This window comes from Salvelinus fontinalis, chromosome 39, assembly GCF_029448725.1.
Source record: "Salvelinus fontinalis isolate EN_2023a chromosome 39, ASM2944872v1, whole genome shotgun sequence".
Taxonomy (NCBI): domain Eukaryota; kingdom Metazoa; phylum Chordata; class Actinopteri; order Salmoniformes; family Salmonidae; genus Salvelinus; species Salvelinus fontinalis.
Window position 1 is genome coordinate 7,889,579 of NC_074703.1, and position 144,179 is coordinate 8,033,757.

General features: G+C 43.9%; 3 protein-coding genes across 3 annotated transcripts; all 3 read right to left on the reverse strand.

Moving 5' to 3' along the window:
* Positions 1–1,392: 1,392 nt before the first annotated feature.
* On the reverse strand, positions 1,393–5,470 carry LOC129838680 (lumican-like). Its single transcript, XM_055905808.1, has 3 exons — positions 5,089–5,470; positions 3,273–4,153; positions 1,393–2,989 (listed from the first exon to the last, which is right to left on the reverse strand). Exons 2-3 carry the CDS (start codon positions 4,144–4,146, stop codon positions 2,835–2,837), a joined length of 1,029 nt encoding a protein of 342 aa, XP_055761783.1. The 5' UTR covers positions 4,147–4,153; positions 5,089–5,470; the 3' UTR covers positions 1,393–2,834.
* A 12,752-nt stretch (positions 5,471–18,222) lies between these two features.
* On the reverse strand, positions 18,223–52,562 carry LOC129838310 (decorin-like). The gene is made up of 8 exons (XM_055905217.1): positions 52,091–52,562; positions 41,986–42,224; positions 30,683–30,795; positions 26,223–26,436; positions 23,213–23,326; positions 22,110–22,203; positions 20,659–20,797; positions 18,223–20,406 (listed from the first exon to the last, which is right to left on the reverse strand). The coding sequence occupies exons 2-8, from the start codon at positions 42,203–42,205 to the stop codon at positions 20,206–20,208; spliced, it is 1,095 nt and encodes a 364-aa protein (XP_055761192.1). The 5' UTR covers positions 42,206–42,224; positions 52,091–52,562; the 3' UTR covers positions 18,223–20,205.
* Positions 52,563–110,462: 57,900 nt separating this feature from the next.
* Positions 110,463–113,991, reverse strand: LOC129838358 (titin-like). Its single transcript, XM_055905295.1, has 2 exons — positions 111,758–113,991; positions 110,463–111,561 (listed from the first exon to the last, which is right to left on the reverse strand). Exons 1-2 carry the CDS (start codon positions 113,989–113,991, stop codon positions 110,463–110,465), a joined length of 3,333 nt encoding a protein of 1,110 aa, XP_055761270.1.
* Between the last annotated feature and the right edge of the window lie 30,188 nt (positions 113,992–144,179).

The following is a 144,179-nucleotide window of genomic DNA, read 5'->3' on the forward strand; positions in this document are numbered from 1 at the left end:
AGGTTGTCAACATCTGCAAAACCATCTGTAAAAACAACCAGTGCCTACGTGTACACCTGTTGGAACACGTAGGCACTGGCTTACGTGTTTATGTCATTCTGATGGAAAATCACCACTGGGCCATACTTTAGTTATGATCCTGTGTTGGAGGTGGTGCACACTGCACAAATGACTCTCTGGCACAAAATGGCCGCCAAACATCACCCAAGTGGCTGCTTGACCTGTTTGGCGTTACTTACTGTTGCAGGCATCCTTCTGTCAAATCACCATGTAAAGAACACCAAAAACCTGTTTACCACACATCATCACATCAAAGCTAACCGTGTGGATAGTTACAGCTACCTCAACTGAGCATTTCAGCTCTGGTTTCCAGTCAAACCCTGCAACCCCTGCAGCCCTCCAGGACCATAGGATCTACATACCTACATGCCTGCACTGGCACTACCCACCCTCCCTCCCTCCCTCCCTCCCTCCCTCCCTCCCTCCCTCCTACCCACCCACGGACCTACCCACCCCCCCTCCCACCCATCCACCAAACCCACCCAGATCCCATTCTTCTTGTGTCACGTGTAGGGCCTGGGGGGTAAGAGACTAGATAGATCCCATTCTTCTTGTGTCACGTGTAGGGCCTGGGGGGTAAGAGACTAGATAGATCCCATTCTTCTTGTGTCACGTGTAGGGCCTGGGGGGTAAGAGACTAGATAGATCCCATTCTTCTTGTGTCACGTGTAGGGCCTGGGGGGTAAGAGACTAGATAGATCCCATTCTTCTTGTGTCACGTGTAGGGCCTGGGGGGTAAGAGACTAGATAGATCCCATTCTTCTTGTGTCACGTGTAGGGCCTGGGGGGTAAGAGACTAGATAGATCCCATTCTTCTTGTGTCACGTGTAGGGCCTGGGGGGTAAGAGACTAGATAGATCCCATTCTTCTTGTGTCACGTGTAGGGCCTGGGGGGTAAGAGACTAGATAGATCCCATCCTTCTTGTGTCACGTGTAGGGCCTGTGGGGTAAGAGACTAGATAGATCCCATTCTTCTTGTGTCACGTGTAGGGCCTGGGGGGTAAGAGACTAGATAGATCCCATTCTTCTTGTGTCACGTGTAGGGCCTGGGGGGTAAGAGACTAGATAGATCCCATTCTTCTTGTGTCACGTGTAGGGCCTGGGGGGTAAGAGACTAGATAGATCCCATCCTTCTTGTGTCACGTGTAGGGCCTGGGGGGTAAGAGACTAGATAGATCCCATTCTTCTTGTGTCACGTGTTTTGTGTATGTTGTCATACTGCAGACACATTTACTGTCTGTTTCCTCAGGAAATGTAGTCATTAAAAAAAATCTTCTGCTAAATTTACGACTGAGTATTATAGGTTTAAAACAAACATTTACCTCACATGAGTATTGGAAATGTAGTTTATTCAAATGTATGTTATGTTCTCACAGTAAATTCACCAGCGATTACTGAGTCAAAAGCCATAATAAAAATAAATCTGGATATACTTTGCCCAAATAGCACATGACATTCCACCAACGTTGCCACAACAGAGCAAGATAAAGTTAGCGTCACAACAAATTGTTGTTATTCTGATAAAGCTATACGGGCAAAAGCACACATCAAACATGGCAAACAAGGCAACCATGAATGGACAAAAAGTTAAAATGCTAGCTTTTATTATCATACAGAGTTACCATGAGATGCATGCAAGCAATGCAAATGTTCTATAAATGTCGGCATAACAACGGTGATCTGCAATGAATGGGCGATTGACTCTTATTTAACTGCATAATAACTCATAAAAAAACAGTAAATTACTTCAGCAGAGCTATTCAGTGTCAAGCCTTTTAATCTTGTCGATAAGGATTATTAATAACTTTCCCCCCAACATTCATACAGAAAGATGGGTAATATGCCACAGCTTTTGGCATGACATATGAGTTTTAATTTGGTTCCAAAAGAGTTCCACTATTCAATATTTCCCCAGTAGACATTACACCAGAGTACACAACACAGCTCTCTTAGATACTTTTATTCCTTACCTGCAGGTCTTTTGCACAGCAATATGATTCTGGGTGTGTACTGACTAAATACAAGAAACCTTTCAAAAACATCATGACAAACATACAATAGAGGAATGGGCAATGCATTTATTTGCAAGTGAGATTTATTCCCATATTTCTCAATGTACTTGTCTGAAAACAAGTACTACTTTTGGAATGTTTGAAGTGTGTGAGCTGCTTTTTCATTAAAAGCACTTCATTCAGGAATCACTATGTTCCTATATTGTCTCTTTTGCACAAGAAAAGGCACCTGTTGTTTGAAACAAGTACAGACAAGTACAGTGCAAGTGCTTTTTACGAGGCACCATTACATTATATTGTGGCCGATTGTTTGATTTGCCGCAAATTTGAGTAAAACTATTGGTACAGGGCCAGCCATTTGCTACGGCCAAAATTCCCTATGGTTGTCATGAGAATACCATGATGCACTGCAAAATTAAAGGTCTCTCCTGGGTTTCTAACCTTTGTTGGTTTGTTATTTCATAGTCTGTGTTTACAGAAAGGACTACCGATGAGTTGACAGAGGTGACCTCGATTTCGCCGGTAGGGGGAAGGATACATATTTAGGGTTGTTGCAAACACTGTCGCTTCGGGTTCATTATCCACACTAGCATTTCACTTAGAATAAAGAAACATATTGGGCATATACTCTGAGTAGTATGCTATTGTAGAAATTGGAATATAACCACATTGTGCCTATTGGGGTTTGAAGGATTAGTTTAGGGTAGGTCGTGGTGCCGGGGGAGGGTCACAGAGGGAGACTTGCGGATGAGGGGAGGGTCCTTAGTCGAAGATGATGTCGGAGGCCTGGCGCAGGCAGTTGGAGGAGTCATGGGGTAGGTCGGCATGTGTGATGTTGTTCCCATCCAGACGCAGGTGCTTCAGTCTGGAGTAGTTCAGAGGGCCAGAGAACTTGCAAATATTCTCCAGGTTGAACTCTGGAAGGGAGGGAAGGGGTTTGGTGAACTGACTCATACTTGATTCAACATTTTCTACTGTATGTACACATCCTACACCGATTGCCTGACACTTGCTGGAGGCAGACTTGAGGATGGATATGACTGATTTAGATTTATTTGTAATTGCAATGTCGAAATAGAGAAAGAGAACGGAAAGAGAATGTTGAAAGAGAGAAAAGAGAATAGAGAAAATAGAGAGAAGAGAAAGAGAGCAGAGAAAAGAGAATGAGAGAAAAGAGGAAATACAAAGAAAATCACTCACTGTTGATTTCGTTGACCTGCAGATAGAGATGCTCCAGCTGTTCGTTGATCTCAGGGATGGACTGCAGCTTGTTGTAGGACAGATCCAGCTCGATCAGGCTCGTCACATTGAACACGCCCGCCGGAATCCCTGCATCCGTCATCTGATTGTAGGCCAACCTCAGGTACGCCAGCTTGGGCAGCTCTTTGAGGTCCCCGGCTGCGATGCTGCTGATGTCATTGTGATCGCCATAGAAGATCTCCAGCGAACTGGACATGCCTGAGGGCAGCTTCTTCAGCTTGTTGTTGGTCAAGTCTATGGCCACCAGCTTGTTGAGGCCCTTGAAGACCCCGTTAAGAGCTTTAGATGTCAGCTCGTTGTTCTGAAGGTGGACCGAGGTCAGGTTCTGCATGCCGGCCAGACTCCCTGCGGGGAACTTGGACAGCTGGTTGTTCATCATCTTCAGCTCCTCCAAGGATTTGGAGGGAGGGATCACAGCTTCCGTCAGTTTGTTGAAGCTGAACAAGATCTTATGAAGTCCGGTCAGCTTGTCGATGGTTCCCTTGGCGACCTTGTCATTGGTGATCTGGTTATGGTCCAAGACCAGCCAACGGAGTTCAGCCGTGACGTTGTCGAAGACCCCAGCCTTGATCTCCTCGATCAGGTTGTTCTGCAGGTACAGGTACTTGATGCCTGAGGGCACAATGGGCACAAACTTAAGGTTGCGGGAGTCACAGTACATGGCAGTGGGGAAGTTGATGGGGCACTCGCATTCCTGGGCACAGTTGGCGCTGGACGGGCCGTACTGGGAAGCCGGCTGGTAGTCGTAGTCATCGTACTGACCCACGGTCAGGCTGACCAGCACGGCAAAGATGGGGACACGGAGGGGAAACATAACTGTACTGGGGAGAGGAAAACAGACAGAGGGAGAAAGGGAGACAAAGAAAAAAACATAAAGTGAAACGGGGAGAAAGTCAGCAAAAGTTTGTCTACCACATCTTGAACATTTCATACATAGTCTTACCTACTATTATCCTGAGAGGTACTTTGATTTTAAAATCTACAGAGAACAAACTCTATTTGAACAGTTAAATACATGACATTTCGATTGCATGATAGACGACATAAACTGGTTAAGAATGGACTTGTTACAGATTCCAAGTTAGAAACATTCATCTCAGGCTACTAGGGTTCCCTGAGAGAGAAAGAACATTTATTGAAAAAGTTAAATTGACCAAAACTATTCATGAATCACCCTAAAGTAGCAACCTGGTAATACCAGTGAACTGCAAATCTCTTTAAAAAAAGAGGCAGATCCCTACTGTAAATACTCAGAACTATCTATGAATCAACAATGCAGGTTTTTCAGTGAACACACACTAAATAATGTCGACAAAAAAAGGCAAGAAATATCATCATAACATATTGACACTTTTAAGATGATTTAACTCAATGTGTTGATTTAAAGTAATCACATGATAATACCGTACTGCAAATGCAAACACATTAATGCCTTTGACTAACAAGACGTTGACTAACAATACTGTGCATCAATACAGTGTATTCATTTTATAAATGCATTCATGCCATGGTGCAATATAAGAACAACATATTGTCCAACGCAACATGAAAAGCATCAGATAACTTCGAAGTACAAAAATCTCTCCACTCCTTTCCCTTGTCAAGTGACAACTAGTTAACCCTGTACCACACACAATCCTCCCCCAGAGTTTAGCTGGGACTGGGATAGCTATTAATCCCAGCATGGAAAGACCAAATACCTAGGGACAACCGAGCAGGAACCCTTCAGGAAATGACAAGAGTCCATTCCTCTTACCTTTCTCTCCTCTCTCTCTCTCCCTCTGCGTGTGGGATGCAAGGTCAGCAGGTAAGAAGACTGTGGTTGCTCAAAAGCCAGATGTCTCTGGAGAGAGGGAGGAGAACGAGGGAGAAAGGGAGAGGGAGGGGGAGATAAAGAGAGTGAGAGAAAGAGAGAGCGAGGGAAAGGGGTGGGAAAGCTTCTGCTTCTTCAGATGACTGTGGTCCCAGATTGACAGAAGGCAGCTGCCCAAACTGAAGTCACACTGTAGTATACAAAGACGATGGCATCAACATGAGTTTTTAATGCATGGAATCTGAGAATTATGGGCTCTGCCTAACCAGTCACAGGTGCACCAGTGCAGTCTGGGATACAAGGTCCGCCTCGTGCGTGAATGAGGATGCGAAGCCTCACAAAGGACACATGGCATCATATATATCTGTCATTTTTCCTCCCTCTCCACCAAACAACCACCTCCCTTTCTTCCTTTCCCCTACTAACAAAAAAGCGAAGTGGATACAAGTTAAAACAAAAGGTTCCTGGAATGGTAAAGAAAGTGTGTGGAAAAAATCTGTCTGCAGCCAGAGCCAGCTGCCAATTATTATGCTGCAGCATGAAACCTTAAATAGGGTCTCGGAAAAAGTGACGAGGTCTTAGTGGACCAGAAAAGGATTATAAAACAGCCTATGCTGAATCCCAAATTGACCCCTAGCCCCTAACCTAACGTAGCAGGTGTAAGAAGACTCCTGAGTCCCCACATCCGTTTTTCAGGGGAAACGGAAGTTAGGTTGAAAATACCGTATTCCTGAAAACCGTAAACATCCGCTTTCTTCCGAGCCCGTGGAGAGTGCCTAGCCCCTAATCCCTAACCTGATTTGCCTCTTCATGGTAAACACATGCTACCATAATAGAGGAAAGTAAGGTGAGGCAGACGTGAGTCCAATGAATTCCATATGTCCCCAGCAGAGGAGGCTGGTGGAAGGAGATATGGGAGGACGGGCTCGTTGAACCCGTATCAAACACATCAAAAATATAGAAACCACATGTTTGACTCTGTTCAATTCATTCCATTCCAGCCATTACAATGAGCCCGTCCTCCTATAACTCCTCCCGCCAACCTCCTCTGATCCCCACTGTAAATCACTCAAGTGCCGTCAGACCCCCTCCTTCTCCTTCTCCCTCCATTTATCTTCACACACTTCAAAGTGCTCTTCATCTCCTTCCATATCAAACTATCCGTCTGCAGACTGCACTGCATCTACAGTACAAGTTTCAAGACAATGGCTCTTCTAGAAGATTTTGTTGAAATTGCTGAAGAAGACTGACATTGTAATGGTTTTCCAATTTCACCTTTCTTTGTTTATGTTCAATTCTTGCGTCACTGCAGGGCTGTCGTCTGGATACCAATTGGTCACAGTCCCATTTGTGTCTCCACGCACATGTCACTCCACGCACACCCCACCCATTTCTAAAGAACATCTTTTTAAAATGTGATTTTAAACCTAACCTTAACAACACTGATAACCTTATGCCTAACCCTAACCTTAAATTAAGACCAAATAAGTAATTTTTGTTTTCATATATTTTTACGATATAGCCAATTTTGACTTTGTGGCTGTGGTTACTAGTGGAAACCATAGCTGTGTTCGGCTATACCCATACTAACATACTGTATACTACATACTTCATGAGCATATACTACACACTATATACTATTAGTTCATTTTAGTATACTATATACGAACAGTATGCTTTCAGTTGAGCGTACTAGCTCTTCGCCTGTCTACCGGAAGTTGATGCTGTTGCCATGAAACCTCTTGTTAGCTAGTTAGCATAACAAATGACTAGTTAGACATTTTACAACTTCGGGTGTGTTCTTAAATTCAATGTGGAGTGCCAGAGTGTGCTTGTAAATTCAGAGCGTTGTCAGATTGTCCGTTTGTAAATTCAGAGCGTTTCGCTCTCTGGCAACAATTTAATTACGTTTTTTTTGCCGATGTTGACTTGACACCGGCCATTTTCAACGGGTGTTTTGCCAACGTTTACTGACACCGGCCATTTTCAAAGGGGTGTTGAGCGCTCCTAAATTCATTATTCTGCATTCTGGTACACTCAGACGAGAGTGCTCTGAAATCGGAGTAGATTGCCAGACCGAATATACGAAAGCACCCACACGTCCATTGAGAACGCACAACGACTATAGCATTTAGCAAAGCTAAGAATGACTGGAATAATCAAGTCAACAAACGCTGGGTAGTTAGATAGCCTATAGTTAATATACTGGCAAGTTTGACATTCCAGTACATACATACTGCTGTAATGATATGCTATGTGGTTCGTAAGGATAGCGTAGCTAACAAATTGTCAGTCAACATAACGTGTAAGGTAACTTATTTGAAAAGTCATTACTTTATTTCATTGCTCAAACTTTTCTTAACATTTGTCATAATTAGTTAAAGCAATGAATTTGTATCCGCTATCGTTGTACTTCAGCTGCATATTTTCCGCCATTTTCTTCAAATCTCAAAACGATGTGAAGCCACGCCCATTTCCTGAATATTTGCATTATGGGCCATAAAGTACGGAAATAGTGTCCTCTGCCTGTATACTTCATATTTTGGCGACATCCGGGAACTTTTGGCATACTAACTATATCCATACTATGACCAATAAACATACTACATACTCAATTCACGTCACAAATAGTACGGTTAGTGTGGTTAGTATGAGTATTCGAACACAGCTCATGCCTTTCTGGCGGCCATCTTAGATTGAAAAGACATCCAGCATTGGACTGCAGAGATGATTTGAGGAGCATGTGTGTACTTCTTCTTTGACCGTTTCCAAAGGAACCACCGTGGACTACAGCTGTGTAGCCTATCGCTACAAAAACCCATGATTCATTTAACAATGAACATGCTTCTTACTCACACCCTGGTTTTCTTGGAAACAAAACAACTGTGGGCTACTGGGAAGCTTGGGGCTACAAAAACGTATGATTAATTTGACAATGAACATTCGTCCTACTCACACCTAACCGAATTGCTCAAGATTCTCAACTTGCCAAATTGCAGTAGCTTCCAGAGACTTCTGATAAGACTAGCATAATTGAGAGCTTTGACCATCTGTACTGCTATCCAACCATTTTAAAGAGCCATGTCCTTGCTTGCTTCTGTGTTCACCTCCATCACCTCCATCCTTCGTCTTCAGATCATTTTCTTTTTCATGTCCCACATGGTCATCCCAAACTAAAGCAACTGTCCCTCGATTTCTCCTCCATCTCACCATCCATCTAGTTGAAGGCCTAGGTCATGGTTTTAGGTGGAAACATGACCGAATACAAACAGTGTAGTTATTCCCTCCGCAAGGCAATCAAACAAGCAAAGCATCAGTATAGAAGCAAATTGGAGTCGCAATTCAAACACAAGAGGTATGTGGCAGGGTCTACAGACAATTTTATTTTATTTTATTTATTATCCGTTATTTTACCAGGTAAGTTGACTGAGAACACGTTCTCATTTGCAGCAACGACCTGAGGAATAGTTACAGGGGATAGGAGGGGGATGAATGAGCCAATTGTAAACTGGGGATTATTAGGTGACCGTGATGGTTTGAGGGCCAGATTGGGAATTTACCCACTACAATCACGGATCACAAAAAGAAAACCAGCCCCGTCGCGGATATTGACGTCTTGCTCCCAGACAAATTAAACAACTTCTTTAATTAAACAACTATCATCCAGAAGGCGAGGTTAGTACAGGTGCATCAAAGCTGGGGCCGAGAGATTGAAAATCAGCTTCTATCTCAAGGCCATCAAACTGTTAAACAGCCACCACTAACATAGAGAGGCTGCTGCCAACATACTGACTCAAATCACTGACCACTTCAATAAATGGATTTAATAAAAGTATCACTAGTCAATTTAAATAATGCCACTTTATATAATGTTTACATATCCTACGTTACTCATCCCATATGTACAGTGGGGCAAAAAAGTATTTAGTCAGCCACCAATTGTGCAAGTTCTCCCACTTAAAAATATGAGAGAGGCCTGTAATTTTCATCATAGGTACACTTCAACTATGACAGACAAAATGAGAAAAAAAAATCCAGGAAATCACATTGTAGGATTTTTTATGAATTTATTTGCAAATTATGGTGGAAAATAAGTATTTGGTCACCTACAAACAAGCAAGATTTCTGGCTCTCACAGACCTTCTTTAAGAGGCTCCTCTGTCCTCCACTCATTACCTGTATTAATGGCACCTGTTTGAACTTGTTATCAGTATAAAATACACCTGTCCACAACCTCAAACAGTCACACTCCAAACTCCACTATGGCCAAGACCAAAGAGCTGTCAAAGGACACCAGAAACAAAAAATGTTGTATGTCTAGGTGTGTGTCTAGTCTAGTCTAGACATATGTAGGTCTATGGTGGCCTAGATTGATTCCCAATCAGAGGCAGCTGTTGATCGTTGTTTCTGATTGGGGATCCTATTTAGGTTGCCATTTTCCAGTATGGTTTGTGGGTTATTGTCTTTGATGAAGTTGCATGTATGCAGTCTTTGTTTGTAGCAGTCACATTCATTTTGTTAGTTTGTTTAGTGTTCTTCGTGTTCTTCGTGTTCTTTGTGTTTATTCGTCGTTCATTAAAAGTATGTGTTCACATCACGTTGCGCTTTGGTCTCCTCACTACAACGATCGTGACAGACAATTTATTGTTTCAATCATCTCTCGAAGGCAAAACATTGACAAAAGGAGGAAAATATACTGTTATGAATCCCCCAGAAAACAGTGCAATCCCACTGGTTGAATCAATGTTGTTTCCAGGTCATTTCAATTAAATTACGTTGAACCAACATTTTATTAACATTTTTGCCCAGTGGGATGTTTCTTAGTGCTTTCCATTGTCCTGTCCTTATGGGTTGGTTTACCACCTCATCATCACCCTGTACAGAGTGTTTATGTCTTGAAGATGATGTGTTCACGTTTCAGTCCTGTTATTGCTGCACGTTCCTTTGGAAAGACTCCCACCCCTATTCAAACCCTCAAAAGTTTGGAAAACAGATATTCTTCCCAGTCACCTTGCTTCCTCTGTTCGCTTTGATGACGTCAACCCTGATGCTCTCACATCCTCTCCACGTCTCAGAACTGAGCCAATGGTTTGAAAATGATGGGTCTTGGCTCTAAGGACTTTTCCCCCCATTTATATTTCAGTAACATTGTTTTTCCTTTTCTGGTGTTAATACTGGCCAAGTTCTAAGTCTCTAACGGATGGCACTGAAACGTTATGTCATCAAAAGCTGTTTCGGTACAGAATACAACCTCTGTTTCACTCCCATTTTCTTCCCAAACCAGTAACCCAGAGTTCTTCCCAATGAACTATTACAATATATGTCAACAAGTCAAACGATGGCTTTTTCATTGATGGAAAAATTTGAAGTATCTTTTTGCTTTCTCAGCAACTTCTTAATTACATTTAGATGAACTGCACGACTCTGCTCGAACACAATGAAATAGGTATTTATACCATTTGGTATTAAGCCAGTTTATTTAGCCAGCTTATTGAGCTAAATCCCACTATTTCTGTAGGTTTGTTGATGTCTAGCCATTAGGTACAGCATATGGTTTCAATTAACCATTTAAACATGTATACAGAACATTATGTCAGCTCAGTTAAAAAATGCATCACAACTTTATACAGCCAATCCAGAAATAACAAACTCCATTCTGTTCTGTTTATTAGAATGCCCAAATTCTCCAAACATTCCATATGTAACACTTCTATATGTGAATGTAGCACACACGCACACTCTCGCACACGCGCACAGACACACACACACACACAAAATGATACGTTCACTATAGGAAATACACTGGTACGTTCCTGGGAAACCAACAGCTTGTTAACCAGGTCATGATTATAATAACGATCTCATGCTAAACCATACTCTGAGCTATCATTGGATGGCACACACACACACACACACACACACACACACACACACACACACACACACACACACACACACACACACACACACACACACACACACACACACACACACACACACTTTTTATTCGCACTCTGTGTTTAATTTGTCTTATAACAGACTGGCTCATCCCTGGCCAGATCAGCCCATCCCCTCATCCTGGCACTCACACGCTACATGTGCAGCAGGACCATTGACCAGAGCTGACCGAAGCATTAAAAGGGCAACCAATAGATCCACTTAATGTAAGATGGACTAAGCTGGTTAAGCCCATTTATACAACACACACACACTTGAGTATCCACACAAACACAGACACACACGCACAGAGCATTTGGTTTCTTGGATTTCAAATCAAAATCACATTTTATTTGTCAAGCTTCAGGTGTCGACTAACATGAAATGCAGCGTCAAAGATAAAGATAAATGAGATAAAATTGAGATAGTAATACAGTGAATAATGAATAACAACAACTAGTAAAAATACATGGCTGTATACAGAGAGTACCAGTAACGTGTGAGTTATGGGCGGCCAGGGGGGGGCTCAGCTCCCCTGAATGAGATGTTAGCTCCCCTAAATGCAACAAAATTTGAACTTTGTGGGTGTCCTCTAAATAATTTAGTAGTAAATATGAAAATCTTCAACTCAAACAACCCTACCTCTCTGTCATGTTTTAAACCATTTATGTATATGTGGCAGTACTCTTTATGCATAGATTTTCCTTTGTACTTCCTAATTTTTGCCATTTGTTTGCCATGCGTCCCTGATTAAAAATAGCCTTCATTCCAGTGCATTAGTTTTATCTGTTGATTTATCATTGTTTGTTTTTGTTAGTCAGTTGTTTAGAGCGCTCATTGTTTTGTTTTTCAGGCGCGCGTGGGTACTGGTCTTCTCGTGCCGTCCGGGGCCAGAAGTACCAGACCATTTATACAGCTTTATTACTTTCTATCAATATTTGTTTTCTTTCCTGGATCAGCTGATGATTATTGACAATACCACTAGACAACTATCCTACAGCTAGACACCAATGCGCATCCATTCCATCCAACAAGTATATGTTAATGACAGTAGGCTTGTAGTTGACTCTTTGGGTTAGAAGCATTACATTTTGCAATGGCATAGTCCTACATTATTGTGGATTTGTGTGCCCATGAGAACGGTTTTCACAGAGAAACATCATTAAATGTTACGTAGGCATAGTTAGACTTACAGTGCATTTCCCAAGATCTCCAAGATCCATGATTCATACAGGGTTTAAGTTACATTTTCTAATTCAATTGGTAAATGCTTAGTAATTGTCATGCCCTGATCTGTTTCACCTGTCTTTGTGGTTGTCTCCACCCCCCTCCAGGTGTCGCCCATCTTCCCCATTATCCCCTGTGTACTTATACCTGTGTTTTCTGTTTGTCTGTTGCCAGTTGGTCTTATTTGTCAAGCTTACCACTGGTCGTCCTGTCAGCTCCTGTCTTTTCCCAGCTTCTCTTTTTCTCGTCCTCCTGGTTTTTGACCCTTGTCTGTCCTGACCCTGCCTGCCGTCCTGTACCTTTGCCTCTACTCTGGATTGTTGACCACTGTCTGTCTTGACCTGTCGTTTTGCCTGCCCTGGTGGTTACAATAAACATTGTTACTTCACACAGTCTGCACTTGGGTTTTTACCTTGATTCCTGATAGTAATGACAAATAACACTGTCATAAATGGCATTAATGTAAAGAAAGAAAGGTTGTGTTTTATGTCACACGATCTGTGAAAACTCCAAGCATTTAACTATTTAAATATGGACTAGGGGGTAAAACATGTTTTAATTGAACTCATGTATTATTTTGAATGTAGACTACCTATTCTGCGTGTGTTTATGTGTTTAAAATTTATTTGGCTGAGAGGGTAGGCTACCGGCAGGGGTGTAGGCCTAGTGGAGGGGAAACGCAAGTAAATGCTGTTTACCCACCTAAAAAACAAACATTGAAAGCATAGGGAGAGTTACTTTTTTCACCACTACCGGCAATCAGAGTTAACCCACCTATTTCTTGGAACACTATATCACTGGCTACCGGTAGGCATATTTGAAGTCCAGGATCCAGTTGCAGAGGAATGTGTTCAGCCCCAGTGTCCTGAGCTTGGTGATGAGCTCGGAGGGGACTATGGTGTTGAACGCTGAGTTGTAGTCAATGAACATAATTCTTACATAGGTATTCCTTTTGTCCAGGTGGGTGAGGGCAGTGTGGAGTGCAATAAAGAGTCCGTCATCTGTGGATCTGTTGGGGCTATGTGCGAATTGGAGTGTGTCTGGGGTGATGGTGTTGATGTGAGCCATGACCAGCCTTTCAAAGCATTTCATGGCTATAGATGTGAGTACTACGGGGTGATAGCAATTTAGGCAGGTTACTTTGGCGTTCTTGGGTACGGGGACTATAGTGGTCTGTGGTAGTTTGCTTGAAACAAGTTGGTATTACAGACCGGGTCAAGGATAGGTGGTTTCTTATTTTTTGTTCTTTTTACTGGATTGTTGGGTTTAGAGCTTGCAAGAAAAGCATTTCACTGTACTTGAAAAATTAAAATGTCAGTGAAGACACTTGCAAGCTGGTCAGAGCATGCTCTGAGTACGCATCCTGGTATTCCGTCTGGCCCTGTGGCTTTGTGAATGTTAACCTGTTTAAAGGTCTTACTCACATTGGCTCTGGAGAGCGAGATCACACAGTCTTCCGGAACAGCTGGTGCTCTCATGCATGGTTCAGTGTTGCTTGCGAGCATTGAAGACATTTAGCTCTTCTGGTAGGATCGCGTCTCTGGGCATCTCACAGCTGGGTCTCCCTTTTGTAATCCGTGATAGTTTGCAAGCCCTGCCACATCTGTCGAGCGTCCGAGCCGGTGTAGTATGTTTCGATTTTAGCCCTGTATGGACACTGCCTGTTTGATGGCTATATATGTTGTGCTCATTCCAGGCAACATGTTTGTCATGCAAAAGATCACCGTTCTGATCAAAATAACATAACATTTAAAATAGACAGGAAGGCACATTATTCAGTGTGTGTTCCAAATACTGCCACTCGCAATTGCATCACATGCAGTTGACTTACTTTAAATAATCATGATGCAGAGATTGTTTTATGGTATTTTTTGCACAGATCTGTGCTCTTTTGCTTGACAATAATGTCACCCTCCATTTGCAGAGTGATGTTTTTTTGTTTGATTGGCACAGCACAGGTGGGTATTAAGCATGAATATACTGTATATATTTTACACAGCCATGCTATATATATACAGTATATATATTATACCATAGAGTCAAAGATAGGGTTGGATTGAACCCTACTCTAATAGGAGCTACAGAACATGCACACATGCATTTAAACCTATAATGTTTGTACAGGCTAATGAATATTGAGTGCTGGTATCAGGTTAATGTTAATCAAATTGTCAGTAAGGATACAACTGAATGCATTCAACCAATATGTGTCTTCTGCATTTAACCCAACCCCTCTGAATCAGGGAGGTGAAGGGGGGCTGCCTCCCGGGGGGAGTTATTGTTGCTGGTTACTGCTTTGCTCAAGGGCAGAAAGGCATGTCTCACTCACATACATTCACACATACACTCACATTCTCACTCACATATACTGTAGTCTCACTCACACCTAGTGTAGTCTCACTCACACATACGGTAGTCTCACTCACATATACTGTAGTCTCACTCACACTTAGTGTAGTCTCACTCACACATACGGTAGTCTCACTCACATATAATGTAGTCTCACTCACACCTAGTGTGGTCTCACTCACACATATGGTAGTCTCACTCACATATACTGTAGTCTCACTCACACCTAGTGTAGCCTCACTCACACCTAGTATAGTCTCACTCACACATACTGCAGTCTCACTCACATATACTGTAGACTCACTCACACCTAGTGTAGTCTCACTCACACCTAGTATAGTCTCACTCACACATACTGCAGTCTCACTCACACATACTGTAGTTTCACTCTGACACTGTTTCACTCTGACACATGGGCACATGGATAGAGACATTCACACTGTCATGCATGCATCTTCTCCTGCCTGTCTCTCCCTCATACACACACATATGCACATGATGTGAGCCATAACACACACATGCATGCATGTACCTGCCAACCCGTGTGTGCATTATGTATACACACACATGCACACACACTCACTCCCTCTCTCTCACACACACACACACACACACACACACACACACACACACACACACACACACACACACACACACACACACACACACACACACACACACACACACAATGTGTGTGTGTGCAGAGGGGGTCGACAGAGAGAGCGATGGAGAGAAGCCAATACATACCACGTGGGGGCGACAGAGAGGGGCAGGAGACCCATGGCCCTGTGGTGTGACTAACAGATGTGTGTGTGTCGTTGCCAGAGGCTCCAACACTGATGCATTCCTGTCATGGATCTATATGCTCCACCTTCCTTATAACGTCCACCAATCACCTTACTGGTTGGGGCTCCAGCCCAGTCAAATAGCTCTCTGGTAATCCTTATGTTATGGACAGTTATTTAATTGAAGACCTTGCTGATTATACAGCAAGTCATAAAAATCATAAATCTCTCTAAAAATGACAGTTTTTAGATGGATAGTGCAATTTGTGTTCTGGTAGAATAGGCTTATTTGGCACCTACCTTTTCTTCTGTTAAAGAAGCATATTCTGTAGAGCATTTAGTATTACTGTATATTACACACTAAATAACAGGCCCCATTGTGACAAGAGGTGCACCAGAATACTGTACCATTCCCTCATCTGATATATTCCAGGTGAGATGAATTGGGTTAAGGTTAGAATAAGGGTTAGGGGAAGGGTTAAACTAAAATGCAACGTTTGGGAGTAACTGATTACGTAGTCAGTTACATGCCATTTGATTACAAACAAACTGTAATCAGTTAAGTTACCAGCAAAAATATTCTAATCAGTAATAGGATTCCAGATACTTTGAAAGTCAGAGACTACTATGATGACACACCAAATGCATTTGATGGATCCTTTTTGTCTTCTTCTAATGCTTCTAAAGGGGAAAGTAATCCAAAAGAAACTGAAAGCAGTCAGATTATTTGACTGAGTTTGGGTAATCCAAAAGTTACATTACAATTCACAATTTTGGACTAGTAATTAGTAACTAACGGATTACATTTAGAAAGTAACATACCCAATCCTGCTAAAATGCTACAGTTGTCCCCGACGTGACTTGAACATGCAACCTTTTGCTAGACGGTCGCGGTTTAAGCCCACCCTTCCTCCCCGACCAACCTCCATACTTTCTGTCTAAAGTAACTAGACCAATAGTACATATCATATGTCTTAGAGGTGCTCAGAAATAGACGTGTTGGCTGACAATGTCACGAAAATGATGCACACACATCGATGTGGTCGGAAGTCGTTCTTTGTTATGATTCTGAGCGATCAGAAAGCTAGCAAAAATGACAAGCTGCCATGTGGGGAATCATAGGTGGCTCGTTTCATCTAGTTTAATCTTGTTCTTGATACCACGTCTTGTTTTGAGGTGTTTTGACTGATTTCATGTCAATGCTAATATGGCTAAAATTCACTAGCTAGCTAACCAACAACTGTAACAATGTATTTAAGAGACAACAAGTGCTCATTGTGCAAATGTACTTGTTTTCAATAAACATTTGGAGACTAAATATAGTTGACATGTTGTCAACAATCTAATTTTGCCCCATAGTTGCGCACACGTTGGTTTTGTTGCTAAACAACCAACTCGACTATATGTATAGTATGTTTCGTATGGCTCTGAGGCCAGGCTGAGCACACCTGATTTTAATCTAGGTTTGAAAATAAGTTGACCAGTTGGGAGTACTCACAGAGAGGTTTGGGAAACACTGCTGTATAAATATCTCCCTGTCAATATGCAATATTTGTATTGTCTGGTATCTCAGTGTGTGTAAGTGACCCAAATCTGCAAGGAATCATGGAGGCTTACAGACATATCTTACACCGTGATGATATCAATACTATTACAGTAAATATACTATATCGGGTTTCCTACGTTTTTTTTTTTTTAAAGAGTCAAGGGAGCAAACTTGTTTTAAAGTGCCTATCTTTGTTGTTAACACAACCTTCCAATAGTTCATAGGTCCAGGGCATGCTGCCTGTTGTGGGAGTATGATTCATGAAACAGACTGAAGATATCCCCTATAGAGCAGACATGTTTTCACCACAGCTATCTGGGTGTCACTGGCCTCGTATCAAATCTGTCAGCTATTAAACAATATACAGTACTTACCATGTATCTTGATACCCAAGACTAGTCAACCACAACCATAGGCAATTTACATTTTACTTGATTGGTTGTCGCATTTAAATATTGAATATAAAATCCAGAAATGTAGCTCATATTCGCTGAAACGATGTGAGTTTTAACACTACTGTTGCCTTCAGCTGGTTGTTGATATAATATTATTCTGGTGTATCTACATTACTTCACTCTTACTGTTTACCTTGGATCCTGTTTGTTTCAGATGTCCAGTCCCCTCCCTGAACTTCTCTGAAAACCCCACAAAAGAGAGCCAGCGCAACAATAGTTCTGGCAACTACAGAAAACATTGCCCCTTATAAATACACCATTCAAGTCAGGCTTGATAACCTATTAATCCCCTAAAGCCTTGATATTTCACCTTATGGATATAGTTGTTGTTTTGCACAAAATCACTTATGCTTACTTGTTATGAGGGCCTTTCAACTTTTAAGAGTGTTCAAAGAGTCTCTCCAGTACTCTGTGTTTGGTGTGTGACCGTAGAATATTACAGTGTGAATACTTTCTCACCTGCTTTCTCCGGTGTCTCACCTGTTCCTCCTCACAACCTTGTTCACCTGGAAACTCCGTCCATCACTGTGAAGTCTATACTCGTTTGACTGTTCCATAGATATTACAGCTCCATCTAGTGACAGGGCAAGTAGAGCCCTCCACACACCGAACATAGAGTTGGTTAGAGGGCGCACTTTCCACAAAACCTATGCTATCACAGAAGCAATAATGTCAAAGATAGGAGGTGGGCCCTCTTTCCAACTCTATGACAACGACACACTCAACGTGGACATACCAAGGGTTATGACCTCTGATGGCGACACCCCCAGAAAAATGCTACTTTTTAATTGGTATTTTTATTTGGTTCAGGATGCCTTAGGCGGAGCCCCTGCTCAGAAAAAAGAGGGGAACATCTTTATTGTTGATATATTAAGTCTGAACTACTGTAAGTGCTTGTGCTTTTAAGCAATGAGAGTTTTTTTTATACAGCATTTATATACAGCGTCTATACATACAAACATTCACACTAACATGGGCACTGAAGGCATGACAGTCCGCCTGCAGCCTCCAATTCTCTTCAGACTTCAAAAAAAGAAAAAAGAAAGGCAAAGTAAAACGAAGAGAAAGAAAACAGGCATTAGCATGGCATCCCAGAAACCACCACCGTGCTTCAAGTCAAAAGAAGAAAAGCATGCGTATAGATCTTTGGGCATGGCTTCTGTTTCAGAACGTATATATTGTTTATTCTACATCTTTAAGAGCTATTTTCATCTTGGTTGTATGAGCTGATGTTACATGACAGATGGGGGAATGGAATGTGAAGAAGAAGAAATAAATGCTTTATGGAAAATCTTAAATCTTTAAACTGTTGGAACATTTAGTAAAAACAACAAAATTGAAATCAACAGTGAAGCAAGCAGGAGACATGGCAATTGACTACAATGTGAAAGAAAGAAAATCGGAATTCTTTCAAATAGTACGACATATTGTAAAGGCACACTTTGAACGCTAGCTACTACACAGGAAATATACTCTAGTACATTCTAGTATCCTAGCTGGTGTTAATGGTATTAAGACACGAGTTAACCCTTTGCTGCCCGCTCCGCAGGTCAGCTTACCTACTGTAATTGTCACAGATTTATGCACGTAAAGGCTTGTTGCACACAAAAGGTCTACACCGGTCAAAATTTTTCAGCCAATCTCAACCCGCTGACATGTGTGAGGTATTAAAGGGTTAATCGTGTACATATTTTCAAAGTGGTCATATATATTTTTTGTTGTTGTTGAAAATATTTAGTTGTCTTTCATAATGTTTCTTTCACACACAAAATAACATTTCAGTCATGCAATCTGAGGGCACACACTTCAAAACCAATGCACAGTCTTCTGTTAAAGGACAATTCCGCCACTTTTCAACCTCATATTCATTATCTCCAGCACCATATCAGTGTCTACATGTGTGAAAACGACACGTTGTTTTGTCTATGATCTGTGGTTAAAAAGATAGGAAGAAAGGTCCTAATAAACTGCTTCTCTGTGACATCACAGGGTAGGCTTAAAAGTGAAAAACAAACAGTGCTTTTCAAAACCTGCAACGAGTTTCTAGCCAGAGGGATGATGGTATTTTCTTGATGATGTCATTGGGTATATCTTTTTAACTTCATATTTGTTTTCTCCAAAACATAGAAATGTGACGTTTTCACATATGTAGACGATGGTATTGTAATGGAGATAATGAAAATGAGGTTGAAAAGTGGGTGAGATCCCCTTTAAGTTGATCTTTTTGACAGATAACTACCATGAGGTAGTGTTACAGTATTTAATGAGTTGACGGTTTATTGTGTATGGAAGACCTGTTACAGGATAATGCCAGTGATTACTGTTGTTGAATATGAAATGTACAAATGGCACATGGACTATTATAAATCAACTGTTTGCATACAGAGCTGGTTTGAGTTATTACTAAGCCACCTATGGAAGGTTTGGTACTGAGTTTTGTAACTGTTCTGTCTTTGCTCATGAGAACATTAAGTACTGTAACTGTATTGGATGTTCGCTATGGTTTTAAAATGGGGATAACGTTGCCGATCAGTGTTGTGGGGTGGATGGGGGCCTGCGGTACACACACACACACACACACACACACACACACACACACACACACACACACACACACACACACACACACACACACACACACACACACACACACACACACACACACACACACACACACACACACACACACACACACACACACACACACACACACACACACACACACAAACTCTCTCTCTCTCTGGGGTGGACTACTTTTTCTCTACTTCTTCCTGTAGTTGCCCAGCTGGATGGCGGAGCGGTCGAACACACAGCGGAAGGTGATGGGCTGCACCTCCCAGTAAGGGACGGGGTTGGAGAACAGGCTGATGCCAGAGTACATGGCCTTCTTGGTATTGTAGCCTGGTGGGCAGAAGTCCTGGGTGCCCACCACCCCTATCTTGTTGCTGTGGAGGTAGATCACCTGGGAACATATCAACCACAATGAGTGGTTAGAGGGAGGGATGTCTGGAAATGAACATTGCGTATAAAGAAAGGTCCTTTCTGTGTTAATCAACTTATTTATATTTTATTTCATCATCATCATCATGAGATTGATCTGTAATTGTTACACCCTCCTGAGAAAACCCTGTGTGAGGTGGAACATTCATGGACATGAAGCCTCTACCCATTCTCCCAGGTGTGACGGGACACCTGTGTGTCCGGTGGAACCCACCTGGATGTACTTGTGGTCAGGCAGGCCTGCAGGCACCGTGGTCAGGGCATTGTTGTCCAGGTGAAGCTCTCTGAGGTGAGGAACCATGGCCAGAGAACCGTTCTCCACCTGGCTGATCTCATTGTAGCTTAGACCCAGCCTAGGAGACAAACCAGCCAATGGGGAGAGACACAGAATGTGTCAGAGCCAATGGGACAGAGACACGATGTGTAAAAGAGCCAATGAGACAGAGGTACAGAAGAAGAGCGATATAAGAGGGCATGAAGCCCTGAGCTGTCCCTACAAGTCAACGTACAGAATGTATAAAAACAAATGAGAGAAAGAGGAAAGAAAACATCCAATGGGAAAGACACAAACTGGTTTTCTGCCAATGAAAACCATGGGCAGAATGTAGACTAGCAAATGAGAAAGAGGTTCTACTTTTGCCAAGGGACCAACTTCGTTGACAAAATGAAATACTCGCTAGCGAACTTGTTGCCGATCAAGAAAATTAAAAATAATATTTTCAGTGACTCCTGCAGCTCTTCCAAAATAAATTGCCTTGTAATGCATGAGAGTATATTTCTGTTGGTTAGTCTCCCTACTTTGGCATGAGTCTTTTCCTACCCTCGAAGCAGGGATCTTATAAACCCAGCTGTTGATTTTCAGAAACATTGCTTTCATATGCATTTTGTTAAAACTCTCAAACACATAATGCCTTGATAAATCAACGCCCCCAATGTCTCAATGAGAGACACAGAGAGAGAGAGACAGAGAGAGAGTGACAGAATGAGAGCTCTGACAGGCAGAGCCACAGGGAGTGAGAGAGGACCAGGAGTTGGGTTCTCTGAGTGAGTCTGTCTGGTTGGAGAGACAGAGAAAGACAGAGAGACACACAGAGAGACACAGAGAGAGACACACAGATAGACACAGAGAGAGACAGAGAGAGACAGAGGCACACAGAGAGACAGAGAGAGACAGAGAGACACACAGAGAGACACAGAGAGAGACACACAGAGAGACACAGAGAGAGACAGAGAGAGACAGAGGCACACAGAAAGACACAGAGAGAGACACACAGAGAGACACAGAGAGAGAGAGAGAGACAGTACTAGCAGCAGAGCACCAGTGAATGGGACGATGTGGTACAAAAAACACTAGTGGCATTAATGCCAAGAAGTACCGCATCAATTCAAATACTCCTTATATAACTGAATTGGTGACTAACCCAGGATTGTTGCTGCGGTTTGAAATGCATACTAGGGTGTGTGTGTGTGTGCGGGGCACTGTTGTCTAGAGATGGACCCAATATCCCACTACAGGACTACTTATGAAGTGTTGACCCACTCATCAAATACAGTGAAGAAGAATGCTGTAAGCATGTTTTGTCCTCGTCAAGAGCATTTATGAACCGTTTTTGAAAAAAAACAACGTTTTTGAAACATTGAGTAGAAGTGTTGAAACATCTTTACTTAGCCAGGTTCTTGAGGCCCTTCAGGTTGTCCGCCTGCACCTTGGTGATCTTGTTGCTGTCCAGGTGGAGCTCGGAGAGGGAGGAGGGCAGACCTGGCAACCCACAGGAGAGAGACAATGACGAGAGGACAAACAACCGGGGAAACCACAGCAGTTGTGGTGAGGGGAAGGTAAGTGGTCAATGTTTACGTACAGTATGCCAGTAGGACTCTGAATCCATACTAATTCTAATGCATCTGAAATGGCACCCTAATCCCTAGTGCACTACTTTTGACTAGGTAATAGTGCACTATAGGGAATAGGATGCCAACTCAGACGCAGCCTCTAACATCCAGAGGCCTCCTTCATCCCTTCTATTCGTATTAAAGCATTAGATTAGAGGATCTCTCTCAGAGTACTATTCGATCTGAACTGGTGGCCAGATTCCCACAATAGGCCAGATAACATTCATGCTACACGCCTTTGAATGAATATGCTGTTTTAGTTTTCCTCTCTTGGTTCCACACTGTAACCATTGTTCAGTGGAGCCTATGAATCCAAATGTGCATTCCTGCAGTGCAAGATGCTTGATGATTTTGACTGTGGTCGATTGAGTAAGAGATCCTCACTGTTAACTTGAATTCCTTTGTTTTAGCAGGGGGTATTGAGCTGTGAAGTATTCAAACCAGTCCTGGTTGAAAATAGAGATTCAGGCCCTGCACTGTAAAACAAAAAGATGTTGATTCAACGTACAATTGAAAGGCATTAAGTTGCAATTGTGAGTTTGCTCAACAAAATGTTCACACACCAACTATTGTTGTGAGTTTGCTCAACAAACATTTTCACAATCTCATTGCAGCTGGTTGCCTTAGAATTATACAGTATGTCTAATACATCTTTTGTTGTTGTAGTGTGGTCAAAATCCCTACAGCCATCCTTTATTGAAATGACATGTTATTTTCCATATTCTTTAGTTGGATCCTCACAGTGAAATGATCTGACATGACTGGATACGTGAAAGCTATGAAATGGTCATACCTAGCCTTGGGTTAGATTTCCTATGATCCTTCAAGGGACTGGAAGGAAGGATGATTTGTGATGGGGTGACCAGAGAGGGCAGTACCTTTGGGGATCTCTGTCAGGTTGGTGTCTGCAATGCGGATGTATGAGACCTTCTTCAGGGCCCCGAACGCCCCAGCCTCAACCCCTGCACTCTTCAGGGGGTTGGAACCGAGCTCTGGAAAGAGAAGGGAGAGAGAGACAAACAGACAGAGAGAATTAAGGGAGATAGACTATTAAAAACGTATTGTCAATAGGGGGACGCTGTTTTCACTTTGGAAAAAATCGTGCCCAATTTAAACGGCCTCGTACTCTATTCTAGATCATACAATATGCATATTATTATTACTATGGGATAGAAAACACTCTCAAGTTTCGAAAACTGTTTGAATTATGTCTGTGAGTAAAACAGAACTCATTTGGCAGCAAACTTCCAGACAGGAAGTGAAAATTCTGAAAATGGGGCTCTGTGTCAGGGCCTGCCTATTCAACTGGCTTATATTTATCGATATACATGCACTTCATACGCCTTCCACTAGATGTCAACAGGCAGTGGAAGGTGGAATGGGGTGTCTAGCTTGATCTGAGGTCGAATGAGAGCTTTTGGAGTGGCAGGTCAGGAATTTCCTTTGTCTACCAAGGCGCGAGGCGGAGCTCGACATTAGCTTCTGAAAAGCTTTCGGTTTACACGGCGAATATCTCCGGCTCTGATTTTATTTGATACATGTGATAATAACATCGTAAAGTAGGTTTTTTCAACCGAGTTTTATCAGTTTATTCAACGTTTCTTGGGACTTTTGGAGTTTTCCATTCTTTGCGTCAAGAGAGAGTGGGAACGTTATCAACCTTGGCTAGCATCGTGGCGCGAATTCGACAGAAGAAAAGGACATTCTAAAACCAAACAATGATTTATTCTGGACCAAGGACTCCTTGTACAACATTCTGATGGAAGCTCAGCAAAAGTAAGAACAATTTATGATGTTATTTTGTATTTCTGTGGAAAATGTTGATTCCTATTCTCCGCCGTTTTGGTGAGCGCTGTCTCGCATTAACGCAAGTTGTATGTTATGGTAAAGTTATTTTAAAAAATCTAACACGGCGGTTGCATTAAGAACCAGTGTATCTTTCATTTGCCATACAACAAGTATTTTTATGTAAAGTTTATGATGAGTTCTTTGGTCAGATTAGGTGAGTGTCCAAAATATCTCTGGACATTCTGGGAAAATGTTGCTACATATTCACAATGTATAACCACGGTTTGCAGCTCTAAATATGCACATTTTCGAACAAAACATAAGTGTATTGTATAACCTGATGTTATAAGACTGTCATCTGATGAAGTTGTTCAAGGTTAGTGATTCATTTTATATCTTTTGCTGGTTTTTGCGAAAGCTACCTCTGCGGCGAATAAATGCGTTTGTGTGTTTGGCTATTGTGGTAAGCTACTATAATTCTATATTGTGTTTTCGCTGTAAAACACTTAAAACATCGGAAATATTGGCTCGATTCACAAGATGTTTATCTTTCATTTGCTGTACACCATGTATTTTTCATAAATGTTTTATGATGAGTATTTATCTATTTCACGTTGCTCTCTGTAATTATTCTGGCTGCTTTGGTGATATTTTTTATGGTAGCTGCAATGTAAAACTATGATTTATACCTCAAATATGCACATTTTCGAACAAAACATAAATGTATTGTATAACATGTTATAAGACTGTCATCTGATGAAGTTGTTTCTTGGTTAGTGACTAATTCTATCTCTATTTTGTCGGTTTTGTGAAAGCTACCTATGCGGGTATAACATGGTGAACATATGCGGTTGTGTGTTTGGCTATTGTGGTTAGCTAATAGAAATACATATTGTGTTTTCGCTGTAAAACATTTTAAAAATCGGAAATGATGGCTGGATTCACAAGATGTTTATCTTTCATTTGCTGTATTGGACTTGTGATTTCATGAAAATTATATTATATGATATCCTTGTCCCGTTAGGCTAGGTTATGCTAGTCAGCTTTTTTGATGAGGAGGATCCCGGATCCGGGATGGGTATCACTGAAAGGTTTTAAGAGACAGAGGGAGCAGAAATAAAGAGAGAGAGCAAGAGAGAGATAGACAGAGAGGAAGATAAATAGAGGTAGACAATCAGGGGAGGAGACAGAAAAGAAAACAGAGAGAAAAAAGGTCCATTATTAACCACATCCCAGTCCTGGTGTGTTACGGGAATCTCAACCTGACTCATGTATTAACATGGTTTGCGGCCGGTGTGGGATATTGTCCATAAGCCCTGTCTGCCTCGTCCTTTAGCCTCGCTGGATTGGCCGATTTGTCACACTGGGGATATAATCTGAGGATCAGTGTGTTTTAGGGCCTACCGCTCCAGTCCTTCAGCTATGCTATAATGAGATACTTTACATTCTGAGAGGGAATGTAACACACACCAGAACAGAGACATTATAAATAAATGTATAAATGTGCACACACACACACACACACACACACACACACACACACACACACACACACACACACACACACACACACACACACACACACACACACACACACACACACACACACACACACACACACACACACACACACACGCACACACTCTATCACTCTCTCTGCTGCTGGCACCCTCAAATTCCACTCTCCACTCTGTAAGCAATGTACCAACCCTTCTTCTCTGTAGGTGATTGCTGGCACTCTCTAAACACTGACACGTTGTAATTCATGGTTACACAACACTTTGCATCATCAGTCTCTGAGTGTAACGTTTTAGTGTACTTTTTAGCTGAAAACTTGTTAACTTGGTCCTGTCCTGTTGCTGCTACACAGTCAATTAAGGAAAGATGTTCAAGTAACTGTGTGTACTGTATATGTGTGTTAAGGATTAGACAAGTTTTATCGTATGGAATTTGAGTACCGAACAAGGGATGGGTTGAGTTCATTATGCACCCAACAGAAGAAAACAGACTTGTCATTAAGGCAATCCAGGCAGCCTAAAGCAAGGGCACAACATATCTGAAAGATTTCTAATAGTATTTGAAGCCAGGTCTGGTCCATACCCATGACGATGACCTGGGCCATGCCCTCGAAGGAGGCCTTCTTGATCTTAGTGATCTCGTTCTCATGGATGCGAAGCTCCTGCAGGCTCTTGGGCATGTTGGCGGGCATTTCCTTGAGGTGGTTCTTGGAGAGGTAGAGGCGCTGCAGCTTGCCCAGGGGAATGAAGGCCTTGGGGTGGATTGTGGTGATCTGGTTGTTCACCAGGATCAGGGTCTGGGGAGATTGGAGAGAGAACAATCCCTGTTATATTTAAGCTAATGCTAATGTGTATGTTTTGCTAATGATAATTTATATGTTTATGCTAATTATAATTAGTATGTTTGTGGTAATGCTAATTACTATGTAGATATTTATGCTAATGTACAATTGGGCAACTGCTTTTTCTATTTGAGATTGCTTTTGAGATAGCTAGCTACATTATTGCAATATATACTATTATCATGAGCAATGATGTGTTACTCTGAAATTTGTTCTGTCACTGGCTACTTTAATGTGGCTACAACTTCCCGTGGGCGTCTGTGATCATTGTTTATGTGTGTAAAATGAAGTAATTGAAGGCAGACTTTTCATTATATCATAGTGAGGTTGCAAAAATTGCTTCACAAACAGACTGGACTATTTTAGACTATTTTGTACTAGTTGATGAGCATCTTAAACGCTTGACATCAACAAAATACGATGTTCTAGACCTATTGCAGACTGTTTGATTACATTTCCCAAGTATGGACTGACTCATTTGAACGTATCCAAGGTAACTGAAATGTGAGATTGTTTTTTAACGTCTGTACAGTAATCCCAACACACCCTTGGACCTAGTCTTAAAGAGCACAGGCGCCCGGGTTGTTGTGATTGGAGGCAATTTCTGAGAAATTTCGCAAGAGAAATTGCTGTTTCTGTAGTGGACCGTTCCATACTCAAGGCTGCAGACGGAGGTGGAAGAATGGAGAATGCAGAGAATGCAGCAAATTCCCCCCCGGAGAGAACAACTAATGTACGGGGGTGGAAACAGTGTGGGCCGTTTGACAGAGGTAGGCTATTTATTACAGGTCAGAAAGCTATACACGTGTAGAGGTCACACGATGGCCCAGAGGAGAATAGTTTCCATGGCACCTGGGGAACATTGGTACCTGGATTCCTGTGGTTAAAACAAATGAGTGAACGTGGTTTACAGTGCTGTTTCCTTTGGTAGACTATATTTAGGATCTTTGATCTGAGTTAAACATGTTAGTTATATACACTGCTCAAAAAAATAAAGGGAACACTTAAACAACACAATGTAACTCCAAGTCAATCACACTTCTGTGAAATCAAACTGTCCACTTAGGAAGCAACACTGATTGACAATAAATTTCACATGCTGTTGTGCAAATGGAATAGACAAAAGGTGGAAATTATAGGCAATTAGCAAGAAACCCCCCAAAACAGGAGTGATTCTGCAGGTGGTGACCACAGACCACTTCTCAGTTCCTATGCATCCTGGCTGATGTTTTGGTCACTTTTGAATGCTGGCGGTGCTCTCACTCTAGTGGTAGCATGAGACGGAGTCTACAACCCACACAAGTGGCTCAGGTAGTGCAGTTCATCCAGGATGGCACATCAATGCAAACTGTGGCAAAAAGGTTTGCTGTGTCTGTCAACGTAGTGTCCAGAGCATGCAGGCGCTACCAGGAGACAGGCCAGTACATCAGGAGACGTGGAGGAGGCCGTAGGAGGGCAACAACCCAGCAGCAGGACCGGTACCTCCGCCTTTGTGCAAGGAGGTGCACTGCCAGCACCCTGCAAAATGACCTCCAGCAGGCCACAAATGTGCATGTGTCTGCTCAAACGGTCAGAAACAGACTCCATGAGGGTGGTATGAGGGCCCAACGTCCACAGGTGGGGGTTGTGCTTACAGCCCAACCCCGTGCAGGACGTTTGGCATTTGCCAGAGAACACCAAGATTGGCAAATTCGCCACTGGCGCCCTGTGCTCTTCACAGATGAAAGCAGGTTCACACTGAGCACATGTGCACGTGTGACATACGTGACAGAGTCTGGAGACGCCGTGGAGAACGTTCTGCTGCCTGCAACATCCTCCAGCATGATCGGTTTGGCGTTGGGTCAGTCATGGTGTGGGGTGGCATTTCTTTGTGGGGCCGCACAGCCCTCCATGTGCTCGCCAGAGGTAGCCTGACTGCCATTAGGTACCGAGATGAGATCCTCAGACCCCTTGTGAGACCATATGCTGACACATGCACATTTGTGGCCTGCTGGAGGTCATTTTGCAGGGCGCTGGCAGTGCACCTCCTTGCACTAAGGCGGAGGTACCGGTCCTGCTGCTGGGTTGTTGCCCTCCTACGGCCTCCTCCACGTCTCCTGATGTACTGGCCTGTCTCCTGGTAGCGCCTGCATGCTCTGGACACTACGCTGAAAGACACAGCAAACCTTTTTGCCACAGTTCGCATTGATGTGCCATCCTGGATGAACTGCACTACCTGAGCCACTTGTGTGGGTTGTAGACTCCGTCTCATGCTACCACTAGAGTGAGAGCACCGCCAGCATTCAAAAGTGACCAAAACATCAGCCAGGAAGCATAGGAACTGAGAAGTGGTCTGTGGTCACCACCTGCAGAATCACTCCTGTTTTGGGGGGTTTCTTGCTAATTGCCTATAATTTCCACCTTTTGTCTATTCCATTTGCACAACAGCATTTGAAATTTATTGTCAATCAGTGTTGCTTCCTAAGTGGACAGTTTGATTTCACAGGAGTGTGATTGACTTGGAGTTACATTGTGTTGTTTAAGTGTTCCCTTTATTTTTTTGAGCAGTGTATGTTAGTAGTTTGGAATATGATCAGGAAATCAGCTCTCCAAAAAAAGTACACACACACACACACACACACACACACACACACACACACACACACACACACACACACACACACACACACACACACACACACACACACACACACACACACACACACACACACACACACACACACACACACCCCTAAGATCCCTCTTGTCTCAAGAAAATCCAGAGATAAATCAGATTTCCACTGCTTCGCTCAGGCTGATACTTTTGCATGTATAATACGCCTGTTAGGATGTCATCCAACAAAACACCGCTTCAAGTTCAGCTTCAGTGTTTTCCCTTTAGCTCTCTCCTACCCAAGACATTCAGGTTTCTACACTCACTTCTGATGTATACTTTGAAAGGATGTCAACATTGCACTCCCTAGAAGAATTGATACAACATGGCGAATTGTGAATCAATGTTTTTTGGAAAATGCAAAAAATAAGGGGCCAATCAGTATTTGGTGAAAAGCTGCAACAGAATGGACATCTTGACTATTTAGTGGACATATTGAGGGTTTAGTGGACATATTGAGTGTTTAGTGGACATATTGAGTATTTAGTGGATATACAGTATTAAGTGTTTAGGGAACATATTGAGTGTCTAGTGGACATATTAAGTGCTTAGTGGACATATTGAGTGTTTTGTGGACATATTAAGAATTTAGTGGACATATTGAGTGTTTAGTGGACATATTAAGTGTTTAGTGAACATATTGAGTTTTCGTGGACATATTAAGAATTTAGTGGATATACAGTATTAAGTGTTTAGTGAAAAAAATGAGTGTTTAGTAAACATATTGAGTGTTTAGTGGACATATTGAGTGTTAGGTGGACATTTTTAGTATTTAATGTACATATTGAGTGTTTAGTGGACATACTGAGTGTTAGGTGGACATATTGAGTATTTAGTGTACATACTGAGTGTTTAGTGAACATATTGAGTGTTTAGTGGACACATTGAGTGTTAGGTGGACATTTTGAGTATTTAGTGTACTTACTGAGTGTTTAGTGGACATATTGAGTGTTTAGTGGACATATTGAGTGTTTAGTGGACATATTGAGTATTTCGTGAATATACAGTATTAAGTGTTTAGGGAACATATTGAGTGTCTAGTGGACATATTGAGTATTTAGTGGACATACTGAGTGTTTAGTGGACATATTGAGTGTTTAGTGGGCATGTTGAGTGTTTAGTGGGCATACAGTATTACGTGTTTAGTGGACATATTGAGTGTTTAGTGGACATGTTGAGTGTTTAGTGGGCATACAGTATTACGTGTTTAGTGGACATATTGAGTGTTATGTGGACATATTGAGTGTTAGGTGGACATATTGAGTGTTTAGTGGACATATTGAGTGTTAGGTGGACATATTGAGTGTTTAGTGGACATGTTGAGTGTTAGGTGGACATATTGAGTGTTTAGTGGACATGTTGAGTGTTTAGTGGGCATACAGTATTACGTGTTTAGTGGACATATTGAGTGTTTTGTGGACATATTGAGTGTTAGGTGGACATATTGAGTGTTTAGTGGACATATTGAGTGTTTAGTGGACATGTTGAGTGTTTAGTGGGCATACAGTATTACGTGTTTAGTGGACATATTGAGTGTTAATCTCTTACTTGGAGTCCCTTCAGAGTCTTGAAGTCATTCTCCTTGATCTCAGTGATCTTGTTGTTCTGCAGGTCCAGCAGGGTGCTGTCTGCAGGGATCTCATCTGGAACACTCTTCAGCCCTGCAGAAGAAGAGGAAGGAGAATAGAGATACTCACAGACCGAGACAAAACAGGAAGGAGAGGAGAGATACTTCTAGGCCAGCCCGTTGAAGCTAGTTTCATAGCTCCATGTGACTTTAATTAATTAATTTACCCATTTTTTTTATTTCATTGTATTTTACATTCAATTTTAGAGTTAATGATGTTGAATGAAATTAGGTTTGGCCCAACCCTGCCATAAGCATTTGTGTGCATGATGACGCATGACAAGGAGTGTGTGTGTGTGTGAGAGTGTGCATGCTTGGCTGTGTGTATGGTATGTTTGTCCAGGTGACAGGACACTTCCTGAGCTGTGCTGCAAATGTGTCTGCTAGCTGATGGGAAATGAAGTTCGCAGTAGAGCGTGGTCGAGGGATTATGGCGCATTCACGTGCTAGTCGGAACAAGGAAACTAGGACATTTCAGACTTGCTAACTGGTTGTAGTTATACACGTGCCGCGTTCAACCAGTTAGCAAGTCGGAAATGTCCAAATGTTTAGCATGTCAGCAGTGAATAACCCCAAAGAACCAAAGTATGATGTGTTTCATGGTAATAGTCCAGACATGAGTGATACCAGATACACCATGAGTTAGCATTGAAACAATCTATGGCACACAGTGTGGAAATGGGACTCAAAATTAATTTCTGTCAATTTCCAGTGTCCACATACCTGAACACTGACCTCATTGCATGCAGTTTGGGTTGGAGAGAACATTGTATTATTTGGCACTGAGACAGTAAATGTCACCTGTCTATATGACTGGTAAACCAGAACCATGTGTTCTGAGGGAGAACACTGAGGGAATTATGAGATGGGGTGAGGTATACACTATGTAGATGTATTGGGTAAATGTTGTATTTTTGTGTAATATGATTCTGTTCTATTATGTTCTATTCTAAATGTTCTATTATATTCTGTTCTGTTATATTCTATTCCATTCTATTCTATTCTATTCTATTCTATTGTGTCCTATTCTATTCTATTCTATTATTTTCTATTCTATTGTGTTCTATTCCATTCCATTCTATTGTATTCTATTCTGTTGTGTTATATTCCATTCCATTATATTCTATTATTGCATATTCTACTCTATTCTATTCTGTTCTGTTCTATTCTATTCTATTCTATGGGTATTGTTTTAAATAGAGGGAGAACACAGAGAGCTACCACAAGTCATTTAAACAACACTGAGGGTCAAGGTTCATATGGCTGGTTTCCATTCTAGAGGAAGGCGGTTGTCTCTAGAATAAACTGTTTAGTCATTCAGGGCTTAAATGCTGTGTCTTTTAAACTCCACATATGCAGACACACTTTGGCTTAAAAGCTTTGAGCACGCCCCACTTACACAAACATTCTCTTCAGCTCAGTTGGCTTTTCTATCAGTTTCTCCTACAATGCCCAAGCCCCACAATCCTCCACACAGCTGTCTGTGGTAGGCTCTCACTGTGTGGCATATCACCATTGTGCTCCCTCTCTCCATCTCCCACTCCCACTTAATATCTTACATTCTCTCACTCCTCATGTCCTTCTCTCATATCCCTTCACCCTTCCATCACGTCTCTTTCTCATCTACTCGCTCCCCTTTTACATTTATCGCCTGCTCTCTCTCCTCTCGTTACATCTCCATCCCCTCTCTCTACCTCAATCCGTCTTTGTTATTCTTCTTCTCTCTCTCTCGCTCTCTCTCGCTCTCTCTCTCTCTCTCTCTTTTCCACTAGCAGCGTGAGGTGAACCACATGGCATGAACCACATAGCTCAACCACGTCAGAGCTGACGTGGTTGGTACGGTAAACAGTTTGGAGAGAATGTGTCTACGTGTAGGAGAGGAGGACAGGGATGAGAGGTCAGTTACTGAGAGTAAGGTGGCAGGAACATCTGGTTGAGATGTTTAGACTCAGGGTTTTTGTCCTCTGGAAGGATTGGAAAAGAAAGACTGAATAGCAGACAACAGACTTCTGCTATGAGCCACCTGTGTGTAATGGATGTATTTATAGTGCCTCTGGTCACACTCACTGGTCCCAACCTTTAATAACAAAGGGAAAAACATTACAGATGTAAAGGCAGTCAATGTTGTTCTCCCCCTTAGACGAGAAGGAGCATGGATAGGACCAAGATGCGGATTGAGGGAAATAAGCCATCTTTTAATGACAACAGCAAACAAGACACTACGAAACTACAAAACAACAAATGTGACTAACCTTCAACCGTCCTGTGAGGACACAGGAACAAACACCCACAAAACCCCAGTGAAACCCTGGCTGCCTTAGTATGACTCTCAATTAGAGACAAACGATACACACCTGTCTCTAATTGAGAATCATACCAGGCCGAACACAAAAACCAACCTAGAAATACAAAACATAGACTGCCCACCCAAAACACACGCCCTGACCAAAAACACATACAAAAACAACATAAAACAGGTCAGGACCATTACAGAACCCCCCCCCTCAAGGTGCGAACGCCGGGCGCACCAGCACAAAGTCCAGGGGAGGGTCTGGGTGGGCAGTTGACCACGGTGGTGGCTCAGGCTGAGGGCGAGGTCCCCACCCCACCATAATCAATCCCCGCTTCTTTATCCCCCTCCCAATGACCACCCTCCCCCTAACACCACCTAAATGAAGGGGCAGCACCGGGATAAGGGGCAGCACCGGGATAAGGGGCAGCACCGGGATAAGGGGCAGCACCGGGATAAGGGGCGGCAGGTCCTGGCTGAGGGACTCCGGCAGGTCCTGGCTGAGGGACTCCGGCAGGTCCTGGCTGAGGGACTCCGGCAGGTCCTGGTTTAGGGACTCAGGCAGGTCCTGGTTTAGGGACTCCGGCAGGTCCGGGCTGAGGGACTCCGGCAGGTCCGGGCTGAGGGACTCCGGCAGGTCCGGGCTGAGGGACTCCGGCAGGTCCGGGCTGAGGGACTCCGGCAGGTCCGGGCTGAGGGACTCCGGCAGGTCCGGGCTGAGGGACTCCGACCGGTCCGGGCGTAGGGACTCCGGCAGGTCCTGGCTGAGGGACTCCGGCAGGTCCTGGCTGAACGGCTCTGGCAGGTCCTGGCTGGACGGCTCTGGCAGGTCCTGGCTGGACGGCTCTGGCAGGTCCTGGCTGGACGGCTCTGGCAGGTCATGGCAGGACGGCTCTGGCAGGTCATGGCAGGACGGCTCTGGCTGGTCATGGCAGGACGGCTCTGGCTGGTCATGGCAGGACGGCTCTGGCGCTAGGCAGACGGCAGACTCTGGCCGGCTGAGACGCACTATAGGCCTGGTGTGTGGTACCGGAACTGGAGGTACCGGGCTGAGGGCACGCACCTCAGGGCGAGTGCGGGGAACAGGAACTGGGCACACTGGACTCTCGTGGCGCACTCTAGGCCTGGTGCGTGGTACCGGAACTGGAGGTACCGGGCTGGAGACACGCACCATAGGGAGAGTGCGTGGAAGAGGAACAGGGCTCTGGAGATGCACTGGAAGCCTGGTGCGTGGTGTAGGCACTGGTGGTACTGAGCTGGGGTGGGAAGGTGGCGCCGGATATACCGGACCGTGAAGGAGGACACGTGCTCTTGAGCACCGAGCCTCCCCAACCTTACCAGGTTGAATGGTCCCCGTAGCCCTGCCAGTGCGGCGAGGTGGAATAGCCCGCACTGGGCTATGCAGGCGAACCGGGGACACCACCTGTAAGGCTGGTGCCATGTACGCCGGCCCGAGGAGACGTACTGGAGACCAGATACGTTGGGCCGGCTTCATGGCACTCGGCTCGATGCCCAACCTAGCCCTCCCAGTGCGGCAAGGTGGAATAGCCCGCACTGGGCTAAGCACGCGTACTGGGGACACCGTGCGCTTTACCGCATAACACGGTGTCTGACCAGTACGACGCCCTCTTACTCCACGGCAAGCCCGGGGAGTTGGCTCAGGTATCCAACCCGGCTTCGCCACACTCCCCTTTAACCCCCCCCCAAGGAATTTTTGGGTGAGCCTCTCGGGCTTCCAGCCGCTCTGCCTTGCTTTTGCCTCATAAAACCTCCTCTCCGCTTTTGCTGCCTCCAGCTCCGCTTTGTGGCGGCGACACTCCTCTGGCTCTGCCCAGGGTCCTTCTCCGTCCAGAATCTCCTCCCAAGTCCATTCCTCTTTTCCCCATTGCTGTAGTTCCTTTTCTCTCTCCTCAATCCGCTTGGTCCTGTTATGGTGGGTGTTTCTGTAAAGGCAGTCAATGTTGTTCTCCCCCTTAGACGAGAAGGAGCATGGATAGGACCAAGATGCGGATTGAGGGAAATAAGCCATCTTTTAATGACAACAGCAAACAAGACACTACGAAACTACAAAACAACAAATGTGACTAACCTTCAACCGTCCTGTGAGGACACAGGAACAAACACCCACAAAACCCCAGTGAAACCCTGGCTGCCTTAGTATGACTCTCAATTAGAGACAAACGATACACACCTGTCTCTAATTGAGAATCATACCAGGCCGAACACAAAAACCAACCTAGAAATACAAAACATAGACTGCCCACCCAAAACACACGCCCTGACCAAAAACACATACAAAAACAACATAAAACAGGTCAGGACCGTTACAACAGACTACAAAGGGAAGCACAACTGAAAGCTGCCCAGTGACACGAGCCTACCGGACGAGCTAAACTACTTCTATGCTCGCTTCGAGGCAAATAACACTGAAACAGGCATGAGAGCACCAGTTGTACCGGAAGACTGTGTGATCATGCTCTCTGCAGCTGATGTGAGTAAGACCTTTAGACAGGTCAACATTCACAAGGCCGCAGGACTAGACGGATTACCAGGAGGTGTACTGCGAACATGCGCTGACCAACTAGCAATTGTCTTCACTGACATTATCAACCCCTCCCTGTCCGAGTCTGTAATACCAACATGTTTTAAGCAGACCACAATAGTGCCTGTGCCCAAGAACACTAAAGTAACTTGCCTAAATGATTACCGTAGCACTCACGTCTGTAGCCATGAAGTGCTTTGAAAGGCTGGTCAGGGCTCACATCAACACTATCATCCCAGAAACCCTAGACCCACTCGAATTTGCTTACCGCCTCAACAGATCCACAGATGATGCAGTCTCTATTGCGCTCCACACTGCCCTTTCCAACCGGGACAAAAGGAACACCTGTGTGAGAATGCTATTCATTGACTACAGCTCAGCATTCAACACCATAGTGCCCTCAAAGCTCATCAATAAGCTAAGGACCCTGGGACTAAACACCTCCCTCTGCAACTGGATCCTGGACTTCCTGACGGGCCACCCCGAGGTGGTAAGGGTAGGTAACAACACATCCGCCACGCTGATCTTCAACACAGGGGCCCCTCAGGGGTGCGTGCTCAGCCCCCTCTTGTACTCCCTGTTCACTCATGACTGCACGGCCAGGTACGACTCCAACACCATCATTAAATTTGCCAATGATACAACAGTATCACCTTATCACCGACAACAACGAGACAGCCTATAGGGAGGAGGTCAGAGACCTGTCCGTGTGGTGCCAGGACAACAACCTCTTCCTCAACGTGATCAAGACAAAGGAGATGATTGTGGACTACAGGAAAAAGAGGACCGAGCACACACCCATTCTCATTGATGAGGCTGCAGTGGAGCAGGTTGAGAGGTTCCTTGGTGTCCACATCACCAACAAACTAACATGGTCCAAGCACACCATGACAGTCGTGAAGCCACCGTGACAGTCGTGAAGCGCGCACGACAAAGCTATTCCCCTCAGGAGACTGAAAAGATTTGGCATGGGTCCTCAGACCCTCAAAAGGTTCTACAGCTGCACCATCGAGTGCATCCTGACTGGTTGCATCACTGCCTGGTATGGCAACTGCTCGGCCTCCAACCGCAAGGCACTACAGAGGGTAGTGCGAACGGCCCAGTACATCACTGGGGCCAAGCTTCCTGCCATCCAGGACATCTATACCAGGCGGTGTCAGAGGAAGGCTCTAAAAATTGTCAAAGACTGCAGCCACCCTAGTCATAGACTGTTCGCTCTGCTACCACACGGCATGCGGTACTGGAGTGCCAAGTCCAGGTCCAAGAGGCTTCTAAACAGCTTCTAGGCCAAAGCCATAAGACTCCTGAACATCTAGTCAAATGGCTACCCAGACTATTCACATTGTCCCCCCCCCACCCGTCTCCATACCACTGCTGGTCTCTGTTGTCATCTATGCATAGCCACTTTAATTAACTCTACGTACATTTACATACTATCTCAACTAACCGGTGCCCCCGCACATTGACTCTGTACCGGCACCCCCCTGTGTATATTGGTTATTTTTTACTGCTCCTCTTTATTTGCTTGTTACTTTTATCTCTTTTTCTTATCCATATATTTTTTAAACTGCACTGTCGGTTAGGGGCTCGTAAGTAAGCATTTCACTGTAAGGTCTACACCTGTTGTATTTGGCACATGTGACTCATACAATTTGATTTGAATCTTCCATTAAAAGTAAGAAAATCAATTAAAAAAATATGTTATGTGAATTAGTTTGTTCAAACTTGGGAGCATTTCCATAGCAATGTCACGGATAAAATGGCTGGTCAGATCGTCTCAGTGCTCTGCAGATTATGTTTTCATTGAAGAAAGTCGGCTTGGCTGATACATAAGTAAGTGAGAGAAACCAGAGATTGAGATAGTACGCTCTGTTCTTGTTGAGATACTGGCACTGTAACATGACCTCTTGACAAGTGGCAGACTAGAGAAATAGGAGCTGAATGCCAACATAGTCCTTTATTGTAGCAATTTCAATGAAAGACAAATTAATGTGATACCAAGCACTGCCCTGGCCTCTCGCCCTCATGCCTTCAGCACATCCAATCATTAATTGCAACGTTTATGCAATTTCCAGCCATGCAATCCTTTTTTTGGGGGGTGTACAGTAACTTTCTCTCCTTGTGAGGGGAAGGTCTGTTCAGTCATTATGGGTCTGATTGTCCCTGAGTTGAGCGTGAGTTTTCCATGACGTTGTCCATTCACAGCAGCACAGTGTAGCTACATCTGTCAGCAATACTAGTAATGACTCATTCCAGTCAGGCAATTGGGAAAAAGAAGGGCTTCTGTCATCCACAGCACCTGTTGACACATAGGGACCCAGTAAATCAAACTCTCCTAGATAGGATAGTTCAAGGCAACTGGGAACATTATCTCCCTGTCGGATGAAGATCTTTGACGACTGTAACATCAACCTGTTTTTAATCTAAACCTTAATGAAACCTAGCATTTTTTATGAAGAGTCTTGTGTTCATAAAACCTAATTTCCTAACTCAGAAAGAAAGGAAGCTGTTTTGATAGTACACCACCAGGGTTGGGGAGTAAGGGATTACAAAAAACATTAACTGTAATCTGTTATGTTACCAGCAAAAATATTGTAATCAGATTACAGATACTTTTGAAAAACTAGATGATTACTTTGAGGATTACTTTTTAATTCAGAAAGGATGTTTGAAAAAGTAAATCTTTAACACTTCTCTCTTTTCTCAGTGTCATTTAAATCAACATTGACAAAAGGAGCAAGTATAAATTTGTTCCCCCTGAGTGAGTCTGACCACAGGTCAGAGACCACTATGATGACACACCAAATGTGTTTGATGGATCGAGGGAAAAGGCTTTTATAGGCTTTTGTAGGCTACAGTCCAAGCTACGTCTTCCAATGGTACGACTGCTGTCAGCATCCAAAGATCATACAACTTGAATAAACGTTTGAAGGTAAGGATGACAGCAGTGGTGTAGTCTACGGCGATACGGATATCACTTATTATTGATCTCTACTTAGCGCATTAATGTGAATCACACTGCTGCTCTCTCATTTAGCTATTTGCGCCTTACGGATTGTGGATGGCTGTTCATGTAATGAGTGACGCTCTCCTCATCCTCGGATGAGGTGAGGAGAGAGGGATCTGAAGACCAAAACGCAGGCTTTGGGAAATAAGCCATCTTTATTATACAATATGATGGCAACACGAAACGAAACAAAACACTTTCAAACTACAAAACAAGAAAACGACGTTGAACGAAACCTGAACATAAACTTACATAACTAAACATAAACTTACGTACAGGAAACGGACGACATCGAAACAAAACGAAACAAACAAACGCTACAGTCCCATGTGGTACGAACGTACATACAGACATAGGAGACAATCACCCACAAACAAACAGTGAGAATGCCCTACCTAAATATGACTCTTAATTAGAGGCAAACGCAAACCACCTGCCTCTAATCAAGAGCCATACCAGGCAAACCAAAACCAACATAGAAACAGATAACATAGAATGCCCACCCAACCTCACGTCCTGACCAACTAACACACAAAAACTAACATAAATAGGTCAGGAACGTGACAGTTCACAAATCTAAATGTGTATCTGAACCCAATAATGTTTGAATTCAAGAAGTTTAAGCTGTCTATCAATCATTGTTTTTGAAACCAGTGGACAGCCAGTGAAAAATGTGTCCTTGCAACAGCTGCATAGTGCGAATCCACCCTTATGGAATAAATGTGGGGCTTTTATTGCTCAATCTAATTCATGCTGAAAAAAAATAATAAATCCATAGGCCTAATCGACACATGCTCAAACTTGCACACTTTTGATATACTTAAAGGGGCAGTCTGTAGTTGCTCCATCCATTTTTGGACTTGTAAATTATATATACAGTATGTCCATTAATTCTTGAAGAATATAACTTAGAAATGCCTCATGAGCTTAGTTCAACTGTCGTACCCCATCAGAACTCAAAATATAAGCTTGTTTGTAAACATTATAAATGTAAACAAACACTGTATAGCCTCATAACATGATTACATTTTTTGTTGTTGTTGTATTAATCTGAGAATGGTTATATCACTCCAGGCCCATCCCTCAGCTTTTAACCAAAACAGAGGCGGGGAAGCCGTTTTGTTATTGTTTCATCTGTGGATTTGCCCTTTAAACAGCTGAATATTATTAACATATCAAAGTGTCATCAACAAAAAGGTAAACAATAGGCCTATAACAAAAAATGCAGCATATGGCATTCATTTTTTACATATAAATAGCACCTTTCAGTAGTGCTCAAAACATGCCATTCCATGAGCGCAGCATTTATTTTTTAAACTCGAATCAACGATCCCAATTAGACCTCCATGACAACAAAATCATAAACAACAGAGTAGGGCTCGCTAATAAGTCCTTAGTTTTAGGGTCATGCTCAGGTAAAACAATTTGGCTAATCTATACTTCCAAGTCCTATTCTTAACGATCAAGGGGTATAACATTTATTGGAATGACTGGAATTCTAATAGACTTTGGTTTTTCATGTAAAGATATAATTTAATCATATTATTATATGTAGTAGAAAGCGATGGGTTAGAAGAAGCCAACATAATCAACCCATAAAGTAAAATTGTATACTTTAACACTGATTTATCCTGTTATAGATGTCGTTCAATTGGTAACATACATTTTTGTCTTCTTCTAATGCCTCTTAAGGGGAAAGTAATCTAAAAGTAACAGAATGTAATCAGATTACGTTACTGAGTTTGGGTAATTCAAAAGTTACATTACTGATTACAATTTTGGACTGGTAATTAGTAACTGTAACGGACTACATTTAGAAAGTAACCTACCCAACCCTGACCACCACAATGCCTGTAGAGTAATTGCCAAACATATTTTTTAAATAAATGTATTGTAACTACGTCTGGTGAATGTCTAGACTAAAAGCCTCTGCACTACTTCCTGCTTCATCTCTGCACATACACATTTGATAACTGTAGCACGCACCGCCAGCTGGACGCCTGCAGAAATAAGGCCTTGTGCTAACTTTTCCTTTTTCATACAGTTTTCTAACTGTAAAAGGGGGTGACTTTGGATGGAAAGGAAACCAATCGAGCCTCCTCCGCTCCCCTCCCCTCCCCTCCCCTCCCCTCCCCTCCCCTCTCAGGCCTGTGTGTGTGCCAGCAGGTCTGGGGAACAGATGCGGTCTCCAGGCCAGAGGGGCCGGTCCCGGAGATGAGGATCCAACTCTGGGGCTCCTGGGAGACTTTCAACGCTAACAGGACTCGGTGAGGTAATGGAACCAGCCCTTTCCTGATCATTAGTCTCTCCATCTGTCTGTCGGAGTTGTTCTGTCTGTCTGTCTGGCTGCGTGGGTCAGTCTGTGTCTTTCTCTTCCTCCACTGGAACTCACGGTTCCCTTGATTTCCCTCCTTTCTTTCTCTGTCCCTCTCCCTTCTTCTCTTTCACAGTATCTTTCTTTCTGTCTGTCTGTTTCTTTCTTTCTTCTCTCTCTCCTCTCTGTGTATACATCCCAGTCCATCTGTATCTCTCAGTCTGTCTTTGTCTGTCTCCAGTATTCCTTCCCTGCTCCTCCCTTTTAAAACAAGAGTAAAGCCCAAAAACGAACCAAACTCATAGAGAAGAGAAGAATTGCAAAGTTATACAGGCTATATAAGCTACAGCCAAACAACTGGGTCAGTGACTTCCCTTGGCTGAGCAGTAGTCCTAGAGATGAGTCAGGCCAAAGCATAAGGGGGAATGAAGCAAATAAACAGGATAATCTCGCAAACAATTAAGAGGATCAAGTAAATCATTTTAATCGTGTGGAAACAGAGCGCCAGGCTAATTCGTGTCAGAGTTCGTTTGCCTCCGGTGGGGATGGAGAAAGGAGCGATCTGACGGAGAGAAAAACAACCGTTAGAACATTGGGCTTGTTAAACCGGGGTGAGTTCGAGACTTTCCCAAGCCCCGCTAACCTTTTATATCCCTGCGTCTGCGAAAACAATTAGGAACATTAGAAAAAGGCCAACGTCCCAGCAAAACTATGTCATCGTCGCGGAAGAGCGTGAAATTCGCACCATCTGAGAGCGTTTAAAGTGGTCAGACTGGGGCGATATTCTTTTAGGCCAATTAACGAGCTGTTGATGGGTAGATCAAACACCAGACACTCTTTGAACATTTCTCTGAGGTCCCCAGATGGAGGGAACACCTCTTTGGGAACCAGGAAGATGTATCTTGTAAACTAAGGGACTGCCTCAGTTAGACAAGAGAGGGAGAGAAGAGCTGATGCAACAGGTTGTCTGTATTACACTGACAAATTGACCTCAGCTCATGAAAACACATTGAATGACAGAAGTACATACTGTTATGATATTAAATAGAATTGACTGGGAGAGTGTCTCACCTAAGTCGGAGCACTGCACCACACGCAGGTGGCACTGGCAGCGGAAGGGGCACTTGGGTCCTTCGGGCATGGTGAGGATGTCCACGCGGGGGTCGATGGGCACCTCTGGCGAGCCAGAGCCCGCCTCATCCTCCATCATGAAGTCCAGGAAGCCCGACTGGCGGAAGGGCAGTGACCAGCACGCTGTGACCAGGAGCAGGGAGAGACAGGCTGACCTCATGGTGCCTTTGTCCGGGAGCCTAGGGGGGAGGGAAAAAGTCATGGCTTAGAGGTGGTAAAGGATGGGGGCAGAGGTGAGAGGTTAATTAAGGTGTTCTACTTTTAGCAATAAAGAAGCTGTTTTATTGTATTCCATTGTTCTCCAAGCGTTGCTGACTCTCCTGTCTCCTTCAGTTTGCTCATCAACTCATGCACCTGGGTTCCAAAGCCAGGTAGTGGCAGTGATCCCTTCCCTAAGATGGCAAGGATAGAAAGAGGCCAACCTTTCATTCAAGTAAAGGGTTGTGAAGTGTGTGTGGGGGTGACATGGAGAGAGGGAAAAGGAGAGCGGGTAAAGGTCAGAGGTAGGAGGCTATAGGCTAGAAGGCCAAGCACCTGGAGTTGCTTAGGTTTGTAACAGGTCAGAAGGGGGAGAATGGCCTATTTACCTAAGAAAGGTTAAAGAGGAGAGGTCAGGGCAAAGCTAAGAACATTGGGAAATGTATCAATCTGTAAAATGGGGGACCACCAAGGCTGTACCAAGTGTATGTGCACTTTCACAGGGCAGAAACAGTAAGTATGTATACATATTAATATGGTAACGATTTGTGAAAAACATCTTGTCAAACCAATGACTGATTACTGTATAATTGTACAGGAAAGTAATTTGTACTTATACTGTTTTCCTTGTTTATCTCTCTCCATTTCAAGGCCCTCTAAGACTATAGAAAACCAGCCATATACTGTGAGAAATCTTCTAGTCTTCTTCTCTGACCGACAAGTCATGACCGCAATGGTCATCCATTCCAGTTTTTGACCCACCATTTTTGACCCACTCAAGCCTTCTGGCCAGTCCAGTCACACAAAACCCACTCTGTCCAGTCAAACTGACCCAGTAGTCCAAGCCCAGACAAACACAGCCCGATTACTGTACTGTATTTTCAGTTCTCTCCAACTGGTTCAGGGTCAGTGTTATTATTCGGCTCATGATGTTTGTGGTTACACACCGCCCCTTCAATTACTTTGGGACCAAAGAGAGAGGCGGGTCTGCTGGACCTTTGCATGACAGACAGATTGCTGGGTAGGTGACTGTGTGTGTGTGTGTGTGTGTGTGTGTGTGTGTGTGTGTGTGTGTGTGTGTGTGTGTGTGTGTGTGTGTGTGTGTGTGTGTGTGTGTGTGTGTGTGTGTGTGTGTGTGTGTGTGTGTGTGTGTGTGTGTGTGTGTGTGTGTGTGTGTGTCCGGTTCTTAGGGTGGCGTCAGGTCAATGGGAACAGGATCAGGCCTGACGGCGGCTCTCTCTGAACATGCAGGGTAATTATAGGTCTAACCCACAGCCATCACACAGACAGACAGAGCTACATTACAGCACTCAATGGGAACAGAGTTCTCCGAGCATACTGTATCTGGGATCAATTTCATGAAAAAAAATGTATGACAAAATTGAAGGGTTGATGGATTGAAATGGAATGGGTTCCAACTGTGTGGCATATGCCTCTGCTCATCTTAATATGGGTGGACGAAGAAAACAAGGATTCAATTGGATTTTACTTGTTATGCTGTGACTGACTTCTATTGTCCATGGAGGACTGAGCCTTAGCCTATGGAAACATGTTATTAAGTAGCCTTGCACGAGCCTTGGCTTATTCGAGCTGGAACGACTCATAGGGCAGGAGCCTATCTGCTGTTTCTGTAGCGTGAGGGAGCTTGATGTAGGAGGTACAACCCTGGAAAGGCTGCTAGTCTATCATCTGTAACGTGAGGCAGCTTGATGTACAAGTACACCCCCTGGACAAGATGCTAGTCTATCACAGAGCCTTACCTCCATTCTATCTCAATGCTGAGTGCCAAGCGAGACAAATCAGGTCCCATTTTTAGTCTTTGTTATGACTCAGCCAGGGATTGAACTCACAACCTTCCAATCTGAGTTGTGCCAATCTGAGTTGTGGAAATGTGTTGAAACTCAGAGATAAAACAGATCCAATCTTAGCTGAACAGTAGAGCACAAGAACATGTTGGTCCAATCTCTTTGAACAGGGCAAATCTTGGCTCGAGGTTTAATTTATCTATAAGTCAATATGTAGGGGAATCCATAATACCCTGTTAGTTGTCTTGCCAAGATGGTTCGTCTTTTTAAACCTCCATTGGTCTGAGAGCAGGAAACCAAATAGAGATAGCAGGAAGGAATGCTGTACTGATTTGCGTAAGGGTCATTCCACAAAAATAGTGCATTTTAAAAGCCTGTTATATTAAATGAAAATACAATAAATCCAATTTTTTATATGATAAAGACTTGCTAAAGTGCAAAGATTCTGCATTTTGACACGTCCCTCTGTGCACATAACATGTCAACCCTGTTACCCATAGATAGACATGCTAGAAATGTTACAACAATTGATTTTGTTTTATGATTGTCACTCCTTGTTGCACACGACACACTTCCATTCCCCCTGTCACAAGGAGATTTATGGCTGATTTAAGATGAAATCACACGTTTAAAAAAAAATAGTTACACTTCTTAAAAAGCACTGAATTGGTGGAACGACCCATATAGTCCTTAACCACTAAGCATTGATCTTGATCTCCTCAGCGTTTGGACGTTAGCCACTGCTGGAGGTACATGCAGGCAGGCACACACACGTACACATGCACACGCACACACAGAGGAATTCATATTAAAATCAGCCTCCTGTGTGTCCTCCCATTTCTAGGTGATAATAAACATTCCTGAGACGTATTAAAACAAAGCAGAGCAGGAGGGAAGAGATACCAATCTCCTTGAAGAGGGAGATCTGTCAGTCATGTTTTTATTAAACACTATAAGACCGCTAATGAACTCCTGTACTGGCACATTAGCAACAACTGTATAATACTACCTGCTGATTGGTTGGTAATATGCTAACCGAACAACGCCACATCCAATGTGGTGCTAGTAATGATCAAAACTGACATGCATGTCTAGGTTAGCTCATGTGTACAGGCAAAGTACGATAAGGATTTGACACAATTGTGAGAAAAATGTGAATAAGGAAACGTTTGAAGCTTGCAAACCATGCAAACCATGTCAATCAAGATCTTGATTCCAGTCCATTTAGTAGTAAGGTGTAGTAGCCTAACTGCAATGAATGCATTTCCATTCTTTAACTAATCTGTATTCTAGAGAGGCTGAGCGATGCCACGAGACCAGTAATGCATAAGGGAGCTTGTCACAGTTTGGTTGAACCTGTGCAGGCAGACACATCCCATTAGACGTCCCACTGAGCCCCAGGCATTGGCTCTTTCATCAGTAGTTTCCTCAAAGATATCCAGGAGAGAGGAGGGGAGAGGAGAGAGGGTGGAGGTACAGCTTCACAAGCATAAAGAACTGATCTGGCGAGGCACCCATGGTGCACCTGGAGCCTCCAATGGTTAGATCACAGACGGCCCTAAAAAAACATGCTTCGAAGTGCAAGTCTGTGTGTGAACCTAGAGGGCTGTGTCCGCGGCACGCCACGCCACGACAGAGCCGATCCTCTGCTAAACCACTTTGAAAAAACCTGCCACCGTCAGCACTCTCTCCTCAATCTCCCGTCTTCAGACAACTGCTTGGCAATGTCTATTGGGCCAGCAAGGCTCTCTCTCTCTGTGTGTGTGTGTGTGTGTGTGTGTGTGTGTGTGTGTGTGTGTGTGTGTGTGTGTGTGTGTGTGTGTGTGTGTGTGTGTGTGTGTGTGTGTGTGTGTGTGTGTGTGTGTGTGTGTGTGTGTGTGTGTGTGTGTGTGTCTCTCTCGCTCTCTCTCTCTCTAATTGATGTTTTGTTTTGGTGGATCCTATGAATGAGTTCTCAGTGCACTTCTAATGACTAATTGCAAAGGGCTTTACACTGTTTGTTGACAGCTGTATATGAAAGGCTTTGAGGGCTGAGGTGCACAATGCAAAGTGTGTTAGTGAAGGCCTTACATGGGTTCAGTCAGTGTCTAGGTATCTAGACCACACAGTGTTGTAGTTGACCCTGCTGTAGGGTAAAGTCTCCGGGAAGAAGTTGTCGGGGATCTAAGGACCATTCGATATAGTTGGTTAAATAGCTAATAGCTTTTTGCAGTTACTTTTTTGTCTCATCACATACGCTGCTGCTACTGTTTATTATCTGTCACTTTATTCTTAGTTATATGTACATATCTACATCAAATACCTCGTACCCCTGCACATCGACTTGGTACTGGTACCTTGTGTATGTAGCCAAGTTATCCTTACTCATTGTGCATTTATTCTTACTTTTATTAATACATTTGATTACTTTTCTATTATTTCTTTATTTTCTATCCCTCTGCATTGTTGGGAAGAGCCAATAAGTAAGCATTTCACTGTTAGTCTACACCTGTTGTTTACCAAGCATGTGATTAATAACATTTGATTTGATTTGATATGATCGTGGTTATTTTACTAGTGTATACTGCAGAGTAAAACATGTACTTGACATCGATAAGAATTATTGATCTGGATATTGTTTGATGGCTTAGGGAACTTGAATGGGCAGTATAGTGTGGTACATTACAGTGTGGTTTACCACTCAAGTTGAGTTAGTCTCATTGACGTACTGGGCAATGCCCACCAAGATGCTTTTGCACATTGGCACGTTTGTTGAACTCTATCACCATTCGTGCCGTTCTGTTGATGCCCCCCAAAATCACGTCAGAGCCATCTTTTTGTCTGCTTGTTACAGTAGCAAAGGCAACAGGGCCAGATACTGTTCATATGCACTCAAGCGGACCTAACCTATCAATTATTTGTCTTTTAATGAGGTGACAATTAGCGTACGTTAGTCACCTTGTGTCACCTGGTCAACATCACTGTGATTACTAGAACGAGATTGATTAGCGATACCATTGACAACAAACACGTAAATAGCGACACAATGACGTCTATCCGGAGAAGATTTGATGGTCAACTATAAATTGACACATATTACGGGGTCCAATTGAATCTAGAGAGTTTTAGTGGTTATTTTCCAGCCTTCAAAGTTTGTGTCCTCGATAAAATGTGTAAAAGGAGGTGTGTCTTCATACTGTGTGTGTGTGTGTGTTTTCATACCATGTGTGTGTGTGTGTTTTCATACTATGTGTGTGTGTGTGTGTGTGTGTGTGTGTGTGTGTGTGTGTGTGTGTGTGTGTATGTCTCTTCATACTATGTGTGTGTGTGTGTGTGTGTGTGTGTGTGTGTGTGTGTGTGTGTGTGTGTGTGTGTGTGTGTGTGTGTGTGTGTGTGTGTGTGTGTGTGTGTGTGTGTGTGAGAGTGTGTGTGTGTGTGTGTGTGTGTGTATGTGTGTCTTCATACTATGTGTGTGTGTGTGTGTGTGTGTGTGTGTGTGTGTGTGTGTGTGTGTGTGTGTGTGTGTGTGTGTGTGTGTGTGTGTGTGTGTGTGTGTGTGTGTGTGTGTGTGTGTGTGTGTGTGTGTGTATATGTGTGTGTCTGACTGCCTGTGTTCAATAATCGAAAGGTGGAAAGGTAGGAGCAGTCAAAAGACACCCTCTCATCCTTTCATTCCTCCTCCTCCTCCTCTCATTCTCTGTAAGGCCTGAGGGCTGTGTTTTGTCAGAGCAAGTCTGATCTTTCTCTCTGAGAGGAGGGGTGGGGGTTGACACTTCCTTTCGTTGCAGCAGCCTTGTCAACCCCCCTCCCTCCCTCTCTCCTTCCCTCCTTCCCTCCCTCTCCACTTTCTCTAAAAATCTGGACACACTTCTGACAAGTCTCAGGCAGGAAGCAGATTAGAGTAGAGACACCATGTAACATATCTGTCTCATTATTCCCTCCACACCTCTCTCTCCATTTCTCTCTCTCTCTCTCTCTCCCTCTGTCTCTCTGTCGCTCTTTCTCTCCCTCCATCCATCTCTCTCTCTCTCTCCCTCTCTCTGTTTCTCTCTCTCTTTCTCCCTCTGTCTCTCTCTCTCCATATCTCTCTCTCTCTCTCCATCTCTCTCTCTCTCTCTCTCCATCTCTCTCCCTCTGATTCTCTCTCTCCCTCTGTCTCTGTCTCTCTCTCCCTCTGTCTCCGTCTTTCTCTCGCTCTCTCTCTCGCTCTCTCTCTCTCTCTCTCTCTCTCTCTCTCTCTCTCTCTCTCTCTCTCTCTCGCTCGCTCGCTCGCTCGCTCGCTCGCTCGCTCTCTCGCTCTCTCTCTCTCTCTCTCTCTCTCTCTCTCTCTCTCTCTCTCTCTCTCTCTCTCTCTCTCTCTCTCTCTCCTCTCTCTCTCTCTTGGACACCATGCAGTTGTATTCCATCCATGCCACATGTACAGTATGTAGGTCATCAACCCATACTCATACCTTTCCAAACTTGTGCAGCATTTGCGAGAGGATGACAGAGACGGTATGTTGGACTTGTTTTGTGTCTGAGTGACTGACAGGAGACAGATCTCAAGACAACAATTCCAACCCTCCTATCCCCTACCACTACCTCTACCCTCCATGACTCCATTCTACTCCAACTCTCCTTGACCAGGGTCTCAGTCTTCTGTCTCCGGAGGGCCTGTCAGTAACGAATGCATGGGATGTATTTACAAGGCTACGAGATGTCTGAAACATGTGTGCCCCCTTTAAACCCATCAACAACTCAACGTGTCAACCCCTCCCCAACCAGACGCAGATACCCAGACAGTTTGAACCATTTCCAGTCCTCAAGACCCAGTTTGTCTGTCTGCGTGATTGGTCTGACTTTCCATATTGAAATCCTACTAACGGGTCTCCAATTGTCATTGTTTTTTCCCTAAAGACATTTCCAAAGACATCTGAGTTCAAGAGAGTTTATCTATATGGGGAGAAAACCAGAGATCCATCCAAGAAGTAACTGGGCAGATGGGCAGATTGGGCACTACAGATAATATACCAGCGCTTTGTCAACAGGAAATGCCTGCATCACTAACCCCTTCAGTGGTCACAATAGTTCCCTAACAGAGTGATTTCCCCACGTCAAACCCAGAAACTCTCCCTGGATCCGTTTCAAGACCAACGTCTGCGAGCATTGCATTTCTTTGGGAGAACTCCAGAGATATTCAGAAATCAGGTCATAAAAACACATATATCGTTGACAGACCGCAGAAAGCCCTGAAGCTTCTGTGCTGTTTTGGACCATTGTAGGAGAAAGCCAGTGAATGGTTACACCACGTTTGAACCGTTCATTGAGAAGTATTGTATGGCTGACATTTATATATCCATGCTTGTATTATCTACAGCCTGTATTATCTACAGCTTGTATTATCCACAGCTTGTATTATCTACAGCCTGTATTATCTACAGCCTGTATTATCTACAGCCTGTATTATCTACAGCCTGTATTATCTATAGCCTGTATTATCTACAGCCTGTATTATCTACAGCCTGTATTATCTATAGCCTGTATTATCCACAGCTTGTATTATCTACAGCCTGTATTATCTACAGCCTGTATTATCTACAGCCTGTATTATCTACAGCCTGTATTATCTACAGCCTGTATTATCTACAGCCTGTATTATCTATAGCCTGTATTATCTACAGCCTGTATTATCTAGAGCCTGTATTATCTACAGCCTGTATTGTCTACAGCCTGTATTGTCTACAGCCTGTATTGTCTACAGCCTGTATTATCTACAGCCTGTATTGTCTACAGCCTGTATTGTCTACAGCCTGTATTGTCTACAGCCTGTATTGTCTACAGCCTGTATTATCTACAGCCTGTATTGAACATCTACTCTGCTGCCCAACCTACTATTTTTCTCTTTCTCCTTTTCTCTCTCTTTTCCCTCTCCCTTCATCTCCCATAGATTGAGACATTTTTTCTTCGACCCTTTGGCAGTACAATTTGCTTTTTGGACAGAGCACTGCTGGAGAATGGAACTTTATATTATTCCAATGAGGGAAAAAATCATTTGTGGCTAACGTCCATCTTTCAGCTTATTGTTCTCTCTCGGCCTGGACAGTTACAGTCCAGACGGGAAAACGTGGCCCCTGGGCTCAACGCGGGGCCTCTAAAGACCCATCTTTTACTTTTCTAATACAGAGCTAACCAAACTATACTGTACAAGTTAGTCCAAACAAACGAGACTTCAACATCAACGACTCCATCAACATGCCACAACATGTTTAGGTTGAGGTTGTGGAGAGGACTAGGGGTGGACTAGGAAAACAAGTCCTGTCCATCCTCCAACTCATAATCCCTTCCTCTCCCCTCTGTACTCCAACTCCAGTTCAGCCCTGTAAAAAAACTCCCTCTGTGTTGGAGGATGTTGGCAGTTAGCTGGGAGTTTTGCGGTGTCTTGCAGGGAAGCCATCAGTCATATCTCTCTGTGATAGAGGAAGCTGTACTGTTAGTGGATTAATAAGGCTTTGGGTTGCCAGGTACTGCTTTTTCTTTTCCCCTTTCTTCGACTTCAAAGCAGGTCCTCCCTTTAATTTTGGTTGCCCTGGGCGATTTGGGTCTGCAGCGCTTCCATCAAAGCAGAGTGGTCACGAGGCGGTCTGAAACGGTGCGTTAATGTTGATGTGAAACAGAACAACAGTACAACAAGTTAAATAAACCATTTCAGATGGATTTGTTTTAGTCTAAAATGCCCTGGATGGGTTCATTCTGATGAACTGCTGCAAGGGAACTGTAATGTCTTGAGGCAATACAAAGAAATCCTTGTTGTTGTGTGTTCATTTCACTTGCAGGATCTCCAAGGGCCAGAGGGAGAGTACAACAGAGAGACAGCAATGCATTAAAGTGCTACAACTGAAGAAAAGGACACTGGTAAACTTAATGGGTTTTCCACCAGGGCCAGTTACTGACAAGAGAGGAGAGAAAACTCTCCAGGGACTTCACATCAAAGAAACCTCTTCTCTTTCTCTCTATTCCTCTGCCCACAACACCTCTGAATGCATGTAAAACCATAAACAAACACACTGGACAGTTTGATGGAAGGGAAAACCACATGTACAACCACAAGCCAACTAACTGACAAAACAGCTCACTTGCTCAAGTGCCTTGAGGGGTAAAAAACTAAAAACCGCTAGCCGAGGGATAAACCAATAAAGTCAAGGAAAGATAACATGGTATCCTCTTTTGGATAAATAGGGTAGGGTTTTCTAATACATTGGCATGGGAGTGAAGTGCTAGCATCAACAGTAGCACCACACCCCCTCCCTATAGCTGGTGCTGTCTTCATCATTCTGTAGGCTATCACATGGTCTGGTATGGGAATAATTAGCTATGGTCTCTCCTCCCTAAGCCAGTCCTGTTGTGAGACTAAGACCTGGCCACGCATCTAGTTTAGAGGGAGCGCGCACACACACACACATGTACACACACACACACATGCACACACACACGCACACACACACACACACACACACACACACACACACACACACACACACACACACACACACACACACACACACACACACACACACACACACACACACACACACACACACACACACACACATGTACACACACACACACACACACTAACCCTACGCCCACACAAAACAAATTTGCAATATCATGCACAAACGCATCACTTTCATGATATGTCTGGGATGACTCATGTCGTACATTCTAATTGAATGTATGTGCAAAAGCATTGAAATGAACAACCGTTCATGACCAGTTCAACCACAAAATGCACACAGAGTCTGGCGATAGAGTTAAGGAATGAAGGAACATCAAAAGAGCATCCACATCACAGAACCTACCAAGCCATTAGAAAACCTCAAACCACAAGCACAGCATCACCATTTTACTAACCAAGTCTGCACGTTTGGTACCCCTGAAACACAAGAACCCCAATTCCAAATCCCTTTTAACAATTCCCCTCACAATCCCCCTCTCTTCCCACACTCCCCAGGCCTATAATCCAGTCCTTCCCGAGTTTCCCCCCCCAATATCCATCCCCTCTATCTATCAGTGTGTTATCCTACCTGTGCTCTTCAGAAGTGTGGGAGAGAGAGCGAGAGAGTTAGAGTGCGCCGAGGTCAGATGGTCTTCCTTCCAAATATCCAGTTGGGGCTATAGGCTGAATCACTGTGAGCCTTCTGCACTGTGCTGCAAGGGGCCGAGCGATAATTGCACTGAGAGCGCGCGCAGCCAAGACCAAGCAGGTGTGCTCTGTCACGGGCGAAGGGGAGGAGGAAGGGGCTGAGAGAGGAAGAGAGAGAGGGAGGGAGCTCCTGTTAAATTGAGACACTTGGTGGAGAGAACTTCCCCCAGCAAAAGAGAGAGAGAGCGCGCTCCAAAAACAGCTGGAAATAGAGGGAGAGAAAAGAGAGGAAAATTTCAAAATGAACAGTCACAGAGCGATGGAGAAAAGAAGAGGAGAGTGGAGGGAAGAAAGGAGAGAGAGCGAGAAATGGAGGGAGAGAGAGAGGCAGAGTTAAGGCAATAAGCAGTGACTAGGCTGGCAGGCTCCCATTCAGTACCATCTGGTAATGATAGGTCCTCCAGGGCTCAGTTCAAAAACGCCCGCTACTCTCTGCCTTTCTCTCACCAACTTTCTTTCTTCCATTTTTCTCCCTCCCTCTATCTCTCTTTCTTTACTTTGGTGAAATTCAAACTAATTTAACACAGCCGACTACCCCTCTGCCTTTGTTTAATCCCACACAAGCATTCAGTCCACCCTCCCCCTTCACCCCCCATCTCTTGATTGGGTCGGTTTACTTATTTACACGTAACCAAAAGGGACAAGGGGACCTTGTCCGTTGTCCCCCCCCGAGGAGGGGGATCTTAGTTCCTAGTTCTCCCCATCCCCTGGTTTACCCTCCATGTGTCACATCTACTTTAGGTCTATAATTCCCTCTCCGGCTGGGCTCAGGGTTGGTCTGTCTGACTAACATGTCACCCTAACCACCCTGGTGTGTGTGTTATTTTAGTCCAAAGGCTAATGTGAAGGATTTAATACTCTTTAAATAGTTCAGATTACTGCTCCAGACCTGTGAGGTGCAGTCGGAGCTGAGCACTTAGAGCTCTGTGTCGCTTGGACTGCAAGACAGAGGGAGAGCTTTCAAGAATACTTTCTACAGTACAGAGATGAGTACACAGAGAAATATGACTAGGACATAATGAATGCATTTAAAGACATGTAAGTTGTTGTAAACAGCCTACAGCTGTTATGAATGTGTTATGGGTGTGATAGATAAGGCACTACAAATTCACAATGCTTTATGCAGCTTTGGTTCATAGAACGTTTTCACAAGCGTCATTACAGAAATGATGGAACTGGATCAGTTCAAGCTAATTGGAGGAAACATTGCTTCCACCCATCCAGTCCTTTCATTGGTCGCTGTGTGGCGGGGAAAAGCTAGACGGATGCATTGAAGGAGGCATACTGGACATTTAACAAGGACTTATAACTGAATGATATGTAATGATTGATTCTTGGAGAACATAACTTAGAAATGCCCCATTGACCTTAGTTCAACTGGCGTACCTCATCAGAACCCCAAATATCAGCTTGTTAACTCAAATGTTTGTAAACAAAGTCAATGTAAACAAACACTATGTAGGCTTATTGTTTCAACTGTGGATTGCCCCTTTATGGCCCGGGGACAGGCAAAGCATTGCAAAGTTCATGCTAGCTACTGATCTAAAGCCATAGTGTTAATGGTATATAGACCAACGATGACCAGAGTCAATGAATTCTACTAGCTCCATAAAGCGTACATGAATGGTGACGTATCCAGACTACCACTCTAAGAACTACACTGTATCAACAGCCATGAATTATCTCAACAACGTTGAATTATTTCAACAACACATGCTGCAGAGATCTCAGTGTGGGCATATGGTCGTTGATGAATGATTGTATCGAGGGTAGAAAAAGAAAGCAGATCTGATGAATGATAGAACAAGGAACATCTACAAAGGACTGCTGTGCCTTCCTGCATTCAGCCTCCACCCAATGTATGCTAGCATCAGATGCTCTCTCTCTCTAACTCTTTCTCTCTCTCTCTCTCCCTCCCACTCAGCCTATCATGCACGGCTCAGATCAAAGGGATCCGGTAAAATGGCTGAACTTTAGCTAGTAAGACTTCGTCTGTAATGGGAAGTGCAGCATTCCAGCCGTATCCCATCTCAATTATCCTTCTCCAAGTTAAGGAAAGAAGGACCACCCACATAGACATTGGTCATGACCAAGGTATCAGTACGACTGTCTAAAATCCCTCAGAAACCAACCCAACAAACTGAACCATAAAAACACACACTCAAAATACAAAAGCAGGTAACATTGACATGGTATTTTTACTTGTTGAGTTAAGCGACTTGTTAAAAGGTTGTCATTGTACTGTCTTTGATTCAGATTCTGGTCGAGTTTCTTACTTTTTTGTAGGGTCAGGAAAGGTTCAACTGAAATACAGGGCCAGTTTTTCAAAAGTGATCTATCTGGATTTCGCCCATCGGATAGGATTAAATGCATAGAAATAGAATGAATAGAACAGAGGAATCATTGACTTGAATGGGGACTCCAGTTCTATTCATTCTTTCTCTATGCATTTAATCATATCTAGGGGGAGGAGGGGAGTCAGACAGAGAAAAAGAAGGGTGGGTCATGGTCTTTGGCACTGTGTGGAGGTCTTGGATGAAGCCTCGGGGTAGAGGGCCACGAATACAAACACTGAGATCATACTGTCATGACGTTGGCCTGTGGGTAAGGTTTGACCCCCCTGGGAACATCAAACAAGTGGAGGGAAAGGAACCATATTTCGGTAATAGAACCAGTTGAAAATATGCATTGGTACTTAATTAATATGATGTCAGTTCGGTTGTCATCTGAGACATTATGACTGATGACAGGGCGACATAAACTGTATCTGGGAAAGTCTACACATTATAGTTATCAGATTCACATGGAATTGTTGTGCAATTTAAATGAAACTATTTGTGAAAAGATTAAATGTAATTTTAGCTTCCAAATGAGAGAATTGGGTTTTCATAAGATTAGAGCTCTGCTCAATCAGTGGCCTGCCCCTGTGAAGAGACAGGGGTTATAAACTATGAAGCACACCCTTCTCTCCCTCCACTATATAAGCCCTTGACGAAAATGTAACCTCTGGTTCCGTGTACATTAGGACGACGGTCCGATGTCAGAAGGATTCAGATAATAACTACAGAACGAAGCCAACCTCAGCGTGAGCTTTGGTTGCGAATGGTATGAACTTTGAACTCTTATTCGCTACAGAAGTGATACCTCCTAGCCGTTGAGTTAGCAGCGGCCGCTGTAAATGTGGGCTAGGAGAGGACAGACAGAGTATCCCGTCTACCACACAACGACAACACTACAACGTATCCCGTTCACCACCAGAGACACTCTTTAAAGAACAAAGGACTCTGTTGGGCAACACGGCTTTCCATCTACCACCAACCTATTGAAGCGCAGCTCAGAGTAAATAATTATTGCATTATCCTTTTCAAAATGGGCGGTAATATAGAATGCATAAGATTCTGTATTTATGATAGAGTAGCTGCCTACGGCCCGATAGAGGGAATAGCTTCTCCCTTTGTTTATCAATCTTCCCGCTCTTTCACTCAAACCCAACCCCCTTTTCTTTGTGTAACCAGCTGTCAAATCTGTTCCGTCCGCTAGGGACGTTTTCCTTTATGACATAATTTGTAATCAAGGTATGATTCATTCTGTGTATATGTCATTCTGTGTGATTCGTTAGGTATTTAGTAAATAAATAATTAAACCCAATTTTGTATTGCTGATTCAACTTGTTAGCCAGGGTTCGTGAAGATTTGGAGGGGATGGAGGGGAAGAGAGTGAGTGTAAAGGAGAGGGGAGTGGGGATGGAAAGGAAAGGTGGACGGGAAAGAGGAGTGGTGGATGGTGAGAGAGGAGGAGGGGCAGAGGGATATGGGGAGAGGAAAGAAGAGGAGAGAACTGTTAACAGGTCATTATTTTTGACCTTCAGTGAAACAGCTCAGTTCACATGGCCTCCAGGTGGTCTTAAGGACTTTAAAAATGACTGAGTGGACCAAGGAAGGTTCTATACCTGTAATCACTAATATAGGTGTTGTACTGGGATCATCAGGGGTTGTCACAAAAGTCTCCGTTTTTTGTCAACCTACAGCTTCTCACTATCAAACCCCAGGGATAACGTTTGGTTGGACAGTAGAGACCCCTAATCCTCTGAGGTGTCAACTTCAATGTTCCATGATCTACTTTTTTCTCTGTGTGTGTGTGTGTGTGTGTGTGTGTGTGTGTGTGTGTGTGTGTGTGTGTGTGTGTGTGTGTGTGTGTGTGTGTGTGTGTGTGTGTGTGTGTGTGACCAGGCAGGTAAGGTTTTGCCCGAGGTCGGCTCGTCCTCGCTCCACAGCACACAGATAGGCCTAAACATAGCTCTAAATGGTTTGGAAAAGCACTCGGAGCTAAACGAACACAGTCTCCACCTCTCTTTCCATTACTCAGCATTCTCCCTCCATCTCTCACATTTCTCCCTCCCCCTTCCTTTTATCTTTCTGTCTCTCAATCTCTCCCACGTTACCCTTCCCCTTACTTGCTCATTTTCTCCCTCCCTCCCTCCCTCCCTCCCTCCCTCCCTCCCTCCCTCCCTCCCTCCCTCCCTCCCTCCCTCCCTCCCTCCTCAGCTTCTTCCCTTCTTTGTCCCTGTCCCACCCTCTTCCCTTATAAAATCACACTGTTTCCACGCCAGCTTGCCATGACACTGCGAGGCTGTTGCCTTCCTCAAGCCCAGACTCCCTTCAGCCTCAATCCTCATCTCAGTCCTCTTGATTAGAACAGAGCAGGGCTGGAAACTGACTTACCACAACATGGCTACCCTCTCTGGGTCAAATCATTTACCACAGCAGAAATATGACAAGATACTATTAAAATGATATCTATTAAAGATGATTGTGATGTCTCTTGAGAGGCTACTGTCTGATGTTGGGAAACAACCTTAGGCAAGAAGGAGGTGGAGTTCAAAATGGAGGCTGGATTGGGTATCAAAAAAGGGTAGGAGGATTGGCTTTGTAAAGACTACCTGTCGAAACAGGTTCATATACCTTTTTCTCTGTAACAATTGTTTTAATTAAATCGCTTTGATCTTTAAGTGAATCATTTTAGTTAATACTTGCCAATGACACCCACCATCACTCCAAACCTGACAGTAGTCTGGATCTTTGTGAATACATCTACTTTAGCCCATCAGTAAGCGTGACAGTTCCAAGATTGGTGGTTGCGTACATTAGTCCTAGATGGCATGCTTCCTGAGTCTGGCGTGTCTTCAAATCAAGTTATTAATCATTCGTTATTAATTCAGGTATGTGAAGACATGTGTGAAGCATACTAACCCAGCCTCTTTTGGGCGTCAATTAGGTCATTTAGACCCAGTTAGCTTGATATCCTGACACCTGTGTGCCCTGAAGGACCTGCTGTGAAACACAGGCCCATATCACACCTCAATAATCACTAAATGGGTGTGATATAACTGTGATAAGTGATAAACATCACACAGGAAGTAAGAGGTGTCCTCTTTCAGCAGAACTTTATAGGGTGTTTGGGGTATGATGAATGTGGATGCTGTGTTTCTCAGATGGTATGGTTACAGCACTGACAGTGCAACGATGATTAATTGACATTGCGATAATCCGTTGCACGTGTTTACAGAACAAGGGCCCTTCCAGGGATTGGCTGAGGCACTCAATCTTGGTGAGATCATTGTGTCCCTATGAAGGTGGTTTAGTGACCTCTGACATTTTGTGGTCAACTATGCAACAGGCTCTCAGTAGCTAACAGTAATGACATGACGTTTGATTCAGAGCGAACAAAAGAAACGCCTGATGTGGCTAGGTTTACACTGCCAGTAAAGAGTGGTGGTCTTTGAATGACTGCATCTGGGTGACACATTTACATTTCACATTTTAGTCATTCAGTAAAAGCTCTTATGCAGAGCGACTTACAATAGTGAGTGCATACATTTTCATACTTTTTAAAAATACAAAGACAAATGATTTCTAATGGACTCCACAGAGCAAGGGCTTCAAACGGGTTTCCAGCTTCTCTCCCGGTCTCATCATTTCAAGGTGACTGGGAGCTTTTGGTTGAAAAACTCAACAGTTGATTGATTTAGGTCTTTATACATCTTTATTCATGTGAATAATCCTTATAGACACCAACAATCATCCTGAATAGGAATGGGGTGTTTGCAGTACACATGCTACAGTACTAATTGACTAACAATGGGACCCAAGCAGAGTTTTCAGAATTGCAACAGAAGCTCCTTTCAGAAATCCCATCTTGGACTTGTTAAGCGTTATAACAGGAGTAGTGCAGAGGAGCTCTGTCAAACTCATCTCTAGACCCAGAGAAAGTCTACTGTGACGGGCTAAACAGACATCAGAAACTCACCAGGGAAGAGAAGGACAAAAGACAGACTCTGCAAGCCAATGGCAGGAGCTGTAACAGCAATGACAGTCCATCGAAAAAAGAGAACAATCAAGTTCCGAGCCAAAAGTACTGTGGGAAGTGACCTTTTTTGGGCCAATCGGAGTGGCGCTGTGCGGCACAGCATTTGTATGCTAATCACTCCGGAGGAATCCCGTCCCATTGGGTTCGTAACTAGAGTAAACCTCCTGAGTCGTGTACACACACACACACACACACACACACACACACACACACACACACACACACACACACACACACACACACACACACACACACACACACACACACACACACACACACACTGTCCCTGGCAGGGCACTAACTGCTGGCATCGATGGCTACTTTTCACGGACGAGGAGGCGAGAGTGCCGTATTCACAGTCTGATAAATCATTAAGGTGATATAAAACGCACCAGCTATGTCATTAGTGGCCTAGTGAAAGCTGCTCACTGGAATGTCTTGGTTTTGAAGGCCATGCCGTTCCCATTAAAACGCATTAATTGTCCTGGATGTTCATACACACATAAACACAGGCCCGTGAACTTGACCCACAGAAAGTTCCATCATTGAATATCCTTGTAAAATGGATGGTGTTGTTATCTTGGTGAGAGTTGAGTTGTATTGACAACTAAGTAATAATAGAGAATGGAAGACATGCTGACGTCATCTACAGTACGTCTTGAATAAACATCATTTAAATATTCTCGTATGTTCACATACATGAATATATAACGATGGTGTAACGGTCCTGACCAGTTTTATGTTGTTTTTGTATGTGTAATTGGTCAGGGCGTTAGTTTTGGGTGGGCAGTCTATGTTATCTGTTTCTATGTTGGTTTTGGTTGCCTGGTATGGCTCTTAATTAGAGGCAGGTGTTTTGCGTTCTCCTCTAATTAAGAGTCATATTTAGGTAGGGCGTTCTCACTGTTTGTTGGTGGGTGATTGTCTCCTGTGTCTGTATGTTATTTCGTACCACACGGGACTGTTTCGGTTTATGTAGTCTGTTTCCATTTCGTGCGTTCTTCGTGTCAATGTAAGTTCTCATGTTTAGGTCAGTCTACGTCGTTTGTTATTTTGTATCATTTCAAGTGTAGTTCGTGTTCGTTTTTCGTCTTGTTTAATAAATATGTGTTCAAACTTCGTTGCGCCTTGGTTCCCTCAATACTCCTCCTTTTCCGAAGATGGAGAGGAGGAGGATCGCCGTTACAGAATCACCCACCCACCCAGAGCCAAGCAGCGGAGTCAACGGAGTAAGGGACAGGAAAAGAAGGAGCAATGGACATGGGACGATGTATTGGACGGAAAGGGTTGCTACACTTGGGAGGAGATCCTGGCTGGTAGGGATCGCCTCCCATGGGAACAGCTGGAGGCACTGAGGAGAGCAGAGGCTACCGGAGAGAGGAACCGGAGCTATGAGGGAACGCGTCTGGCACGGAAGCCCAAAAAGCCGTAAGTAATTCCCAAAAATTTCTTGGGGGGGGGCTAGGAGGTAGTGGGCCAAGGGCAGGTAGGAGACCTGCGCCCACTTCCCAGGCTTACCGTGGAGAGCGGGAGTACGGGCAGGCGCCGTGTTACGCAGTAGAGCGCACGGTGTCTCCTGTACGAGTGCATAGCCCAGTGTGGGTTATTCCACCTCCCCGCACTGGTAGGGCTAGATTTAGTATTGAGCCAGGTGTCATGAGGCCGGCTCAACGCGTCTGGTCTCCAGTGCGTCTCCTCGGGCCGGCATACATGGCACCGGCCTTACGTATGGTTTCCCCGGTTCGCCTACATAGGCCGGTGCGGGTTATTCCACCTCCCCGCACTGGTCGGGCGACCGGGAGCATTCAACCAGGTAAGGTTGGGCGGGTTCAATGCTCAAGAGTGCCAGTACGCCTCCACGGTCCGGTATTTCCGGCGCCACCTCCCCGCCCCAGCCTAGTACCTACAGTGCCTACACTACGCACTAGGCTATCAGTGCGTCTCCTGAGCCCAGTTCCTCCTCCACGCACTCTCTCTGTAGGGCGTGTATCTAGCCCGGTGCCTCCAGTTCCGGCACCACGCACAAAGCCTCCTGTGCGTCTCCAGAGCCCTGAACACACTGTATATTCTCCCCCTACTAATCCTGATGTGCTTGTCCTCAGCCCGGTGTCACCAGTGCCGGTACCTCGCATCAGGTATAGAGTGGGCTTTGAGAATACAGTGTGCCCTGTCCCTGCTCCCCGCACTAGTAGGAAGGTGCTTATCCTTAGCACGGTGCCTCCAGTTCCGGCACCACGCACCAGGTCTACAGTGCGCCGTATCCGGCCAGAGCCATCCGTCTCCCCAGCGCCATCTGAGCCATCCGTCTCCCCAGCGCCATCTGAGCCATCTGTCTCCCCAGCGCCATCTGAGCCATCCGTCTCCCCAGCGCCGTCTGAGCCATCCGTCTCCCCAGCGCCGTCTGAGCCATCCGTCTGCCATGAGCCTGCAAAGCCGCTCGTCTGCCATGAGCCTGCAAAGCCGCCCGTCTGCCATGAGCCTACAGAGCCGTCCGCCAGACAGGAGCCTACAGAGCCGCCCGCCAGACAGGAGCCTACAGAGCCGTCCGCCAGACAGGAGCCGCTAGAGCCGTCCGCCAGACAGGAGCCGCTAGAGCCGTCCGCCAGACAGGATCTGCCAGAGCCGCCAACCAGACAGGATCTGCCAGAGCCGCCAACCAGACAGGATCTGCCAGAGCCGCCAACCAGACAGGATCTGCCAGAGCCGCCAACCAGACAGGATCTGCCAGAGCCGCCAACCAGACAGGATCTGCCAGAGCCGCCAACCAGACTGGATCTGCCAGAGCCGCCAGCGAGCCATGAGCAGCCAGAGCCGTCAGAGAGCCATGAGCAGCCAGAGCCGTCAGCCCGCCATGAGCGTCGAGAGCCGTCAGCCCGCCATGAGCGTCGAGAGCCGTCAGCCCGCCATGAGCGTCGAGAGCCGTCAGCCCACCATGAGCGTCGAGAGCCGTCAGCCCGCCATGAGCGTCGAGAGCCGTCAGCCCGCCATGAGCGTCGAGAGCCGTAAGCCCGCCATGAGCGTCGAGAGCCGTCAGCCCGCCATGAGCGTCGAGAGCCGTCAGCCCGCCATGAGCGTCGAGAGCCGTCAGCCCGCCATGAGCGTCGAGAGCCGTCAGCCTGCCATGAGCGTCGAGAGCCGTCAGCCTGCATAGACCTGCCAGAGTCCCTCAGCCAGGATCTGCCAGAGTTTATCAGCCGGGACCTGCCCCTTGTCCCGGTGTTGCCCCTTATCCCGGTGCTGCCCCTTATCCTGGTGCTGCCCCTTATCCCGGTGCTGCCCCTTGTCCCGGTGCTGCCCCTTGTCCCGGTGCTGCCCCTTGTCCCGGTGCTGCCCCTTGTCCCGGTGCTGCCCCTTGTCCCGGTGCTGCCCCTTGTCCCGGTGCTGCCCCTTGTCCCGGTGCTGCCCTTTGTCCCGGTGCTGCCCCTTCTCCTGGTGCTGGCTGTTTATTTAGGGGATGTGAGTTTTAGAGTGGGCATTGGGAGGGGAAGACAAAAACGGGGAGTGACTATGGTGGTGTGGGGACAGCGTCCAGAGCCGGAGCCACCACCGTGGTTAACTGCCCACCCAGACCCTCCCCTGGACTTTGTGCTGGTGCGCCCGGAGTTCGCACCTTGAGGGGGGGGTTATGTAACGGTCCTGACCAGTTTTATGTTGTTTTTGTATGTGTAATTGGTCAGGGCGTTAGTTTTGGGTGGGCAGTCTATGTTATCTGATTCTATGTTGGTTTTGGTTGCCTGGTATGGCTCTTAATTAGAGGCAGGTGTTTTGCGTTCTCCTCTAATTAAGAGTCATATTTAGGTAGGGCGTTCTCACTGTTTGTTGGTGGGTGATTGTCTCCTGTGTCTGTATGTTATTTCGTACCACACGGGACTGTTTCGGTTTATGTAGTCTGTTTCCATTTCGTGCGTTCTTCGTGTCAATGTAAGTTCTCATGTTTAGGTCAGTCTACGTCGTTTGTTATTTTGTATCATTTCAAGTGTAGTTCGTGTTCGTTTTTCGTCTTGTTTAATAAATATGTGTTCAAACTTCGTTGCGCCTTGGTTCCCTCAATACTCCTCCTTTTCCGAAGATGGAGAGGAGGAGGATCGCCGTTACAGATGGACTGACCCCAAAAAAGTTTCAATAATAAATATCACTGTGAAATGGAGGCCACTGTTACCTTGACTTACTTGCCACTTAACTTCTCAAGTATAGATTCACAATCTGTATTCATAAGCAAGGAAAGCGTTTGTCAGTTGTGCATTAGGTTTTTACACAAAGGGCCTTTCAGAGAGACCAGCCTGGCATTCTGCCTCTTCTCTCTCAATCTCTGGCCCCACACAGCGTTGAAACACACAGGCAGCGGAAACGCTCGCTCCGAGCGAGTGCTGTTTTGGTATTAACTTGCCCATTCAATGTACGACGGAACTTCTCCTCGCCATGGCAACAGGCTTTCGACGTGAACAAGGGGGGAACACTACTTCTCGATTGGCCAAGCTTACCTCACACCCTCTAATAACGAGGAGAAAAACGAGGAGGATAACACAGCTGCTTGGCTAGAGAGGTGCTAGCTGAGGTGTTGTTTGCGAGGGAATGAGTTTGGGGTATAACTTTAAATGCACCTCTCCTTGAGCTAGCTTACAAATAGCTCATCATGCCTCAATTAAAGGTGTTGCACAGGATTTATTATAATTTTTGCATTGTAATTTCAGAAAATGTCAATAATATATCTGGCGCTAACAGTGCAATGATAGTGTTTTCACAGTATTACTTACCCACCAGGGTTGTGATTGGCTGTGATATTCGCCTGTTGATTTCTCTCGCCGAAGCGGCATCTGTTGTCAAACTGGGAAACTTTTATTTCCCGTTATGACTTTGTGGCTGTGTTATCTAGTGGACTGTTCAGTCAATTTGAATAGTGTAGGGAATCATTGTAACATCTAAATCATTGTGAAATATTTTTCAATAACAAAAAATATCGTTTTTACAGCTGCTTGAAGCTGGTGGACCACCAACTTCAAACAGCAGTTTTGACAAGAGTTTGCAGAAAGATATTTCACAGCGATTTAGATGGTACAATGATTCCCTACAGCCTTCAGGGCTTCTTTTCTCACAAAAACTGAAATTGAGCGAATAACGTAGAATTTTAGCAACCAGGAAATTAATGATTTCCACTATATAACACAACCACAAAGTCAGAAAAGCTTTCTCAGTTTGACAACAGATGCCGCTCCGGCGGGAGAAATCAGTAGGCGAATATCACAGCCAATCACAACACTGGCAGGTAAGTGATAATGTGAAACACTATCCTCCCACTATTAGCGCCAGTTGTATTATGGACGTTTTCTGAAATTACAATGATACAATTCAACAACAAAATATCCTGTGAGTAGCACCTTAAAGTTGAAGGTTCTTAACGTGACCATTGCAAAATCCACAAAAGCTCCTCTCCTGACATAATGCCTCATCATGTCAGGGCTCCTGACTTCAACATGAACTGTCTTGACTTATTGGCAAAATATTCATACATTTATATGACATCTGCTGTGTTTCAATGGTAGGAGTTGATGATGTAGGGACAAAACACACATTAAAACTTCTTATGGCTGCAATCCCGTTAACGGGATGATTTGTAAGTCGCTCTGGATAAGAGCGTCTGCTAAATGACTTAAATGTAAATGTAAATGTAATATGACAACAGCTAGTGAAAGTGCATGGCGCCAAATTCAAACAACAGAAATCTCATAATTAAAATTCCTCAAACATACATGCATCTTATACCATTTTAAAGGTAATCTTGTTGTTAATCCCACCAAAGTCTCTGATTTCAAATAGGCTTTACAGCGAAAGCACCACAAACAATTATGTTAGGTCACCGCAAAATCACAGAAAAACAGTTATTTTTCCAGCCAAAGACAGGAGTCACAAAAAGCAGAAATAGAGATAAAATTAATCACTAACCTTTGATGATCTTCATCAGATGACACTCATTGGACTTCATGTTACACAATACATACAGTGGGGCAAAAAAGTATTTAGTCAGCCACCAATTGTGCAAGTTCTCACACTTAAAAAGATGAGAGAGGCCTGTAATTTCATCATAGGTACACTTCAACTATGACAGACAAAATGAGAAAAAAAATCCAGAAAATCACATTGTAGGATTTTTTATGAATTTATTTGCAAATTATGGTGGAAAATAAGTATTTGGTCAATAACAAAAGTTTATCTCAATACTTTGTTATATACCCTTTGTTGGCAATGACAGAGGTCAAAAGTTTTCTGTAAGTCTTCACAAGGTTTTCACACACTGTTGCTGGTATTTTGGCCCATTCCTCCATGCAGATCTCCTCTAGAGCAGTGATGTTTTGGGGTTGTTGCTGGGCAACACGGACTTTCAACTCCCTCCAAAGATTTTCTATGGGGTTGAGATCTGGAGACTGGCTAGGCCACTCCAGGACCTTGAAATGCTTCTTACGAAGCCACTCCTTTGTTGCCCGGGTGGTGTGTTTGGGATCATTGTCATGCTGAAAGACCCAGCCACGTTTCATCTTCAATGCCCTTGCTGATGGAAGGAGGTTTTCACTCAAAATTTCACGATACATGGCCCCATTCATTCTTTCCTTTACACGGATCAGTCGTCCTGGTCCCTTTGCAGAAAAACAGCCCCAAAGCATAATGTTTCCACTCCCATGCTTCACAGTAGGTATGGTGTTCTTTGGATGCAACTCAGCATTCTTTGTCCTCCAAACACGACGAGTTGAGTTTTTACCAAAAATATATATTTTGGTTTCATCTGAGCATATGACATTCTCCCAATCTTCTTCTGGATCATCCAAATGCTCTCTAGCAAACTTCAGACGGGCCTGGACATGTACTGGCTTAAGCAGGGGGACACGTCTGGCACTGCAGGATTTGAGTCCCTGGCGGCGTAGTGTGTTACTGATGGTAGGCTTTGTTACTTTGGTCCCAGCTCTCTGCAGGTCATTCACTAAGTCCCCCCGTGTGGTTCTGGGATTTTTGCTCACCGTTCTTGTGATCATTTTGACCCCATGGGGTGAGATCTTGCGTGGAGCCCCAGATCGAGGGAGATTATCAGTGGTCTTGTATGTCTTCCATTTCCTAATAATTGCTCCCACAGTTGATTTCTTTAAACCAAGCTGCTTACCTACTGCAGATTCAGTCTTCCCAGCCTGGTGCAGGTCTACAATTTTGTTTCTGGTGTCCTTTGACAGCTCTTTGGTCTTGGCCATAGTGGAATCTGGAGTGTGACTGTTTGAGGTTGTGGACAGGTGTCTTTTATACTGATAACAAGTTCAAACAGGTGCCATTAATACAGGTAACGAGTGGAGGACAGAAGAGCCTCTAAAAGAAGAAGAAGTTACAGGTCTGTGAGAGCCAGAAATCTTGCTTGTTTGTAGGTGACCAAATACTTATTTTCCACCATAATTTGCAAATAAATTCATAAAAAATCCTACAATGTGATTTCCTGGATTTTCTTTTCTCATTTTGTCTGTCATAGTTGAAGTGTACCTATGATGAGAATTACAGGTCTCTCTCATCTTTTTAAGTGGGAGAACTTGCACAGTTGGTGGCTGACTAAATACTTTTTTGCAGTACTGTATATGTTTTGTTCGATAAAGCTCATATTTATATCCAAAAACCTCAGTTTACATTGGCGCCATGTTCAGAAATGCCTCCAAAATATGTGGAGAAATTGCAGAGAGCCACGTCAAATAACATAAATACTCATCATAAACTTTGATGAAAGATACATGTTTTACAAAGAATTAAAGATACACTTGTTCTTAATGCAACCGCTGTGTCAGATTTCAAAAAGCTTTACGGCAAAAGCACAATATTCAATAATCTGAGAACAGTGTTCAGCCACAAAAGGAAGCCATACAGTTACCCGCCAAATTGTGCAGTCAACAAAACTCATTAAAAGCATTATAAATCTTCACTTACCTTTGCTGATCTTCGTCGGAATGCACTCCCAGGACTCCCACTTCCACAAGAAATGTTCATTTTGTTCGGTAATGTCCATCATTTATGTCCAAATAGCTATTTTTGTTAGTGTGTTTGGTAAACAAATTCAAAGTCAGAAAGCACGTTCACTAAAAGCTGACGAAATGTCAAAAAGTTCCATAACAGTCAGTAGAAACATGTCCAACGATGTACTGAATCAATCTTTTGAATGTTTTTAACATAAATCTTCAGTAACGTTCCAACCGGAGAATTACATTGACTTCAGATGTGCGATGGAACAGAGCTCCCTCTCATGCATGGTCAGAGCATGGCCAGGTCATGGTAGACCTGACTATTTCCTGTCTCCTTCGGCCCCACTTCACAGTAGAGGCATCAGACAAGGTTCTACAGACTGTTGACATCTAGTGGAAGCAAACTCATCCATATCCCACTGTTTGTTCAATAGGGGCTGTGTTGAAAATCTACCAACCTCAGAATTCCCACTTCCTGTTTGGAATTTTTCTCAGGTTTTTGCCTGCCATATGAGTTCTGTTCTACTCACAGACATCGTTCAAACAGTTTTAGAAACGTCAGAATGTTTTCTAGCCAATACGAATAATAACATGCATATATTAGCAACTGGGACTGAGGAGCAGGCAGTTTACTATGGGCACCTCTGTGCACCTTTCATCCAAGCTACTCAATACTGCCGCTGCAGCCATAAGACGTTAAAACTCACAATGGATCTGATTAAAGCACTCGCTCAAAGAAACATCTCAGAAGAAAGCAATCAATCAATTCCCGGATCTCTCAGCTCCGCACAAACCTCTTGGGTCATACTACTGGCAACTTCCGACCACTGTAAACAAGTTTGTTTTCTAATCAGCCTTTCTTTTACAGGCAATCTGTAAAAAAAATCATGGGCATTAATATGGAGTTGGTCCCCCTTTGTTGCTATAACAGCATTCACTCTTCTGGGAAGGCTTTCCACTAGATGTTGGAACATTGTTGCGGGGACTTGCTTCCATTCAGCCACTAGAGCATTAGTGAGGTCGCACACGGATGTTGGGTGATTAGTCCTGGCTCGTAGTCTGCGTTCCAATTCATCCCAAAGGTGTTCGATGGGGTTGACGTCAGGGCTTTGTGCAGGCCAGTCAAGTTCTTCCACACCAATCTCATCAAACCATTTCTGGATGGACCTTGCTTTGTGCACAGGGGCATGGGCATTCCCCTAACTGTTGCCTCAAAGTTGGAAGCACAGAATCGTCTAGAATGTCATTGTATGCCGTAGCATTAAGATTTCCCTTCACTGGAACTAAGAGCCTAGGCCAATCCATGAAAAACAGGCCCAGACCATTATTTCTCCTACACCAAACTTTCAAGTTGGCACTATGCATTCGGGCAGGTAGCGGTATCCTGGCATCTGCCAAGCACAGATTTGTCCGTCAGACTGCCAGAGGGTGAAGCGTGATTCATCACTCCAGAGAAGGTTTTTCCACTGCTCGGTAGTGGGTGTTGCACCTGAGGACAGACAATTTTTACCCGCTACACGCTTCAGCACTTGGCGGTCCCGTTCTGTGAGCTTGTGTGGCCTACTACTTTGCGGCTGAGCAGTTGTTGCTCCTAGACGTTTCCACTTCATAATAACAGCACTTGCAGTTGACCGGGGCAGCGGTAGCATGGCAGAACTAACTTGTTGGCATCCTATGACGGTGCCACGTTGAAAGTCACTGAGCTTTTCAGTAAGGCCATTCTACTGCCAATGTTTGTCTATGGAGATTGCAGGAAATTAGCTTTAAAACAAAATTTCTTTCTCTCATCCATCAGCCCCATGACATAATGTGTTGAATTGCAGGAAAATAGCTTTAAAACTGTAAAATGTTCTCTCCGCCCCATGGCAAAATGTGTAGAATTGCAGGAAATTTGCTTTAAAACATCAACATTTTGTCTCTGCGGCCAATAGGAAGGCATCTAAAAGTGTTGATCGGAGATGGAGCTGTTGGCCATTCCCTCTACCAATGACCCCCCCCCCCCCACGCTAACTTTCTATGGGAAACACTGCTAAGCTCCCAGTCTTGCAGATATTACACAGGCCTTGTACCTCTCTAACTGTAGTTGGATAACATATGCAATAACAGATTAATAAGCCAGTAATTACAGTAAGCTTTTTTGGATATCTTGTTGCTTTATGCTTGGAAAGCAGCATTAACACTTGTTAGTGCTGTAACTGTGTATATGTGTGACTGATACAATGTTGTTCCATAATTCTATGGACACTTCACTTTGTCTCGAAACACGCTGCACTATATGGCAAATAAAAATGTGCTTTCTCCTCATCTTAAGTAGTCATTACTCTGTAACACTCCTTTACTGTAGTATGAGTACAAATGTGTTGGGTGCACAATCTGCTCTCTAGTCGAGTCTGTTTTTGATTTGCTGAGTCGAAACAGAGTCAGTAGCCAGACAACAGTCTCTCTGCCAGAGGCAGACTCAACACTCCCAGAACCATTTGGAATTATAAAATGAGTTTATAGTATCGCCAGAGCTTCAGAGTGCCAAACTCTGTAACGAAAAGATCTTTCAGACATATCGATATTTTCCCTGTGTCTCATAATGAGATGTCATGGTTACCAAAATGAAGTCTTAAGTTCACACAATGGGCGAGTTACAAGAAGAAACATGACCTGCATCAATGTTTGCTCAACCTATAGCCTACAGCATGTGATCATGACCTTACACCATAGATCTATAGAAGAACACATTTCTGCCTGTTATCCAGTTACAGTAGTCATTACTGGTCCTCATCACATTTATCCAATAATAGGCCAAAAAACAGATAGGAGACTGGAATGAATAGAAGACCTCACCTCCCAGACCGCGCTCGACAGTAACAAGCATCACTGTGGTCGACGGTCCAACAACAAGACATTAATCAGTGGCCTATTTCCTCTTCAGGATGGATAGGAAGAGGAATGCGGGGTGTTTTGAGGGATTCACAACATCTGGGTTGGAGGTAGTAGGAAAGGTTTAACCATGGGAGGACGGATTCGGTGAACCAGAGAGACAAGAGAGTGCTTTGGCGCTGTACAGCGAAGCGTCCTGCGGGCTTTTGGGAACTCGGGCCACGTGTGATAAATATTAGTTTGTGCTCCTACTACAGAACATCGGTTGGCCATGTTTTATGCATTCCTCCTGTCTAGTCCTCCAGAGGCCATTGCTCTGCAAGGACAGCACACTTTTCGTTTACATTGAATCACGTTCAAGGAATGCCTGCGTTTTTATTAACGCAAGTTGTATTCTATCTAATCATGTTGTTTGAAAGAGAATCCAAATTTTAAGTCAATCGTTTTGCTTTTACACTTATTGCATTTTGCATTTTACAATGATTTCTAACATACATTTTGTTTTAAACCTCGCTAATACATTTTGTATCGTGAAGACACCAGAGACATATTCCACAGTTATACTTATTTGTTACGTCTACATTCATTCTGCCTATTGAACCAGTGATTTCCCCAATGTCGGCAGAAACCAGACTCGGAACAGACGGCATCATTCATATGTGAGTTGCATTAATCCATTATGAAGCTGTACGTGCTGTGAGATGCTGTGACCCATAGTCAGCACTTTCTGGGGGGTGTGGAATCTGCCTGGGCTGCTCTAATCATGACCAGGCTTGAAGAGCTGGCCAGGAGGAAGGCTGTGAGCCGTGTCAGTCAAAATGTGCTTGAATGGAATGCAATGCACAAGCTAGCCCACAACCCCATGCACTGAGCTAAAGGAGCATCTGCTTTACATCTGTTCATTGATGATATCAGGTACCGAGCCTATATCATCAATCTGGTATCTGATATTAAATGCTCGTAGATAAGGGGTCCAATATGGTACAACACTGGCTTGGTGTCGCAAGCCTTTAGCTAAACCCACAATAACATCTGCTAAATATGTGTACGCGACCAATACATTTGAATTGAGATGTAGGCTTGGTTGGGGATTGGATGACCTTTTCCAGAGGCTGCTAAATACAACATGCTACTTCAGACTGGGTTAGGGGGAAAGGGTTTGGCAATGTATTCCCAGGTGTGTCTTCAGAACTAGTGGTCCTACCTTTAGCTACGAGCAAGAAGCAGGGGGGGGGGGGGGGGGGGGGGGGGGGGGGTGAAGTATCAGGGGTGTGGAAAGAGAAGGGTTCTTTGGACCAGTCTTTAAACGCCCAGCCATCAGAACACACTGGATGGGTAAATAAACAAACAAGTTACATCTATGCAGTGGATTCAATAGTTGTAATTTAAGTCATGTAGTGTTAAATAAACAAACAAGTTACATCTATGCAGTGGATTCAATAGTTGTAATTTAAGTCATGTAAATATAGAAACAGGTGACATCTATGCAGTGGGTTCAGTAGTGGTAGTTTTAGTCATGTATGGGTAAATAAACTGGACATAATGGGCAATGAGCTGAAACTACTGGAGTCACTGTTAATTCCACATCATGGCCATTGAGTTTATTCCCGTCAGAGTATTTCCAAGAATCTGTAATATTGTTTAACAGTGCTCAAGTTAGCCTTCAACAAGTGGCAAGCCAGGTATTTCTTCAATGGTGGTCGGTCCTATGTAAGATGCAAAGAGTCACTTGCCACATTATCATGAAGTGACACTTCGCTTCTTGAAAGTCCAATATCTTGAAAACTTGACTGCTGACATGCAAAAGATTTTGGGATTATATTAACAGTGGACAAAATATAAATGTATATATATACACTACCGTTCAAAAGTTTGGGGTCACTTAGAAATGTCCTTGTTTTTTAAAGGAAAGCAAATTTTTGGTCCATTAAAATAACATCAAATTGATCAGAAATACAGTATAGACATTGTTAATGTTGTAAATGACTATTGTAGCTGAAAACGGTAGATTTTTTATGGAATATCTACATAGGCGTACAGAGAACCAATATCAGCAACCATCACTCCTGTGTTCCAACGGTACGTTGTGTTAGCTAATTCAAGTTTATCATAAAAGGCTAATTGATAATTAGAAAACCCTTTCTGCAATTATGTTAGCACAGCTGAAAACTGTTGTTCTGATTAAAGAAGCAATAAAACTGGCCTTCTTTAAGCTAGTTGAGTATCTGGAGCATCAGTATTTGTGGGTTCGATTACATGCTCAAAAATGGCCAGAAACAAAGAACTTTCTTCTGAAACTCGTCAGTCTATTCTTGTTCTGAGAAATTACGGTTATCCATGCGAGAAATTGCCAAGAAACTGAAGATCTCGTACAACGCTGTGTACTACTCCTTTCACAGAACAGCACAAACTGGCTCTAACCAGAATAGAAATAGGAGTGAGAGGCCCCGGTGCACAACTGAGCAAGAAGACAAGTACATTAGAGTGTCTAGTTTGAGAAACAGACGCCTCATAAGTCCTCAACTGGCAGGGTCATTAAATAGTACCCGCAAACACCAGTCTCAACGTCAACAGTGAAAAGGTGACTCCGGGATGCTGGCCTTCTAGGCAGAGTTGCAAATAAAAAGACATATCTCAGACTGGCCAATAAAAATAAAAGATTAATATGGGCAAAAGAACACAGACACTGAACAGAGGAAGATTGGAAAAAAGTGTTATGGACAGACTAAGTTTGTGTTCGGATCACAAAGAGGAATATTTTTTAAGATGCTGGAGGAGTGCTTGACGCCATCTGTCAAGCAAGGTGGAGGCAATGTGATGGTCTGGGGGTGCTTTGGTGGTGGTAAAGTGGGAGATTTGTACAGGGTAAAAGGGATCTTGAAGAAGGAAGGCTATCACTCCATTTTGCAACGCCATGCCATACCCTGGACGGCGCATAATTGGAGCCAATTTCATCCTACAACAGGACAATGACCCAAAGCATAGCTCCAAACTATGCAATAACTATTTAGGGAAGAAGCAGTAAGCTGGTATCCTGTCTATAATGGAGTGGCCATCACAGTCACTGGATATCAACCCTATTGAGCTGTTGTGGGAGCAGCTTGACCGTATGGTACGTAAAAAGTGCCCATCAAGCCAATCCAACTTGTGGGAGGTGCTTCAGGGAGCATGGGGTGAAATCTCTTCAGATTACCTCAACAAATTGACAACTAGAATGCCAAAGGTCTGAAAGGCTGTAATTGCTGCAAATGGAGGATTCTTTGACGAAAGCAAAGATTGAAGGACACAATTATTATTTCAATTAAAAATCATTATTTATAACCTTGTCGACTATATTTCCAATTCATTTTGCAACTAATTTCATGTATGTTTTCATGGAAGAAAAGGACATTTCTAAGTGACCCCAAACTTTTGAATGGTATTGTATATCATTTATATACACAGTACCAGTCAAAGGTTTGGGCACACTTACACATTCAAGGTTTTTCTTTATTGGTTACTATTTTCTACATTATTAAATAACACATATGGAATCACGTAATAACCAAAAAAGGGTTAAACAAACATCTTCAAAGTAGCCACCCTTTGCCTTGATGACAGCTTTGTAAAATCTTGACATTCTCTCAACCAGCTTCATGAGGAATGTTTCTCCAACAGTCTTGAAGGAGTTCCCACATATGCTGAGCACTTGTTGGCTGCTTTTCCTTCAGTCTGCGGTCCAACTCATCCCAAACCATCTCAATTAGGTTGAGGTGGGGTGATTCTGTCCTGTTGAAAAACAAATGATAGTTCCACTAAGCGCAAACCAGATGGGATGACGTATCACTGCAGAATGCTTTGGTAGACATGCTGATTAAGTGTGCCTTGAATTCGAAGTAAATCTCTGACAGTGTCACCAGCAAAGCACCCCCCACACCTCCTCCATTCTTCACAGTGGGAACCACACATGCGGAGATCATCCGTTCACCTACTCTGCGTCTCACAAAGTCACAAATTTGGACTCATCAGACCAAAGGACAGATTTCCACCGGTCTAATGTTCATTGCTCATGTTTCTTGGCCCAAGCAAGTCTATTCTTCTTATTGGTATCCTTTAGTTGTGGTTTCTTTGAAGCAATTCGACCATGAAGGCCTGATTCACGCAGTCTCCGCTAAACAGTTGATGTTGAGATGTGTCTGTTACTTGAACTCTGTGAAGCATTTATTTGGGCTGCAAATCTGAGGTGCTCTCTAATGAACTTATCCTTTGCAGCAGAGGTAACTCTGGGTCTTACTTTCCTGTGGTTGTTTCATCATAGCGCTTGATGGTTTTTGCAACAGCACTTGAAGAAACTTTCAAAGTTCTTGAAATGTTCATGTCTTAAAGCAATGATGGACTGTCATTTCTCTTTGCTTATTTGAGCTGTTCTTGACATAATATGGTATTTTACCAAATAGGGCTACATTCTGAATACCACCCCTTCCTTGTCACAAAACAACTGTTTGGCTCAAATGCATTAAGAAGGAAAGAAATCCATAAATTCACTTTTAACAAGGCACACCTGTTAATTGAAATGCATTCCAGGTGACTTCCTCATGAAGCTCGTTGAGAGAATGCCAAAGTTGTGCAAAGCTGTTATCAAGGCAAAGGGTGGTTACGAATATAAAATATATTTTGATTTGTTTAACACTTTTTTGGTTACTACATGATTCCATATTTGTTATTTCATAGTTTTGATGTCTTCACTATTATTCTACAATGTAGAAAATAGTAAAAAATAAAGTGTCCAAACTTTTGGCTGGTACTGTATATAGTTTGAGTGGATTTTTCCTTTAAGTTTTAACGAAAACTCCCAGGTCTCTCCCAGGAGGGATGGGGTAACTATAAAATAACCCAGTCTCTACTCACCTTGGCTCCCTAATCAACCACAGCTGTGCTTTGTTAGTTTCACCAATAACACCAGGTGCTCTATTCCCACCACAACACAAAATGACCGCCCACCATCCTCCATTTAGAATCCCTCACAGGAAGTGGGGGGAGCAGTTAGGGAGGGTGAAAATGGGACAATAACACAAGTGATTGATAGTGGTACTGTAGGTTTGAGGTCAGTTACCAAACTAAGGTATTTGTTTCTCCCAGTCACAATATCTCCCCTTGAACTGATCGGAGTCTCTTTGTCATTGTGCTTTTATGCAACTTCATGATATTCTCACCAAAGAGAGTTGATGAAGTATGGAAAGAAAAGGGATACAAAGACAACCAATATATTCTGAGAATTTGGATTGTACTATCCTCCAAACTAAACAACGGTGAAATGTATTTCAATATAATGATTCCACAGAAATATGACAGAGAATAACATTACTTGGAGAGCGCTACTAAATTCCTGACAGTGCCAGAAGAAGTCTTCAGGAAGAATATAAATTCTAGCAAATCACCACGGAAAGGCTCATGTTACAATTTCAGTCAACCGTGTTAAAAAAAAGCATACCGATATTTATTTAACTATTTAACTACAGTGAGTACAGATTCATATTGATGGAAATAAGAGGGAAAGAGAATAGTTATTTGGCTGAAAAAACAGGCAGACAGTTAAAGTGTGATGTCTTTAGCAGGCCATCCAGGCTCTCGGGTGGCTTTGGTACGTCTGGGGCGGAATGTGTGTGAAAGACATTAATGGTGGAGAGCCCCACCATGCCATCAGCTATAGTCCTGGAGAGGAGGCTGCCCTGGCAAGGTGACTCATCACTAACAAGAAGTGGTGTGTGTGTGTGTGTGTGTGTGTGTGTGTGTGTGTGTGTGTGTGTGTGTGTGTGTGTGTGTGTGTGTGTGTGTGTGTGTGTGTGTGTGTGAGTGAGTGAGTGAGTGAGTGAGTGAGTGAGTGAGTGAGTGAGAGAGAAAGAGTGAGTGAGAGAGAGAGAAAGAGTGTGTCAATAAGTTTTAATAAATGCGCATATGCGAGAGAGTGAGAGATATAAAGAAAGAGAGATAAAGAGAGAGATATATAAAGAGAGAGAGAGATAGAGAGACAGTGAGTAAGTGTACATATTTGTGTTTACAATTTGTCTGAGTCAGTGTCAGTGACATTGAGTGCTCCACATGGAATCTTTAGATTTTTCTGTTTCTGAATGAGGTGAGAATAACAGAAGCATACTAGAGGAAGACCCCTTTGCCCCGTAATGGCAGTGAGTCGTAGTGAGACAGCACTGTTTCTTTACAGGAAAGACTAACCTAAATAATAAGATAAACAGATGTCCCCTCTACACACACATATCCTATTACAGAACAGTTGAGTATTGTAAACACACACACACACACACACACACACACACACACACACACACACACACACACACACACACACACACACACACACACACACACACACACACACACACACACACACACACACACACACACACACACACACACACACACACACACACACGTCTCAGGCCCACCACCACACACATACACATGCCAAAAATTCCAATCTCACTCTCCCGCAAGACACACAACCCAGCAGAGGAAATGCATTAGGCAACGTCTGAGGAATGCACCAACCCAGAGGAGAGATAAACTCTGGCTGGTCATTTGAGGGACAGAGAGGGGGAGACAACAGCAGTAAGAAACGCTATGGGACTTTGGTCTTCGTTCTATCTTGTAATTTATCATAGCGCAGAGATCTCACATAAATAATCCTAGCTTGTTAGAGAGGCGAAGACAATGTGTACACAGGAAGTCACGAGTGCCAGAGCAAATGGTGTTAATACAACAGCACATCCTCTCCATTCACGACATTTTCTAATTGTTTGGAGAAGGATCTCTGTGTAATGAAGCCTAGTATGACAGGGATCAGACTGGAGTTGAGTCTAAAGCCTTTATTCTACATGTTTGACATTCAAAGTAATACATGTTTGTAGTAAATATCCCTAGTCCTATATACATTTTTGTAGTAAATATCCCTAGTCCTATATACATGTTTGTAGTAAATATCCCTAGTCCTATATACATGTTTGTAGTAAATATCCCTAGTCCTATATACATGTTTGTAGTAAATATCCCTAGTCCTATATACGTTTTTGTAGTAAATATCCCTGTTCCTATATACATGTTTGTAGTAAATATCCCTAGTCCTACATACATGTTTGTAGTAAATATCCCTAGTCCTATATACATGTTTGTAGTAAATATCCCTAGTCCTATATACATGTTTGTAGTAAATATCCCTAGTCCTATATACATGTTTGTAGTAAATATCCCTAGTCCTATATACATGTTTGTAGTAAATATCCCTAGTCCTATATACATGTTTGTAGTAAATATCCCTAGTCCTATATACATGTTTGTAGTAAATATCCCTAGTCCTATATACATGTTTGTTCAGGCTCCATCGCAGACGATCTCTGTCTCCGTGGCGATAGCATTTCCTGTTCACTGAGGTCCTTGGCCTCGGCTGTCTTCCGTTTGTGCCACGTATCTGCATTCCGGTCTGCTTATTGCTACCAGAACACTGTGACGCTATCGATTTTATCACTGACTTGGCTGGATTCTTGCCTCTTAGGTCTGAAATCTCGGCTATCCCTGGAAAAAAATGATGCACTTGAGCAAACATCTTGCACCGTTAGGTTATGATGCGCAAACCCAACCTGATTGTGCTTTTTTCAAAGATATGTCTTATTATTCAGTTGGAGTTCAAGTTATCTTTATTGTCCCAATTGTGAAATGTGTTGTGCAGTCAGGGTTCATCAATAAAAACAACATTAATAGCATTGGCAACCATACAACAGATATACACATAAGATAAATAATAAAAAATGAGATTGGTTCAGATACCAACCATGTGGCTTTGCTACAATTCTCAATGAAACTGTACTGCTCAGCTGTTGCAATGATATCCATCTATGCTATTGTAAGTAGCTTTCATTTATCTTTTTTTTTATTGTTTAGGGAGAACCATTTTTGGGTTGTTTAAGGAGAACCATATTTGGGTTGTTTAGGGAGAACCATATTTGGGTTGTTTAGGGAGAACCATATTTGGGTTGTTTAGGGAGAACCATTTTTGGGTTGTTTAGGGTGAACCATTTTTGGGTTGTTTAGGGAGAACCATTTTTGGGTTGTTTAGGGAGAACCATTTTTGGGTTGTTTAGGGAGAACCATATTTGGGTTGTTTAGGGAGAACCATATTTGGGTTGTTTAGGGAGAACCATATTTGGGTTGTTTAGGGAGAATCATATTTGGGTTGTTTAGGGAGAACCATATTTGGGTTGTTTAGGGAGAACCATATTTGGGTTGTTTAGGGAGAACCATATTTGGGTTGTTTAGGGAGAACCATATTTGGGTTGTTTAGGGAGAACCATATTTGGGTTGTTTAGGGAGAACCATATTTGGGTTGTTTAGGGAGAACCATATTTGGGTTGTTTAGGGAGAACCATATTTGGGTTGTTTAGGGAGAACCATATTTGGGTTGTTTAGGGAGAACCATATTTGGGTTGTTTAGGGAGAACCATTTTTGGGTTGTTTAGGGAGAACCATTTTTGGGTTGTTTAGGGAGAACCATATTTGGGTTGTTTAGGGAGAACCATTTTTGGGTTGTTTAGGGAGAATCACCAGTTTATCTCTTTCCTCTGTACTCTCTGGCTGGATCCCATTGTCTCTTAAACAGACTGCTTTACTTAACACTTCTCCTTGATGACTAGTGATCTGGAATTACACGTGCGATAAAAACAACCAATCCCTTTCAGATTGAAGGGCATTCAAGTAATTCATGTAGGATTATTATTACATAGCCTCTGTCTCTTGTTGAGGCATGTCAATTTTGTGAGTTGAAGGGACGAGGGGAAGCTGCTGATCATTCCGTCGGTAACCTAATGTAGCAGGCGTAAAAAGACGCCTGAGTAGAGTCCCCACATCCATTTTTAAGGTGAAACGGAAGTTAGGTTGAAAATACTGTATCCCTGAAAACTGGAAACACAGGTTTTCATCCAACCCCGCGGACAGTGTTCAATCAGGGGCCGAGATAACCTGCTCCTCCTGCTCATCATTAGCTTGTCTTAGCATAGCTCAGGTGTCAGTGGCTGTAATGAATAGAAGGTCAGCCATCACTCTTCCCCTTGCATTGAGACAAGCCCAGTCTTGAGCTCCAATGGGTGCCCTGACTGAGCCCAGAGTGGCTGGTAATTCGCACAGCCAGACAAAACACTTCCCTTTGTGTATGTTAGGGCCAGGCGCCAGACAGACAGCGATGGGGACTGTTTTTGTCTTCTTCCTCTGAGAGGTTTATTAGTCTCCTGTTCCGTCCACATCCATCATTGTGACTGCCAATGGGATTGCTCCAACTTCCCTTTTTATCCCCTAGACTTGGTATGTTTCTTTAGAGAGTTAGTGCGGTACAGTACGGTGCAGTTATGACGTTTGTAACAGAACGTTGTGTGACTGACCAGTATGGGAACAGGAACCAAATCAAAACACCCTCGAGGGGATTCCATTTAGTTGTCGTTCCTCCCCGTCTTTGCCATATCGCAGATTAATCAAAGAGTAGAAACGTTCACGCTGCTCGCTTCATCCCATCCCGTTCCACAGAGAGTATAAGATAATGTTTCTGTGTTTTGATATAAGCCCAAGGATTTTCCATTTCCCATTTTATTATCTAATATGTCATGCTCATTTTTTATGCCTGTTTAATTCCTCAATGACGTCCACCATAACTATTGTAGCATATCGGATCTCCCCCCAGTGCTTGGAGTGTAGCCATGTGGTAGGAACTCCAGAAGGCAACGGGGAAAAGACCTGGGGATGGAGATGGGATTAGAACCACCGTGCTGCTGGCTGTAGGAACACTTTGAGCAGGACCACAATAAGTACAGCGGTGGAAAGAGAGAACACTTCTCGGCTTGTGAACACCTGTGACTCGCAGAGGTGCATGTTGGGAAAACCAGACCACAGGGAGAAAAACCATCTAACAACAACTTGAAAATCTAACACACTGTTCCCTTTTGCATACTGACGAGACAGAGAAACAGTTATTAATGGTAGGAGAGAGGGAGCGAGAGAGGGAGCGAGAGAAAGAAGGAAAGAGAGAGAGTTTGTGTTGAGCAAAAGCATAGGCGTTGTTCACATCTGTTCAATCTTTATAATGGTTCTGTGGTTAATGACAACCCTGGAACTATTCAAAAATGGTTTATTAACCATTCACTGCCTTTCTTGTTCAACAGTCCAAAAAGGCAAAAACGTTTTAGGGCTCTCTGCGGTCTTTTCAATGAAATCTAAGTCTTGGTGAAAATAAGTGAATTATTTTTTGTGATTAACTGTAAAGAATAGCATTGGTCACAGAGAGACCAAAGCTGTGTCAGAATACTCATACTAACTGCCCTAACCGTACTATTTGTGACGTGAATTGAGTATATAGTATGCTTATTGATCATAGCATGGATATAGTTAGTATGACGTACAAAAGTCGTCAAAATATGAAGTATACATGCAGCGGACACTGTTTCCGTCCTTTTAGGGCCCATAATGCAATTCTTCAGAAAATGGGTGTAGCTTCATAACTCTTCAGATTTGAAGAAAATGTTGGAAAATATGCAGGCGAAGTCTAACGAGAGTGGATACAAATGCATTGCTTTAACTAACTATGACAAATGTAATACAGTAATGCCTTTTCAAATGAGCTACGTTACACGCTATGCTGGCTGATAGTTAGCACACGCTACACCTAACGAACCACATAGCATTTCAGCAGTATGTATCAGTATGTTAGCTAGTTGCTTAGCATTGGCTACTAATACATTGAACTTGCCAGGCAGTATATGAACTATCTGCTATCTAACTACCCAACATTTATTGACTTGATTAATTACATAATTCTTAGCTAAGTGTTGTAGTCTTGCATTTCAATGGCTATCTACTCTGATTTCAGAGCACTCTTGTACAGAATAGCTGATGAATTTACGAATGCTCAACACACGTTGAATATGGTCGGTGTCAGTATATGTCGGCAAAGAAAAGCGTAATTAAATTGTTGCCAACAGCACAGTTACAGTCACCAACGCTCTAGATAACATGAAAACAGCCTAACCAGCTCTGCTAGGGCAAGTAAAATGGTCAGAGTGAGGTGTTCTCCCATTTGTGTCTGGAAGTAACTAGCCAATGTTAGCCAGTTAGCTTGGTTGCTTGACTGCTGTTGAACGCTGGGATCAACCCTACTCCTCGCCAGAGCGTCCAGTGTGCGCTCTGAATGCTCCAAGAGCGAAATGCCCTGAATTTGCGAAAGGACAATCTGACAACACTCTGGATTTACAAACGCCCAGAGCACACCCTGGCACTCCAGATTGAATTTACGAAAACACCGAAATCGTAAAATGTTTAGCTAGTCATTTGTTATGCTCGTTTTTGGTCACAGGTCCAGGAATGGTTGAAGAATTGCAACATTTGCGTAGAACTAACGCTACAGATAGCAATACTGGGGGATTTGAAAAGCCATAGTCAATCAATCAATAATATAATAATTATTTTAGCAAAACTGTTTATTTTTAATTTACAATCCGTGGAAGCTATGAGAATAGGAAGATTCAAATCTTTTGTGAAGCATCACAGCACAGTTGAAAAATATATGGCAAATAAAAATCCGAAATGGATGATGTTGGAAGATAGATGGGAAAGGTTGAGTGGAGCTGAAGGGTGGGACTAATAACAAGATAAACAATGTAGGGCATACGGGATCTGTGAAATGTGTATAGGTGCGGAGCTATTGTGAAATAGCAAAGTGGAAATCAAACTGGATGGACAACAGAAATAGAGGAAGGACTAAGAACAAACAAGAGAGAACTATTATAAAGTAGACTGTGTCTGTAAAATGTGTATAAGATGTATAAATTGAAGGTAAAAACAGAAATGTTTATCAGTTTACTCCAATTGGGGGATCGGTGGTAGGGTTTGCGGGGAATAATAATAAAGGTATACTCTTTTAAAAAAGTATGTATGTCTATGTAGATATGTGTATATGTATGCATACGTGTATGGATATATATATTTACCCCCAAAAATATGGGGGATTGGAAATGATGCAGACAATTACATTGGAAGCAACATTCTTTCCGCAATATTAAGCTGATCCACAAAAAAAAAAAAAAAAAAAAAAAAACACTGGATTTACAAACGCCCAGAGCACACCCTGGCACTCCAGATTGAATTTACGAAAACACCGAAATCGTAAAATGTTTAGCTAGTCATTTGTTATGCTAGCAAGAGGTTGGATAGCAACAGCATCAACTTCCGGTAAACAGGCGAAGCTCTAGTAAGCCCAACTGAAACGATACCATTCGTTTACAGTATAGTAAAACAAACTAATAGTATATACTCATTAAGTATGTAATATACAGTATGTTGGTATGGCTATTCAAACACAGCTAAAGTCTTTCTCAAAGCACAGAGATCAACCCGAAACTGTATGACATTCCTAACCTAAAGCTCTGTTGTCCTGCCCACCCGTCTCTCTGTGCTAGATACTTGTCTTCACAAGAGAGACTGGCGGGCCAGGGGAACCAGTCTGTTTCTTTTGGAGCCGTCTCAGTTTACCCAAGAGTCGCCTCTAATTCTTTCCACATATTTCACATTTTCATATCCAGTATCCTGTGAAGTTGTGAGAAGGTCCTCCATGAACAAACAGAGGGTGGGAAAGATGACCAGACATAACTGGACAGATGGATGGTCAGTGTGTTTCCATCACCTCATCACCTCTGTTGTGGCCATCAAAATTCCAATATTACTGACAGAAACTGACCAACACCTCATAGACTGACCTCTAGGCATTGTGGTTGAACCAACGTTGTCTTGTTGAATCAATGAAATTACTTTGAACCAACATGGAATGGACGTTGAATTGACGTCAGACATTTGCCGTACAGGTGAAAACCTCAACTGTTTGACCATGTCAAACTCATCGGTGTGGAAGACAAAAAGATATCTGGCATAACATTCAGATGGTTGTGTTGCATGAGTAAACCTACTAGCAAGGTTGTGACCTATTGTGGCTCCTCATCCAATTCACTTCCATAGTGATGTTATACTGAAGCTTTACAGCCTCACACTAGCAAAGGGTAGGTCCCCTCACAGCAGTAGCCCAGTTAGAACTTGTTAGCGGTAGTGCTAACTCCTCTGAAGTTAGCCCCAGCTCAGGGACTGTACAGTTTTAAAGGCCCTTGACCACAGAGGGAACTGGAGAGCTAATGAGCAGTAATAGAGGCCAGGGATATCATAGCGCTGACTCAGAGAACATCTTGGTTTCATTGGAGCTCAAAGAACACAGGAAGGGAACAGTGAGCGGTTACACAGAGAGACACGTACGGAGGAGGAGGGGAGGGGAGGACAGGACAGTAAAAAAAAAGAGAGTGAGAGATTTAAAGAGGAGGGAGATGCAACAGAACAGAAAAGAGAGCGGAAAAGACCCACAAAAAGTAAGTAAGACCAACAAGTAAGTAAGACCAACAAGTAAGATGGATTGGAGGAGAGAAGGCTTACATCTTCAACCTTCTCCTGATCTAAGTCAGAGTTTCCAGAGCAAAGAGAGCAAGCAGGCAGAGGCCCAGAGGCTGATACAGCAACAGGAGACCTAGCCAACAGACGCCACAGCAGCTACACTGCTGGCCTGCTTCTCATGGTACTGTTACAGGGCTACACCATTGAAGAGAGGCCAGTAAACCTTAGCACAGGATTAGGCTATTTGTCCTACATCCAATCAATGTCCCTGGAGTTAGACTACAAACCATTCTGCTTGAGCTGGGAGAATGTACTGTACATTTGGACATTTAGTTGATTAAATCATGATAACTGAGCTGGGGGAAAAGCAAATTAACTTATCTCAGGGGAAGAGTCTGTAAGATATTTTGACTGGATGGTGTCCAAGAACACACTCCAACTCCCACACAGTCACCCATGTGAGGCCTACTGCAGGGGAGACTTAGAGATAACCCAGCTGGAGCTCAGGCCTGGTGTGCTGTGGACCTCTGGACTACAGTGAAGGTCAATGATTCAGTGGCTAATAAGCCACTATCTACAGGCACAAAAGACAAGTTGTCCAGGTTTTGGCCTCCATGTTCCGGCGCGCAATAGGGATGAGATGGCTGATTAAAATCACATTTGAGAGCTGAGAGATTCCTTGATTCCCCTCATTCCTGTAAGATATTAGTCAAGGTTTTCTCCTTAGCCAGCTTTTAAAGTCATAACCTGTAATTGCATTGTATCTCAGTTCATGAGCGAAGCGGCTCAGCAATTGAATGGTAGTCTTCTAACTAGCCAATTGACTGTTAGCCTTGAATGCTAATACTAAGTGATTTACAGTAATGCTAGAGTAGATAGGGGAGAGGTGGAAGGTGAGGAACATGTTCACTCATTGCTGTGGTGACAGTGTGATACTTATCTAAACAGCATGGCTCCCTGCCCTCTAAAACTTCTCTCCAGCTTGGCAGAGAATCTAAGCAAGAAGCTTTTAAAATATTTTTGTTACAATGCCTCACACATCTGACATCTGCAGTCAGTCTTCTTTTTTTGGTGATTAAGAAGATCTCTCTTCATCTATCGAAGACAGACATGTCGTTGCACAACTTAAGTGAATGTGCTGATGACAGCCACAGACTGTGATTGGTGGAGAGGGGTGATATATACAGTACCAGTCAAAAGTACCAGTCAAAAGTTTGGACACACCCACTCATTCAAGGGTTTTTCTTAATTTTAACTATTTTCTACATTGTATAATAATAGTGAAGACATCAAAACTATGAAATAACAAATATGGAATCATATAGTAACCAAAAAAGTGTTAAACAAATCAAAATATATTTTAGATTTTTCAAAGTAGCCACCCATTGCCTTGATGACAGCTTTGTACACTCTTGGCATTCTCAAAATCAAATCAAATCAAATTGTATTTGTCACATACACATGGTTAGCAGATGCTAATGCGAGTGTAGCGGAATGCTTGTGCTTCTAGTTCCGACCGTGCAGTAATATCTAACAAGAAATCTAACAATTTCACAACTACCGTATACACACAAGTGTAAAGGAATGAATAAGAATATGTACATATAAATTTATGGATGAGCGATGGCCGAACAGCATAGGCAAGATTAAGTAGATGGTATAGAGTACAGTATATACATATGAGATGAGTAATGTAGGGTATGTAAACATGATATAAAGTGGCAAGTTAAATTGACTAGTGATACATTTATTACATCCAATTTTTAATTATTCAAGTGGCTAGAGATTTGAGTCAGTATGTTGGCAGCAGCCACTCAGGCAATGGCTCGGGTGGTTGTTGTCCTTCATGATATTTTTGGCCTTCTGTGACATCGGGTGGTGTAGGTGTCCTGGAGAGCAGCTAGTTTGCCCCCGGTGATGCGTTGTGCAGACCTCACTACCCTCTGGAGAGCTTTACGGTTGTGGGCGGAGCAGTTGACGAACCAGGCGGTGATACAGCCCGACAGGATGCTCTCGATTGTGCATCTGTAAAAGTTTCTGAGTATTTTTGGTGACAAGCCAAATTTCTTCAGCCTCCTGAGATTGAAGAGGCACTGTTGCGCCTTCTTCACCACGCTGTCTGTGTGGGTGGACCATTTCATTTTGTCCGTGATGTGTACGCCAAGGAACTTAAAACTTTCCACCTTCTCCACTACTGTCCCGTCGATGTGGATAGGGGGGTGCTCCCTCTGCTGTTTCCTGAAGTCCACGATCACCTCCTTGTTTTGCTGACATTGAGTGTGAGGTTATTTTCCTGACACCACACTCCGAGGGCCCTCACCTCCTACCTGCAGGCTGTCTCGTTGTTGTTGGTAATCAAGCCTACCACTGTAGTGTCGTCTGCAAACTTGATGATTGAGTTGGAGGCGTGCATGGCCATGCAGTCATGGGTGAACAGGGAGTACAGGAGAGGGCTGAGAACGCACCCTTGTGGGGCCCCAGTGTTGAGGATCAGCGGGGTGGAGATGTTGTTTCCTACCCTCACCACCTGGGGGCGGCCCATCAGAAAGTCCAGGACCCAATTGCACACACAGGGCGAGGTAGAGACCCAGGGTCTCGAGCTTAATGACGAGTTTGGAGGGTACCATGGTCTTAAATGCTGAGCTGTAATCGATGAACAGCATTCTTACACAGGTATTTCTCTTGTCCAGATGGGTTAGAGCACTGTGCAGTGTGATTGCGATTGCATCGTCTGTGGACCTATTGGGGCGGTATGCAAATTGGAGTGGGTCTAGGGTGTCAGGTAGGGTGGCGGTGATATGATCCTTGACTAGTCTCTCAAAGCACTTCCCGTGCGATAGTCGTTTAGCAATAGTCGTTTAGCTCAGTTACCTTAGCTTTCTTGGGAACAGGAGCAATGGTGGCCCTCTTGAAGCATGTGGGAACAGCAGACTGGGATAGGGATTGATTGAATATGTCCGTAAACACACAGGCCAGCTGGTCTGCGCATGCTCTGAGGACGTGGCTAGGGATGTCGTCGGGGCAGGCAGCCTTGCGAGGGTTAACACGTTTAAATGTTTTACTCACGTTGGCTGCAGTGAAGGAGAGCCCGCAGGTTTGGTAGTGGGCCGTGTCAGTGGCATTGTATTGTCCTCAAAGCGAGCAAAGAAGTTGTTTAGTTTGTCTGGGAGCAAGATGACGGTGTCCGCGATGGGGTTGGTTTTCTTTTTGTGATCCGTGATTGACTGTAGACCCTGCCACATACGTCTCGTGTCTGAGCCGTTGAATTGCAACTTTATTTTGTCTCTATACCAGCGTTGAACAAACCTGAGCAGGGGCCTTTTCTGTTTTAGTTTCTGTCTATAGGCTGGGAGCAACAAAATGGAGTTGTGGTCAGATTTGCTGAAAGGAGTGCGAGAGAGGGCTTTGTATGCGTGTCGGAAGTGTAAGGGCTGTCGTTCTCCTCTTCCTCGGACGAGGAGAGGAGAGAAGGATCATCAGACCAAAATGCAGCATTAGGGAAATAAGCCATCTTTTATTTAATCACGACGATGGCAACACGAAAATCAAAACACTTTCAAAATTACAAAAACAAGAAAACGACGTAGACGAAAAAACCTGAACATGAACTTACTAAACTAAAACGTAAAACTCACGGACAGGAACAGACTACATCGAAACGAAACGAACAACCGAACAGTCCCGTATGGTGCAAGACATAACACAGATACGGAAGACAATCACCCACAAACAAACAGTGAGAACACCCTACCTAAATATGACTCTTAATTAGAGGAAAACGCAAACCACCTGCCTCTAATTAAGAGCCATACCAGGCAACCCAAAACCAACATAGAAACAGAAAACATAGACTGCCCACCCAAAACACACGCCCTGACCATAAACACATACAAAAACAACAGAAAACAGGTCAGGACCGTTACAGGAAGTTAGAGTAGTAATGATCTATAATTTTGCCAGCCCGGGTCGCGCATTCCATATGTTGATAAAATTTAGGGAGCCTTGTTTTCAGATTAGCCTTGTTAAAATCCCCAGCTACAATAAATGCAGCCTCAGGATATGTGGTTTCCAGGTTACATAGAGTCCAATGAAGTTCTTTCAGGGCCGTCGAGGTGTCTAATTGGGGGTGATATACACGGCTGTGATTATAATCGAAGAGAATTCTCTTGGTATATAATGCGGTCGGCATTTGATTGTAAGAAATTCTATGTCAGGTGAACAAAAGGACTTGAGTTCCTGTATGTTGTTATGATCACACCACGACTCCTTAATCATAAGGCATACACCCCCGGCATTCTTTTTACCAGAGTGATGTTTGTTTCTGTCAGCGCGATGCGTGAAGAAACCGGGGGGCTGCGCCGACTCTGATAACGTATCCCGAGTGAGCCATGTTTCGTGAAACAGAGAATGTTACAATCTCTGATGTGTCTCTGGAAGGCAACCCTTGCTCGAATGTCGTCTACCTTGTTGTCAAGAGACTGGACATTGACGAGTAGTATACTCGTGAGCGGTGTGCGATGTGCCAGTCTACGGAGCCTGACCAGAAGACCACTCTGTCTGCCCCTTCTGCGGCGCCGTTGTTTTGGGTCACCCACTGGGATCCAATTCATTGTCCTGGGTGGTGGTCCAAACAGAGGATCCGCTTCGTGAAAGTCGTATTCCTGGTCGTAATGTTGGTAAGTTGACGTTGCTCTTATATCCAATAGTTCTTCCCGGCTGTATGTAATATGACTTAAGATTTCCTGGGGTAACAGTGTAAGAAATAATACATAAAAAAAACGAAATACTACATAGTTTGTCGGCGCAATCTCTCAACCAGCTTCATCTCTCAATCAGCTTGAAGGAGTTCCAACTTGTTGGCTGCTTTTCCTTCACACTGTGGTCCAACTCATCCCAAACCATCTCAATTGGGTTGAGGTCAAGTGATTGTGGAGGCCAGGTCATCTGATGCAGCACTCCATCAGTCACATTCTTGGTCAAATAGCCCTTACACAGCCTGGAGGTGTGTTTTGGATCATTGTCCTGTTGAAAAACAAATTATAGTCCCACTAAGCACAAAAGGTATGGGATGGCGTATTGCTGCAGAATGCTGTGGTAGCCATGCTGGTTAAGTGTGCCTTGAATTCTAAATAAATCACAGACAGAGTCACCAGCAAAGCCCCCCCACACATCACACTTCCTCCTCCATGCTTCACGGTGTGAACCACATATGCGAAGAACATCCGTTCACCTACTCTGTGTCTCACAAAGACACAGCGGTTGGAACCAAAAATCTAAAATTTGGACTCATCAGACCAAAGGACAGATTTCCACTGGTCTGATGTCCATTGCTCGGCTTTCTTGGTCCAAGCAAGTCTCTTCTTCTTATTGTTGTACTTTAGTAGTTGTTTCTTTGCAGAAATTCGACCATAAAGGCCTGATTCACACAGTCTACTCTGAACAGTTGATGTTGAGATGTGTCTGTTACTTGAACTCTGTGAAGCATTTATTTGGGTTACAATCTGAGGTGCAGTTAATTGACAATCTCTGAGGCTGGAAACTCTAATGCAGCAGAGGTAACTCTGGGTCTTTCTTCCCTGTGGCAGTTCCTCATGAGAGCCAGTTTCATCATAGCGCTTGATGGTTTTTGCAACTGCACTTGAAGAAACTTTCAATGTTCCTGATTGACTAACCTTCATATCTTAAAGTAACGATGGACTGTCATTTATCTTTGCTCATTTGAGCTGTTCTTGCCATAATATGGACTTGGTCTTTTACCAAATAGGGCTATCTTCTGTATACCAACCCTACCTTGTCACAACACAACTGATTGGCTCAAATACATTAAGAAGGAAATAAATTCATTAATTGAAATGCATTCCAGGTGACTACTTCATGAAGCTGGTTGAGAGAATGCCAGGAGTGTGCAAAGCTGTCATCAAGGCAAAGGGTGGCTAATTTGAAGAATCTCAAATATAAAATATATTTTGATTAGGTTACTACATGATTCCATATGTGTAGTTGCATAGTTTTGATGTCTTCATTCTACAATGTAGAACATTCGTACAACCCTGGAATGAGTAGATGTGTCCAAACCTTTGACTAGACCTGTATATTCAATGATAAATCATACCAGAAGAGTACAAGTACGTCATTCGACTATCGCCATAGATGGTAAAAGAGTGCATTGGCATAACCAATAGTAGAGCGATGCTACTTTGGTGGATGGGGGTAGTGATGTAGTAGTGTTGTTCCTGCTCTGCATCAGCATTCTAAATGACAGATTCTCCAGTAGACACCAGCGTACACACCCCACACTGGACAGCTTGTTTACACACACATCATAAACTGGCCTAGCTCCTCACTCCATGCACACACACACACACACACACACACACACACCCACACACCCACACACACACACACACACACACACACACACACACACGTCCATGTGGTTTCTCTCTGTCTAGACTTGCTCTCCTCTTTCTCTTCAAAGCAACACACCCACCTTCTTAATCCCTCCATCCTCCTCAGTGTTTAGCACCACTCACATTAAGGATTAAACGCCTTTAATTTACCCCCCCCCTTCATCACTATAGCTACTTATCCCATAGTAATGTTTATGGGAATCAAATTATAGAGACAAAGCAGGAAGTGGATGCTGTGCCCCGTTTTGGCACAACATTAAGACCCGGGTCCTATTCACTAAGGATTCACTAAGACAGCCAAAGGAGGGACTACATGAACTTGTCCAATGAGAAGCGTTAGTTTTTGTTTTGCGTTGCAAAACGTTTCCCTGGGTTCACATGTGAGGCAAACAGAGAGTTGAATTTCTTTCTTATGTGTAATAAGAATGATTGCAGTGACGGAAGGGAACTTCTTAGAGGCCTCAATGTAACTCAATAAAATATCATTATTGCTCTTAATGACTCAATTGGCTCGTCGATCCGAGTTTCTGTTCATTGACATTCAAAGCAGACACCAGTAAAAGTGGGAGCGAGGATGACTGCCTAGTGCTTAGGTAACGTCTGCTCTGTGGAAAACCCCATGTTCAAGACCAGTACTCCCCATCCCCTGGAGACACTCACCAGTGACCAGCGTTTTAATTATCCATCTCTCTACCTCTCCCTCTCTCTCTTTATCCTTCCGGACCCAAACAGACACGCGCTGGTCCGTACCCGAGAGACCCGTTCAGATCCGAGAGTAGAAAGCGAGAAATAAACCTCACGACAGCCGCTGCAGCTCCATCAATAAACTTAGCGATATTCACCAAAGGATCCAGTTACTTACGTGTGAATAAAAACTGCCTATAATAAATGACAAAAAAACGATGCTGTGTTTTGATGTGTAGCATATTCAAAACCTTAGAGCTTATTGTTTTACATTTTTTTTAACTTTACTAAAACAATAATTGTCCATGTCACGGTTGGGGTGTCAGAGATTTGAACGCTAAATGCATCAGGTCATTGCATGTATATTGGCCTATAGGCTTAGGCATCCACTGTATGATATGAATAGATAAACCATTTACATAAAGGAAGAGAAGGTTAGGCCTAGCCCTAGAGAGACCGAGAGAAAGATAGAGACATACCGGCTCCATGTTCCCACACCAACATGCATTCTTTGTCCTTGTCAGATAGGCTACTATTATACAGATAGGCATGCAGCAGGAAGCTAATTCATACATTTTCGATCATAATATTTATTATTATATAAGTATTATATTGTTAGATTAAAGGAGTAACTCTGGTAGGCCTAAAACATTCTTCCTCACCTGAAGTTCAACTGTGGGAGAGAGTTGGAGTGCCAGTGACCACTGCCTTCATGGGCCTGCAGTAATTAAACCTAATAATAGCCATACCATACCAAACCAAAGGTTTCTTAACTTTATTAGGGTAATAACAAAAGTAAGTCAAGTTATTGTTTGAAGGGAAAATATGAACCGGATATCCTCTAACGCCTCACAAACCCGGATCCGGGAGCACCCCCATCAAAAAAGCTGACTAGCATAGCCTAGCCTAAAGCCACAGGGATATCATATAATAAAATGTTCATGAAATCACAAGTCCAAGACACCAAATGAAAGATACACATCTTGTGAATCAAGCCATAATTTCTGATTTTTAAAATGTTTTACAGCGAAGACACAATATGTAAATCTATTAGCTAACCACGTTAGCAAAAGACACCACTTCTTTACTCCACCATTTTTTTACTCCATCAGTAGCTATCACAAATTCGACCAAATAAAGATATAAATAGCCACTAACCAAGGAACAACCTCATCAGATGACAGTCTGATAACATATTTATTGTATAGCATATGTTTTGTTAGAAAAAATTGCATATTTCAGGTATAAATCAGAGTTTACCATTGCAGCCACCATCACAACTCTCACCAAAGCGACTAGAATAACTACAGAGACCATCGTGTATTAGCTAATTACTCATCATAAAACATTTCTTAAAAATACACAGCGTACAGCAGATGAAAGACACAGATCTTGTGAATCTAGACAATATTTCAGATTTTCTAAGTGTTTTACAGCGAAAACACAATATAGCGTTATATTAGCTTACCACAATAGCAAACATCACACCAGCATTGATTCAAGGCAAAAAGAGTGATAACGTATAAACCACCAAAATATATTAATTTTTTCACTAACCTTTTTAGAATTCTTCAGATGACAGTCCTGTAACATCATATTACAAAATGCATATAGAGTTTGTTCTAAAATGTGCATATTTAGCGGCACAAATCGTGCTTATACAATGAGAATAGTGTCCAAAACCTCAAGCAATCTGTCCGGCGCCATCTTGGAGAGGCACCTATTCTGATCGATAACTAATCATAAACTTGACAAAAAAAATACAGGTTGGACAGCAATTGAAAGACAAATTAGTTCTTAATGCAATCGCTGGGTTACATTTTTAAAATTAACGTTACTTCAAAATACAGCGTGCGATAAAGCAAGGCTACACTGCAAGTAATGGCGTCTTATGCATTTGACTTTTTTCAACAGAACAATGAATTATCAGCATAAATAGTTCTTACTTTTTGATGAACTCTCATCAGAATCTTGGGATAGGTGTCCTTTGTCCAAAAGAATCGTTGCTAGGTTGGAGAACGTCGTCTTCCACGTTGCAATTAGCAGTAAACAATAGCATGAGAGAGAGAGATACCCAACTTCCTACAACGCCAGAAAATGAAATACCCGAAAATCACAATATACTGACATAAACTGATGTAACTCGGTTTAAAATAACAACATTATGATGTCTTTAACACCTATATCGAATAAAAACAGAGCCGGATATATCTAGGAGCTAAAACAGGAGCTTCTAACACGACATGCCAAGATCCTCCCTGCGTCAAAGCGAAGAGTCAAAAGAGGTGACACTTCGTTTCCAAGCAATTTATAGACTTTCAGATCTGCCTAGAGACTCCATTTCAAGACCCTCTATTCGCTGACACCCAGGGGAAGGCGTATGCAGTGCATCTCAACCAATAGAGGACAGGCAAATTAATAAACTGTTCTGGAACAATGAGCAGATTTCAGCATTTTCAAATCCTCATAGAAAAATTCTGTTTCACTCACAGACATAATTCAAACGGTTTTAGAAACTAGAGAGTGTTTTTTATCCAATAGTAATAATAATATGCATATTGTACGAGCAAGAATTGAGTACGAGGCAGTTTAATTTGGGAACGTCAAGATTACATAGTGCTAACAGCTCCCCCTATTGACAAGAAGATATTGTATTGCAGCATTAAATTACAATTTGCATCTCTTTGGCTTTTCCTTTCATGGTTTGAGTGCGAGTAGGCCTATATCGGCCTACCAGTAATGTAACGCTTCTCGTGGGCTGAAGGAAGAGTGGACCAAGGTGCAGCGTTTAAAGTGTTCATGATTTAATCCAAAAAAAACAAATCGAAAAAAACAACAAACAGGAGAACGAAAGCGAAACAGTTCTGTCTGGTGCAGACACAAAAACAGAAAACAACTACCCACAAAACCAACATGGAAAATGGCAACCTAAATAGGCTCCCCAATCAGAGACAACGAGAAACAGCTGTCTCTGATTGGGAACCAATTCAGGCCACCATAAACCTACAAACCCCTAGACCATACAAAATCCCCATAGATAAACAAAACCCTAGACAAGAAAACCCATAGACAATGCAAAAACTAAACAAACCACCCGTGTCAAGCCCTGACCTAACCAAAAAATAAAGAAAACAAATATAACTAAAGTCAGGGCGTGACAGTACCCCCCCCCCCCCCCCCCCCCCCCCCAAAGGTGCGGACTCCGGCCGCAAAACCTAAGATATAGGGGAGGGTCTGGGTGGGCATCTATCCGCGGTGGCGGCTCTGGCGTGGGACGTGGACCCTCGCCGCCGATCCCGGACTGGGGACCCTTGCAGCGGGCCCCGGACAGGAGGGAGACTCTGGCGGCTCCGGACAGGAGGGAGACTCTGGCGGCTCCGGACAGGAGGGAGACCCTGGCGGCTCCGGACAGGAGGGAGACTCTGGCGGCTCCGGACAGGAGGGAGACTCTGGCGGCTCCGGACAGGAGGGAGACTCTGGCGGCTCCGGACAGGAGGGAGACTCTGGCGGCTCCGGACAGGAGGGAGACTCTGGAGGCTCCGGACTGAAGGGCGTCGCTGGAGGCTCCGGACTGAAGGGCGTCGCTGGAGGCTCCGGACTGGTGGGCGTCGCTGGTGGCTCCGGACTGACGGCCTTCGTTGGAGGCCTCGTGCCATGACTCCTCACTGGAGGCTTCGTGCCATGGATCATCCCTGGAGGCCTCCTGCCATGGATCAACACTGGACGCTTCGTGCCATGGATCATCACTGGAGGATTCGTGCCATGGATCATCACTGGAGGTTTCGTGCCATGGATCATCACTGGAGGCTTCGTGCCATGGATCATCACTGGAGGCTTCGTGCCATGGATCATCACTGGAGGCTTCATGCCATGTTTCAACACTGGAGTAGAGAGACACACAGGAGGCCTGGCTCTGGGAGCAGGCACAGGACTCACCAGGCTGGGGAGACAAGCACGAGGGTTAGTTCTTAGCACAGGCACAGGACTCACCAGGCTGGGGAGACATGCAGGAGGCCTCTTCCTTGGCCGAGGCACCGGATACACTGGGCCGTGGAGGCGCACTGGCGGTCTCGAGCACAGAGCTAGCACAACTCGTCCTGGCTGGATCCCCCCTGTAGCCCGGCAAGTGCGGGGAGCTGGAACAGGCCGCACAGGGCTGTGCTGGCGAACTGGGGACACCGTGCGTAGGGCTGGCGCAGGATAACCCGGGCCGAGGAGACACACTGGAGGCCTGGAGAGCAGGGCTGGCACACTCCGTCCTGGCTCGATGCCCACTCTAGCCCGGCCGATGCAAGGAGCTGGGATATAGCGCACCGGGCTATGAGTGCGCACTGAGGACACCGTGCGCATCACCCCATAGCACGGGGCTTAGCACGGGGCTCGCCACGGTAAGCACGGGGAGTTGGCTCAGGTCTCCTACCTGACTCCGCCAATCTCCTCGTGTGCCCCCGCCAATCTCCTCGTGTGCCACCCCCAAAAGAATTCTGGGGCTGCCTCTCGTGCACGTTTCCTCGAGCCAACTCCTCGTAGCGTCGCCGCTCCGCTTTAGCTGCCTCCAGCTCCTCTTTAGGACGGCGATACTCTCCCGGCTGTGCCCAGGGTCCCTTGTCGTCCAAGATTTCCTCCCATGTCCAGGAGTCCATTCCACCACACTGCTTGGTCCTTTGGTGGTGGGTAGTTCTGTAACGATCGTCCTGGAAAGAAGGTGACCAAAACGCAGCGTTGTAAGTGTTCATTATAATTTAATAAATAACCTGAACACTGAAACAACCAAAAACAACAAAGAGAGAGAACAAAACGAAACAGTTCTGTCTGGTGCAACAACACAAAACAGAAAACAACTATCCACAACAAACAGGTGGAAAAAGGTTACCTAAGTATGGTTCTCAATCAGAGACAACGATAGACAGCTGCCTCTGATTGAGAACCACACCCGGCCAAACAAACAGAAAAAGAAAACATAGAACACCAGACATAGAATGCCCACCCCAACTCACGCCCTGACCAAACCAAAATAGAGACATAAAAAGGATCTCTAAGGTCAGCACGTAACAAACTGCTTTAAACCACAAAAGTTTAAGTTTTAAAAAGGCTTATATTGCAGCAATTACCAACAAAGGCTAACATAGGCCTACCCAACAAATGACAGCAATAGGCTAATGATATTTATTTTACAACATGCCTATTTTTTTTACTGATCTTAAACTAAATATGGAGCACACAATGTAAAAGACAGTTCCATCTTAGTTTAGCCAATGAAAATGTCTCAACAAAATAAAACAAAACACTATTTGCATATTTAAAGAATTGGTTTAGATTCTTAAATAGGCCTACAATAATAGTAATGATATACAATAATAACGATAAAACTAATAATAAATACTAAAATAAATAAATACAATTTGAAAATTGCATCAAACCTGAATAGTGTCCACCCACAGAGGACATTCCACTTGTGGTCTTCACTATACACTTTTTCCTCTAACTCTCGTTTTACTTCAAGGGAAAAGGCCTCCGTTCTCGTGCTCTCTCCTCAGCAGCAGCAGTAACCAGATTTAGCTGGACATAATCTATAGGTTTTATTGAGTTGTAATTGGCTGACAGAGATAACAAGCTTGCGGTTCTCATCACCTCACACATTAAATTAACAGAGGACAGGTCCTATTGGGTCCAGTCGGTAAATCAATTTTAATTGCACATACCCAAGACCCATGACAATGATATCAGACCCGCTTGGGTCCCGGGTTGGATCTCAAAATTTCAGGTCTGTTGGACCCGTGAAGACCTCTAATACACAGTTTATGTTACAGGACAAACAACATGCAAAGCTACATAAGACCACTTACCCTAATTGGCAACAGTAGTGTTCCGCTAGGTTGAAGATACCCAGGTTAGGACAAGAGGATTCTAATATCCCATAACTCTTTGCATGAATGTGGAAGAATTCTAAACAATGGGACCAGCGCCGGAGTGAAAATTACTGGATGTGAATGTTAGCATTCCAGGAAGTTCGCCATCAAAGTCGAAAATAAAACAGTCGTAGGGAATTTCCGCTTACTACTCGGAAACGCATAACATACTGGTTTTACTGTCATTCTATTCATTTAAAGGTTTTTCAAATGATGACGTTGTCATAGTAACATATATCCTTTAATCTAAATATCTCATAAATAGGACCCTGAGGTTTTCCTGGTTGGGATACATAACTCCTGCAAAAATGTTTATATTGTTTTGGAATCTTTTGTGAGGTAATATTAAGCAATACATTAATGCATGGAAGTTAATGTTCCTCTCCATTATTAGTAGTAAACTTCAACAGGTTTTCCTGTCCATAGATTATACTACACCTTATAACATGTCTGAAAAGTGAGAGATAGAATGCCTGTAAAGTCTGTCTGAGGTTTCAACTTGTTTTCATTCATATTACGGTGGCCACCTGATGGATTAACGAGGTTTCAGGCCCTTTTTCACTAGTGATGACACAAAGGCAGGAATTTACAAGAAGTCAAACAAGAGAATTGATCTATGACCCCTTTGATTTATCAGGGGAACCAATCAGATGACCTCTTTCCTCAGACTGCAACGAAGAAACAGAATGTGTAAAATATGCAACAACATTCCGAATTGTAAAATCAACATTCTCTGCAAATCTCCCACTGATGTCAATGCATGATTTACATGCCTAAGTTAGATCCTTTCCCATCCTTATTGAAAGCAAACATTCCCCTTAAATGTAGCGTTTTGGTGAATGCCATTCTAGGCCCTTCTATTTCTATGCCCTTAGACCAGGGGTGTCAAACTCAATCCATGAAGGGCCTAATGTCTGCGGGTTTTAGACAACCAGATGAGGGGAGTTCCTTACTAATCAGTCATCATAATTTATCAATCAAGTACAAGTACACACACATAGGGAGGAGCCAAAACCCGCAGATACTCTGCCCACCGTGGAAGTAGTTTGACACACGCCTTAGACACTGTGTTGAGCGATAAGCCTAGTGTCTGTGTGTGGGGATTCAGTGGACTCACTCTCTCTCTCTGTTACTGCTGGCTTTTCTTTGACAACGCCAACCACATGTAGACAAGCCCACACACCGATGTGGTAATTAAGGCAGCAATGTGGACTCTTCTTCTATGACTGGTATTGCAGTTTACCCCGTCGATGGCGTAACCACCACGACGTTACCTCGGCTTTTATGATTAAGGACTATTAACCTAAAGTAGTAGTAATTCCCATTTCCTTTTTTCAGGGGAAACGTAAGTTAGATTGAAAATACCGTATCCCTGAAACTGGATGTTAGCGTTTTCTGGCGACTAAACACCATAGACAGAGACCATAGACAGAGACCATAGACAGAGACCATAGACAGAGACCATAGGATAAAGACCATAGAGAGAGACCATAGATAAAGACCATAGACAGAGACCATAGGATAAAGACCATAGACAGAGACCATAGACAGAGTTCATAGACAGAGACCATAGACAGAGACCATAGGATAAAGACCATAGAGAGAGACCACAGGATAAAGACCATAGGATAAAGACCATAGACAGAGAACATAGACAGAGAACATAGGATAAAGACCATAGACAGAGACCACAGGATAAAGACCATAGACAGAGACCATAGACAGAGACCATAGACAGAGAACATAGGATAAAGACCATAGACAGAGACCACAGGATAAAGACCATAGACAGAGACCATAGGATAAAGACCATAGAGAGAGACCATAGGATAAAGACCACAGGATAAAGACCATAGACAGAGACCACAGGATAAAGACCATAGACAGAGACCACAGGATAAAGACCATAGACAGAGACCACAGGATAAAGACCATAGAGAGAGACCATAGGATAAAGACCATAGACAGAGACCATAGGATAAAGACCATAGACAGAGACCACAGGATAAAGACCATAGACAGAGACCACAGGATAAAGACCATAGAGAGAGACCATAGGATAAAGACCATAGACAGAGACCACAGACAGAGACCATAGAGAGAGACCATAGACAGAGACCCTTGGATAAAGACCATAGACAGAGACCACAGACAGAGACCATAGAGAAAGACCACAGACAGAGACCATAGGATAAAGACAATAGACAGAGACCATAGACAGAGACCATAGACAGAGACCATAGACAGAGACCACAGGATAAAGACCATAGACAGAGACCATAGGATAAAGACCATAGACAGAGACCATAGACAGAGACCATAGAGAGAGACCATAGACAGAGACCATTGGATACAGACCATAGACAGAGACCATAGAGAGAGACCATTTGATAAAGACCATAGACAGAGACCATAGGATAAAGACCATAGGATAAAGACCATAGACAGAGACCATAGGATAAAGACCATAGGATAAAGACCATAGACAGAGACCATAGGATAAAGACCATAGGATAAAGACCATAGACAGAGACCATAGGATAAAGACCATAGACAGAGACCATAGGATAAAGACCATAGACAGAGACCATAGGATAAAGACCATAGACAGAGACCATAGGATAAAGACCATAGGATAAAGACCATAGACAGAGACCATAGGATAAAGACCATAGACAGAGACCATAGGATAAAGACCATAGACAGAGACCCTTGGATAAAGACCATAGGATAAAGACCATAGACAGAGACCATAGGATAAAGACCATAGACAGAGACCACAGGATAAAGACCATAGAGAGAGACACTGGTTGGAGAGGTAAAGGAAAACACACCCTTCTATATCTCTCTTTCAGTCTTTCTCTATTTATTTCTCTCATTCACTCTGTCCCTCTCTCTTTTGCTCTCTCTCTCCCTCTCTCTCGGTAACTCCTCTAGTTTGCCGTACTGCTCTACAAACTGGTGCAGTTCATTCATTTGCCTCTCTCTATAACATACAACTAGATCTGAGACAACTTAAAGCGTACCACCTCCACCTTCTCCATGAAATAGTTTGTGTGTATATCTCAAGGTGTGTATTGATGTTTATCTACTGTACTAGGAATAATGTGAGCTGCTACGCCTGTCTGCACTGCTAGGCTACTCTGTAACTGGGCGGTAGAGAGATCCCCTGCCTCTCCAAAAAGGAAAACACTCTGGCCCCCTTGTGGAGCCCCTGCAGAAAAATGTGTGTGTGTGTTTATGTGTGTGTGGTGTGAGTTTGTGTACACGCATGTGTGAGTTGTCAGTGCAGCACACAGCCTTATGGGTTTTTATGGCCAGGAACAAAAAGTGTGTGTGTGTGTAGAGGTCCGTCTGGCTCCCATGGTCTCTCTCTTTATCCCCTCCTCTCTCTCTCTCTCTCTCTCTCTCTCTCTCTCTCTCTCTCTCTCGCTCTCTCTCTCTCTTTTCATCCCCTCCTCTCTCTCTCTTTATCTCCTCCACTCTCTGTATCTCTTTATCCCCTCCCCTCTCTCTATCTCTCTCTCTCTTTTTCCTCTCTCTCTTTATCCTCTCTCTCTTTATCCTCTCTCTCTCTCTCCCCTCCTTCTTTACTTTCTCTCTGCTGACTCAAGCGCCATCTCCCTCTCGCTCATGCAATAGCAGTGTCTGTTACTGCAGATATACAGTACCAGTTAAAAGTTTGGACACACCTACTCATTCAAGGGTTTTTCTTTATTTCTACTATTTTCAGCATTGTAGAATAAGTGAAGACATAAAAAAATGAAATAACATATATGGAATCATGTAGTAACCAAAAAAGTGTTAAACACAATCAAAATATATTTCTTATTTGAGATTCTTCAAAGTAGCCACCCTTTGCCTTGATGACAGCTTTGCACACTCTTCGCATTCTCTCAACCAGCTTCATTAGGTAGACACAATTAACAGGTGTGCCTTTATTAAAGTTAATTTGTGGAATTTCTTTCCTTCTTAAAACCTGTTTGGGATAGGGGGCAGCATTTTCACTTTGGATGAATCGCTTGCCCAAAGTGAACTGCCTCCTACTCTGTCCCAGATGCTAATATATGCATATTATTATTACTATTGGATAGAAAACACTCTGAAGTTTCTAAAACTGTTTGAATTATGTCTGTGAGTATAACAGAACTCATATGGCAGGCAAACTTCCAAACAGGAAGTGAGAATTCTGAGAAGGGTCAATGTTAAAGTCATCGCCTATTCAATTCCTTGTAATATATGGATCTGTTTGCACTTCCTACGCCTTCCACTAGATGTCAACAGTCTGTAGAACGTGGAATGAAGCCTCTAGTGTGATGTGGGGCCGGATGACAGCTATTTGAGTCAGTGGTCTGGCAGAATGCTAGTTTCTGGTCATGCGCGCTAGTCATGAAATGGCCATGTGTTCCATTACTTCCATTACTCCATTACTTATACAGACATGAAGAAATGCTCCGGTTGGAATGTTATTGGATATATATGATAACAACATCCTGAAGATTGATTCTCTACTTAATTTGACCAGTTTATTCGACCTGGAATATAACCTTTTAAAGTTTTTGGCCGAAAACTTTGGACATGTGAACTAAAAGTGCTAGCAAAAGTAGCTAATTGGACCCTAGTAATGGACATTATCGAACAAAACAACGATTTATTGTGGAACTAGGATTCCTGGCACTGCATTCTGATGAAAGATCATCAAAGGTAAGGGAATATTTATGATGTCATTTCGTATTTCTGTTGACTCCAACATGGAGGAGAAATGTTGTGTATTTCTGAGCACTGTCTCAGATTATTGCATGGTATGCTTTTTCCTAAAGTTAAAAAAAAATCTGACACAGCGGTTGCATTAAGAACCAGTGTATCTTTAATTATATGTAAAACATGTATCTTTCATCAAAGTTTATGATGAGTATTTCTGTTATTTGACGTGGCTCTCTGTAATTACTCCGCATATTATGAAGGCATTTCTGAACATGGCGCCAATGTAAACCGAAATTTGTGGATATAAATATGCACATTATCGAACAAAACATAAATGTATTGTGTAACATGATGTCCTATGAGTTTCATCTGATGATTATCAAAGGTTAGTGATTCATTTTATCTCTATTTCTGATTTTGTGTGACTATCTTTGGCTGGGAAAAATGGCTGTGTGTTTTTTGGATTTGGTGGTGATCTAACATAAATATATGTTGTGTTTTTGGACACGATGGGTAGATTAACAAGATGTTTATCTTTCATTTGCTCTATTGGACTTGTTAATGTGTGAAAGTTACATATTTCTAAAAAATATATTTTAATTTCGGGTGCTGCCTTTTCAGCGGAATGTTGTGGGTGTTCCGCTAGCGGAACACCTGGGCTAGAAAGGTTAATGCGTTTGAGCCAATCAGTTGTGTTGTGACAAGGTAGGGTTGGTATACAGAAGGTAGCACTATTTGGTAAAATACCATATTATGGCAAGAACAGCTCAAATAAGCAAAGACAAATGACAGTCCATCATTACTTTTACTTTTTATGAATAGGGTGCAGTATTAGGAAATTCGGAGCAATGACGTGCCCAAAGTAAACTGCCTGTTACTCAGGCCCAGAAGCTAGGATATGCATATAATTGGTAGTATTGGATAGAAAACAAGTTTCTAAAACTGTTCAAATAATGTCTGTGAGTATAACAGAACTGATATGGCAGGCGAAAACCAGAGGAAAATCTATCTGGAATTTTGTTTTTGAGTTCACCACCCATTGAAATGGCTGTCTATGGGAAAATCAAAGCAATACCTCCCAGATTGCAGTTCCTAGGGCTTCCACTAGATGTCAACAGTCTTTAGAAAGAGTTTCAGGCTTGTCTTTTGAAAAATGAGCTAGAATTTGTAGTTTTTCTAAGTGGCTCTCATTTTGACTGTAGTATTGTGGCACGCGTGGATGAGGGAGCGCACTTTGTTATTTATCTCTGGTAATGAACATACTATTCTACGTCTTAAATTGTATAATTTATTTACATATTAGGGTACCTGAGGATTGATTAGAAACGTTGTTTGACTTGTTTGGATGAAGTTTATTGGTAACTTTTGGGATTCCTTTGTATGCATTTTGAACGAGGGGAACAGGTGGATTACTGAATCAAGCGCGCCAACTAAACTGACTTTTTTGGGATATAAAGAAGGACTTTATCGAACAAAACAACTATTTATTATGTAGGTGGGACCCTTGGGATTGCAAACAGAGGAAGATCTTCAAAGGTAAGTGATTTATTTTATCACTATTTCTGACTTTCGTGATGTCTCTGCTTGTTTGGAAAATGTTTTTAATGCATTTGTACACGGGGTGCTGTCCTCAGATAATCGCATGGTATGCTTTCGCCATAAAGCCTTTTTGAAATCTGACAAAGCGGCTGGATTAACAAGAAGTTGTCACGTTCCTGACCTATTTATGTTAGTTTTTGTGTGTTAGTTGGTCAGGACGTGAGGTTGGGTGGGCATTCTATGTTATCTGTTTCTATGTTGGTTTTGGTTTGCCTGGTATGGCTCTTGATTAGAGGCAGGTGGTTTGCGTTTGCCTCTAATTAAGAGTCATATTTAGGTAGGGCATTCTCACTGTTTGTTTGTGGGTGATTGTCTCCTGTGTCCGTATGTTATGTTCGTACCACATGGGACTGTAGCGTTTGTTTGTTTCGTTTTCGTTTCGATGTCGTCTGTTTCCTGTACGTAAGTTTATGTTTAGTTATGTAAGTTTATGTTCAGGTTTCGTTCAACGTCGTTTTCTTGTTTTGTAGTTTGAAAGTGTTTTGTTTCGTTTCGTGTTGCCATCATATATTATAATAAAGATGGCTTATTTCCCAAAGCCTGCGTTTTGGTCTTCAGATCCCTCTCTCCTCACCTCATCCGAGGATGAGGAGAGCGTCACCCGTTACAGAAGTTAAGCTTTTAAATGATGTAAGACACCAGTATTTTCATCAATGTTTAATATTATGAATTTTGTATTTTGAATTTCGCCCTCTAAAATTTCACCGGATGTTGTCAAGATGGGGCGCTTGCGCCCCACCTATCCCAAAGAGGTTTTAAGACATGAAGATAAGTCAGTGCGGAAAACTTCCAGAAATTTCTTCAAGTACAGTTGCAAAAACCATCAAACGCTATGATGAAACTGGCTCTCATGAGGACCACCACAGGAAGGAAGACCCAGAGTTACCTCTGCTGCAGAGGATAAGTTCATTAGAGTTACCAGCCTCAGAAATTGGCTGCTAACTGCACCTCAGATTCCAGCCCAAATAAATGCTTCACAAAGTTCAAGTAACAGACACATGTCAACATCAATTGTTCAAAGGAGACTGCGTCAGGCCTTCATGGTTGAATTACTGCTAAGAAACAACTGCTAAAGGACACCAATAATCAGAAGAGACTTGCTTGGGCCTAGAAACACGAGCAATGGAAATTAGACCGGTGGAAATCTGTCCTTTGGTCTGATGAGTCCAAATGTGAGATTTTTGGTTCGAACTGCCGTGTCTTTGTGAGATGCAGAGTAGGTGAACGGATGATCTCCGCATGTGTGGTTCCCACCGTGAAGCATGAAGGAGGAGGTGTGATGGTGTGGTGGTGCTTTGCTGGTGAATTCAAGGCAAAGTTAACCAGCATGGCTACCACAGCATTATGCAGTGATACGCCATACCATGTGGTTTGCGCTTAGTGGGACTATCATTTGTTTTTCAACAGGACAATGACCCAACACACCTCCAGATTGTTAAAGGGCTATTTGGCCAAGGAGAGTGATGGAGTGCTGCATCAGATGAGCTGGCCTCCACAATCACCCGACCTCAACCCAATTGAGATGGTTTGGGATGAGTTGGACCACAGAGTGAAAGAAAAGCAGCCAACGAGTGCTCAGCATATGTGGGAACTCCTTCAAGACTGTTGGAAAAGCATTCCAGGTGACTACCTCATGAAGTTGGTTGAGAGAATGCCAAGAGTGTGCAAAGCTGTCATCAAGGCAAAGGGTGGCTACTTTGAAGAATATCAAATCTAAAATATATTTTGATTTGTTTTATACTTTTTTGGTTACTACACGATTCCATATGTGTTATTTCATAGTTTTGATGTCTTCACTATTATTCTAAATAGTACAAATAAAGAAAAACCCTTGAATGAGTAGATGTGTCCAACTTTTGACTGGTACTGTATACCAAAATAAGTATGTGTGTGTGTGTGTGTGTGTGTGTGTGTGTGTGTGTGTGTGTGTGTGTGTGTGTGTGTGTGTGTGTGTGTGTGTGTGTGTGTGTGTGTGTGTGTGTGTGTGTGTGTGTGTGTGTGTGTGTGTGTGTGTGTGTGTGTGTGTGTAGGAGGGAGAAGTACCGCTTTTACCACCACTTCCATATATTCAATTACTGTCTATGAGAGAATTACTGTCTATGAGAGAATTACTGTCTATGAGAGAATTACTGTCTATGAGAGAATTACTGTCTATGAGAGAATTACTGTCTATGAGAGAATTACTGTCTATGAGAGAATTACTGTCTATGAGAGAATTACTGTCTATGAGAGAATTACTGTCTATGAGAGAATTACTGTCTATGAGAGAATTACTGTCTATGAGAGAGGCGGGACATTAAACACACCCAGTGTCAATCACAACCATCAACGTGAGCTTCAAACTAACATCCCTTTTAATTCTTAATACTTCAAGCCATGTGTCAAACTCACTCATTACAAACTCATTAATTAATGTCACTAATTAGCAAAGAACTCCCGTCATCTGGTTGTCTAGGTCTTCATTTGAAAGGAAAAACCAAAAACCTGCGGACACTCGGCCCTCCGTGGAATTCGTTTGACTGCTTTAAGCCATTGTGTATCAGTGTTCAGTGAACACTTAGCTAGAACACGTGTTAATGTTGTCATTTCAAGATGTTGTTTATTGGTCATTAAAGAGATATTTCATAAATATAACGCCTTATTCAACGCCTTATGAGGATGAACACTCATTCCTCCTACCACATCGAGCCTCCAAGCATCACATTGTCTGTCTGTTTCTGTCTGTTTCTGTCTGTTTCTGTCTGTTTCTGTCTGTCTGTCTGTCTGTCTGTCTGTCTGTCTGTCTGTCTGTCTGTCTGATCTCCAAGGGTGCGGTTTAATATCCTGTTTTGTTCTGTTCCTTCTCTCCTTCGTTCCCCCTCTCTCTCTCGCTCTCTCTTCCCTCATGCAATTTTCTCTTTGTTCAGCTGGATTCCTGTTCAGCCTATTTGTAGTCAATGAGTCTCTGTACTGACATCATAGTCACTTTCTTCTATATATGTTCAACTTAATTTCAACAGTCCTTCCACAGATCTCTTTGTTGTGTCTAACAGAAAGAAAATGTCTGACAGACAGGCAAAAGTGAGGCAAAGGTGTATGATTGAACAGACGGACAGATAGATATATGGAAGAACAGACAAATAGCCTATATGGACGGACGGACAGTCGGACTGACCGACAGACATACATACAGGTAGACTGGCCGACAAAAAGACCCTGTCAGAAGGACATATGGGAAGACAGATGGACAGAGAGACAGAAATAGACTGGAAAAATGAACAGATGGACAGATAAGGAGAGGTGGAACATACAGACAGGCGGACAGATGGAAAGACAGACAGTCAGAAATTAACTGACACACAAATGGATGACAGACCAGATGGATAGATCAGAAGAGATTTGACCAACAGTAGGAAATACAGAAAGACAGACAGACAGATAGGGCAGCCAGACAGACAGACAGCGAGGGCAGACAGACATAGAGAGAGAGAGAGAGTTAGAGAGATAGAGGGCAGACAAACAGACAGACAGCCAGAGACAGACAGCCAGACAGACAGACAGACAGCCAGCCAGACAGGGAAGCCAGCATGACAGACAGAGAGGGCAGGCAGGCAGGCAGACAGACAGACAGACAGACAGACAGACAGAGAGAGAGGGCAGATAGACAGACTGATAGGGCAGACAGACAGACTGATAGGGCAGTCAGACAGACTGATAGGCCAGTCAGACAGACAGACAGAGAGGGCAGACAGAGAGAGTTATTTTGAGATGCCAGCCTGCACGTTTCACTACTTATCTCACGTGGTGATACAGCTGTCAGTCAGAGTCCAACAGAGAACCACTGAGAGGTACACAAATAAGCAGCCCTTCAGAAAACAGCCTTTTACCGCTGTGCTCATGTCACAACAAGTCATGAGGGAAGCTAGAGGCTGCTAACATTATGGGTCAAACTCTAGCTTGAGACCAACTCACATGCCTCAGGTGTGATATGCTATTAATAACCGAGATAGATTAAAACATACATGTATAAATACGTGCTCACACACATACACACGCATGCACAAGCACTAATCACACACACACACCTGCAAACCTGACACGTGTCATCTAAGATCTATGATCTAAGAGGGAGGGAGAGAGAGGGAAAGACAGAGATGGATTGGGGAAAGAAGGGAGAGGAAAATGGGAGGAGACGAATAGGGAGAGATACAGAAAGAGAGAGAGAGGAAGAGAAAGGGAGAAAAAGAGAGACCAGGAGAGAGAGACAAAAAGAGGGAAGAGGGAAGGGGGCAGTAGCGTCAGGTAGACAGTGCTGTGAGAGCGGAGGTCCTGCTGGACCATAGGGAGGTGCTGGTGGACCCCAGGCCTGCCAAAAGCGCCTCTCCTCCGTGCACGTAGGAGAAAATGAAGTCTGGAACCATCCTGCCTTTCACTCTCCTTCCCTCGCTCATCTCCCTCCCCCTCCCCCTCCTCTTTCACAGGCCTTATGGGTGCACTGCCACGTAGCTGAGCAATGTTATGAGAGAGAAAAAGAGAGAGGAAGAAAGAGAGAGGGAGAGAGAAATTGAGAGAGAAATTGAGAGAAAGAGAGAGAGCACCAATCACCTCACTCAACTCTCTAGATTAGATTCTGTGTATCATCTTTCTCTCTTCTGTTCAGCCTTTCTTTTACCCTCCGTTATTTCTCCTGGTGTAAATAGTAAATACTCTCACTGTATTGAAAAGGGGGATCACAAGCTGTCACTACTCTGTGAAAGTCTTTATTTTCCCGTGTTGTTCAGTTTGTAGAGCATGGCGCTTGCAAAGCCAGGGTTGTGGCTTTGATTCCCAAGGGGGACCACTATGAAAATGTATGGATTTAATACTGTAAGTCTCTCTGGATAAGAGAGATGACTATAATGTCAAATGGTAGCTGACTCAGTATATGTATGAGAAGGAGAGAGACCATGCAGGTGTGAGTTTAATTGACTTTTTTTCAGCCAAAAATAAACTTCCTTGAATTTTAATTGCAGCAATTTTATTTTTGGCTATTGAAGCAGGGCCAAATCTGCCTCTGAATGTTCTGTTCATCATAAATGTATTCATTGCATACAGTTAGGGTTTTACCTGTTACTTCATTCTCTTTCCCTTTATATGTTACTGACATCTAGTGGCCAAACATCCAAACACATTCCCCAGATCTGTGCCTCGACACAATCCTGTCTCAGAGATCATGGCTTGGTTTTTGCTCTGACATGAACTGTCAACAGTGGACCTTATATAGACAGGTTTGTGAATTTCCAAATCATGTCCAATCAATTGACTTTACCACAGGTGGACTCCAATCAAGTTGTAGAAACATTTCAAGGATGATCAATGGAAACAGGATGTACCTGAGCTTATTTTCGAATCTCATAGCAAAGGGTCTGAATTCAGTTTTTTATTTGTAATACATTTGCAAAAATGTCTAAAAACCTGTTTTCACTCTGTTATTATGGGGTATTGTGTGTAGATTGTTGAGGAAAATAATTAATTGAATCAATTTTAGAATAAGGCTTTAATGTAACAAAATGTGGAAAAAGTCAAGGGGTCTGAATACATTCCCGAATGCACAGTATCAACATCCAATCATGGATACATTTGCAATGTACAGCAGTTATCCATCATTGCTACAGGGTAAAACATGATCTAATCAAGAAACTCTGATTTGAATGTGTTATTCTCCCAGGATGTTTGATAATTTTGGTGCAGTTAATCACCAGACATGGCTGTATACACATTTTATATAAAAAAACATATCTTATTAACTTGTTTACAGGAAGCGGAGAGAACGCTTTAGAATGGAAACATTTGGACTGGAGAGGCCATTATGAGGCATGAAAAAAACAAGTGGTGCCCTTGAAAAACGGCTGCCAAAGTTTAAAATCATGTTTCTATCCAACAATAACCAGCAGCCAAGCCAAAGATTTGGTGTACAGCACGGCCAAGCTTTTACCCAGAAAATAAACTTGCCTTCAGATAAACACATTTTGGCTTAAATAACGATAGGCAATCAAATATTACCTCAGCCCTCTTATGAAAAGTATCAGGAGGTGGTTTTGGAAATTAATAAAGGACTTTTGGAGAATAATTTTGCAGCAGGCAGACATTTTTCCTAGACTGTGCTATAGTTTCTTGCCCGAGGCCAACGTGAGTTGAAATGGAGTTGCTTTTGTTAATAAGGCTTTGCCATTTACTCGCCAATTCACCCCTTTCCAAAAAAAGAGACTCATCCAGACCACTAATGGCACTTTAAGTCACATGACAACATTAAATAGAAACACATTTAGCTAACAATTGTTCCAATGATAAGATTGCTAAGATACAGCTGACAGTCACATAAAGTTGAAGTCGGAAGTTTACATACACTTAGGTTGGAGTCGTTTTCAACCACTCCACAAATTTCTTGTTAACAAACTATAGTTTTGGCAAGTCGGTTAGGACATCTACTTTGTGCATGACACAAGTAATTTTTCCAACAATTGTTTACATACAGATTATTTCTCTTATAATTCACGGTATCACAATTCCAGTGGGTCAGAAGTTTACATACTCTAAGTTGACTGTGCCTTTAAACAGCTTGGAAAATTCGCCAAAATTATGTCATGGTTTTAGAAGCTTCTGATAGGCTAGTTGACATAATTTGAGTCAATTGGAGGTGTACCTATGGATGTATTTCAAGGCTTACCTTCAAACTCAGTGCCTCTTACCTTGACATAATGGGAAAATCAAAAGATATCAGCCAAGACCTCAGAAAAATAATTGTAGACCTTCACAAGTCTGGTTCATCCTTGGGAGCAATTTCCAAACGCCTGAAGGTACCACGTTCATATGTACAAACAACAGTACGCAAGTATAAACACCATATGACCAAGCAGCCATCATACTGCTCAGGAAAGAGACGCATTCTGTCTCCTAGAGGTGAACATACTTAGGTGCAAAAAGTTCAAATCAATCCCAGAACAAAGCAAAGGAAATTGTGAAGATGCTGGAGGAAACAGGTAAAAAAGTATCTATATCCACAGTAAAACGAGTCCTATATCGACATAACCTGAAAGGCAGCTAAGCAAGGAAGAAGCCACTGCTCCAAAACCGCCATAAAAAAGCCAGACTACAGTTTGCAACTGCACATGGGGACAAAGATCATACATTTTTGGAGAAATGTCCTTTGGTCTGATGAAACAAAAATAGAACTGTTTGACCGCAATGACCATCTTTATGTTTGGAGGAAAAAGGGGGAGGGTTGCAAGCCGAAGAACACCATCCCTACCGTGAAGCACGGGGGTGGCAGCAGGGAAATTATGTGAATATATTGAAGAAACATCTCAAGACATCGGTCAGGAAGTTAAAGCTTGGTTGCTAATGGGTTTTCCAAATGGACAATGACCCCAAGCATACTTCCAAAGTTGTGGCAAAATGGCTTAAGGACAACAAAGTCAAGGTATTGGAGTGGCCACAAAGCCCTGACCTCAATCCCATAGAAAATTTGTCAGCAGAACTGAAAAGGCGTGTGCGAGCAAGGAGGTCTACAAACCTGACTCAGTTGCACCAGCTCTGTCAGGAGGAATGGGACAAAATTGACCCAATTTATTGTGGGAAGCTTGTGGAAGACTACCCGAAACATTTCACCCAAGTTAAACAGTTTAAAGGCAATACTACCAAATACTAATTGAGTGTTTGTAAACTTCTGATCCACTGGGAATGTGATGAAATAAATACAAGCTGAAATAAATAATTCTCTCTACTATTATACTGACATTTCACATTCTTAAAATAGTGGTGATCCTAACTGACCTAAGACAGAGAATTTTTACTAGGATTAAATGTCATGAATTGTGAAAAACTGAGTTTAAATGTATGCGTATGAAAACGTTCGACTTCAACTGCATGTCATTGACCTTTAAGTAGGCCGTAGTCTTTCAACACAGACTTCATGGGAGCGGTTCAAGTAAGTATTTTCTCTGAACACTTATCGCGGCTTCCATCAATCACAGCTTTACCCAAAGCAACGACATACAGTACAGTATAGCTATCCACATTGAGATCCAAGTTCACTCAACTGGCCATCTTGCATTGTTATCTTGTAATGTTTAATCAAAATCAGCTCCCGACATGATGTCTGCTTCTCTATGTGTATTGCAGAACATTTTACCGCCATGTTGGAGCCCAACGGACTTTCAGGTTGAGCAGAAAAAACACTGCAATTGGTTTCAGTTGTGGGACTTTCTATAATCTATATTTGCAGTATGACTGTCCTGCTGGATTCTATAGACTACAGCTCAGTAGAAGTGTACCACCTGGAAGCCTCTGAGGCAGTGGAAGGCTTTTGCGTCCAGGTGGCCCAGGTCTATGAGGTTGTGCTCCAGCTGCACCAGCACCAGGCTGCTGAGGCCGGGGTCTGAACCCCCCCAGCAGAAGGCGTCGCGGGGCACTGAGTGGATCTTGTTGTGTGTGAGTGCCACCGAGTGTAGCCCCCGGGGCAGCTGCCTGGGCACCTGGTTCAGGGCGTTGTGACACAGGTCCAGCTGGTGCAGGACGGGCAGTGCCCTGAAGGCCCCCAAGGCCACCCTGGCTATCTTGTTACTGGCCAGGCCCAGGTGCTCCAGGTGGGGGAGGTGGAGGAAGGAGGCTTTGCCCACGGAGGAGATGAGGTTGCCCTCCAGGTTGAGGGTTTTGAGGGAAGAGGGGAGGTGGCGGGGTACCTTCTTGAGCTGGTTGCCCTCTAAGTTGAGGCTCTCCATGTGGGTGGCGTTGACGAGGGACTCCCTGAGTAAGCCATGGTTGGTTAGCCGGTTAGCGCTCAAATCCAGAATCACCAGCTCTGAGGTGCCCATGAAGGCCTCCCCTGGGAACTTCTGGATAAGGTTGCCACGGAGGTACAACTCCCTGATAGATAGCGGTAAGCCCAGAGGCACCGAGGCCAGCCGGTTGTGGTCCAGGCTGAGGGTGCGCAGGCTGCCCAGAGGTGAGAGCACACTGGCGGGGAGAGTATCGTTCCCATTCCCCAGGCTGTTGTTGCTCAGGCTGAGGACCAGCAGGCCGGGGCAGTGGGCCCAGGCCCCCTCCGACATCACGTTCAGATGGTTGTCATCCAGACGCAGCTCTTCCAGGGAGGCGGGCAGGTCTGTGGGCACACTCTCCAGTAGGTTCCGGTCCAAGTAGAGCCGCCTCAGGGCCGGGATGCCCTCGAATGCCCCCTCGATGGAGCAGTCTGTCAGCCGGTTGTTGCTGAGCACCAGGAACTCCATGGACAGGTACTCATTGAGCAGGTCCAGCTGAATGCTGTCGATGCGGTTGTTCATCAGGAGGACGTAGCGGGAGTTATAAGGGATGCCGTACGGAACCTTCTCCACCCCCTTGTCGGAACACTGGACCACTCTGGGAAAGGGGACAATAGAAAACATTGGAGTAATGAATGTGGTCATGTAAAGACGTATACATTATCCACACAACAAACATTACTGTACAAAATGGTATGGGTGATTAAATAAGACTATGGAAATAGCATAATGATAAAATAGAATTAATTACAAATGGGCAATAGTAAGCCTGATTTAGTCCGAGAACATCTCACCGTCCATAGCAGGCACACTCTGGGGGACAGTAGTTGTCTTTGAAGTAGGGGAAGTACGCCGGATTTGTGCCCTCCTTCTTCTCCTGTTTTGTCTCTTTGGTTTTGTTGTCCTTTTTCAGAGGTTTACCTTTCCTCTCATTTATTTTGTCTTTCTTTTGATGTTTCCCTGTCTTTGTCTTGAGATTATTGGTGGTCGATGTCAGCTTCATTGTGTGTTTTGGCACTGCTGGTCTGGCTGTAGGTTTTGTCTGTTGTGTTTTGGGTGTAGGTTTTGTCAGTTGTGTTTCAGATCTAGGCTTTCTCAGTTGTGTTTCAGGTGTAGGCTCTGTCAGTTGTGTTTCGGGTGTAGGTTTTGTCTGTTGTGTTTTGGGTGTATGGTTTGTCTGTTGTGTTTTGGGTGTGGAGTTTGTGTGTAGTGTTTTGGGTATATGCTTTGTGTCTAGTGTTTTGGGTGTAGGGTTTGTCTGTACCGTCACTGTTGGTTTTGTTATCTCTTTTGGTTTGGCTGTAGGTTGTAGTTCCTTGGCTGTGGGTTTTGCCTGTTGTGTTTTGGGTGTAGGTTTTGTCTGTTGTGTTTTGGGTGTATGGTTTGTCTGTTGTGTTTTGGGTGTGGAGTTTGTCTGTACCGTCACTTTGGGTTTGGCTGTTGGTTGCAGTTCCTTGGCTGTGGGTTTTGCCTGTTGTGTTTTGGGTGTCTGGTTTGTCTGTTGTGTTTTGGGTGTGGAGTTTGTCTGTACCGTCACTTTTGGTTTGACTGTTGGTTGCAGTTCCTTGGCTGTGGGTTTTGTCATCTCTTTTGGTTTGGCTGTTGGTTTCAGTTCCTTGGCTGTGGGTTTTGTCATCTCTTTTGGTTTGACTGTTGGTTGCAGTTCCTTGGCTGTGGGTTTTGTCATCTCTTTTGGTTTGGCTGTAGGTTGCAGTTCCTTGGCTGTAGGTTGCAGTTCCTTGGCTGTAGGTTTCAGTTCCTTGGCTGTAGGTTGCAGTTCCTTGGCTGTGGGTTTTGTCATCTCTTTTGGTTTGGCTGTAGGTTGCAGTTCCTTGGCTGTGGGTTTTGTCATCTCTTTTGGTTTGGCTGTAGGTTGCAGTTCCTTGGCTGTAGGTTGCAGTTCCTTGGCTGTTGGTTTTGTCATCTCTTTTGGTTTGGCTGTAGGTTGCAGTTCCTTGGCTGTAGGTTGCAGTTCCTTGGCTGTAGGTTGCCGTTCCTTGGCTGTGGGTTTTGCTTGTTTTGGTTTGGTTGTAGACTTTAGCTGCTTGACTGTATTTTCTGTCTCTTTGAGAAAGACAATGCTGTTCCTCTCAGTCTGATTGTCATTGATTGAAACCTTGACAATTGGGCCAACTTTATCCTCCATAGCCTGGGAAACAAAACTCTCCCACTCCCTAAGGTTGGTCTGGGAGCTGTCAGTCACACTCTGAACAATAATGAGCTCACTATCCGCCAATGAGATGGCCTGGATATGGTCTTGGATATGACTGGCAGGTTGAGCGAGAGCATGAGTGGCAGACTCTGGAACTTGAGAGGGGGTAGAGGGTGTAACTGGGGGAAGGCCATGTTGAGTGGCAGGTGGAGGAGTGACATCATAAAGTGGAACAGGCATATCTGCAGGGGGAGGGGACATGGGTTTGTTGATAGCTTGATTGACAGGTTGAGTGTCCATTATTTTTTCTACAGGAGAGGAGGAAGTGCTGGTTGGAGGGGGGAGGTCTATGACTACTAAGTAGTCTCCCTCGCTTTGATCTACACTGGGTCCTTTAACTTCCCCAACTCTCAGGTCTTCTTCTAGTTTCTCCTCTCCTCCATATGATCTCTGTTCCTTACCATCTCTCTCCTCATCATCTGATCTAATCCCTTCTTCATGTCTCCCCTCTCCATTATCTCTTCTCTTCTCCTCCTCTTCATGTTCCTCATCAGCTTCTATCTGCCCATTTTCAAATCTCTTCTCTCTGTAATCAAGCCCTCCAACCAGCTTTCTCTCTTCCTCCATCCCTCGCTCTTCCTCATGGCCCTCCTGCTCTGCTGCCCCCTTCTCCTCCTCTATTCTCCACTTCTCAGAGTCAGTCTCTAGAGTTAGTCCTTCCTCGCTCCTCCCCTCTTCCTCCCTCCTCTCTTCAGGGTGGGTTACAGTGAGTTCTTCACCCTCCTCTTCATCTGCTGTTGGGGTCTCCCTCAGTCTCTCTGGTCTCCAGTCTGACCAGGGATCTGTTTCTCTGACCGAGTCTTCTATGGGGATCATTTCCACTCCTAGACACACACAGCAGTATCTTAGTACTGACACTTAAGATTAGGCACTCGCTACAAAGTTACAGACAATGTGGGCCATATTGACAGAGATTTTACAAAGTTTGCAGTTGTTATTTTCATAAAGGAATAGAAGCATAATAAAATACTGTATAACCACTTCTTTCAGTACTTTAAATTAATTTCCAAAATTTGGCAAATGGCTCCGGTTCTTTTCAAACCTGTGACTAGGTTGCCTGAATAAGTCTGGGATATGTTAACAGACTTGGTTCGTTTGAAAATAACATTATTCCTATGCAGTGTGGAAACATCTGAATTCAAGTGTACTTAGGTTCCTTTGCTGCACACATACATGATGCATTTTCCAAACAGATCAGACAATTAGGAGGATCAGAAAATCAAGCTATTGTAAATTAGAAGTTGTTGAATTAGTTATTCAAGTTTGTGAATGTAAAATCAGTGTGTAGAGCCTGTGGATTAGGAAAGTTCACAGGCACTTACTGGGCTGAAGTACAAATGATTGAAGAGGAACTATCAGGAGCCAGAGTAGAAGAGTGAGTTCTTCCATGGTCTTCTATCTAAAAGACAAGAACCGTGTCCAACAACTTAAGAGACAGTATCATGTATAACAACAACAGTTTCTAATTGAGTCTCTAACTATTTCCTTATCAAAAGCAAAAAAAAATACTATCTGAAATTAACTTTCTAGATCTTCCCACTAGTATGAGTGACTTTTCCAAAAAATAATGAATGGGCCTAATCTTTTCTGTCTAGAATGTATTGCAAGAGCAAACGGTAACTACTATAGATAAGGTAGGTGTTCTCTACATGTCCAACATAGATCTAGAGTAATAGAGCAAGTAGTATCTGAAGTTCTATCTATTAGATGGATGGGTGTCAGTCTTGCTTACCTGCTGTGCCCTTAGACGTCAGAGCCAATATCATGCATCTGTGTGTTGTCCAGTGGGAGTCATACCAAACTGTCTCAATGCAAGGAGAAAAGCTGCTGAACCAAGCAGTCCTCTAGGAATGAGGAACCCCAAATAGTATGACACACACACACACCCCGACTAAACTGGGGGCTAACGGGTGACTTTAATGACCTATTTAAGAGTCCCCTCTCTGTGGGGAGTTTTCACACACACACTCCGGGCCGGGAGCCGGCGGCGGGTAATGACTCTGAATACTCATATCTCAAAGGGAATTTTCACACCGACCCTCCAGGATAGTGGAATCTGGGAAGATCAATAGCAGGAAAGGTTAAAAAAAACGGGAGATGAGGGGGTCAATGTGTGGATGGGAGGTCAAAGGGGAGAGGTGGTTTTAGGCAGGATTCTGTTTGCCCTTGTTCCAGAGGGGCATTAGCAGCCCGGCGGGTGACACCGTGGTGGCAAGTGGTTCCAGGGGAAGTGCCTGACCTTTGACCCATAACGGGTGCATTGATAGTGCATTGGGTTAGGGGAGAGGGGGTATGTTGAGCCATTTTTTATGTATTTAACCTTTATTTAACTATGCAAGTCAGTTAAATTAAGAACAAATTCTTATTTACAATGACGGTCTACACCGGCCAAACCTGGACGACGCTGGGACAATTGTGCGCCCCCCTATGTCAAGGGAAATGGTATTCGAGGCTACTTAGCCCATGAAACTGGTCCGTGAGATGTTTGATATGTTCATCAAGCTCAGACTCCATGTCATCAGATAAGACCTTGTGTGGCTCTGTTAATCTATCATAGCCTCTCTTTCACATAGGTTCATGTTTGTTTTCTTTTCGTCAATGTACCTCTTCAGTGTAATTCAGTCTACTTTTCTCCCCTTGCTGCTGTTCAAATGGACTTCTTCCCTTCTGTCACTTCCTTGGCTGCTCTCTCAAGAACCTCAGGGGGGGTAGACCCCTGCTTGTGTTACGTTTGTATACACAGGGCATGATGATGTTCTGCTCTGTAACAAGAAAAATGCACTCAAGTTCACATGTATAACTTATTGCATACTGGGCATAGAACTGACTAAATGTAATCATTATTTATATGGGATATGGTGGCCGTTGGCTCAACTTACCCCATGGCCATTGGCTCAACTTACTCCAAGGCAAACATTTTGACTATATTAGCCCACACAGCTACAAGGATGGAATTTCATGCTAGGTTTAAGACATCATATTGCAGCTTATAGAGACTCTAACTGATGTACAAAACAATCTTAAAAATATCTACTTTGGTTTAGATACAAGCATCATGAAACCCATAACACAGGGAGCATCAGCTAGATTCAGCCACGGGCATATTTTTTATTGAGCGGATGGTTGGTGGGCCGGAACATAATTACAAATCATTTGCAGACTGCAAGAAGCCCAAACAGATATAATGTTTGACTAAAACATAATAATTTCAAACCTTGCTTACATTTGCATACGACCACGTCTTTCTATTGTGCGTGGGAATAAATGGGAACAGATTTCTTACATTAAATTACTTGGATCTGATTTCCTGGGGGGGAAACATTTTTGTGCTCAGGAAACTTGGGGTGCCAAATAAAACCACAGTCATTTTGGGAACCCTGCTATAACACAATCATTTCATTAGACTTGGTGAAAAACTGTTTTTTGGCGCTAACTTGCTTACCACTTTTCTATGTGGTTGTTTCCTTCACAGACTCCATGAAATGATAAACTCTTCCTACATTTTTAAACACATGGTTAATTTTGTTTTTGTTTTCCCAGAAAAAAGGGAGGGAGGGAGGGAGGGAGGGAAAATGGCATGCTGGGATATGGACTGTATAGGCAGTGTGTGAGGTCACCTAGACTACCTGGCCCGCCTGATGACTCCTTGCTGTCCACCTGGTCGTGCTGCTGCTCCAGTTTCAAATGTTCTGCCTGCGGCTATGGAACCCTGACCTGTTCACCGGACGTGCTACCTTGTACCAGACCTGCTGTTTTCAACTCTCTAGAGACAGCAGGAGCGGTAGAGATACTCTGAATGATCGGCTATGAAAAGCCAACTGACATTTACTCCTGAGGTGCTGACCTGTTGCACCCTCTACAACCACTGTGATTATTATTATTTGACCCTGTTGGTCATCTATGAACATTTGAACATCTTGGCCATGTTCTGTTATAATCTCCACCCCGCACAGCCAGAAGATGACTGGCCACACCTCATAGCCAAATCAAATCAAATCAAATTGTATTGGTCACATACACATGGTCAGCAGATGCTAATGCGAGTGTAGCGAAATGCTTGTGCTTCTAGTTCTGACCATGCAGTAATATCTAACAAGTAATCTAACAATTTCACAACAACTACCTTATACACACAAGTGTAAAGGAATTAATAAGAATATGTACATATAAATATATGGATGAGCGATGGCCGAACGGCATAGGTAAGATGCAGTAGATGGTATAGAGTACAATATATACATATGAGATGAGTAATGTAGGTTATGTAAACATTATATCAAGTGGCATTGTTTAAAGTGGCTAGTGATACATTTATTACATCCAATTTTTAATTGTTAACCTTTCTCACCCCGGGGTTCCGCTAGCGGAACACCCACAACATTCCACTGCCTTCGCAGCGAGCGAAATTCAAAAATATTTTTTTGAAAAATTTCATTTCCACACATTAACAAGTCCAATACAGCAAATTAAAGATAAACATCTTGTGAATCCAGCCAACATGTCCGATTTTTAAAATGTTTTACAGCGAAAACACAATATATATTTATGTTAGCTCACCACAATAGCCAAACACACAACGTCATGTTTTCACCGCAAACATAGCTTTCACAAAACCCACAAATAGAGATAAAATTAATCACTAACCTTTGAACAACTTCATCAGATGACACTCTTATAACATCATGTTATACAATACATTTGTGTTTTGTTCGAAAATGTGCATATTCATAGGTATAAATCGTAGTTTTACATTGCAGCCACCGTCACAAATAGCACCAAAACAGCCAGAATAATTACAGAGAGCAACGTGAAATATATAAATACTCATTATAAAACATTTATGAAAAATACATGTTGTACAGCAAATGAAAGATAAACATTTTGTGAATCCAGCCAATATTTCCGATTTTTGAAGTGTTTTACAGCGAAAACACAATATATATTTATGTTAGCTCACCACAATAGCCAAACACACAACGCCATTTATTCACCGCTAACATAGCTTTCACAAAACCCACAAATAGAGATAAAATTAATCACTAACCTTTGAACAACTTCATCAGATGACACTCTTATAACATCATGTTATACAATACATTTGTGTTTTGTTCGAAAATGTGCATATTTATAGGTATAAATCGTAGTTTTACATTGCAGCCACCGTCACAAATAGCACCAAAACAGCCAGAATAATTACAGAGAGCAACGTGAAATATATAAATACTCATTATAAAACATTTATGAAAAATACATGTTGTACAGCAAATGAAAGATAAACATTTTGTGAATCCAGCCAATATTTCAGATTTTTGAAGTGTTTTACAGCGAAAACACAATATATATTTATGTTAGCTCACCACAATAGCCAAACACACAACGCCATTTATTCACCGCTAACATAGCTTTCACAAAACCCACAAATAGAGATAAAATGAATCACTAACCTTTGAACAACTTCATCAGATGACAGTCTTATAACATCATGTTATACAATACATTTATGTTTTGTTCGAAAATTTGCATATTTATAGCTACAAATTGTGGTTTTACATCGTGAATACGGCGCCATAATGCACCAAATTGTCCGGAGATATTTTGGACAGTCACGTAATCTAACCAAAAAACTCATCTTAAACTTTGCTAAAAAATACATGTTGTACAGCAAATGAAAGATACACTAGTTCTTAATGCAACCGCTGTGTTAGATTAAAAAAAATAGTTTAGCCTCCTGAGGTTGAAGAGGTGCTGTTGCACCACACCACACTCCAAGGGCCCTCACCTCCTCACTGTAGGCCGTCTCATCATTGTTGGTAATCCAGCCTACCACTGTAGTGTCGTCTGCAAACTTGATGATTGAGTTGGAGGCGTGCATGGCCACGCAGTCATGGGTGAACAGGGAGTACAGGAGAGGGCTGAAAACGCACCCTTGTGGGGCCCGAGTGTTGAGGATCAGCAGGGTGGAGATGTTGTTTCCTACCCTCACCATCGGGGGCGGCCCGTCAGAAAGTCCAGGACCCAGTTGCACAGGGGAGGGTCGAGACCCAGTTACATCATGCACGTCTCCAGTGATAACTGTGACAGTCTGAGTTACATCATGTACGTCTCCAGTGATAACTGTGACAGTCTGAGTTACATCATGTACGTCTCCAGTGATAACTGTGACAGTCTGAGTTACATCATGTACGTCTCCAGTGATAACTGTGACAGTCTGAGTTACATCATGTACATCTCCAGTGATAACTGTGACAGTCTGAGTTAAATCATGTACGTCTCCAGTGATAACTGTGACAGTCTGAGTTACATCATGTACGTCTCCAGTGATAACTGTGACAGTCTGAGTTACATCATGTACATCTCCAGTGATAACTGTGACAGTCTGAGTTACATCATGTACGTCTCCAGTGAAAACTGTGACAGTCTGAGTTACATCATGTACATCTCCAGTGATAACTGTGACAGTCTGAGTTACATCATGTACGTCTCCAGTGATAACTGTGACAGTCTGAGTTACATCATGTACGTCTCCAGTGATAACTGTGACAGTCTCAGTTACATCATGTACGTCTCCAGTGATAACTGTGACAGTCTGAGTTACATCATGTACGTCTCCAGTGATAACTGTGACAGTCTGAGTTACATCATGTACATCTCCCGTTAGGATTCAGACCTCAATATAGACCAGGGCTGTTCAACCCTGGTCCTGGAGGGCCAAAACAATTCTGGTTTTTGTTTCTACCTCATAGTTAATTTCACTCACCTGGTGTCCCAGGTCTGAATTAGTCCCTGCTTAGAAGGAGAGGATGAAAATCAGAAGTTGGACAGCCCTGATATATGAATTCAAATGAATTTATTGGCGCCATCTGGTGGTTAAGGTACACATTTGACCTTTGACCTTTTGGGTTACAATAATAGACCGGTGATCATGTGGGAATAGAATATGACAATGAAAAAGAGCCCAAACAAAATGTATTTAAAGTTTCACTGAGGATGGAAAATGATCAATGAATCAGACACAGCATTTCATACGGAAAAAACAAGGCCTTATCCACAGCTGTGCATGTAGAAAAGGACCACGTGGGGGCGCTAAAGGACCACAAACGAGACCACAGGTTGCCTTGATAACATTCTGTATTGCATAATATTACATAAGCATACAGTTCACTGCTGAGTATTAATAGATTGTTTACCACATCATATGTCCTGAAAGATGAAACCGAGGAATACATTAAAATATGAATAACTAATTACACCATCTGGAACCAAATCATAACCGAGCTGTTTGAAATATAGTGTGTGTGAGTGTGTGTGTGTGTGTGTGAGTGTGTGTGTGTGCGTGTGTGTGTGTGTGTGTCCGGACCACAATCAAACAACATAACATAGATTGCCATCTGTCGTTGGCGCTTTTGGCTGTACTCCTTATTTCCCTGCGTCGTTGACGTAATGGCGTGGACCTGTGAGGGTGAGTGGTAGATGAGTAAAAAGCGACAGAGTGGTGGAGGAGGAGAGTCCTGTGAGGGTGAGTGGTAGATGAGTAAAAAGCGACAGAGTGGTGGAGGAGGAGAGACCTGTGAGGGTGAGTGGTAGATGAGTAAAAAGCGACAGAGTGGTGGAGGAGAAGAGACCTGTGAGTGTGAGTGGTAGATTAGTAAAAAGCAGCAGAGTGGTGGAGGAGGAGAGATCTGTGAGGGTGAGTGGTAGATGAGTAAAAAGCGACAGAGTGGTGAAGGAGGAGAGACCTGTGAGGGTGAGTGGTAGATGAGTAAAAAGCGATAGAGTGGTGGAGGAGGAGAGACCTGTGAGGGTGAGTGGTAGATGAGTAAAAAGCGATAGAGTGGTGGAGGAGGAGAGACCTGTGAGTGTGAGTGGTAGATTAGTAAAAAGCGACAGAGTGGTGAAGGAGGAGAGACCTGTGAGGGTGAGTGGTAGATTAGTAAAAAGCGACAGAGTGGTGAAGGAGGAGAGACCTGTGAGGGTGAGTGGTAGATTAGTAAAAAGCGACAGAGTGGTGGAGGAGGAGAGACCTGTGAGGGTGAGTGGTAGATTAGTAAAAAGCGACAGAGTGGTGGAGGAGGAGAGACCTGTGAGTGTGAGTGGTAGATTAGTAAAAAGCGACAGAGTGGTGAGGGAGGAGAGACCTGTGAGGGTGAGTGGTAGATTAGTAAAAAGCGACAGAGTGGTGAAGGAGGAGAGACCTGTGAGGGTGAGTGGTAGATTAGTAAAAAGCAGCAGAGTGGTGGAGGAGGAGAGATCTGTGAGGGTGAGTGGTAGATGAGTAAAAAGCGATAGAGTGGTGGAGGAGGAGAGACCTGTGAGGGTGAGTGGTAGATGAGTAAAAAGCGATAGAGTGGTGGAGGAGGAGAGACCTGTGAGGGTGAGTGGTAGATGAGTAAAAAGCGACAGAGTGGTGGAGGAGGAGAGACCTGTGAGGGTGAGTGGTAGATGAGTAAAAAGCGACAGAGTGGTGGAGGAGGAGAGACCTGTGAGGGTGAGTGGTAGATGAGTAAAAAGCGATAGAGTGGTGGAGGAGGAGAGACCTGTGAGTGTGAGTGGTAGATTAGTAAAAAGCGACAGAGTGGTGGAGGAGGAGAGACCTGTGAGTGTGAGTGGTAGATTAGTAAAAAGCGACAGAGTGGTGGAGGAGGAGAGACCTGTGAGGGTGAGTGGTAGATTAGTAAAAAGCGACAGAGTGGTGGAGGAGGAGAGACCTGTGAGGGTGAGTGGTAGATTAGTAAAAAGCGACAGAGTGGTGGAGGAGGAGAGACCTGTGAGTGTGAGTGGTAGATTAGTAAAAAGCGACAGAGTGGTGGAGGAGGAGAGACCTGTGAGGGTGAGTGGTAGATTAGTAAAAAGCGACAGAGTGGTGGAGGAGAGAGTAGGACACAGCATGGTGTCTCAGAGGGCACCTGTTCATTTTTATGAGGAAAAGTGACAATAAACAGCTCAGAATGTGTGTGTGTGTGTGTGTGTATGTGTGTGTGTGTGTGTCAGCTGTCATGAGTCTGAACACTGACAGTGTCTCTCTTGTTCTATGGTTTGACTGTCTGTCCCAGTCCCATATCTGTCCTAGTCTTCTCCACAGTCCTGCTATTGTTCCCCAGTATGCCCAGTTGCCTTGGCAGATGGCCACTAGTCATGCCAGTTGTCTGGTCTCTCACCCACGTCCTAAAGACCTCTCCAGTGGATCTCTGTGAGATGTGATATCTCTGGTGAGACTTCTCCACTGGATCTCTGTGAGATGTGATATCTCTGGTGAGACATCTCCTCTGTCTCTGTGAGATGTGATATCTCTGGTGAGACCTCTCCGGTGGATCTCTGTGAGATGTGATATTGCTGGTGAGACTTCTTCAGTGGATCTCTGTGAGATGTAATATCTCTGGTGAGACTTCAGTGGATCTCTGTGAGATGTGATGTCTCTGGTGAGACCTCTCCTCTGTCTCTGTGAGATGTGGTATCTCTGGTGAGACCTCTCCAGTAGATCTCTGTGAGATGTGATATCTCTGGTGAGACTTCTCCTCTGTCTCTGTGAGATGTGAAATCTCTGGTGAGACTTCTCCTCTGTCTCTGTGAGATGTGATATCTCTGGTGAGACTTCAGTGGATCTCTGTGAGATGCAAAATCTCTGGTGAGACATTCCCCAGTGGATGTCTGTGAGATGTGATATCTCTGGTGAGACCTCTCCGGTGGATCTCTGTGAGATGTGATATTGCTGGTGAGACTTCTCCGGTGGATCTCTGTGAGATGTGATATTGCTGGTGAGACTTCAGTGGATCTCTGTGAGATGTGATGTCTCTGGTGAGACTTCTCCGATGGATCTCTGTGAGATGTGATATCTCTGGTGAGACTTCTCCGATGGATCTCTGTGAGATGTGATATCTCTGGTGAGACTTCTCCTCTCTCTCTGTGAGATGTGATATCTCTGGTGAGAACTCTCCGGTAGATCTCTGTGAGATGTGATATCTCTGGTGAGACCTCTCCTCTGTCTCTGTGAGATGTGGTATCTCTGGTGAGACCTCTCCAGTAGATCTCTGTGAGATGTGATATCTCTGGTGAGACTTCTCCGATGGATCTCTGTGAGATGTGATATCTCTGGTGAGACTTCTCCTCTGTCTCTGTGAGATGTGAAATCTCTGGTGAGACATTCCCCAGTGGATGTCTGTGAGATGTGATATCTCTGGCGAGACCTCTCCGGTGGATCTCTGTGAGATGTGATATTGCTGTTGAGACTTCTCCAGTGGATCTCTGTGAGATGTGATATCTCTGGTGAGACTTCAGTGGATCTCTGTGAGATGTGATGTCTCTGGTGAGACTTCTCCGGTGGATCTCTGTGAGATGTGATATCTCTGGTGAGAACTCTCCTCTGTCTCTGTGAGATGTGCTATCTCTGGTGAGACTTCAGTGGATCTCTGTGAGATGTGATGTCTCTGGTGAGACTTCTCCGGTGGATCTCTGTGAGATGTGATATCTCTGGTGAGAACTCTCCTCTGTCTCTGTGAGATGTGATATCTCTGGTGAGACTTCTCCAGTGGATCTCTGTGAGATGTGATGTCTCTGGTGAGACTTCTCCTTTGTCTCTGTGAGATGTGATATCTCTGGTGAGAACTCTCCGGTAGATCTCTGTGAGATGTGATATCTCTGGTGAGACCTCTTCAGTGGATCTCTGTGAGATGTGATATTTCTGGTGAGACTTCTCCTTTGTCTCTGTGAGATGTGATATCTCTGGTGAGACCTCTCCTCTGTCTCTGTGAGATGTGATATCTCTGGTGAGACTTCTCCAGTAGATCTCTGTGAGATGTGATATCTCTGGTGAGACTTCTCCAGTGGATCTCTGTGAGATGTGATGTCTCTGGTGAGACTTCTCCTTTGTCTCTGTGAGATGTGATATCTCTGGTGAGAACTCTCCGGTAGATCTCTGTGAGATGTGATATCTCTGGTGAGACCTCTTCAGTGGATCTCTGTGAGATGTGATATTTCTGGTGAGACTTCTCCTTTGTCTCTGTGAGATGTGATATCTCTGGTGAGACCTCTCCTCTGTCTCTGTGAGATGTGATATCTCTGGTGAGACTTCTCCAGTAGATCTCTGTGAGATGTGATATCTCTGGTGAGACTTCTCCACTGTCTCTGTGAGATGTGATATCTCTGGTGAGACTTCTCCTCTGTCTCTGTGAGATGTGATATCTCTGGTGAGACTTCTCCTCTGTCTCTGTGAGATGTGATATCTCTGGTGAGACTTCTCCTCTGTCTCTGTGAGATGTGATATCTCTGGTGAGACTTCTCCTCTGTCTCTGTGAGATGTGATATCTCTGGTGAGACCTCTCCAGTGGATCTCTGTGAGATGTGATATCTCTGGTGAGACCTCTCATCTGCCTCTGTGAGATGTGATATCTCTGGTGAGACCTCTCCAGTGGATCTCTGTGAGATGTGATATCTCTGGTGAGAACTCTCCGGTGGATCTCTGTGAGATGTGATATCTCTGGTGAGACCTCTCCAGTGGATTTCTGTGAGATGTGAAATCTCTGGTGAGACCTCTCCACTGGATCTCTGTGAGATGTGATATCTCTGGTGAGACTTCAGTGGATCTCTGTGAGATGTGATGACTCTGGTGAGACCCCTCCTCTGTCTCTGTGAGATGTGAGATCTCTGGTGAGACCTCTCCACTGGATCTCTGTGAGATGTGATATCTCTGGTGAGACTTCAGTGGATCTCTGTGAGATGTGATGACTCTTGTGAGACCTCTCCACTGGATCTCTGTGAGATGTGATATCTCTGGTGAGACTTCTACTCCTGGAAGATATGCGTCATGTGCTTTTCACCAAGAGAGCTGGGTCGGGGTTAGGTGAGTGGCTTGGCAGAGCGGTGCAGAAATTGGAGCCCTGATCAATCATTTCACACTGTGGGGGCTAAGTGTGTGAGAGTGAGTGTTTGTGTGTGTGTGTGTGTGTGTGTGTGTGTGTGTGTGTGTGTGTGTGTGTGTGTGTGTGTGTGTGTGTGTGTGTGTGTGTGTGTGTGTGTGTGTGTGTGTGTGTGTGTGTGGGTGTGTGGGTGTGTGGGTGTGTGTCTGTGTGCCAAGTGCATATTAGGTGTGTGCACTGTGTGTGGGTGCTACGGGCAGGTAAACCCAATCAATCATGCTGTAATAGCCTCTCTCTCTGTGTGTGTGTGTGTGTGTGTGTGTGTGTGTGTGTGTGTGTGTGTGTGTGTGTGTGTGTGTGTGTGTGTGTGTGTGTGTGTGTGTGTGTGTGTGTGTGTGTGTGTGTGTGTGTGTGTGTGTGTGTGTACATTCTTGGCTTGCAGGCAACTAAAAAGTAGACATGGATACCAGGGCACGGTGGCCTCTGTGGTATAAATGTATTGACATCTCCATTGTCAGCCCTGCCCTGGGGTTTAGGATTCATGCAGTATTCACTTATTCTAACTGGAGAAAAAACGTCAATGTGACCTGTTCTAGGGGCAGAGAGTACAGAAGAGAGACAGTCAGAGAGAGAGAAGAAAGGACAGGAGCATAGAGAGATGACTGAACATAGAGAGAGAAAGAGACAAAAATAGAGAGAGGGGGAAAGAGAGAGATAGATAGGAGAGAGAGAGAGAGTGCGCTCGACACACCCATCTGCTCGTGGTCTGTCTGCTGGTGGAAGCAGCGGCGGGGGGTCATGACGCAAAGGTTAAAGGATAAAGGTGGTAGACAGACGATTGATTTAGTGATGCAGCGTCCTAGTCTAGCTGTATGCAGATCCCTGGCTCACACAGAGTACAAAGCCATATACTTTAAATAAAATAAAACTTTATACCTAGCTTCGTGGATGCCCATACACTGTACTTCCAGATCTCCCACTATCAGGTCCTGTACCAGGGGTTTGTGACTCTATTGAGATAAGACTGTACAAAAATGACCTTAATTTAATTTTTGACTGTACAGTATGTTTATCTGCAACCCTGAGGAAATCCAAAGTAAATATTGAATAATTTGTGTTTAGCCCTGCAGTCGAGGAGTACATCAGTTAAGAGCTGTTAATGTGTGACAGAGGTAGTTGGTTATTCTTTGCACAAGTGGTGGAGGAAAATACCAAACTACCCTCCTATTGTTAATGATTCTGTGCTACAATAAAACCTGTTTCAATACATTTTAATAACCAAGTTTCAGGGAAAAGTTATATAAACAACATTCTTTTTCTACATCTAAGACTACAAAGTTCAAGAAAAAATGTATCCATACTACATCTCAAGTCAAACATTCTCTTGATGCGTGAGAAGAACATTTGTTATCGTTGTTAGGTTGAATAGTTTCAAACAGAGTGCTATTTAACCTCTAACCCCCACAGCGATGAAAATAAAACATGTACGCCCTGGAATGATTGTCTCTCTCAGTGTGTGCACGTGTGTATGTACACTGCACTTTGGAGCTCTCACACAATTTAGTTTGTGTGATCATCCAAATATTTCTTCTGATCCATCTTCACAGAGAGAGAGAGAGAGAGAGAGAGAGAGAGAGAGAGAGAGTTGGTGGTTGAAGACTGGGACCCAGTAGTACAGAAGACTAGAGCTCTGCTGTCTTTGCCCAGAATATCATAGAGGATATTAAACCAGTGGTTTTGTTTTATTAGGAGGCCCTGTATCAGAGTTCAATGGCTGAGGGCCTTTGGAAGAGAATGAGGACTGGGCGATGATGGCGGGAGGGGTATGGGAAGAAGACAAGGAGAAGGAGAGTAGAGGGGGCGGAGGTTGGGGGAGGGGTACGGGAAGAAGACAAGCAGAAGGATGGAGGAGGAGGAGGGGGCGGAGGTGGGGGGAGGGTTATGGGATGAAGACAAGGAGGGGGAGAGAGGAGGAGGATGGGCGGAGGTGGGGGGAGGGTTATGTGAAGAAGACAAGGAGAAGGAGAGAGGAGGAGGAGGGGCAGAGGTGGGGGAGGAGTATGTGAAGAAGACAAGGAGAGAGGAGGGGGGGTGGTGGTGGGGAGAGGAGTATGTGAAGAAGACAAGGAGAAGGAGAGAGGAGGAGGAGGGGCAGAGGTGGGGGGAGGAGTATGTGAAGAAGACAAGGAGAGAGGAGGGGGTGGTGGTGGGGGGAGGGGTATGTGAAGAAGACAAGGAGAAGGAGAGAGGAGGAGGAGGGGCAGAGGTGGGAGGATGAGTATGTGAAGAAGACAAGGAGAGAGGAGGGGGTGGTGGTGGGGGGAGGGTTATGTGAAGAAGACAAGGAGAAGGGGAGATGAGGAGGAGGGGCAGAGGTGGGGGGAGGAGTATGTGAAGAAGACAAGGAGAGAGGAGGGGGAGGAGGTGGGGTGAGGGGTATGGGATGAAGACAAGGAGAAGGAGAGAGGAGGAGTTGAGCGCTAACATCTATTTCTGTTGGAAAGTTTGGTGCTAACACTTTTGTTTTGAAGTTCATAGGAGGGTCCTTGAAAGTCTAAAATTCAAGAAAAGCAGCAGATGCCCTTGATGTAAAGCTAGTTGATGTATAGCTAGTTGATGTATAGCTAGTTGATGTAAAGCTAGTTGATGAATAGCTAGTTGATGTGTAGCTAGTTGATGTGTAGCTAGTTGATGTAAAGCTAGTTGACATGTAGCTAGTTGACATATAGCTAGTTGATGTGTAGCTAGTTGATGTGTAGCTAGTTGATGTATAGCTAGTTGATGTGCAGCTAGTTGATGTGCAGCTAGTTGATGTGTAGCTAGTTGATGTGTAGCTAGTTGACGTAAAACTAGTTGACGTGTAGCTAGTTGATGTATAGCTAGTTGATGTGTAGCTAGTTGATGTGTAGCTAGTTGATGTATAGCTAGTTGATGTATAGCTAGTTGATGAATAGCTAGTTAATGTGTAGCTAGTTGATGTGTAGCTAGTTGATGTAAGATAGTTGATGTAAAGCTAGTTGACGTGTAGCTAGTTGACATATAGCTAGTTGATGTGTAGCTAGTTGATGTGTAGCTAGTTGATGTATAGCTAGTTGATGTGCAGCTAGTTGATGTGTAGCTAGTTGATGTGTAGCTAGTTGTCGTAAAGCTAGTTGACGTGTAGCTAGTTGATGTGTAGCTAGTTGACGTGTAGCTAGTTGACGTGTAGCTAGTTGACGTGTAGCTAGTTGACGTGTAGCTAGTTGACGTATAGCTAGTTGATGTGCAGCTAGTTGATGTATAGCTAGTTGATGTATAGCTAGTTGATATATAGCAAGTTGATGTATAGCTAGTTGATGTGTAGCTAGTTGATGTATAGCTAGTTGATGTATAGCTAGTTGATGTATAGCTAGTTGATGAGTAGCTAGTTGATGAGTAGCTAGTTGATGTGTAGCTAGTTGATGTGTAGCTAGTTGATGTGTAGCTAGTTGATGTGTAGGTAGTTGATGTGTAGCTAGTTGATGTGTAGCTAGTTGATGTGTAGCTAGTTGATGTGTAGCTAGTTGATGTATAGCTAGCTGATGTATAGCCAGTTGATGTATAGCTAGTTGATGTATAGCTAGTTGACGTATAGCTAGCTGACGTATAGCTAGTTGACATATAGCTAGTTGACGTAAAGCTAGTTGACGTAAAGCTAGTTGATGTAAAGCTAGTTGATGTATAGCTAGTTGACGTGTAGCTATTTGACGTATAGCTAATTGATGTAAAGCTAGTTGACGTATAGCCAGTTGACGTATAGCAAATTGACGAATAGCTAGTTGACGTGTAGCTAGTTGACGTGTAGCTAGTTGACGTATAGCTAGTTACCGTATAGCTAGTTGACGCATAGCTAATTTACGGGTAGCTAGTTGACGTGTAGCTAGTTGACGTACAGCTAGTTGACGTACAGCTATTTGATGTATAGCTAGTTGATGTGTAGCTAGTTGATGTGTAGCTAGTTGATATATAGCTAGTTAATGTATAGCTAGTTGATGTATAGCTAGTTGATGCGTAGCTAGTTGACATATAGCTAGTTAAAGTGTAGCTAGTTGATGTATAGCTAGTTGATGTGTAGCTAGTTGATGTATAGCTAGTTGACGTATAGCTAGTTGACGTATAGCTAGATGACATGTAGCTAGTTGATGTGTAGCTAGTTGATGTAAAGCTAGTTGACATATAGCTCGATGACTTATACTTAGTTGACATATAGCTAGTTGACAAATTGCTAGTTGATGTACAGCTATTTGATGGATAGCTAGTTGATGTGTTACCAGTTGATGTATTGCTAGTAGAGTTTTAGATTTTAGATTCTTCAAAGTGGCCACCCTTTGCCTTGATGACAGCTTTGCACACGCTTGGCATTCTCTCAACCAGCTTCATGAGGTAGTCACCTGGAATGCATTTCAATTAAGGTGTGCCTTGTTAAAAGTACATTTGTGGAATTTATTTCCTTCTTAATGCGTTTGAGCTAATCAGTTGTGTTGTGACATGGTAGGTCTGTATAGAAGATAACACTATTTGGTAAAAGACCAAGTCCATATTATAATAGCTCAAATAAGCAAAGAGAAATGACAGTCCATCATTACCAAGAGTTTGAAATGCTAAGGATGGCTACTTTTGAAGAATCTAAAATCTAAAATATACACTGCTCAAAAAAATAAAGGGAACACTTAAACAACACAATGTAAATCCAAGTCAATCACACTTCTGTGAAATCAAACTTTCCACTTAGGAAGCAACACTGATTGACAATAAATTTCACATGCTGTTGTGCAAATGGAATAGACAAAAGGTGGAAATTATAGGCAATTAGCAAGACACCCCCCAAAACAGGAGTGATTCTGCAGGTGGTGACCACAGACCACTTCTCAGTTCCTATGCTTCCTGGCTGATGTTTTGGTCACTTTTGAATGCTGGCGGTGCTCTCACTCTAGTGGTAGCATGAGACGGAGTCTACAACCCACACAAGTGGCTCAGGTGTGCAGTTCATCCAGGATGGCACATCAATGCGAACTGTGGCAAAAAGATTTGCTGTGTCTGTCAGCGTAGTGTCCAGAGCATGCAGGCGCTACCAGGAGACAGGCCAGTACATCAGGAGACGTGGAGGAGGCCGTAGGAGGGCAACAACCCAGCAGCAGGACCGCTACCTCCGCCTTTGTGCAAGGAGGTACACTGCCAGCGCCCTGCAAAATGACCTCCAGCAGGCCACAAATGTGCATGTGTCAGCATATGGTCTCACAAGGGGTCTGAGGATCTCATCTCGGTACCTAATGGCAGTCAGGCTACCTCTGGCGAGCACATGGAGGGCTGTGCGGCCCCACAAAGAAATGCCACCCCACACCATGACTGACCCATCGCCAAACCGGTCATGCTGGAGGATGTTGCAGGCAGCAGAACGTTCTCCACGGCGTCTCCAGACTCTGTCACGTCTGTCACATGTGCTCATGTGCTCAGTGTGAACCTGCTTTCATCTGTGAAGAGCACAGGGCGCCAGTGGCGAATTTGCCAATCTTGGTGTTCTCTGGCAAATGCCAAACGTCCTGCACGGTGTTGTGCTGTAAGCACAACCCCCACCTGTGGACGTCGGGCCCTCATACCACCCTCATGGAGTCTGTTTCTGACCGTTTGAGCAGACACATGCACATTTGTGGCCTGCTGGAGGTCATTTTGCAGGGCGCTGGCAGTGCACCTCCTTGCACAAAGGTGGAGGTAGCGGTCCTGCTGCTGGGTTGTTGCCCTCCTACGGCCTCCTCCACGTCTCCTGATCTACTGGCCTGTCTCCTGGTAGCGCCTGCATGCTCTGGACACTACGCTGACAGACACAGCAAACCTTTTTGCCACAGTTCGCATTGATGTGCCATCCTGGATGAACTGCACTACCTGAGCCACTTGTGTGGGTTGTAGACTCCGTCTCATGCTACCACTAGAGTGAGAGCACCGCCAGCATTCAAAAGTGACCAAAACATCAGCCAGGAAGCATAGGAACTGAGAAGTGGTCTGTGGTCACCACCTGCAGAATCACTCCTGTTTTGGGGGGTGTCTTGCTAATTGCCTATAATTTCCACCTTTTGTCTATTCCATTTGCACAACAGCATGTGAAATTTATTGTCAATCAGTGTTGCTTCCTAAGTGGACAGTTTGATTTCACAGAAGTGTGATTGACTTGGAGTTACATTGTGTTGTTTAAGTGTTCCCTTTATTTTTTTGAGCAGTGTATTTTGATTTGTTTAACACTTTTTTGGTTACTACATGATTCCATGTTATTTCATAGTTTTAATGTCTTCACTATCATTCTACAATGTAGAGAAAAATAGTAAGAATAAAGAAAAACCCTGGAATGAGTAGATGTGTCCAAACTTTTGACTGGTACTGTATATAGTTTCAGTGCCCCCCTGCAGTACCGCGGAACCCCAGATGAACACCCCTAATGTAATTCCTTGTGCAATGATAGGCGTAAAAATCTATGGAGCATGCCTTTAATATTCAAAGGCACTAATTCCTCTTGTCTAGTCTTAGACAAGGCCATGTCACCACAGCGCTCAATGCTAAAGTAAGGTTTACCTAAGCTACATTTGAGGATGTGACGTCTTCGCTGAGTTCTTAAAGGGACAGGCTTTCTTACAAGACTTGAGCTTCATTTGAGGATGACTTTTTATTACCAGCGGGCCAGTCAACTTCATACAAACATCATGTTAACGTGTTAGCATGGAAGAGACACAGAGACAAAAACAAGGTCAGGAGCTCTTTAACAGTGGCCCGGAGAGGACACAAAGAGTGGTCGTTGGTGATGAAGTAAGAGGTTGTGCAAGAGGATGGAGAAAGAGGTAGAGGGGAGATGCAGCGAGAGGTAATACAGTAGAGGGAGGAGCAGCATGAGGTAATACAGTAGGGGGAAGTGCAGCGTGAGGTAATACAGTATGGGGAGGTGCAGCGTGAGGTAATACAGTATGGGGAGGAGCAGCGTGAGGTAATACAGCAGAGGGAGGAGCAGCGTGAGGTAATACAGCAGAGGGAGGAGCAGCGTGAGGTAATACAGTAGAGGGAGGTGCAGCGTGAGGTAATACAGTAGGGGGAGGTGCAACGTGAGGTAATACAGTAGGGGGAGGTGCAGCGTGAGGTAATACAGTAGGAGGAGGTGCAGCGTGAGGTAATACAGTAGGAGGAGGTGCAGCGTGAGGTAATACAGTAGGAGGAGGAGCAGCGTGAGGTAATACAGTAGAGGGAGGTGCAGCGTGAGGTAATACAGTAGGAGGAGGAGCAGCGTGAGGTAATACAGTAGGGGGAGGTGCAGCGTGAGGTAATACAGTAGGGGGAGGTGCAGCGTGAGGTAATACAGTAGGAGGAGGAGCAGCGTGAGGTAATACAGTAGGGGGAGGTGCAGCATGAGGTAATACAGTAGGGGGAGGAGCAGCGTGAGGTAATACAGTAGGGGGAGGAGCAGCGTGAGGTAATACAGTAGGGGGAGGTGCAGCGTGAGGTAATACAGTAGGGGGAGGAGCAGCGTGAGGTAATACAGTAGAGGGGAGGAGCAGCGTGAGGTAATACAGTAGAGGGGAGGAGCAGCGTGAGGTAATACAGTAGAGGGAGGTGCATCGTGATGTAATACAGTAGGGGGAGGTGCAGCGTGAGGTAATACAGTAGAGGGAGGTGCAGTTTGAGTTAATACAGTAGGTGGAGGAGCAGTGTGAGGTAATACACTAGAGGGAGGAGCAGCGTGAGGTAATACAGTAGAGGGGAGGGGCAGCGTGAGGTAATACAGTAGGGGGAAGTGCAGTGTGAGGTAATATAGTAGGGGAGGTGCAGCGTGAGGTAGTACAGTGGGGGGAGGTGCAGCGTGAGGTAATACAGTAGGGAGAGGTGCAGCGTGAGGTAATACAGTAGGGGGAGGTGCAGCGTGAGGTAATACAGTAGGGGGGAGGTGCAGCGTTTAGGTAATACAGTAGGGAGAGGTGCAGCGTGAGGTAATACAGTAGGGGGAGGTGCAGCGTGAGGTAATACAGTAGGGGGAGGAGCAGCGTGAGGTAATACAGTAGAGGGAGGTGCAGCGTGAGGTAATACAGTAAGGGGAGGTGTAGCGTGAGGTAATATAGTAGGGGGAGGTGCAGCGTGAGGTAATACAGTAGGGGGAGGTGCAGCGTGAGGTAATACAGTAGGGGGAGGTGCAGCGTGAGGTAATACAGTAGGAGGAGGTGCAGCGTGAGGTAATACAGTAGGAGGAAGAGCAGCGTGAGGTAATACAGTAGAGGGAGGAGCAGCGTGAGGTAATACAGTAAGGGGAGGTGCAGCGTGAGGTAATATAGTAGGGGGAGGTGCAGCGTGAGGTAGTACAGTAGGGGGAGGTGCAGCGTGAGGTAATACAGTAGAGGGGAGGTGCAGCGTGAGGTAATACAGTAGGAGGAGGAGCAGCGTGAGGTAATACAGTAGGGGGAGGTGCAGCGTGAGGTAATACATTAGGGGGAGGTGCAGCGTGAGGTAGTACAGTAGGGTGAGGTGCAGCGTGAGGTAATACAGTAGAGGGGAGGTGCAGCGTGAGGTAATACAGTAGGAGGAGGAGCAGCGTGAGGTAATGCAGTAGGGGGAGGTGCAGCGTGAGGTAATACAGTAGGGGGGAGGTGCAGCATGAGGTAATACAGTAGAGGGGAGGTGCAGCGTGAGGTAATACAGTAGGAGGAGGAGCAGCGTGAGGTAATGCAGTAGGGGGAGGTGCAGCGTGAGGTAATACAGTAGGGGGGAGGTGCAGCATGAGGTAATACATTAGAGGGGAGATGCAGCATGAGGTAATACAGTAGAGGGGAGTGTGAGTGATTCTCAAATATAATGTTTGATGCGTTTCTCCACATTCTCGTCCTCACAGAACGTACTCAAGAGAACATCCTCGGAGAATGCACTTGGAGCATGAGGGTGTGGAGCACTGTTTGGGGTTTTAGGCTGGGTTTCTGTACAGCACTTCGAGATATTAGCTGATGTACGAAGGGCTATATAAAATAAATTTGATTTGATTATATATTGAGAAGCACCCATGGTTTCTATGTGTTTGAAAATATTCCATTCACTCCAACCTCCTGTGGTGGGGACAGGCCTGGTTGTTAGTCCCAGCCAGATGGACAGTGTATTGGTTGTTGATACGGGTAATTTAGCTTTGGCTTGCATTGTTTCTAGAGCTATTAGGCAATCCATCATGATTCTAAATGTGGCTGTAACTCCCACCGACAAGGGTGTTTCTGTGTGTGTGTCTTTCCCGGAAAGCGTTACACCACATAACAAATCACCTCACAGCTGTCGCAGCACATACACTTACCCTAGTAGTATTTAGGAGTTATAAATCATTACAGTAAGTCCAGGTTTTCAACCAACTCTGAAGTCTGAAGATGTTCAAGCCCTGATTGTGTGTGTGTATTTAACCTTTATTTTACTAGGCAAGTCAGTTAAGAACAACTTCTTATTTACAATGACGGCCTAGGAACAGTGGGTTAACTGCCTTGTTCAGGGGCAGAACGACAGATGTTTACCTTGTCAGCTCGGGGATTCGATCCACCAACCTTCCGGTTACTGGCCCAACACTAACCACTAGGCTACCTGCCGCCCCAGGCACGTGCGTGCGCGCGAGCGTGCGTGTGTGTTTGTGTGTGCGCATGTGTAGTTATAGTGGGGGCCGCCAAGCAAATGCCTTGTTATTTCGTCCTGACAGTTTTTAATGGAACAGCTGTGTGAGGTAAAAAGAGACCTTGGCTCCAAACAAGGCACAATCTGCACTTCCACAGGCCCACATTGTGCCTCCTTCAACCAGTCACAGGAGCCCCACATTGAGGTGGAAATGGGGGGAAATTAAACCCCAGTCATAGTTTGAAAACGTCCTGATACAAGAAGAGGAGTTGGAGAGTACACTCTTAGAAAAAAAGGTGCTATCTAGAACCAAAAACTATTCTTTGGATGTCCCCATAGAATACCCTTTGAAGAACCCTTTTTGGTTCCAGGTAGAACCCTTTTGGGTTCCATGTAGAACCCTTTTGACAGATGGTTCTACATGGAACCCAAAAGAGTTCTACCTGAAACTAAAAAGTGTTCTACCTGGAACCAAAAAGGGTTCTCCTATGGGGACAGTCGAAGAACCCTTTTGGAACCCTTTTTTCTAAGAGTGCAGGACTTTAGCTTAGGATTCAACAAGACTGAGACAAATTTTCTCTCAGACAGATTTGCCTAGAAAGCCACTGGGTTTAGTAAATCTGTGCCTGCTCACACTTCTCAAATTCCAGGGTTGTGCCCAACCCGTTTCTTTGACCTTTTAAAACAGCAGAGTAGCTAAAGTGCAAACAGATCAGAAACTAACAGAGGTTTATCTAGTCTCTCTCTCTCTCTCTCTCTCTCTCTCTCTCTCTCCATTGTGACAACACTTTGGAACCATCGACAACAAATGTTCTCATCCGCATAACCTTGTCCTCCTCTTTCCACTACTTACGCAAAATAAACCGTAAGGGTTATGTGAGAAATGGGCCCAGGGGCATTTCTCCACATTATCAACAACATTCACATGTCGCAATACAACTTCTCAACATCAATACTCAAACGTATTGTGTGTGAATATGTTCTTCACTTTCCCGACTAATTCCATTCAACTTCATTCAGTAAAATCAGACAATTGTGGCTTGAGCAACAGTGTGATGGAGATTGAACTGAGTCTCAACCAGAGGCTTGTGGTGTCTCTGTTCTGATCTTATGTGTCTTCACTTTGTGTGTCTGCCTGGCAGGCTGGGTCATGGTCCACTGAAACCTTTTGGCCAATGCTAACTAGCTTTAGCGCAATGACTGGAAGTCTATGGGTATCTGCTAGCATGCAAGTATCCCTTTAACTGTGATTTCAAGCTCTCATCTCATGGGGATTATTGATGTTTGTTTTACAGTAGCAGTGACGTGTGTGAAGGTGGAGATGTGTGAGTCATTTTGAGAGTGTGTGTGTCTGTGTCTGTGTCTGTGTGAGTGTGTAATTGCATGATTGTGTGATTGTGTGGGTGGGCTGTGCACAGACATGTCCTCTAGTTAACAATAAAACCACCCAACGGAACGTTTTCCAGAACATTCAGCGCAACACAGTTTATCTTCACCTGGGGTCACACATCCTGCCAGTAAACTGCCATCGCTACAAAGCCTTGAAGAGAGAGAGAGCAAGAGCGAGAGCGAGAGAGAACCATCACATTCACTGTAAGCGTATAAACCAGCTGGCTAGGCAGCTTTATGACGTGGTAACCAATGTAGGCTGTAACCAGCCCAAAAAGATAACTTAGCTGTCATTCTCATCCAGAATGGATACATTCAGTAAATGGTCTGTATTGAAAATGTCTCTGCTTTATTGAATATGTCTGCCGCGGTAAAGTACAAGATGGCTTTATCCAAAATAATGATACTATTAAAAATGACAAAGGAGCTGAGTTTAAATTAGCCGAGTCTTTCCCCGCTGACATCAATCGACATACTTTGTACTTTGACATCTGAAAATACAGAATCTCCGGGAGTAGGCAGAGTCCCATAGTCGCCTAGGGCCCCTAGTCCCTGGTCTCAACTTACTGTTGAGCATCAGAATAGTAGAGTACAGAAGGTGACATTTTGAAATGTGGTTGTGCATCATCAGTTTTCCTCTTGTTATGTCAGTCACTGATTGTCAGTCAATTAGCCCATGTCAGCTAATATTTTTTAGATTGGTAAGTTGGTCTACCCAGCTGTCGAAACTTGTAGTAAATATGTCCAAATTAATTGTGTTGGTCACTCTCAATAAGGTATCATATTAACATGGCATAAGTCATGGCAAAATGTGTAGCATTTCAGGTAATTAGCTTAAAAACTGAAAATGTTTCTCTCTGCCACATGGCAAAACCAATAGAATTGCATGAAATGAGTTATAAAATTGCTAAATGTTCTCTCCGCTCCATGGCAAAATGTGTAGAATTGCAGGAAATTAACTTTAAAACGTTAAATGTTTTACCTGTGAGGCGAGGGGACCCACCAACCACATCTCACCTAGGGCCCTGTCTCTAGTGATGCACAACCTGTCACGCCCTGACCATAGAGAGCCTTTTATTCTCTATGTTGGTTAGGTCAGGGTGTGACTAGGGGTGTGACTAGGGTGGGTTATCCAAGGTTATTGTATGTCTATGTTGGCCTGGTATGGTTCCCAATCAGAGGCAGCTGTTTATCGTTGTCTCTGATTGGGGATCATATTTAGGCAGCCTTTTCCCACTGAGTGTTTGTGGGATCTTGTTTGTTTGTGTTGCCAGTGTGCACTGCATTTGACTTCACATTTTGTTTTGTATTGTTTTGGTGAGTTTCTTTAATTACTTTAACATGTGGAACTCTACGCACGCTGCGCCTTGGTCCGTTAATTCTACAAACGATCGTGACACAACCCCTCACTAAAGTACACTTTATCCCTCACATAGATACTGCATTGACTAGAGTACAGAATTCAATGTAGATATACAATGCTAAAGCAATGAGATATTCTCCATTGGAAAAGGGCATGGTTGAGAATCCCAGAGTCACCCAGATACACACATCATCCTACACACATGCACATACTGATCAGGGAACATTATAGTCCAAGTACACACATTAGCTGGGGTTATATCAATGTTAATATTCACCAATGTACAGACCAACTCTAATGGCACAGAGTGCACAAAGACTACACATGGATTATTGTTCAGCCTGGTGTAATATGGAACCGAGACAGAGACACGGGGTCCTTTATGATGATGGGACAGAGATAACTGACGCAGACAGATAATGTTCCACGCAAATCAAGTCACTGGGTGTGGAACCTGACCAGAAAGGCAGCACACACACATATTATGCAAGCACACACACCATCTGTGACTACACTACCGCTCTTGTATCACCCCAATCACAGAAGCCTTTTCCATTTTGCTACACCATGGAAACCTGCTTCCATGTTTAGATAGGATCATTCTCCTCCTTATAAGGAATAGGCTGCTATTTGAGTGGGAAATGATAGTGTCTGGCCCTGAAAACGTTGTGGAGCACTAGGTCTTAAACAGGGGCTAAATTATACAGCGTTTACACCACCATCATTTACACTCATCCACTCCTCTTCTGTTACCATGGAGGACTGTTCTGAGAGATAACGAACATAATGCTGGGAACGGTAATGACAAGAGGGCGAGAAAGGGGAGAGGGTGTGGGAAGGTGTGTGTGTGTGTTACACAGAAGCAGACACACACACACACACACACACACAAAGACACAGAGACACACACAAAGACACACACAAAGACATGCACATATATTCTTTCAAGGTTTTATCAATGTCTCATTGTGTTCTGTTTGAAAGCCCTCCTATAGAAGGTGTTGATGTTGAAAGAGGAAAACAGGGAGTTAAGGGGGGACGCTGCCTGCGTAGGAGGGGATGCTGCCTGCGTAGGAGGGGATGCTGCCTGCGTAGGAGGGGATGCTGCCTGCGTACGAGGGGATGCTGCCTGCGTACGAGGGGATGCTGCCTGCGTAGGAGGGGATGCTGCCTGCGTAGGAGGGGAGACCACATCAATGGAGAGGCCCGTTTCTGTAGGGGACATGGATCACATGGCTGATGAGAGTGCATGCTACAGTAATATGGAACTAAAGAATGACGGAGACATCTGCCGTTAATAACTGCTTTCATCTTACCGCTCTACTCCACCATCCCCTACACATACGTATGAAGGAAATTAACGTTTAGTGAGGGGTTTTCTGTGGTCTTGGTAAAGTAACACAAGGCGGCTCATAAACAGTCTGTGTCTTTGCTGGCTTGTGTGAACCGCCTCACTGTGTATGTCAATACTGTGTCGGTACGGGTACAGTGAGGACAGAGGTGAGGGGTAGTTACCCACTCCAGCCAATAGCAGCCTAATCAGTACATCCACTAGGAGTCTTTCAAGCCAGGGTAGAAAAGATGCCAATCTGGCTCCACTGGCCTCCACTCCACTGTGCTGCCAGCTCCTAGTCCCAGATAATCCCACCTAATCCACCCCACCCCAGATTACCATGTTTGCTACTCCCACAGTCACTACCCTGCATTATGGAAATGACCACCTAGATTATTTTCACCCAAACAGACAGACAGGCCACCCGACATGTGGCCATGTAGATGCAGATTTAGCAGCAGACTTTGTCCATCCCCAGTGTCTGGTTATGGGCTTTGCTTCTCTTCAGAAGAGCCATTTTTCAATAGATTGTCTGGGGGGTGGATACAGGGTTGTTTTCTCTAAGTGGTCTCCTATCAGAAACACATAATCTCTAAAGCTGATTTCCGATTAAGTTGATGCAATAAGGGGCAAAAACTAAAATCACAGCTGTTGCATTGGTAAATGCTGATTTGTTTTAACTTGGTGGGTACATGTTGTCAAGATGAATTTGATCATGGGTTGTGTGACATTGGCAGGATTTGACCCCTGACCCCTATCCCCAAATCCTTATCCCCACACTAGTCCTGCACTACTTTGGAACAGGACCCATAGGGATCTCGTCAAAAGTAGTATACTATATAGGGTACAGGATTCCATATGGGACACACACTATAGACTGTAGGCTACATCAGTCCCTTACACCAGGGGAAAACACCCTATAGACTGTAGGCTACATCAGTCCCTTACACCAGGGGAAAACAACCTATAGACTGTAGGCTACATCAGCCCCTTACACCAGGGGAAAACAACATATAGACTGTAGGCTACATCAGTCCCTTACACCAGGGAAAGCAACCTGAAAAGACTGTAGGCTACATCAGCTCCTTACACCAGGGGTAAACAACCTATAGTCTGTAGGCTACATCAGTCCCTTACACCAGGGGAAAACAATCTATAGTCTGTAGGCTACATCAGCTCCTTACACCAGGGGAAAACAATCTATAGTCTGTAGGCTACATCAGCTCCCTACACCAGGGGAAAACACCCTATAGACTGTAGGCTACATCAGCCCCTTACACCAGGGGAAAACAATCTATAGTCTGTAGGCTACATCAGCTCCTTACACCAGGGGAAAACACCCTATAGACTGTAGGCTACATCAGCTCCTTACACCAGGGGAAAACAATCTATAGTCTGTAGGCTACATCAGCTCCTTACACCAGGGGAAAACACCCTATAGACTGTAGGCTACATCAGTCCCTTACACCAGGGGAAAACAATCTATAGACTGTAGGCTACATCAGTCCCTTACACCAGGGGAAAACAACCTATAGACTGTGGGCTACATAAGCTCCTTACACCAGGGGAAAACAACCTATAGACTGTAGGCTCCGTCAGCCCCTTACACCAGGGGAAAACAACCTATAGACTGTAGGCTCCATCAGCCCCTTACACCAGGGGAAAACAATCTATAGACTGTAGGCTACATCAGTCCCTTACACCAGGGGAAAACAACCTATAGTCTGTAGGCTACATCAGTCCCTTACACCAGGGGAAAACAATCTATAGACTGTAGGCTACATCAGTCCCTTACACCAGGGGAAAACAACCTATAGACTGTAGGCTACATAAGCTCCTTACACCAGGGGAAAACAACCTATAGACTGTAGGCTCCATCAGCCCCTTACACCAGGGGAAAACAATCTATAGACTGTAGGCTCCATCAGCCCCTTACACCAGGGGAAAACAACCTATAGTCTGTAGGCTACATCAGTCCCTTACACCAGGGGAAAACAACCTATAGACTGTAGGGTACATCAGCCCCTTACACCAGGGGAAAACAACCTATAGACTGTATGCTACATCAGTCCCTTACACCAGGGGAAAACAACCTATAGACTGTAGGCTACATAAGCTCCTTACACCAGGGGAAAACACCCTATAGACTGTAGGCTACATCTGCCCCTTACACCAGGGGAAAACAACCAATAGACTGTAGGCTACATAAGCTCCTTACACCAGGGGAAAACACCCTATAGACTGTAGGCTACATAAGCTCCTTACACCAGGGGAAAACACCCTATAGACTGTAGGCTACATAAGCTCCTTACACCAGGGGAAAACAACCTATAGACTGTAGGCTACATCAGCCCCTTACACCAGGGGAAAACAACCTATAGACTGTAGGCTACATAAGCCCTTTACACCAGGGGAAAACACCCTATAGACTGTAGGCTACATAAGCTCCTTACACCAGGGGAAAACAACCTATAGACAGTAGGCTACATCAGCTCCTTACACCAGGGGAAAACAACCTATAGACTGTAGGCTACATCAGTCCCTTACACCAGGTGAAAAAACAACCTATAGACTGTAGGGTACATCAGTCCCTTACACCAGGGGAAAACAACCTATAGACAGTAGGCTACATCAGTCCCTTACACCAGGGGAAAACAACCTATAGACTGTAGGCTACATCAGTCCCTTACACCAGGGGAAAACACCCTATAGACTGTAGGCTACATCAGTCCCTTACACCAGGGGAAAACACCCTATAGACAGTAGGCTACATCAGTCCCTTACACCAGGGGAAAACAACCTATAGACAGTAGGCTACATCAGTCCCTTACACCAGGGGAAAACAACCTATAGACTGTAGGCTACATCAGTCCCTTACACCAGGGGAAAACAATCTATATTCTGTAGGCTACATCAGTCCCTTACACCAGGGGAAAACAACCTATAGACAGTAGGCTACATCAGTCCCTTACACCAGGGGAAAACAACCTATAGACTGTAGGCTACATCAGTCCCTTACACCAGGGGAAAACAACCTATAGACTGTAGGCTACATCAGCCCCTTACACCAGGGGAAAACAATCTATAGTCTGTAGGCTACATCAGTCCCTTACACCAGGGGAAAACACCCTATAGACTGTAGGCTACATCAGTCCCTTACACCAGGGGTAAACAACCTATAGACTGTAGGCTACATCAGTCCCTTACACCAGGGGAAAACAACCTATAGACTGTAGGCTACATCAGCCCCTTACACCAGGGGAAAACAACCTATAGACTGTAGGCTACATCAGTCCCTTACACCAGGGGAAAACAACCTATAGACTGTAGGCTAAATCAGTCCCTTACACCAGGGGAAAACAACCTATAGACAGTAGGCTACATCAGTCCCTTACACCAGGGGAAAACAACCTATAGACTGTAGGCTACATCAGTCCCTTACACCAGGGGAAAACAACCTATAGACTGTAGGCTACATCAGCCCCTTACACCAGGGGAAAACAACCTATAGTCTGTAGGCTACATCAGCCCCTTACACCAGGGGAAAACAATCTATAGTCTGTAGGCTACATCAGCCCCTTACACCAGGGGAAAACAACCTATAGTCTGTAGGCTACATCAGCTCCTTACACCAGGGGAAAACAACCTATAGACTGTAGGCTACATAAGCCCTTTACACCAGGGGAAAACAACCTATAGACTGTAGGCTACATCAGTCCCTTACACCAGGGGAAAACAACCTATAGACTGTAGGCTACATAAGCCCTTTACACCAGGGGAAAACAACCTATAGACTGTAGGCTACATAAGCCCTTTACAACAGGGGAAAACAACCTATAGACAGTAGGCTACATCAGTCCCTTACACCAGGGGAAAACAACCTATAGACTGTAGGCTACATCAGTCCCTTACACCAGGGGAAAACAACCTATAGACTGTAGGCTACATAAGCCCTTTACACCAGGGGAAAACAACCTATAGACTGTAGGCTACATCAGCTCCTTACACCAGGGGAAAACAACCTATAGACTGTAGGGTACATCAGCCCCTTACACCAGGGGAAAACAACCTATAGACTGTAGGCTACATCAGTCCCTTACACCAGGGGAAAACAACCAATAGACTGTAGGGTACATCAGCCCCTTACACCAGGGGAAAACAACCTATAGACTGTAGGCTACATCAGTCCCTTACACCAGGGGAAAACAACCTATAGACTGTAGGGTACATCAGTCCCTTACACCAGGGGAAAACAACCTATAGACTGTAGGGTACATCAGCCCCTTACACCAGGGGAAAACAACCTATAGACTGTAGGGTACATCAGCCCCTTACACCAGGGGAAAACAACCTATAGACTGTAGGCTACATCAGCTCCTTACACCAGGGGAAAACAACCTATAGACTGTAGGGTACATCAGCCCCATACACCAGGGGAAAACAACCTATAGACTGTAGGGTACATCAGTCCCTTACACCAGGGGAAAACAACCTATAGACTATAGGGTACATCAGCCCCTTACACCAGGGGAAAACAACCTATAGACTGTAGGCTACATCAGCCCCTTACACCAGGGGAAAACACCCTATAGACTGTAGGGTACATCAGCCCCTTACACCAGGGGAAAACAACCTATAGACTGTAGGCTACATCAGCCCCTTACACCAGGGGAAAACGCCCTATAGACTGTAGGGTACATCAGCCCCTTACACCAGGGGAAAACAACCTATAGACTGTAGGGTACATCAGCCCCTTACACCAGGGGAAAACAACCTATAGACTGTAGGCTACATAAGCTCCTTACACCAGGGGAAAACACCCTATAGACTGTAGGCTACATCTGCCCCTTACACCAGGGGAAAACAACCAATAGACTGTAGGCTACATAAGCTCCTTACACCAGGGGAAAACACCCTATAGACTGTAGGCTACATAAGCTGCTTACACCAGGGGAAAACACCCTATAGACTGTAGGCTACATAAGCTCCTTACACCAGGGGAAAACAACCTATAGACTGTAGGCTACATAAGCTCCTTACACCAGGGGAAAACAACCTATAGACTGTAGGCTACATCAGCCCCTTACACCAGGGGAAAACAACCTATAGACAGTAGGCTACATCAGCCCCTTACACCAGGGGAAAACAACCTATAGACTGTAGGCTACATAAGCTCCTTACACCAGGGGAAAACACCCTATAGACTGTAGGCTACATCAGCCCCTTACACCAGGGGAAAACAACCTATAGACTGTAGGCTACATAAGCCCTTTACACCAGGGGAAAACAATCTATAGACTGTAGGCTACATCAGCCCCTTACACCAGGGGAAAACACCCTATAGACTGTAGGCTACATCAGTCCCTTACACCAGGGGAAAACAACCTATAGACTGTAGGCTACATCAGTCCCTTACACCAGGGGAAAACAACCTATAGACTGTAGGCTA

What these genes read in the sequence shown, in the direction of transcription:
- LOC129838310 (XM_055905217.1), bottom strand. Translation starts at nt 42,205, where the DNA reads ATGAGGTCAGCCTGTCTCTCCCTGCTCCTGGTCACAGCGTGCTGGTCA. An exon ending in AGACTCTGAAGGGACTCCAA is followed by an intron (nt 26,437 to 30,682) that starts GTAAGAGATTAA and finishes CAATCTCCCCAG; the next exon opens with ACCCTGATCCTGGTGAACAA. An exon ending in CTGACCACAAGTACATCCAG is followed by an intron (nt 20,407 to 20,658) that starts GTGGGTTCCACC and finishes ATATGTTCCCAG; the next exon opens with GTGATCTACCTCCACAGCAA.
- LOC129838680 (XM_055905808.1), bottom strand. Translation starts at nt 4,146, where the DNA reads ATGTTTCCCCTCCGTGTCCCCATCTTTGCCGTGCTGGTCAGCCTGACC. An exon ending in GCAGGTCAACGAAATCAACA is followed by an intron (nt 2,990 to 3,272) that starts GTGAGTGATTTT and finishes CCTCCCTTCCAG; the next exon opens with AGTTCAACCTGGAGAATATT.
- LOC129838358 (XM_055905295.1), bottom strand. Translation starts at nt 113,991, where the DNA reads ATGATCCCCATAGAAGACTCGGTCAGAGAAACAGATCCCTGGTCAGAC. An exon ending in GAGTGTGCCTGCTATGGACG is followed by an intron (nt 111,562 to 111,757) that starts GTGAGATGTTCT and finishes CCCCTTTCCCAG; the next exon opens with AGTGGTCCAGTGTTCCGACA.